This window comes from Pinus tabuliformis, chromosome 5_2 (genome assembly GCF_031772625.1).
Source record: "Pinus tabuliformis cultivar Carrire ecotype Pingquan chromosome 5_2, CPIR1, whole genome shotgun sequence".
Lineage (NCBI taxonomy): Eukaryota > Viridiplantae > Streptophyta > Pinopsida > Pinales > Pinaceae > Pinus > Pinus tabuliformis.
Window position 1 is genome coordinate 473,967,678 of NC_142306.1, and position 144,179 is coordinate 474,111,856.

Genomic DNA, 144,179 nt, shown 5'->3' on the forward strand with positions numbered 1-144,179 from the left:
AATGGGGGAATGTTGAGATCAAATGCATTGTCTCCCATAGCCTTGGTATTGGTGTAAGGACCATATCGGAGTGGTATGATTTTTTGATAGGCTCCGGTAAGGCATTCCTTTTACAAATGCAACCAGACTTTGTCACCCACCTAAAACTTGTGTAGCACCCGATGTATATCCTGTCACTGCTTGTACATGGCATTTGATTTCTCTAGAATTTCGTGGAACTACTAGCGGATATGTTGGATGTGCTCAATGAAGTTGTTTTCCTTATCTATTTCAGACTGGACATGAGCTGAATCTGCCTGAGTAGCTGCAAATGGCATGGCCACATCAATGGGACATAGTGGCTAGAATCCCAAGCCCACCTAAAAAGGGTTGTGGCCAATCGAGCTATGGACAGCCCAATTACAGTTGTACTAAACATATGTGAGGCTCTCATCCCATGTGAGTGGATGATTTGAGTTGTACATGTGCAGAATGTGTACGATCATCTTGTTGACAACCTTTTTCTAGCCATCAGTTTGGGGATGGAAGGTTGTGGAATTAGTGAGTTTGGTGTCCAACATCGACCAGAGACTAGACCAAAATGTACTGAGGAACATGTTATCCTGATCTGAGATGATAGACTATGGGATCACAAAGTGTACCCACACTCGTTCAAAGAGGAGTTTAGCAGTGGCTTCTTCTATGATATTCTTGTTGTAGGTCATCATAATGGCCATCTTTGAGAACCTATCGATGACCACAAAAACACAGTCATTTCCATGCTTAGTAGTAGGAAGGCCCGACATGTAATCCATGGAGATGGATTCCCAAGGTTGACTAGAGGCAGGTAGTGGAGTATAGAGGCCTTTCTTCTTGATGGTCAGTTTGGCAATGGCGCAAGCAGTGCAGGATCTGATGTACTTTCCAACATCCTGTCGAAGATTTGGCCAATAGAAATACTTCTGCAGTACTCCCACCATTTTCTCGACCCTGAAATGCCCATTAGCCCAACTATAGTGTGCTTCCCAAATCATCTTGGCACGCTCGCTTGAAGGAACACAAAGGTGACCCAGGTGGCATAACAGGGCATCCTGGAGGTGAAAATCTGGAACATTTTGACCCTCCAAGAGTGTCTGGTATGTGTGGCTGAATTTTGGGTCACTTTTGTAGAGAAGTGGCCAATCACAAGTATCGTGCCCACAAGAGTTGAGCACGTTGGTTAACGCCATGATTGGTGGTCAACTAAGGCAACCTGTAACATTATTGATGTTTCCCTTCTTATACTTGATATTCAAATGGAATTGTTGCGGGTATGTGGATGACTTCTGATGGCGATCATTTTGAAACCTCCCTTGTGTCTGTATGAATTGCAGGGGCCGATGGTCTATGTGGATGACCATTTCCTTCCCTAACATTTAATGCTTCCATTGTCAGTAGGCCTCCACAATGGAATACATCTCTTTGTCATAAGTGGGATACTTCCGGACTGTGTCTGAAAGTGTCTCACTGTGATATGCCACTAGATGCCCGTGTTGAGTAAGGATTGCCCCAATAGCATAGTTAGAGGCATCTGTCTCGATCTCAAATGGTTGTTGCAAGTCTGGTAATGTGTGCACTGGTGCTGAGCAGAGGCGATGTTTCAACTCTATGATTGCCTTCTATTGAGATTCAGACCAAAAGAATTTGGCTTTCGCTCCTCCCTTGGTGACTTGACTCAAGGGCCAATTGATATGAGAAAATCCCAACACGAACCTGCGGTAGAAGTTGGCAAGACCTAGAGAGTTGTGGAGCTCTGTCAGAGTGGTTGGAGATGGCCAATCCCAAATCACTTGGATCTTGGCGAAATGCACATGAACCCCCTATTCATCAATAATGTATCCCAGATACTGAGCTTGGGTCATGCCAAAAGTGTATTTCTCCGAGTTGGCACATAACTTGTGTTGTCGCAGTGTTTGGAGAACCTATTGGATGTGGTGGAGGTGCTCTTCCCAACTCTGGTTGTAGATCAGGATGTCATCCAAGTATACCACTACAAATGATTTGTTGAATCGCTATAAGATGTCATCCATTAGCCTCATGAAGGTTACAGGAGCATTCGTCAACCCGAAAGGCATAACCAACCATTCGAAAAGGCCCCCCTAGCTTTGAAGGCAATCTTCCACACAACGGAGGGTTCGATTGGTACCTGGTGATATCCTGAATTCAAATCAATCTTGCTGAAATATTTTCCCCCTTCATTTGGTCCAAAAGGTCATCAATCCATGGGATCGAGTACCTATTCTGAACAGTGATCTTGTTTATCACTCGATAGTTAATACAGAGTCTCCATGTCCCATCCTTCTTCTGTACCAACACGATCAAGCTCCCACAGGGTGATGAACTCAGTCGGATATGACCTTTCTATAGAAACTCCTGAATCTACCTCTTGATTTCATCTTTCTCCTGAACGGAGCACCGATAGATTGGTCCATTGGGCAACGGCACACCTAGGGTCAGAGTGATGGAGTTCTTGACCTGACAGTGCAGAGGAACCCATGCGAGGAAGGTGAAGATGTCCTCGTACTCCTCGACGACCTTGTCCATCTGTAGTTCTTGTGCGGAGGGGCCTTATCTAGAGGTCATGGCCACTGTCTTCTTCTTTCCTTGAGGGCATATCATCAGGAAAACAAATTTCCTAGTTTTGGAAATGAGCTTACTGTATTGTTTTTTAGTAACAAAAGAGATGGCGGTAGGCGGTGCTACCTTTGGTATCCTGTACAACATATTTCCCAAAGTGACAATAACAGCATGAGGCCTTGACTCATATATAGCATGTCACTTCCACAAGTATGGTTGGCCCAATAATACATCACAAACATCAATGGGAGCAACGTCACACAATACCTTGTCCGTGAAGGGCTTGATGTTGCATGGAAGGTGACACTGCTGGCTCACGTGAAGATTTTGTCCTTGGTGAAGCCACCTGATGGTGTATAGTTGTGGATGTGTTGTGGTCGGTAAGCCCAGCCACTTCATGACCTCTGCAAAAATGAGGTTCTTTTGGCTCCCTCTGTTGACAAAGAACTATAGTGGGGAGCCCTTTACCCACATTTGGGAGTGGAAGAGGCGGTCCTCCTCCTCTAGATCTACGGGTTCCTCCTTCTCGATCTTCATGGTGGCAAAGGTGGCATTGGGCTCCACATTGATAATTTGCTTCCCTTTGTCATTCCCCTTATCGAGTTCTCACTCAGAGTCTGAACATGCATATGATTCTAAATACTTTAGCTTGACCACCAGTGACTGCTTGGCCCGATACTCACTTGTGTTCTGAGTGGAGCTCTTATGGAACTCACACCACTTTCCAGTGTCCTTCTTCATCTTCATTGTGTTGTTATTTTCTTGCGGCTTTGGTGGGTTGTCCTGGGACACCCTGCCTTGGATTTGACTTTTTTTCAGCGATGTGCAGGCGACTTCCCCTTGCATCAGATTTGCAGGTCCAAAGTATTGCTTCTTTTGTTTAATCTTCTACTCGATTTTGACAGCGTATCATTACGCCATGCCAAGTGAGGAGATATCGAGCAACTCCATCTCATCCTATATGTACTTGTGTAGGAAGTCATGGTATTTAAGTACCAAATGCGGCTCAGAATCCTTGATACCCAACTTTGTGCGAAGGGTATGAAAAATATTGGTAAACTCTAGGATGTCTTGGTCCCTTCCCTGCCGCAGCATGGTCCACTTTATGTATTTATCCTCATATCTTTTGATAGGGTATTACTGCTCCTTGATGGCATTCCGAAATGAATTCCAAGTGGGTGCAGCTGAAAAAAGTGAGGCCATACTTTCATCCTTCTTGTCGCAGTAGGTTTCCCACCAGCCCTTGACATGGGGGGTGGCTTCGAGAAGAGCGAAAGTAATATTTTCCCATCCGGAAAAATCATGTACAGAAAAATACCCTTCTAGTAGATTTAACCATTTATCTACAACATCTGTATCTATCTGACCCTCAAATATGGGAATATCAAAGTTAACTTGTACCTTAAAGGGTGTGGCGCTTCCAGAGTAGCTGCTGGAAGTAGATGTGTCACCCCTGGGTAGTTGCTAAAGGATCTGGGAAAAGTTGTCCATCATCGCATTCCTTTATCACTTGAGAGCCTCTTCGAGCAAGATTTTGATAGGATCTCCTGCCCCCTCATCTTTCTTTTCATTTTCCATGGGAGGCCATCAAGATTTGCAAGGATGGTCTTGCAAAGGTTCGACCAGTTCAAGCCATAACTCCTTATATCCCAACCTCGTTGGGGACATGCAAAGAAAAATAGGGAAAGAGCATACCGATTTGATACCATTGATCCAAATTTAAATAGGAATGCAACAAATTATAGAGATAACCTTAAATACAGAGATACAATAGAAATAATACTTCATTTCATTAATGTAAAACACTGAAATATGCTTACAAACAGAAATGGAGATAAACTATCTCGGGCGATGGTAGCTTTTCTCTAAGGAGAGATGTGGTGGATACATGCCTCTGAATTGTCTTACAATAAGGCTCGAAGGCCTATTTATTCTTGAGAAGTAATGGAAAACCCTAAACATCCAAAACCCTAAGCCTAGGAGATGAAGCGCCAAACTATGGGCCCCATTTTGGGTAAATTGGTACATCAACTTCCCAAGGTTGTAACTTTGGCATACGAACTTCATTTGATGCACACAATACCTTGTTAGAAAGATCTATCTAAGGAATACAACATTGGGAAGACCAACATCTATCCATGGACCCATGTTGCTCCCATTTTTCCCAAAAAACGTCGTTTAGGGCCTCAAAACGGCTCCTAAAGTATAGGACCCGAAAAACAGCCAAAAATAGTAAATTGTGCTACAAATAAGGAAACTGAAAAACTGAAATAAACAATGGTGGGGTCTAAGTGGAATTGGTGGGTGGCCACCAATATCCACCTGGATTACGTATTGGACAATGTTGGAGGACAGGAAGCATATTCGTTCACTGATGGGTTCTCTGGGTACCATCAGATCAAGATCGCGCCATAAGAAAGGAGTAAGATGACCTTCACGACTGAGTGGGGATGCTTTTAGTATATGGTAATGCCTTTTGGGCTCAAAAATGCACTGGCAATATTCTCGCATGTAGTCATCTCGACGTTCAAAGAGTTCTTTCACAAATTTTTGGAGGTATACTTTTATGATTGGACAGTGTTTGGACTTGTAAAGCGCTATGTAGCTCGTTTGCGCTTGATCTTGGATACATGCGAAAGGTATTAGATCATGCTAAACTTGAAGAAATTATTATTTTGTGTCCCTTTCAGAATCTTGTTGGGTCATGTGGTCTACAGATAAGGATTAATGGTGGAACCTACTAAGATTGTGGTTATAATTAATTTGGAGGTGCCAATAAGTGTTAAATAGTTGCGCACAACACTAGGTCACACTGGATACTATCGAAAGTTCATCAAGAGTTACGTCTAGATTATTGCACCGATGGAAAAGCTATTAAAGAAGGATGCTACATTCTATTGGGATGAAGAATGTCAGTAGAGTCTGGATGTATTGAAAAAGAAAATGGTCACCGCGTCAATCCTAGTCTTCCCGGATTGGAAGAAGGAATTTCATGTGCATGTGGATGCTTCATGTATTACGCTGGGAGAAGTGCTCACACAGGCCGATGAAGGGGAATTGGATCATCCTATAGTGTTTGTAGGCAGGAAGTTGTCTAAGGCTAAAAATAATTATTCGATGACAGAGCACGAAGGGTTGGCTATGGTGTATGTGCTTCAGAAGTTCAAACATTACCTGTTAGGTAGACACTTTAAGATGTACACAGACTATTTTGCATTAAAATACCTAGTCAACAAGCCTTTGTTGGGGGGGGGATATGCAGATGGTTACTGTTGTTTTAGAAGTATGATTTCGAAGTAATTGTGAATCTAGGGCGATTGAATGTAGGGCCATATCATCTGTCGCACAATGAAACAGGATAGGAGCCTACCAATTTAGAAGAAGGGTTGCCTGACGCGTAGCTCTTTGTAGTGCACGTAGCCAAAAATCACTTTGTAGACATTATACACTTCCTGACTACAGGAATAATTCCTGAAGGATACACTAGTCAATAGAAGAAGGAATTGGTGGTGCATGCAGAAGACTCTTCTGTTATTGCAGGCCACTTGTATAAAATGGGATTGGACAAGATGTTGCGACGTTATGTGCCTAATTTTGAACAAAATAGTATCCTTGCTGAAGCTCATGGTGGGGCTGCGGGAGACCATTATGCAAGAAAGGCAACAGTGTAGAAGATTTTACGTGCTGGGTTGTGGTGACTAACATTGCATAAGGATTCCAAAGCATATTATAGGGCATGCGATGCATGTCAGAGAATGGGCAGGCCATCACAGAGGGATGAACTACCTCTAAATCCACAAGTGTCATTGCAGCCATTTGAGAAGTTGGAAATTGATTTTTTAGGGCCAATTCAGCCTCCAAGTAAGAATACAGGTACAAGGTATATCATCATCGCGACTGAGTATTTGACTAAATGGGTGGAGGCGCAGCCTGTAAAGGACTATATAGGGGCAACAGAAGCAAAGTTCTTATTTGAATATGTGTTGACTAGGTTAGATTGCCTGAATATTTTAATGAGTAATTGCGGTACGCCTTTCCTTAATGAAACAATCAACGCGCTGACAGAAGAAATCCAAGTTTACCATCAGAAGAGGATACCATATCATCCTTAGGCCAATGGGATAGTTGAAGCGTTTAATAATATATTGAAGAATGCACTAGAAAAGGTTTTCAATGTGCACAGGAATGATTGGGAAGTGCACAGACCAGCAGCAGGTTCCAAAGGAATATGAAAAGGCATGGCACGATCGTCACAACAAACTACGCACCTTCAAGGTAAATGATTTAGTTTTATTATATGATAGTAGGTTTGATAAGTTTCCAATAAAATTTCAGATGCATTGGCTGGGGCCATATGTTATCAAAGAGATTATCGATGGTGGAACAGTTCACCATGTGAAATTGAATGGAGATCCATTTCTGAGAAAGGTAAATGGAAGCCGATCGAAGCCATACACTAGGGATCTGACCCAATGACTACATGACGGTAGCATAGTCTTAGCACTCTAGGCAGTTACAAGGAGGTATGGGACTATAAACTACACTATTGGTGTGTAGAGCTATGTGACAGGGGCTCTGCACGACACAAGGAGCTATCACAGTACCAGAAGAAGCATGAAGGAAGCTGCACTATGGGGGGGAGACTACGCAGCATAGCCAGAAAGTGACCGTTACCATCACTGTTCATGATTTGACTACTAGGAGATGGTTAAGAGGAGCGAGGGGCTAGAATTTAATGCATTTAAGGCTAAATTTAAGAGTGAAACATTTGGAAATCTACTACCATCTAGCATTTATGGAGGGATTTTGGGGGGAACGGTCGAATTTGAATTCAAAATCAACTATAAATTACGCATGGCCATCCAGTGGAAAACACTTTGCATTCAGAGAATTTTTATGTTGAGCTGTCAAGTGTGTATGAATCCTCAGTTTTACGTGGATTTGGTCATTGCTTTTGTATTTGAGAAGTTACCTGCAGACACCGAGCAGTTTATCCACAACATAATGTCCACGCCCATAGAGACCACTCGTACTGGGGAAGTTATCGCCTCTGAGGGAGCTGTTCCAGAAGTGATGAGTATGGAGGTTCGAGTTGCAGTGCCTACAGTGCCGAGGTCACCTAGGTCAAAGCCTACACTGGTAAAGGAGGCCCCCAAGCCTAAGAAGGTTAAGTAAAAGAAGTTGGTGCCTGTGCGTGAGTCGCCAAGGAAGCATGTAGCTACCTAGGCCTAGAGAAAAGAAAAGCCAAGCGTGAAGGAGAAGGGGAAGGTGGTAGATCCGGAGGCTAAGGAGGGTGCGGAAGATATTGAAATTGAGGGGGTGGACCCTATTTCTAAGATACCAGAGTATACACCTCCATGCAAGGGCAAGGTGAAGGTCATGAAGGACGCAAATACAGGATATTTCCTCCTCAACACACCCCTGTTGCTGGAGAACATCACCTCTGAAGGTCCGTGCTTGGCGTTGATCCTGCACTTAAAGCTCGAAGAATGGGATTTTATGGACCATGAGTAGTTCCCCTACCTTGCTACCAACACCTTCATGCAGAGGGTCTTTTACAAAGAATTTTGTGTCACCATGTTGGAGCTTGTGGAATGGATTCGCAGAGTCAACAAGTTTGGGTTGTTGAACCTGTTGTGGGTGTCGGACTACCATCGCTCAAATATAAACATGATTGTCATTAAGCAGTTTATGTGCCTAGTGCATGATGGGTGCTTGTGGTTAAATTCACCAATCCCCATCACCTCTATCCTGATCCATCGTATCACGCTATTTCCCCATTCAAGATTCAATTTGGCCAAGGCATTTGGCGGAAAGACAAGCGAGAGCGACCTCGTTGAGAAGATGAAGGACAAGTTTAAACTTTTGAAGAAGGCACACGGATACTTGATTACTTCCATCACTGACCCCACAGTCAAGGTTGTCACGCAGATTCAAGCTGGAAAAGTTATGAGAAAGTGTCGTGTGGACGAGGTGCCGGCACCAGTGGTTTTGTTGGCAGATCAATGTGCAGAGGGCGTACAGTTCAACTGGGTGTGCTACCTATGCAGTGAGTACCTCTCAAACTGAAAAGAGGCACAAAATGATAGTAAGACATTCCATTATTTGTGGTTGTTTCTATTGATAGTGCTTCTCACATGGGATTTTCCAGAGGACAACCAGTTTCCTCCAATGGAGAAGGATTTATCGGAAGCCGCCAAGTTTACATCTCTTTGGGCCACAAAGGATGTTGCGAAGGTCACAGGGAGAAAATTCTTTTGGGTGCTGATGGAGGCAAGCATTTGCATGGCCATCAACTAGAAGCCATGGTTGTCACCAACCATGTTTGAGCAACTCTCGGAGTACGCAGAGTTCAAATTGGACTTCCACCATGTCTATATCCAGGTGTGAAAGGACCCTGAGAAGAAATGGTTCGACCTACCATACCTTGCTACGGATGACGTTATTGAAGAGGTCATCAAGCGTTGGCCAATAGAGAGGCATTCGCCTTCTGACCTGGCAGTAGGGACTAGCAAGTCTGCAGAGAAGAAGAAAAAGGAAGTGGCCAAGCAGAAGGTTCATCAATTAGTTGAGAAGAGAAAGAAAGAGGCCAAGGAAAAGTCCCAAGTAGAAGCAGAGTGCGCCGTGAAGGAATAGGCAGAACGGGATGAGCGCGGCTCTGAAAGAAGTCAGAAGTCTCCTTCACCCCAAACGAAGGAGGAAGAGCAGTCAGAGTAGGGTGGCAGTGAGCAGCAACAAATCACTACCTTCTGAATAAAGCAGTACAGGGAGCAAGAAAAGGAAGGACCACGAAAGAAGATGAAAGCCACCAAGTCGTCACTAGATCCAATTACTTTGATAGATGGTGACTTGGATGAAATTGGAGACAACATGCAAGATACAATAGTAGAACTGTTGCATTAGTTTGAGCAGCAGCAAAAGCAAGCACTGAGCACCATCCAGACGGATCTACGTAAGTTGCAGATCCAAATGACTAGACTCTAGGCAGGTGCAGGACAAAGTAGCGCGACATCAACCAATTTGGCACCGTGGACCACTCAAGCAATAGAGATGGTTCAGTCATTGGACCTAGAGGCAGTCACACTACCTGATGGAGTTTTGAGTGTGGAGGTAGTCACTGACAAGGCTATTGTTGGCACTTTGAAGAATATTGGCCTCAATCTAGTCGTGCTCCCTAACGAGTTTCTTCACACACTGCAAGCAGGTGTGATAGTCGAAGTTAAGGCTCGGGAGCAGCACACATTGAGCCTGATCAGTGAGTACAAATTCAACAACGAACAGATGTTCATGGAGAAATCAGTAGCATTAGAGTCCCAGAAGAAAGTTCAGGCGCAGAATGACCAACTTGCAGCCATGGTAGCCAAGGCATGCAGAACAGTCCCTGAATTGCATATCCCAGAGGAAGCGTCGATGGAGGTGAAGATCAAGAAGTAGGCTTCAGGTGTGCATGACTCAAAGATGGAAGTGACCAAGGTTCAGTTTGAGTTGAACCTAAAAATCATAGAGTTAGAGTTGAAGTCATAGCCTTCAACTCCGCTAAAGGTCAGATAACAATGCAAAACCATTGTGAAGAATGGAGTCATAGCAGTGGATGCCGTGGTGGTGGATTGCACCGCGCTCTTCGAGCAATCCATGGAGGTAGTCATGGATCTGCAGGAAGATCCTAACCTATAGAGGTTAAACATAGAGACATGTGAACTTCAGTAGCGATATGATGAAGTGAGAATGACGGCACGCACCGTCACTATAACAAAACAATTGGCCAAGCTACATGAGGCAAAATAGTTGCTTGAGTTGGTGGAAGTAGCACAGAGGCAAGAGGTGGTCCTCAAGGCCAGATTTGGGCCTTGGTTGGATGATTCCTACGTTATCTCCACCAACATTGAGGAGAAGTTAGCAAGCCTATAGAGAGCATAGCAGAAAATCAAGGAAGACAGCGTGGGACCAGCAATAGAGCAGTTGGTGGAGCAAATCAAACAGGCAGTCACATAGAGTGCGGCTGAGGTAGCAGTGGAACAAGTAGAGTTGGGAGGTCTCCACAATAATATATCCACACCAGGAAAGTAACTCGAGGGCGATTCATGATATTTTTGTTGGGGGCCTATTGGGACAGGGTCCCCTAGGGTCAATTTTGGGGCAAAAGCCCAAGTTTTGGGGCAAAAATATCAAGTTTTGTTGTAAAGAATGTAAAGTCTCTGCAAGTTGTGGTCACGGAGCGTGTAGATAGTAAAGTGTATTAAAGGTGTTTAACCTTATTTTATGTAAGTTGTGTCAACTTTTATAGATCTACCCATAGTCCGCGGACCATGGGATTGTATAAGTAGGAGAGTCTTAGAGAGTCTAAGAAAAGTAAGTGATTATGAAGAAGAATGTGATGGGTCAGTAGAAGAAAGAGCGAATAATTCTTAGAGTAGAAGAGAGGCTTTGCAGCTATGTGCGGAGAGCCCTAGAGTAGAGTCCGTAGTTGAGTGCGTGGACCCCTGAAGCTAAGTGCACAAGGAAGTTTTGAGTCTGTGAGCAGAACTGAAGTATTAATAAAGAGATTATTTCATAAATTCCTATGTTTGTCTATTTACTTCTGTTATGAATGAATGCGCTATTATGTTATGATGAATGATGGGTTTATGAATTAATATTTTATTGATGTGCGACTTTACATGATTTATATTATCATATGAACATAATTAATAGTAACTATTTATGCAAAGAATATATTGTTTCATGTTAAAGTTATTGAACACTTAAACCGATCTCGGTAAATACGGGGTTAAGAGTAATCACAAAGGCACATAAGTGGTTTATTCACCTATTTAGGGTCCGTGAAAGAGAGTCGTGAACATTCACGGAGGTATAGAAGCTGATTAAGGGAAGTTATATCGATAAGCCCTAAAAGGTTTATCTATCTATGTGAAGGTAGGTTTAGGGCATAAAATGACATTACACTAATCTCAGGGTGTGGAAACTTGGTTCCACCACCCCCCCCATACTACTTCGGGTGAGACTTCAGTCCACACTCCACATATTGATGTTGAAAGGGCTAGTAGTGTAGGGAATTGTTTGGAAAAACTAACTCTGAACCTAGGTCAGGACCCACTAAGATAACACTTCTTCAACCCCTTTTCTTCTTTCCTCCTCTGTGGAGGTCTGTATGTCGCAGAGTAGATCGACTCTTTCCTTGTCTACCTCGCTACGGCTTTCTGCTACTCTCTCTCTTTCTATACTCTCAGTTTTCAGAATGATGTAAAGAGGGTTCTACTCTGTTTCCTCCTATAGACTCAGAACCCATTTTTGCCAAGTCCACATTGTAAAAAATTCAAATCCATGGCCATTTCAGGGATTTCTATTAGGTCCTGTGTTGGGCTCTCTCTCCCACACAACCCAAAAAATGTAATTTTTAAGTTCCTACAGTGATATATTTTATCTTATTCAATAAAAAAAAAATTATGACCATATTTTCAAATTCACAGTCAATTCCAAGAAATTTAGGATAACGGTTAATGTCATCTAAAATCTCTCTTACTTCAGCATCAGCAATTGTGTGAACTCCTTCAATATCCACTATGACACCTAGTATTCTTCCTAGAGGTAAGATCTTTTGTTTATTTTCCATCCTTAGTTGAATAGGTGACCATTGTAGCTTCAGCTTACACATTAATTCCCATGTCTACTTCGTCAAGACATTAGCATCAGATCCCAAGTCCATAATAACTTGATCCATCTCATATACTCCTATTTGTGCACTAAGCCTCATTTCTCTTTTGGTTCTCTTCTGTCGATGCAAATTATTGACTGTGCGCAACTTACTTCGTAGTGTTTCTTTGGATGCATAGGAATATATCAACTCTTGAATCCCTTCTACATCCTTTTGATCTCTTAACAATCTCATACAAGTCTGTAGAAAAGTTTTTAAAATACCTACTTGATTTATTGAATCCTAGTCTTGTGTCAGAGCTCGATCCTATGTCGGAGCTTAGTCATGTGTCAAAGCTAATGAAATGTCGCAGTTACTTTTCTGATCGGGCTTTGGCTATGCACTAGATGTTGAAGCTCCAACATCCATAAAAATTTGCTTTGTTTTCATAAGAACTTATTTTACTTTCTGAATATCAAAAATAGAATCCTTCTCAACAATTTTTCTAACCCATGTAATTTTAGATTCTTTATTTTCATTCACTTTATCAGTACTGGTTGCAGCACCATTTCTAGTGAAAATAATAATTTGAGGTTCGACGATCCTCCTTTCAACGATCATCTTTTGAATATTATGTGTCAGCTGTTGATTCATTTTTTCTTACATCTTCACCATAAGTATAGGACATTCTTGAATTACATGGTCAAAGGATTTACAATACTTACATGTTGTTGTTGGATTCTGACAATCTCTCGCAAACTAACCTGACTAGTCGCAGTTATAGAAAATGATCTGTCCACGTCCTCGACCAAATCCACCACCTTAACCTCTTCCATGGTAACCTCCTTGACCACCGCATTGTCCATTGCCCTCTTCTCCATGCACTTATAAGTTCATTCTATAAGTGTCAGCACCACGCTCCATCATTAGTTCGTAAGCTTGTGTCACACGGAATTGGTCAAGGGTGCGGACACAGCTGACCTTCCTAGAAGTCTAAGACATTCTAATGACAAACAAGACAAAATGGAGTGATCTTTCTCTAAATACACCTTTTACAACATGAAAACTACAAGTGTTTAGACTTACCTTATTCCAAAACGCTGTTGTTGAAGTCCGTTCTTGACGATCCGGATGAGCTCCTCCTTCAAGTCAATTCCTGCAACCACAAACAATCAAACAATTACCAAGCACTTGCATTTCATATAATAAAACATATATTCAACATGCAGACCAAGGAACACATGAAATAACTCATTAACACAAGCTATTGAGAAAAATAAACCAGTTTGTATTAATAACGAAACAAAGAAACTCTTACAACCTGGCCTTGGTGTTGTGCAAGTTCCTCCCAGGGTCCATCAAGGGTTTTCCTCTACTTTGACAAAGCTCACCCTCTTCCAAGTAGAATCAAGTGAAGACAATCTCTCCTCACAAAGGCTCTAATGGAAGACCTAAATCCTGCAGCATTTACCCAAAGAAAATGTATAGCTCCAACCTCCTCTCCCTCTGGCTCAATGTCTTTATTTATAGTGCTGTAAAGAGGTTATTCAGGTCCACTATCAATGGGATCATCCCCCTCTTTGGGTGGGATAGCTCCCTTATTGATGGGATAAGTTCCCCCTTAATAGAGATACATGAACCAACTGGAGGCGCATCCATTTCATCAAACCGACCTCTAGAATGTTCTAGAAGTAACCACAAGTAACTTTTTCAAGATAAAACTCGCGCATTTTGCTTTTTACAGAGGGACGCACCTGTCCCTTAACATACAGAGCGTCCATGGACGCAGATTTTGTGAACATGGTCAGCGTCCCCGCAGGTAAGGCTAGAGAGAACCTGCGACCCCAGAGATAAACATAGTTTTTACAAGACTTTCTCTCTTCTTTGAGTTTGAGATGGATAACAGAGGCATGAGACTTGCCTAAGAGGGTAGCATGACTGTTGATTTGAGCCATACTAACTGTAAGTAGTCAAGGTGACATTTTTTAGTGTAACAGATTGCCCCCTAAAGTGCGAAGCCTGGAATAGATTAGGGTTTTGTAATTCTAGGAAGGGTGAAGCGCTTTATCATTTCAAGGATTGTCTTGTGGATGGCCTGGTTGGAACCTGCAATTTTCAACACAAAATACATGGATAAGATTATATCATCACTGAGGTAGGCATTCCCATACTCAGATTCAAAACTTTAACTAATGGACTAACTATTCTGATACAGGAATGATCTTGCAGTACATCATTTTTATAGACTTTTGTAGACACAGTATGGACGCAGCCATCTGTTTATGATTAGTCTACATAGATAATGAATACAAAACTCCTCGCAGCCTGGATGGTAGAAACTAGATCCAGGGTCTTCACTTCTACTTCCCGAATTGGTACGATTCTAGCCATGTGATTAAATGATTCGATGTCGAACATGTTAGAAACCACTTGATTACCAGTCGATGATGTAAACTGTTAACAAGCGTGAGAGAAACCACCAGTAATGTCAATGGTTCTCAAAGTACCAAGCACAACCCGTGAAATGTGAATAGATGTTTTGATGTCGAACACTTCACGGAATCCTTTGATCGAAAGTCAATGATGTAAACTGACGTCAAAGGCGAGAAACCTGCCATTGATGCATGCAGACTTCAAGGTACTGTCGATTCCTAAGTCATCTTTCTAGATAATGTGTCGATGTCGATAGAAAGCGACCCGTTGCAGGCAAGCCCGCAACACGAAATCATTGTTCAAGTTGAAGAAATGTTGCTGTAAGGACTGACTCAGGGATGGTCAAATGGATGACAAGTATTTTGCAGATGAAAGTTTTGCTTGCAGACCTCTTGAACACATAACGACACAACAGATGGCTTGGTGACGAATAACTCAAAGTTAATCCCCGGAACCCGGTTAAAGACTTTCAAAGTGGTTTGGTCAACTGTGAGGTAAAAGATTTCCCAACCCAGGTGAATAAAAAGTGTCGTGTTCAAGAGCGGTAATAAAGTTTCTTTTGAGACAAAAGGTGACAAACAGGTTCATTCTTCTCTCTTTTCCCCCACCATTTCTGGCAAGTACCTCTTTATTTTTAACAAGCTTGAGGAGGATAACATATGCTTGATTATAAGCTCATCCTTCGGACGAGTCCAACCTAGTTTAAATTCGAACCCTAGGAAGGAGTGGTTCGTTCCTGTTTGTAATTGAACAGGTCCTCTACTGTAAAAGTTTAACGAGCCCAGTATAGGAGAAACTCGGCGTTTTTCAATTTTAGAGAGTCTGAAAAAACTAAAGGAGACTCCACGTTGAACTTTTTCGTATATTTGTGTCCCTCAAGCCCGAAAAAGTATAAAATAATACCTGGGGGAACCGCTTGATCTTGCGACCAAGGAGTACTTTCATAATAGTGTCGTTGACCTGAAAAGTAAAAAGCGATCAAGGACACGTCGTTTTATTTCCTTATCGAGTTCGAAACGACAAAAACCCGGCAATCTTTTCCTGATTTTGCGGTCAGAAAAGAGCTAAAAGGGGACCGTCTTTTAATTCCGTTTTAACGAGTGAAAAAGAAACACTCGGCGATCTTTTCATGTTTTAGGAGTCAGAAAAGGGCTTAAAAGATGACTCTGATATTTTTGTTTGTGAAAAATTACAATTTCCCTCGAAATCCCTTTGTCCTGCACAAAAGCAACACATTACTCATACCTGTTTAAAATAGGCAAAAATACATTCAAAAACATCTTTTCATGGTAAAAAATGAACTAATTCATCCAAAAAACCTATAAAAAGACCTTTTACCATGTCATTTTTACCGTTTGACTTTGGAGGTTGAAAAAGGAGCTTTTGACAAGAAACTTCCCGTGGTTGCTGCGGAAAATCTGACCGTCGGAATCGAACGCCGTCTCATCCAGGTATTTTACACATCCTACTCTGCATTTCTATCCGTTTAGAATCAATTTTTAGGTCTTAGTTTCATTTTTTGGGGGGGTTTTGGTTTTGGAATGCGCCTCTCGGCGGACGCAGGTGCCCTTCGGGTGACCTGCGTCCCCCGACTTTTTCTCATACGGGAAAACGGTCGGAAGACGCAGCCCGCCTTCAGGCCAGCTGCGTCCGGGCGCCCTGTGCTACAAAGCCGGGGTGCGTCCTCCGAGAAACGCGCATTTCAAAACCCCAACTCTCTCAAAAAACCACCAAAAATTCCCAAATCAATTTCTAATTGCTATTTTTGATATGCAGGGCATTAATCATGTTAGACTGGAGAGAAAGAGAGCATGTAGAGGAAGATGAAGCTGCAATAAATCATCAACCTTCCCTGGATGCCCTAAGAGCATGCGGATTATACAAATATTGGACCATACCGGGCATGAGGGGCCAGGTAAGATTCTTGGAATGGCTGGTTGAGCGATGGAACGTTCAAGAACAATGCTTTTACATAGGAGGGCACCAGCTCGAGATAGAGCCCTCGGATGTATACTTTCTCACTGGCTTGCCAAACAGAGGTGAGCAACTCAGTCTTGCGGGGACTAGGCCGGGTGGCCAATCCCTTGATAGTCTCCGCGAGGATTGGTGCACACGTGGGGCTCACCATTCAAAAGGCATAGAGATAAAACACATCACTCTACCGGAACTCAAAGTCATAGCGTTCACGGTTACCAGAATTTGCGGCGCGGCCGCTTTACACATTGCTTCCGGATCCCAAATGCGGATGGCAATTGACTGTTACCAAGGCACCATTTTCAACTGGTGTGAAGCTGTGTCGGCTCATATGAAGAGCCAACTGACCAAGGCAAAGAACGGACGACTAAAGACTTTTGGATATGGGCCTATAGTCGTGAGCTTTGCCTTGGAGAGAATTCCAATGCTGATCCCTCAGCAACTCACTGTTGATATCTTGGGTCCTCGGCAGCCAAAGCTGATACGATGGGTTGCGGTGATGGCCCGGCATCCTGACGAGGGTGCGACAGTAGTTCGATTCTCAGATAGTTATTTTGACTGGTTAGAGGGCCAGCTTTTTGTGATACAGGACTTTCCGTATGCCGGAATGGATTTCAGAGGTGATCCGGACATGGTTCTTCCACAGGGAGAACAATGGGACGACAGAGGTACTTTTATTTTCACAAGTTTCCTAATTATGTATTTTTTGTATTTTTTATATATATCGTCTCAAAACTAATAGTAAAACTTTCAAAATGCAGATGTTGGTCCACAGCGTCCAGCCAACCTCCGGCCTTATGATAGACTACATCCAGCTGCACCGGTACCGGCCCCACAGGACGCGGCTGCAGACGTACTAGCTGAGTTGGAGCATGATCTAGAGCGTCTCACGGCAGATATACCTGAGACTACTATGGACGACATTCCTATCAGGCTTCAGCGCTTCGTAGTCGCGGTCCCTGGACCGTTTAGGAGATTTTTGCGTAAGGTAGCCCGCGCAGTGGTGTCGTACAGAGAGCACCACCAGTGATTGACTAGTCACTTTTGTAGTCACATGTGACATTTTTGACTTTTTGTACTATCATTTTGCCGATCATAAGGTGTTTTAAACCTATGATCGAAGACGATGTATATATTTTTTGACACACTTCTATCTATATATATCACTATTACCGGCTTATCTTGTTTAACATATGTGATGAAATGTTTTTAAATTTACTTGCATGATTATCGTAAATGTCTGTCCAACATTCGAGAAGCAATTGCATCTGCTAATGTATTCAAAGACCTTGGAATATGTTGATATTCAATGTAATCAAATTCACGTTCCAAGAGACGCACTCTCAAAAACAACCTTAATAACACAGGATTTCTAATGGCATAAACTCTATTAAGCTGTAATACAACAAGTTCAGAATCTAACCTCACTATCAAACGTCGAATTCCAAATGAAATAGATTCGGATAATAATTCAACCACTGCACTGTATTCTGCAATGTTATTCGTTGTTTGACCGAGGCTTACCCCATGCATAGAAACTAACTCGTCAGAGGGCGAATAGATAACCCAAGCTGCGGAAGAGATATTCCGTGTATTACGACAAGCACCATCAGCAAATCCAATGTATGTTTGGAGAGGCGTCGACATCTACAATATCAAGAGTAAAACCAAGATAAGCCAGAATAATGACGAAAAACCACACTCGCTAAGCTAAGCACACTGACTAAACTAACACACTTGCTAGCTAGAAAGGAAATCTAACCTATCTAAAAATTTCTCCATACCCATCATTTTAAGCATAATACCTCTTTAGGTAAAGTCCATTTCTGGGTTTACCCAAAGAGTCCCCATCAAAATCAACTAACTCATAAGCCCCTTTTGCTAGCTTTCGCTTTACAATGTAGGGCCCATGCCACATGGGAACGAATTTTCCGGCACCTAGCTTATCGTTAGCTTGATCATATAATAGTACTAGGTCTCCTTCCGAAAAACTTCGAGGGGTTACATTTTTATCGTACTGAGCTTTCATTCGTTTCGCGTGAGTCTCGATAGCTAAAGTAGCGTCACGTCGAGTCTCATCTAATTTAGCCAAGTATAATAACCGTTTCTCCTCTTCGGAAGTAGCTGGAAGTAATTCGACAGCCATTTGAAGTGATGGGATTTCGCATTCAATAGGTAACACAGCTTCTAAGCCATAAACTAGCTGGAAAGGGGTGAAACCTGTTGAATTTTTCACTGAAGTTCGATATGCCCATAGCGCCGAAAATAACATGTTATGCCAATTCGTTCGATGGATACCAATGATCCGTCGAATCATGATGACTAGAACTTTGTTGATTGACTCAACCAAACCGTTGGCTTGCGGATAATAAGGAGTAGAGCTATCGTGGCGCAAACCAAGCTGGCTTGTAAGCTCAGTCATCATGACGTTTCGAAAATGGCTCCCATGGTCAGTAATGATTGCTTGTGGGACACCAAACCTAGTTATGATATGATTGAATACGAAAACTGCAGCTGTCTTGCCGCTTGCGTCGAATGTAGGCATCGCCTCGGCCCATTTTGTAAAATAATCAACCGCGAGGATGATATACGCATGCCCCCCGGCCGAGTGAGGGTTACAAGTAATAAAGTCAATGCCCCATTTGGCGAATGGACCAGCGGCAATTATAGGGTGGAGAGGAGCAGGTGGAGCGCGCATCTTTCGATCAAACACTTGACAGTTGTGGCATTTTCTGACGGCAAGGATACAATCTTTAAACATAGACGGCCAGAAATAGCCAGCGCGCAACACCTTCTGAGCTGTGGCATACCCAGACATATGACCGCCACATGCTCCAGAGTGACAATCATTCAAAACTCTCTCAGCCTCTTCGTGAGTTAAACAACGTCGAAAAACTAAGTCTGCCCCCCGGCGATAAAGTGTATCTCCAATAATTCTGTATTGCTGGGATCGAAACCGAATTTTTCGACGGTCTTCCTTGGAAGCTTCAGGCCGAAAGGTTTGGGTTTGGAGATAGATGATTATATCCCCATACCACGGATCTAAAGTGCTAATAAGAAACAAAGATTCGTCCGCAATGGACTCCTCTGCCACAGTCTCTGTGTCAGCACTCGGGAAATCACACATCAATTCCGCAAAAACTAAAGATTTCTTAGACTTGGACTTCTCGAACTCCAAGTCGAACTCTTGCAGGATAACAATCCATTTAGAGTACTTGCCCCCTAGCAGTTGTTTTGTCAAAATATAAATCATAGGGTTGCAATCCGAAATAACTGTAGTTTTGCGGAGAAGAATGTAGTGACGAAAACGCTGGACAGCTTGAACGGCTGCCAGGGCCAATTTCTCCACATGCGAATATTTTAACTCAGTGGGATTTAAGGTTCTACTAAGATAATATATCACATGCTCTGCTTTGAATTCATCTTCTTGAACTAACACCATTCCAATGGTGGAATGCGAAGCTGCGAGGTATAAGAAGTAGTCCTGGTTGTAGTTGGGAGGATGCAATAACGGTGCATGGGTCAACGCGTGTTTTAATGCATCAAAAGATTGTTGGGCAATCTCGTCCCAAAAGAATTGTGCGTTCTGTTTCAACAACCGTGTAAAACCTTTAGTGACCTCGGCGTAGTTTGGGATGAATCGGCGTAAAAAGTTCGCTTTCCCTTGCAAACTTTGGAGTTGGCGCAAACTCGAAGGAGGAGGCAATTTGATGATAGCCTCGACTTTCGAGGGATCGACGCGAATGCCGGCTTTTGAAACAACAAATCCCAGCAATCGACCTGTTTCTATACAGAAAACACACTTGTGGGGATTCAACCGAATTCGATAATGCCTACACCTCATAAAGATTGCTCGTAGGTGGACAAGGTGATCAGCTCGATGTAAAGAATGAGCAGGCAAATCATCGAGATAGGGTTGCACAATGTGCTTGATGTCATGAAATGCATAAGACATCGCCCGTTGAAAAGTAGCGCCGGCATTCTTAAGCCCAAAAGGTAATTTGCAATAAGCAAATGTCCCCCATGGACAAATGAATGCCGTTTTTGGTTGATCGGCAGGTAGAATATTGATTTGATTATAGCCTGAGAAACCATCCATGAAGGAAAACATCTCACTTCCGGCACAATCATCAATAATTTGATCGATATAAGGCGTAGGATAGTTGTCTTTTGGACAAGCTCGATTGATATCCCTATAGTCGATACAGATTCTTATTGTTCCTTGTTTTTTATTGACGGGAACAATATTCGATACCCAATCCGTTAACGGGATCGGATAAATGAAACCTGCTTTCAACAGCTTTTCGACTTCTGCTTTAATCGCAGCCGCTTTTCGAGGGTGAATCTGACGCAACCGTTGCCGAATGGGTTTAGCATCCGGGTAGGTTTTGATTTCATGAACAACAATGGCAGGATCAATTCCCGGCATTTCCTCGTAAGACCAGGCAAACACGTCGCGGAATTCTTGGAATAGGGCCTTGTAAGTTTGGATTTCTTCTTCAGTACATGCGGCACCTATATGAATGTTCTCCTCGATTCCGGGCTTCACTGAAATATCAATGGGAATAGTACGAGAAATATTCCCTAAATTCAGCTCTGAATCAGAATGTTTCGTTGGATCCTGAGCGTCTTTGACATATTCAGCGGTAAAGATAGATGAAAAATCATTTTCAAATGCATCATCCTTAGGTAAAAACGAAGATCTGTGATGGAGATCTTCCCATGGTAGATCATCTACACTTAGGATTTCGCGAAGTTGTTCGTCAGATGACACTTCTTCGGGAAACGTTATCCGTTCTAAGGGTGAGGTGAAAAGTGACTCTTCACTGACCACATTCATTTGGTCGGTTTGGTTGAATGAAAGTCGGTAAAAGACATAAGAGCTTCATAAGCAATCTCATACGGACTCAACGGCATAACATCACCGAGTGAGTCTAGCTCAGAGTCAGATGGAACATACCAAGGATCATCATAAATAATGTTTTCTGACGTGATCATATGAATTGTTGCAAACGAAGGGTCTGCATTGAGTGGAGGGAGAGGAAAAGTTCCCAGTAAACCGGAATCCTTAACTAAACCTACACCAATGTCCCTATAAGGGATTGTCGTTTTACCAACATGCTGGATAGTTTCTGAAGAGGTTGGGTCGGATGAAAAGTATGTCAGCTGATCAATAGTCACGATCTTACCGTTATGTGGAAACTTAATGACTCTGAAGACCGATGAAACGACCGCTGTCATAGCATATGACCAACTTCGACCCAAAAGAAGGTTGTAGTCTAGAGGGGCATCAACCACTTCCACATCCAGACTAACGGTTTTACCTTCGACCCCTATAGGCAATTCTTGTAGAATACCAAACGGACGGAACCCACGGCCATCAAAGGCCTTAAGGATGGTGGGGGATTGGTTCAACGAAGGAGAACCAAGCGATCTCCAACATTGAATCGACATAATACACGTAGAAGCTCCCTCATCAATCACAGTCCGATGAATAGGCCTGTTTTTGACTATCACTGGAATTTGGAAAGCCATTTGATGGGGGAGACGCGGTGTACTATTTTCTAGATCAAAGATCATTAGGTTCGGGTCCTGAACATCGACAGCTCCGATAGCCGACAAAAGCAATTTTCGTTGCGCTGGACATGATTGCAGCACTTCGAGTGCCGACATTGCTGAAGGTGAAACAGCTAAGTCTTCAACAATGTTGTAATTCTGGGCTGCTCTCGCATGTGGATTGAAAGCAGACCTTCGAAGTACACCCTTGGCGGGCGGCTTAATCACTAAGTCTGGGTTAGGTTTTTCGATCTGTAGTGGATCGGAACCAGGAGCTGAGGTTGATGGGTTAGAGTGAGAAGATTCTGCTTCCTTACCATCAACAGGAGCCTTACTACCATAATCTTGCGATCGAGTCGCAATCCTGACATGAGACATCATCAAAATGGGTTCTTCACTGGCATTCGAAGAAGAACCTATCATCTTATTCTCCTGCTCTGGAAATGGATTTTTTAACACAGCAGGAGTGGGAGAACCTTTGACTATTTTCACTACCTCGGCCCGATGAGGGCAGTCTCTCGTAAAATGATCTTCTTCACAAATGAGACAAGGATATCGAGGTTTGCGCTTTTCGTCATTGGTTTCCGACTTTTCCGTTTTCTCCTTTGGAGCCTTGTCTGCTTTAGCCTTCTTCTTTCCTTTCTTCTTTCCACCGTTTTTGGATTTGGCCGTAGATGACTCTACAGCGTGAATGTCGGCGGTAAGTTCAGGAGGAGAAGACTCTCCTGTCGGAGAATCAGGCAAAGTGATAATTGGAGTATTGGAGGCCTTGGAAGACTTCTTCTTACTCTTCGTAGTCACGATACCAATCATACCATCAGCGGCATGAGATCCCGAAGGAGCAGCAGCGATTTGGTTTGACTTTGGAAGATCCGGAATTTTCTCGTGTAACGTACCCGACTGAGTGTAAACTAAGTCAAGGTATTGTGCCTGAGCAATGACTTGCTCCTCAGTAACTACTCCGGCCTTAGCTACATCTTCAGTAATTCTTGGTAATAATGATTTGACAAACCATTCAGCTAAGATTTGGTCCGGGATAAAAACTTTCACTAATCTTCTTCGACGTCTCCACTCATGGATGTGATCAGAAATGTACGTGGATGTCGATTGTTTTAGCGAAGTTAATAATTCTGTACCATTATCGTATCTGACTGGTAACTGAAAATGAGTTAAGAACGAGGTAGCTAACTGGCTAAAGTTGTAAAAAGAGGCCCGTGGTAACTCAATGTACCACTTGGCTGCGAGACCAATGAGTGTACGCTGGAAAAGACGTAAGCGGATGGAATCATCTGAGATGGAATTTGATGCACACCAGAGGTGGTAAGTCATCACGTGATTAGACGGATCCTCTCCAGACTTACCTTCGAACTTGGGTATATCGCTGGGCAACTTATTTGGCATTGGCGGCCAGAACTGAAGATATTGAATTGGATCGTTCGTTAGGCGCGTCAAGTCGGGTAAATCTAAAGTCGCAATAAACGGTAACTGCCGGTTAGGATCTCTAAAACTCTGAGTCACAATACCAGCCCCAGGAGGAGGATATCCAGGATAACTAGGAACAGGAGTCGCATTTGGGATATTATATCCTCCTGGAAAACCAGGATTAACCGGACCGTACTGGGGTTGCTGAGGTTGTTGATAAGTGTACCCAGGATACGGTTGATACTGGTAAACCGGTTGTTGGGCAGCTTGCCCAGGTTGATACTGTCCCTGGTACGGAGGTTGAACAAATTGAGGTTGAGTAGTAACAACCGTACTTGTACCAGGTTGGCCTGCAGGCATCTGGACTGTGGTTTGAACCGTAGGTCCAGACAACGGTACAGATGTCTGAGGAGTGGTTACAGGGACAGTAGAAACCGGAGCTGCCGATACTCCAGAAGTAAGCATGGTAGATGAAGCGGTAGTTGCTGCAGCCGTGTGAGGTGGAGTACCAGGTGCAATTGGCGGCTGAGTAACTAAGGAAGTTACAGGGGTCTGAACACTTGACTGGACAGGTTGCGGTTGCTGGGGTGGACCAGGAACTGCAGGTTGTCCTGCTTGAGGTACCGACTGTATACTTGGTTGCGACATCTGTTGACCCTGTGACGGATCCCATGTTAACATTCCAGGGTATTGACTCGTAACAGGTTGAGGATACTGAGATCCATAGCCGTATTGAGGATAGGGTTGATAACTGTAAGGTGCAGTCCCATATGATTGCCCTTGAGGTGGTTGATAACCTTGACCAGGGTATTGACCCGTAGGTTGATAACCTTGAGGTAAATACGAATACTGGGGTTGACCTTGACCTTGAGGTTGGTATCCTTGAGGTTGATACCCTTGGGGTTGATACCCTTGGGGTTGCCATCCTTGAGGTTGCCATCCTTGAGGTTGATATTGATACTGAGGTTGACTTTGGGGTACATATTGAGGCTGGGGTTGATACCCTTGAGGTTGCCCCCCAGTCACGAATGAAGTACCTTGAGGTTGCCCCCCAGGCATTAACGAAGGTTGCCCCCCAGGCGGTAATTGGCCACCTTGAGGTTGGTTAATGGGAGTTGAACCTGACATCATATAAACGTCACCTATACTCAATGGTACATTACCACTGTTTCCAACTAATAACCCATGATCAATGGGTTGAGGAGATGCTCCCGCAAAGGTACCAGAAAGTGATTGATACCCAGTAGGAACAGAAGGACCGCCATGTAAAAATGATTCAGGACTTTGCGAAAACACAGATGACTGACCAGACATATTTACAGGAGAATGAATTCCTCTAGGTGGAAAAGGAGTACGAGGTGTAGAAAAACCTACTGAGTTGTCTAAAAAATTGGTTAATGCAAGGTACCAAGATTCACTTCTAGGAGGACTGTAAAAGATGGATTCACGCTCCCTTAGATCAAGGGTAATTAGATCTTCAGAATCAGAAACGCCTATTTCTTCCTCTGGAACAAGTTCTTCTATAGCAATTAATCCAACAGGAAGATTTTCGGTGATAATTCTTTCTATTCTTGGTGAATCAGGAACACTAGGAGTTGGAGTAACAGGTTCGGAAATTTCAGGTTCTTCGCCTGTTTCACTGGCAGATGAAAAACTACCAGCAAGCTCGGAAACTGTAACAGCTTCGGGATTGTAACCTGTTTCTAAACTTTGGTAATCTGGATGGACTACCAAGGAAGATTCTCCTTCTTCAGGTGAACCTACTCTACTGCCACTAGGAGGAGTTACAAGGACCTTTAACCCTTCTAAATTACCTGGGTCGTCTCGAGGAGGGGATCCCCTAAGTCTACGGGATCTTCTCAACAATTCGGCCACAGAAACAACTTCAGGAGACTGGCCCGCAATTCGACGGGACCTTCTCGGTAATTCCGCCACAATTAAAGATTTTAACTACAACACACGAAAACAAAGTAAAAATTTCAAATCAAACCACCTAAAGTCTTCTAAAGAACCAAACAAATTTGAAGCACACGCCTAAATAATCTAGAGCGTCAAACCACACACAAACAGTAGTCTTCCGGACCAAAAGCGCTAGTTGGTGATTAGGCCCAACCTCGCAGGATTCAGTACAGAAATGGCGGGTGGAACAGTTACCCCGGCAACCTGCTTAATGAATAGACTGGACAAGTTCCTCCACTTTAACCGTCTCGAAGTGAAGCGAACCCCCCAGAAAATCCAAGTGAGTATAACCGACGTCTGCTCCAGGTACAGTGGGACCTTCCCTCCACCGTCACCTTGGGTAGAATCCTAGATATTATGGCCACTAAGGTTACCAATCACAACAATTACACCTGGGGGAACAGTCTAAACTCCGACAGCACGCAAGGGCAGAGTAGCAAGCTCCAATCCCCTTACCGGCTCCTTGACAACAATCCAAGGTTTACCGATAAGTGACCCCTGGCTCCTCGACAATGGTTAATCCGAGGTTTACCGTTTGTAATACGTACTGCCTGGCGTCGTTCCCAACGAGGGAGGAATGATCCCCTCACTGGTTCGGACACGAGCTCGTGCTTCTCCTTTAAGAGGAGCTTTCCCAGAATGTAACTGAAACAATTGGATTTGTTCTACTCAAGATAGACTATCTGTTTGGTTTTGTAGTCTTGGAGAGTTAAGTACTCACCTACTCCAAGACCCTAGCCTAAGCTATGTTGGTGCTTCAGAGCCCTAGAAAAATAAAGATTACTAGATTGATTTTAATTTAAGCGTTACTTTTAAGGTTGTTTCTTAAGTCAAAAGGTGATGGAAGTGAAACCAGTGGTGTGTTGACTCGACTCGAAACCACTACAAAATGCACCTAGAATGATTTATCCACTACTTTACTTTTTCGATGAATTGCTTAACTAAAAAGTTGAGAGAATGCAATCTTTATAAAAGCAACTTCTTAATTGAAGACAATCAAAGAAACAATTCGTTTTTCTTTTCCAAGCATAAAAACATAACCTCTCTTTACATGCACGAAAAAAACTCTTTTCTTCTTTCAAAAACAAAAAGCTACTTGAAACAAGACTTTTTAAAGAAGATGTTTTTGTATTTTTCTTTTAATAAAGCAAATAAATCTAATATAACCAAAAATCAATCTTAACAACTATTAAAATCTATGAAAATCCACTCATAAGCAAACTAAAAGCAAATTTATTCTAAGCAAGTTTAACGAGGCCAAAACTAACAATGATTATTCTAAGGTGTTTTACTTGATCACAATCAAATCAAGGACTAGCTTATTGCAGAACCAAAAACTAGTCAAAACAAAACTCTAATCTTTTTGTTCTTTTGTAAAATGGAAATCAACACTTTATAAACAAGTAATTCGAAATTTGACCCAAAACAACTTAAATGGCAAGTTGCTCACACAAGGAGACTTTACGACAGGCCCGACTTCTAAGAAGGTTGACTAACCAGAGAGATCTAAGGCTGGACAACTTTCTACTATCAAAGTCACTACAAAACCTATCCAAAAATCAAACCCTAGGTCTAAACTTCGTTGAAAACCACTAAAACACTCAAAGCTCACAAAACAAGTTCAGGTGAAAATTCTTGACAGGGTACTAAAGGATCTGGGCAGAAAACACTAAGGAAAAACAAAATCTAAAAGCAATTTAAAGCAAAAATGGAATTTTCTTAAGTTTTACAGGAAGACGCAGGCAACCCGTTGTCACAGGTGCGGCCCCGCTCTGTGCAAACGGCAACAGCGCGTCCAAAGACGCACTGTGCAGTACTCAGAGGGTGCGTCCTTCTGGAAAAATGAAGAAAAACCAAATCTAACTAAATCTAAAGCTAAGCCACCCAAATACTAATTCTCACAGTCAAAAACCAGAAAATAAAAATGATTTTCTCAAAGCAAAGTTCACATAAAGGAAAAGACTCTCTCATTAATGGATTCCCCAGTGGAGTCGCCAATTTGTCACACGGAATCTGTCAAGGGTGCGGACACAGCTGACCTTCCTAGAAGTCTAAGACATTCTAATGACAAACAAGACAAAATGGAGTGATCTTTCTCTAAATACACCTTTTACAACATGAAAACTACAAGTGTTTAGGCTTACCTTATTCCAAAACGCTGTTGTTGAAGTCCGTTCTTGACGATCCGGATGAGCTCCTCCTTCAAGTCAATTCCTGCAACCACAAACAATCAAACAATTACCAAGCACTTGCATTTCATATAATAAAACATATATTCAACATGCAGACCAAGGAACACATGAAATAACTCATTAACACAAGCTATTGAGAAAAATAAACCAGTTTGTATTAATAACGAAACAAAGAAACTCTTACAACCTGGCCTTGGTGTTGTGCAAGTTCCTCCCAGGGTCCATCAAGGGTTTTCCTCTACTTTGACAAAGCTCACCCTCTTCCAAGTAGAATCAAGTGAAGACAATCTCTCCTCACAAAGGCTCTAATGGAAGACCTAAATCCTGCAGCATTTACCCAAAGAAAATGTATAGCTCCAACCTCCTCTCCCTCTGGCTCAATGTCTTTATTTATAGTGCTGTAAAGAGGTTATTCAGGTCCACTATCAATGGGATCATCCCCCTCTTTGGGTGGGATAGCTCCCTTATTGATGGGATAAGTTCCCCCTTAATAGAGATACATGAACCAACTGGAGGCGCATCCATTTCATCAAACCGACCTCTAGAATGTTCTAGAAGTAACCACAAGTAACTTTTTCAAGATAAAACTCGCGCATTTTGCTTTTTACAGAGGGACGCACCTGTCCCTTAACATACAGAGCGTCCATGGACGCAGATTTTGTGAACATGGTCAGCGTCCCCGCAGGTAAGGCTAGAGAGAACCTGCGACCCCAGAGATAAACATAGTTTTTACAAGACTTTCTCTCTTCTTTGAGTTTTAGATGGATAACAGAGGCATGAGACTTGCCTAAGAGGGTAGCATGACTGTTGATTTGAGCCATACTAACTGTAAGTAGTCAAGGTGACATTTTTTAGTGTAACAGCTTGATAATTATTCTCATCATGTCCCACTTATTTACAGAATTTGCAGTATAGATTCCTCAAAGTATATACATATTTATGTAACAAGTAATAGTATTCTGAAAGATGTTCACCTCTAGTCTTACATATTTTTCACCATGGGATGGATCATGCATTTAGAGGATTCGGTCCTCCACCAGCCATGTAATTCCTGAAGACAGGGCACTGTTATTTAGAATGGCCCTTCAACATGCACTTCATACACCATACTTATTCTCTATCTTCTTTTCTTTTCTTGATGTCTTTTAATCACAGGGTTATGTCCTCGAGCTGACTCTGAATCAGTTTCATGTCTACATTAGTAGCTCCTATGGGTGAAGCTTCTAATTTCATCGCAATTTCTAAAGATTTAGCTTAACTTCCTATCTTTTTTGCATTAATGGAAATATGATATACGGTACAAGCGTAACTATAAACCATTCTTGATGTTTTTGTAGAGCTATGTCGAAGATTTCTTGATCCAATAACACCTTAAATCTCTGATAAAAATCCCAAACAGACTCGATAGGTTTCTTTTTTATCTCTTTCAACTTGGTGATGCACTGCGATTCAGAATTCAGCTTCTTAAATTCTCTTTTCAGTGTTGTTTTAATATCTGCAAACATTTTGTTCAGATTCTTTGAATATTGCATATACCATGTCAATTCTCTATCTCGGAACGACGTAACAAGCTATGCTTTATTTATATTCGCATCATTAATCTACTTCGATGTCCATACTGCTTCACATAAAAACCAAAATTGTTTCAAATCCTATAATTTAGTTCCTTTGAAAATGAGTAGCTTAATATCATCATCTATACTTCTTCTTAGAGGTGGAGGGGGAAGGGGAGGGGTAGAAGTAAGGGGAGGTGGATGGGGGGTAGGAGGGGTAGAGGGAGGGAGAGAGGGAGAGACAAAAACACCCTGGTTATTATTGGATTCTAGTTTTGGCGAATTCTCAAGCTAGAAGGGTGAATACTACGAAGTTAACTGAGGGTTATCAAGGAGGCTTTCTTCACTTTCAGATTCACTCAAGATAGGGCTATAACCAATCTCTATGAAAGTATTCAGGTCTTGTCCACGAGATCTCTTTCTAGTATCTACTCAATATCTCTTTCCACTTCACATTGTTCCAATATCTTGCTCATATTTATTCCCTCTTCTTCCAAACATAAGTAAACAAGAAATATGATTGCATCTATAAAACTCCTTTTTCACACAAAATCATCTCAATACAAAGTTTCATAGATTTCAAATAATTACCTCACGGTCCTTTAAAGAATTGTCATTCTACTTCATTGTAAGACATAGTTAAGTCTACTCTGAACTCAGTAATGAATCCTCCCAAGATACTATCAATCCAGAATTGATAACCCTTGAAATCCTATTGTCAGTGCTTTTGAGTCGTTGTATCAGTTCAGGAGTCCACACCATAGGTTCTTCACCTTTAAATAGTCCTTTATTTTGGTCAACCTCAATATCCACTCATACAGCTCGGTAAGAAATGATGCAAACAAAATTTCATATTGATTTGTAAAAATATACTTTTATAACCAATCTTCTGCTGTCAGATGAGGGTTTTTGTTTTCTTTCTCCACAAATTCTCACTCTTTAACTTCTATCCAGTCTTAAATTTATTTCTTCGATGGGTGCCATATCAACATATCCTTTAAACAGATCCTGGTCCCGACAATGGAACCATTTGTTAGCTTGGTTTGGGCTAACCCATGTTCGATCTATACTACACACCAACAAAACGCTCAATCACTGGTCATTTCAGCAATGATCTGCAAGCAGATCGTAGTCTCTATGGGAGGATGCAGAACCAAGTTTTTGCAACTTTGAAGGATGTGGAGATGTGGTATTATTATGTTCTTTTATTATTAACATTCATAAATCACTTCGCCACATTACATTAATCACTTAAGCATATCATATAAAACCATAAACCATTATTATGCTGAAGGTAAAGTACAACTGTAATAACTACTACACAACAATAGATAATAAACAAATACACATGAAACACTGATGTACTGTGGTTCAATCCAATGTGGGGCTACGTCCACAAGAATTGTTGCTTAATATAATAAATCTTGTACAACAAATAGTTCCTAGCCTGCGTACTAAGCTACAAGTTATATGCACACTTAGCTACAGACTCATACCTCTGGGATCAATTTGATTTATTGATGATTCTTTTCTTATTACTTCACCCTATATATACTATTACGTCAAAGAGTTACACCATTAAAATACCATGGTCCAAACACCATGGACTCCCTAAAATAAGTAGCTATGGTCCTAAAACCCATTGATCCTTTACAAAAATAGTGTGCTTTTACAAAAAGGATGAGCTTTGAAAAACCCTGAAGCCCCCATACTACGTGGTATATGTTGCCATTATGATACATGTGTTGTCCTTGATAGAAACTCACATATATGATGAATGATAGTAGTTCACAGTGCAACATGTTAACAAGGATTACAGATCAAACTCTAGAGATTGAAGAAAGAGAATGGTTTAAGAAGTATACGCTAGTTTACTTTGTCCAAGCAGGGTACACACGTGGGTTAACAAAAAAAAATGGGTGTATACATATGAACGCACTTTCACAGAAAGAAAGGCACGTATGGGATGGAAAATTAAGGTTTTTGTCCAAGGTATTGGTCTGAGGTTTTTGGCCCCAAGTATTGGTCCGAGGTATTGGTCCAAGATTTTTGGTCTAAGGTATTGGTCCGAGGTTTTGGTCTGAGGTATTGAGAAAGGCCAAAAACTATATAAAGAGGAGAAGATCATAGGGCCATGTGTGCAAGTTTAAGGGTTCCTCGGGAATACTTCTATCTAAAGTATATTTTATATTGCAGGGGCTATGATTATGATATGATTTGAAATATTTTGTGCACCTTGAATCTAATGTTGGATCAGGATCATGAGACGTGAAATGAATTGTCATTAAATGATTTGATATTGGTTGGGCTAGATCTGATTGCTAACACATGTTTTATTCTGTAAATGTTATGATATGGGTATGACTGAAGTTTGGAATAGCTGTGAAGTTTTAAGCTAGTATTTGCAGATCTGTCCACTAGTTCGCCTTGGTGAAGGCATGTATACACGTTAGTTGGTACTTCAAAGTAGCGTATACATTATGAAATATGATGTTTGAAGTTGCAATTGGTTCTGGTTGTTGATGTAGAGTTCTGGGTTTTATTCTGTGTTCTGGTGATAGTGTTCTGAATGTTAAGATTGATTGATTGTGATTTTCTTCAGTGATGATGGGTTTTCAGTGATTGGTTGTATTACAGTGATGATTTATTTTGAGCTTCAATGTTGTTGATGGGTCTAGTATGAAAATTGGGTGAAATGTGGCCTTCATGTCATGTTGTTGTGTACCAGGAGTATCTAGTTTGAAAATTAATGAAACGCGGTCCTTGGAGGAAGAGAGAAGGTCGTAGCCTTCTATAGGCTGGTGCCTAGGCACTGGTAAACATATCAGCCAGTACAAGAGCTAGGGGATTGGATATCCCTTCCAGTAGCAGCTAGAGAACGAGTGAAGGTTGGAGCCTTCTGTAGGTCGATGCCTATGTACTAGTAAACATATTGGCTAGTACAAGAGCTAGGGGGTTGTATCTCCCTTCTAGTAGAAGTTGGAGAAAGAGAGAAGCTTGTAGTTCTGCAGGTGGGTGCCTGCGTACTGGTGTGAGTCTTCACTAGTATAAGGTTGTAAACAGGTTTTTCTTATGTTAAGAGAAGACAGAGATGACAACAGTAGGTGGTTTTTCTCCCGCATTGGTGTTATAGACATTTTTGTGCACTGTAACCCCAATCATAAATGTCCATACACCAAGGGCTCTTAAGTCCCTAAAAGTGTTGTTCCAACCCCTAAAAGAACAAGGTCAACTGATTACAGCATCTCCCAAAAGTTCTCCATGAAAAGCTACTCAGAACTGGTCAAAATTGGACCATCTCACCTGCTCCATGGTCAAGGTGCGCTGCATCCCACCTAAATGCACACAAGAGGTGTGATGCATACTGAAAATCCCTTCTATGGGGTGCGATGGGCGAGAGTGGACAAATGGCAGGGTCAATCTATGAGGTGGAGGATCATGGAATCTTCTAGAAACTTCTCCTGTGACACTTGCCTCTCTGCATTCGCCCAAGGATGAGTAAGAGATCATCAATCTCCAAGTGGAATCAAGAACTATCAGAGAGAGGACACTAATCAAATCTCAGAAGATATCTCACCCCCTTGAAAACCTCTATATATGGATCCCTCATCCCAGAGATCCAGAGGCTGGAATTTTGTATCTTGTAAGGAAGTGTTGCTGGTTTCTTGGTGTAACATCATAGTTTTGGGTGATCTAATCTTTTCATGAGGTGAAGAAGGGCTTTCTTGCTGAGAGGATGATGTTGGGTGAGAACAATTGGTTGTAATCCTCTTTGCTATTCTTGATTATTAATAAAGTTATTCAAGTTTTCCTCCACATTCTTGTATGATTGATGATATATGCATTTGTGTGGTCAATATATATCTGGTCCTCTATTGTTTATGATAGTAGATCTATGTTCTTGGATAGTGTTATGCTTCTTTGATTCTATAGGTGCTTTTTGAAGCTGGGTAGACGAGGAAGCGGGTGGTAAAGATCTATCAGAAGGGAGAGGAATCAAGCAAGGAACCAAGCGCAAGACAGAGGTTAGTCTCCTTTATTCCCCTCCTATCTACTTCTCATAAAGGAAAACGAAAGTGGTTTTAGTTTGTTTGTTTCTAAGGTAGCTACCAGCCTTAGTGGGACTAGAAACTCTGCATAGACACTAGATTTCCGGTAAAAAAATGGCAACTCTGCTGGGCAGCGAATATATTGTTTGTTTGTCTCCATTCTTTTGCTTTATAAACTTACAGATGGAGCCTGAAGTCAAGCCAGCTAGCCTTCGAACTGCATTTGCTATGCAAGTGCAATGTAGATCAATGCTGCTTCAGTCTATCTCCGGGTTTTGAATTGAACAATCGATTTACAAGCTCTCTAATTGCCCTTGTGGTGGCTCTAGTAACCTCCTTACATTTACCCCTGTGATTTATTTACTAATTACCACTTGCTCGGCCTAAATCCCTAAATTTAGCTACAAACTGTGACCCAGAACCTATCTGAAGTCTCTTCCCTAAACCATCGCACTTTCTCTTCTTTGGAATCTGGATGCATTGCACTTCCCATGTGTAGTAGGTGCGCTGCATCTCACTTTCCCTGTGTTACAGGTGCGCTGATCAGACAAGACCTCTTCTGCTCTTATATTTTGGTTTCCGTGTTCACTCTCTTTAGCTCAATTCAAGAGTTTTGTTGTCTGTAGTCAGTATACCTCTATTGGAACCCCCTTCCTTACCATTATTCTGCCTCCATTTTGTAAAGAACTATAAATTTTTTTATGTATTGTGATCCATTTTCAGTTCTCTTTTACAAAGAAGTAGCGTAATTGAACTGTCGTTTCTTGATTTGGAAGAGTCGCAAGTATCGTTTTCAGTCATAGAAGAGAATCTGATTGTTCTTGATAGTCGATTACATTATTACTCTTGTATTTGATTTGAATTGATAGTTTTTCAAGTGTCGAAAGCAAGTTTTCAATTCCAAATAACAAAGTGTCGTCATTGTCTTCATTTTGTCTTTAAAAGAAACTTGTTAGTAATGTCGCTTTGAAAATAATTCAGATTTGCGGTTAGCTTTCTTTTTATCATTCACACATTAAGAAGGTTAAAAAAAAATACATGCATGTGCATTTGCATTTAGACTGTTTGTTGGTTTGATTTAGGACAATGCATATAGTGTGTGCTCTTTGCTCTATGTTGAAAGAATATCATCTCTCTTTCCTTAGTAGCTAGGATTTTCATTGCAAAAAGAAGATTAAACGATTGTTTATCATCTTAGATTGCATTTTAGGAATTGTACATCTACATCACGCGGTGAACCTGAAAGGCAGATTTCTTAAGCAAGATCAACTGTAAAATAAGTTTAATGAATCTAAAAATGCTTTCGAACCTAACGCAAAACATTTAGAAGTCTAGGCTAGAGACGTATTCTGGCGTCGTAAAGCCTGGTAACTATTGTTTTCATTGTTGGTTGGGTGATTCCTCCACTTTGAGATGATAAGTGCCAGTATGGACTTGTGCTCCCACGTATCGTCGAGTATATATTGGGAGACCACAATAGGCTTTATCCTTTATCCATAGGAAGCCGTGTCTGCCGCCCTATCGATCGCAATGCACTGAACACAGCATTCGGGAAGATTGACTGCCATACCGTAAAAAGTATTTTGCAGTTTTGCGATTGGTTTGGTAATCCCTCTGTCTAGATTTCCAGAGTAGTCTCTTTCATTCCTTTTCAGACTCCTTAAAGGAAAAGGTCCATTTGAGCACTTGTCACTTCAAGCTCATTAAAAATCGAAGGCGACTAGAGTAATCTTTTGTTTTTTCTCGACTCTTAAAAATTGAAAAAGCAAGTTGTGTCAAAGCATCTAAAATTCATTTAATTCATAAACATATTTCCCCTTGATTTTTAGTTGATCGAGTAATCCGAAATTGTGGAAGAAAGTCAATTGAAACCCTGTCGTTCACAGAGGCTTACGAGTCAACCGTCTTTGTCTCCAGAATCAAAACTGTTACGGATGAAGCAAACTCGTTTAACCGGTTCCAAATCTCCTGGTAAAGTTAGGACAAGTGTTCCAACATCATCGGAAACTTTGGTTACTCCAACCATTTCTGGTATCCCTGCCTTTACAGAAGAAGATCCGCAGCCACCAAAGGATAGTAGGACCGATCCTAGTGTGAAGGTAAACACCTGTATTGCTGAACCAGCTCCATCTACAGCTGATTCGGAAGGTGTTATTCCCCAAACATCTATCACTGTAGATTCTATACCTTCTTCGGCACCAGAAACATTTTACAAACCTAACGGTCTACCTCTTCCACCTGGTCTAATTTCTACAGAAGAGATTGTGGAGGATCCTCCATCTAGTACTCCATCACAATTTGGAGTTAGGATCACTCTATATCCTTCTTCATCAGAAATTAGTCTACCATTATCAGCAGCTCCTGTAGAATGGCTAGGGAATCTTTTGGATAGACTAGAAATGTCTGAACAACCATCGACATCTAGGACTGTGTCATCCGACATAGCAAGAGCAGAACTTCCTGTTATCACTCCAACAATGTTCGTCGGTATACCATCTGTCCCAACTAGCTCTCAATCGCTAGATGGGGCCCACTCAGGGGCTATTTTTACAGTATGGTCCGTTCCCGTTTGTTCATCCGGAATGATATCCGAGAAATCTTATGTCGAGTCTCAGCAACTTGATCCTTCACGATGTCAATTTGGGCAGTCCGGTCCTCAAGGACAAACAATTCCTTTGAGTACCGGATTACCGCCGTATGGGGGGCAATATACCCTTTCATTGTCTCCTCCAAGAGGACAACCATACGAGAGTTCACAACAAAATTTAGGTTATGCTGGAATTACATCTAGCAGTTGGGTGCCAATACTGCCTCAACAACCAAGAGTTGTATATTCGATGCAACAATCTTTACCTATGTCAAATATATCAACTACGCCGGCTATTGTGACGGTGTCGCAAGTACAAGCGTTGCCTGTTGTATGCCAACCTCAGGTTTCTTAGGTTGTAATGCAACAACCTCTTGTCCCTACGACTCAACCACAATCGCCAACTAGTGGAATGACACAGGCCCAAACGGGTACAATTACCCCTCATCTTGGTCAAACATCCAGTATTGGACAACAGCACATGGCTTCACAACCATGGCTGGTGAAATATCAACAACTGCAATTCCAACAAGTATACCAAGGATCTGAGCAACAAATCTTTGCAAATAGTGGGCAACCGTATATTCAAAATGGTTATGCCCATCAACCTTACCAAAGTTACCAGCATCAAATGCATTATTCTGGTATGCAAAGACCAACTGCTCAGGAAATTCCATCTTATCCTGGGTATGCTTCACCAAACCTGAATCAATAGTTACCCTTCGTGGCAACTTTAGAGTTACCAGATCTAAATCGGTTAACGAATGATCCAATTGCTTATGCCCCTTGGTGGCCAGCGATTCTGCATAAACTTCCGTTGGATATTCCTAAATTTAATGGAAATCCGGGTGAAGACCCGTCGAATCATGTGATGACATTTCATCTGTTGTGTTCATCAAACACCCTAAATGATGATTCGATTAGGCTTCACCTTTTTCAAAGAAAGTTAACTGGTCTGGCAACAAAATGGTATATCGAATTACCCAGAGCTTCGTTTGATAACTTCAGTGCCCTAGCCACAACCTTTTTAACCCATTTTCAGTTACCCATAAGGTACGAAACAGGAACAAAACTTCTTACCAATTTCAAGCAAACGACGGCCACTCACATATCTGATCATATTCATGAGTGGTGACATCGTCGTAGAATGGTAAAAACTTATGTTCCTGATCAGCTTTTAGCTTAATGGTTTATTAAGTCATTATTACCTTCCATTACAGAAGATGTGGCAAAGGGAGGAGTCGTCACTGAAGAGCAAGTTATTGCTCGTGCGTAATATTTAGACTTGATTTATACTCAGTCTGGCATGCTCTACGATAAAATCCCTGACGCTCCAGGCTGGAATTTTCCATTCCTCCTCCTCCTAAATCGAACAATGACTCTCATGCCAGCGATGGTGTGATTGGTACAACAGACGCTAAATCAACAAAGGCTACATCTAAAAAGACCCGTAAGATTTCTAGTCAAAATGCAAAAGAAGAAATTCTCGCCTCGAAAGTAAATGCCATCTCAACTGAAAAAGGAAAAGAAACCAAGCAACCAGGGGGCATGAAGAAAAACAAAGGGAAGAAGAAGAAACAGGAGGAATCATCACCTGAAAAATATTCTGCAAACCCTTCTGGAGATAAGAAACCAAATCGTCCATGTCTTATATGTGATGAGGATCATTGGACAAGAGATTGTCCATATAAAGCAGAGCTTAGAAAATTCTTCAAGAATTCGAAAACCTTAGCGATATTAACTGATTCGGTTCCAAATCCAGGAAAAAATCTGGTTGCTAGTGATAATGCTTCCCTGTCCCAAGTGCTGATGTTGTTGGTTTCAAAACAAAAAAATGATGCTTTGATAATGACAAGGAATAAAGATTACGGGAATCCACAGCTGTCGAACAACAAGGATAAAGATCAACCTAGTAGTTCGACAACGACTTCAACAGAAGTTGCGCCACCCATCATTCTAGAGCTAACAATAAAACTGCCAAAGGGAGTAGTGCACAAGTCGACATTTAATCCTCGTGCCAGAGCAGCACAACATTATAATATAGTGGAAGATCTGGCCCAATCGCCATCTGCTATGTCGACACTTGAGGTACTGCAAAATTGCCCCTCCCAAAAGCAGGCTTTATTATCAGCAATAGGTGGGATTGACCCAAAGGATTCTAATCTTGTGTCCTTTAATCACAAAGGATATGATCCTCAGTTACCAGCTCAACTATCTTTCCTCATTCAAGTGAAATCCCTCAACAAAACTGTTCATCGAACAATTATTGATGAGGGGGCATCTACATGTATTATGTCGATGAGTTGCTGGAAAACTTTAGGGTCCCCAACCTTGTCGCGATCTTCGACGACATTAAAGCATTTGATGGATGAACATATACCCCATATGGGATTCTAAGTAACTTGCAAGTTGAACTGGGGAGGAAAACAGTAGAAATAGATGTTAAAGTAATCGACGGAAACCTCGCTTACAAAATCCTACTAGGAAGGCCCTGGATATATGCTATGGCTGCCGTTGTGTCGACCTACTTTAGGAAGATTGCATTTCCTTTTCAAGGAGGAATTACAATCATCGACCAACAAACATTTCTCCCCAATAGTTCCCAAGTTACGGGAAGCATTCCGATGATCCATGGAAGCCCCCATTCACTTCAAAATATTGGAGTAGGCCTACTAAAAGACCCTATACTAATGGGGACCTTTGCCCTCCCGCCTCGAATCAATCTGGCAAAAGTGACGACGGTAGGAACCTACAATATGATATCTTCTATTCAAAAGATCTCAGAAAATGATATTAACATGGATCATCTGCAGGTATTCCCTCCAAGACCAATAGAAATATTGTAGCAATCAATGTTTTTGGCATGGGAGGCAAACCCAAACCAACGCTCATCAAGCATTTGGATAGATAGGTCTAAGGAATATGGCACCCTTTCAGATCCTTGGTCGCAAGTGCATTACACCGACGAGGGAATTGTTCAATCAACGATAATTGACGGGGTGCCATGGGAAAATTACCACCATCATTCCCATCTTCCAGATTGTCAAGAAGATACTCCTGATGACCTTCATCATCCTTCAGTTTTTGATTTCCTATCAAATACTGTAAACACGGTGGATTCCGAGCTAAACTTGTCCAATATTGAAGAAACTATTGCCATAAATATCTCGACCAAAACAGATGTTGTAGAGAATATTTATGTTAGCAAATGTTGTTCTCCTTCAGAACCGGAAATATATAATGCTCTTTTTCACGAATTCAGAGATGTCTTTGCTTGGTCGTATGATGAAATGCCAGGCATTGACTCGAGTATAGTTGAACACGAAATAAAGATGTATCCAGATGTCAAACCAATATGACAATGGCTACGACAGGTGCACCCTAGAAAGCCGTTGTCATCAAAGCAGAAGTTGAAAAACTTCTCCATGCTGGATTTATTTACCCGGTTCCTCTAACCGATTGGGTATCAAACATTGTTCCTGTGATGAAAAAACAAGGAACGATTAGAGTGTGCGTCGATTATAGGGATGTAAATCAAGCTTGTCCAAAAGACAACTACCCTACACCCTTTATTGACCAGATAATTTATGAATGTGCCGGATGTGAAATCTTTTCATTTATGGATGGATTCTCCAGGTATAATCAAATAAATATCCACCCACAGGACCAGTCAAAGACTGCATTTATTTGTCCGTGGGGCACATTTGCGTATCACAAATTACCCTTTGGTTTAAAGAACACAAGGGAAACATTTCAGAGGGCAATGAATTATGCCTTCCATGACATCAAAAACATCATTCAACCATATCTCGATGACCTTCCGGCTCATTCGCGAAAGCGGACCGATCATTCGCAACATTTGAGAGCGATATTTCTACGTTGCTGACACTACAAGATACAACTCAATCCACACAAATGTGTGTTCTGTGTGAGTTCTAGTTGTTTGCTTGGCTTTGTGGTCTCGAAGGACGGGATCCGTCTCGACCCATGTAAGGTTCAAGAAATCATTAATTAGCCTCCACCTTCAAATTTGCTTCAGATTCAGAAACTCCAATAGAAAGCAAACTTTCTGAGGAGGTTCATTCCAAATTATGCCAAACTTGCTAAAGGTTATACACGTTTATTGAAAAAAGAAGTACCCTTTGTCTGGGATCAGGTCGCGCAAGCTTCCTTTGATGCTTTAAAAGAATCCCTAATGAAAGCATCATTAATGTACGCTCCTGATTATCAAAAAGACTTTAACCTGTATCTGGTTGCAACGGATACAACCATCGCAATGGTTTTAGTTCAAGAAGACAACGGAATTGAACATCCTATATATTATTTGAGTAGAAACTTAAATGATACAGAAAGTAAGTATTCCTATGTTGAAAAGCTGGCTCTCGCAGCTGTTCAAGCGATACAAAGATTTTGACACTATGTCCTCTTTCGAAAAACTACCATTTTATCAGATTGCAACCCCATGACTTATATATTGTCGCGACAGTTGCTGGGGGGAAAATATTCAAAATGGATAGCAATTCTTCAAGAGTTTGATCTGGAATTTGTAAAATCCAAATCAAAGAAATCCCTGGTTTTCGCAAAATTACTATGCGATCTCCCATCGTCATCCAACGATGAAACATCTGAAGAAACCATCGTGGATGAATCTTTGTTTCTGATATCTTCAAGCAATCCGTGGTATGGAGATATAATCATCTATCTCCAAACACAAAAATATAGGTCTAATACCTCTCGCTCGGAACAAAAACGAATTCGATACCAATCAAAAGACTACATGATCGTTGGTGATACACTTTACCGTCATGGTGGCAATACAGTTCTGAGGAGGTGCCTCACCCATGAGGAGGCCGAAAAAGTCCTGAATGATTGACATTCAGGCGCGTGTGGGGGGCATCAATTTGGTTACGCTATGGCGCAAAAAATTTTACGAGCAGGATACTTCTGGCCAACAATGTTCAAATATTGCATAACCACAGTCAGAAGTTGCCATGCATGTCAAATTTTCGATAGCAAAACCAGAAAACCACCCGCACCCCTGCAACCGATAGTTGTTGTTGGGCCGTTCGCCAAATGGGGCATTGACTTCATGACATGTAACCCCACCTCGACCGGGGGGCATGGGTATAACATAGTCGCAGTAGACTATTTTACCAAATGGGCTGAGGCGATGCCTACATTAGGTAACACCGGTGAAACAGCTGCCCTTTTCTTTTTCAATCATGTAGTCGCCAGATTCGTCGTTCCACAGGCTATAGTCACAGATCATGGATCACATTTTCACAATCACATGATGGTCGAATTGGCTGCCAAATTGGGGCTGTCCCATGACATCTCTACTCCATATTACCCGCAAGCCAATGGACAAGTTGAAGCAATCAATGAAGTCCTGAAGCGGATGCTGCAAAGGATGATTGGAGTCCACAAAAGGAGTTGGCACCTGATCCTGTACTCAGCCTTGTGGGCATACCAAACATTGGTAAGGAATGCAACCGGGTTTAGACCTTTTCAACTGGTGTATGGCCTAGAAGCAATCTTACCAGTTCAGTGTGAAATCTCGTCCCTAAAATTCGCAATCGACCTTCTCCCCGGAACTTCAAAAGAGGAGGCTCATTTCTTGGAACTAATCCAATTGGATGAAACCCATTGTGATGCCGCTTTGGCTAATGAAGCCCATAAGAAACGAGTCAAGGTGCAATTCGACAAAAATGTCAAACCCCGTGTCTTCTTAGAAGGTGACTTGGTCTTACTTTATGACCAGGAATCCGATAAATTGGGAGTAGGTAAGTTCAAGTCTTTATGGATGGGCCCCTATATTGTTAAGCATGTATTAGCAAAAGGAGCCTACGAGTTAATGGATTATGATGGGATTCCACTGGTGCAACCCCGTAATGGGTTGTACCTTAAGCGTTACTACGCATGATTCAGTGTGGTAACCCATATGCTTTTGTTACATTTTTGTTTTCGCTAAGGGTAATTGTTTTGGTCAAGTAATCCACTTTTTACATTTGTCACAGATGTCGAACCTATTGGAATCTTTTTTTGGATATGCCGATGGAGCGAGTCGTAGTTCGCAGAACCTATCTTCTGCGGCCTGGGCCATTTTTGATCCAAACGGCGAGTTAGTAAGTTTCAAAGGGGTATGTATTTTTCGGTCAACAAATAACATCGCTGAATATAGCGCGTTGATAGAACTTCTCTCTGATTCCATCACACATGGCATAAGCCGACTTGTCATTAGGTTAGACTCACAGCTCGTCATACTACAACTCACCGGTATCTACTCCATCTGAAATCTAGCTATCTATCGCATGTTCCTAAGGATCAAGATTTTGAAAAGGAAATTTGATTTTATTCAATATCAGCATATTTCCAGAAACTTAAACAAATTAACGGATTCATTGGAAAATTATGTGTTAGATAGACATTTTCAACATTTATAAAAAGAAGCATTTCATCAGTATTTGCATCAGGATCATGTAACTTAATAAAAATCTGAAAATCAAAAATATATATAATTGTTTATGGTTTACACATAATGTTCTGTAACCAAGACAAAATTGGTCAAATGACCCAAAACTCAAAACTCTAGGGGGCACCCTAGTCTAGTGATGCTGGTGATAACAAGTCACCGCCTGTGCAATCATGCGTAAAAGCCTAGTCCATCGACTCGGCATGCCGGTAGTATGTCGCTGCAACATCAGGGGCAGCTCGTTAGTCCTCACGTCTGGAATACCAAGAGTGAGGCCTTCAACCTGATCCTGCAATGCTGAAAGAGTCTCGGCCACATCAAGGTCGTGAAGGATAGCCCTTCCCATAGCCTCTCCTGCTGGAGCTGCAGCTGGCACTCTCAGGCGTACTACTGACCGGACTGGTCCAACATCTGGATGAGCACATGGGTTTTGATTAGTCCTGATAGAAGAAAGCACAAGAACATTATAAAAGAAACAATAAACAAAGATATGGTCAGAGAATTTACCGATGACACCCCACTGCTCGCCAGCCGCCAGTACCAAATCCGGGTCACCCCGAAAATCCATACCAACATATGGATACTCAGAAAAAACCATCTCTTGATGGTTGAACCACTCGAAAAAGGGATCAGAAAAGGAAACCTGGGACTGACTAGCATGTTTGGCCATAAGGTCGACCCATCTCTGCATCTGTGGCTCAGTCGGTGGAGGTAAACCAAGTGAAACATACTGCGGCTGCATCAGCGGGATCTTTTCCAAGGCAAAAGCAGTCAAAACAGAACCATATCCAAAGTTCTTCAATCTTCCATTTTTCACCTTGGTTAGTTGTTCTTTCATCACAGAGAGTACTGCATCACACCAGTTGAACACCTTTGGTTCAAGGCATTCCAAGGCGTACTGCATATAAGACCTGTTGGCCACGTGAAGTGCCGCACTACCAACCAGTCTAGAAAAAGTGAACAGAATGGTCCTCAGGGACCTGTCAGTGACATCTCGGATATTGATCTTGCCATCCTTACTCGGTTCAGATCCCTCTCTGCAATACCTGCGAATGTAATTTCTCACAGATTCACCCCCACGGGCCGAACTTGATAATGAGATAGGAGCACCTCGCCTCGATAAGCCGGTCAAAAAATAGATGTCCACGACAGTCAAGGGGATGGACTTGCCCCTAATCAGGAACACCTGGGTGGTAGGATCCCATGCATCGAGAAAATATTGCAACAAGTTGATTTGTTGCCTCATGCTAGAGATGCAGAAAAACTTGAACAGGCCACAGTTCCACAGTGCATTTACCGTAACCGGATCATGTAAAGCAAACATGTCCTCTTCTTCATGCTCACATTCTCGCCATGTAACAGGCATTTTGCTCCAGTGAATCTCTGAAACAAATAAGAGAAGAGTCAGGATCCTGATTTGGTGAGAAATAGGAAAAAAATTCCATGAAAAACTATGCATAAATTTCCCTCTTTGCGCCCATCGCACCCCCAGCAGTGTTCTAGGTGAGATGCATGCTGATTGGCCAATGGCCAAGCCAACATGCATCGCACCTTTTGATATAGAAGAGATTCGATGGAGCACGGGTGAGTTTTTCAAACCCCAGAGGCTCAGAAAAACCAGAAAACATGCTTAGAATTCAAAAAGGAAAAGATGAAACTGAAGAGCTAAAGTTTAGCTCCTACCTGGTCCAGATGGTGACGAGAATCGTCCACAGAATCTCCTGGAATCAGCTAGTGAAAATCAAGGGGGGAAGCACCTCCAAAACTCCAACAAACCAAAGTTCAAATGAAATGGTAAAATGAGAGGTAAAAAACCACTTTTAAATTACTTTTCATGTAATTCAAGTAAAATATTAGTGTTTTGACTCATTTTTCGAACATATATTGTTCGTTTCTAACTAGTTTGATGAAGCAATTGAGCAGGAAGTACAACCTTTGAAGGAACAAAGTTTTCAATGGTAAAATCAAGGTAATCAATGACCATTATATCGAGCAATTTTAACGCGGAATTAAAGATCGTTAAAAAATAAACATAAGCAATGAGCAAATGTTCCCCCAAAGTTTAAGCTCATTAAAAATGAACCAATTTCTGGTAAATAACCATCGTGAATGTATTATCATCAGCCTTTGAAGCCTTGTTTGTGTTCTCATCATCACCTCCACTCTATTTTGGCCGATCATTCACCTCCATTTGATTGTTTACCCTTTTTGAGGAACAGCTGCAAAGAGTGATCCTGTTAGCCATCCTTGTGACACTGCCGTAATTGGAGAATTCCAAACCTTACCTGGAATTAGCTGCTACCCAAATTTATCACTCGTTCCTAAAAAAATGAGTCTCCTTTAAGCTCTTTTCAACTGACTCGTAAAATATGAAAAGATTGCCGAGCAATTGGCCTCTCCAACTCGTTAAAATGACCGGAAGTGCTATCCCTCCTTTAGATTTTTATCCTTTTGGACTTGAGGGATTATTACACAAAAAGATCTAGCGCTTTTTTTGTTCATCTCATTAAAAGTACCGAAAATTCATCCCTTTTGTATTGTTTTATACTTTTTTAGACTCAAGGGATTATATGACGAAAAAGGAGTATTGGAGTTTTCTTTACGTCCCTTTTTCAGACTCTCTAAAATTGAAAAGGACTGAGTTATCTTTGTCGTTAAACTTGTTAAAACCAAATAGCGACAAACTTGTCCATACAGACAAGAACGAGTTTCACTATCACTAGGCTCGTTAAAACATAGCGACGGGTTTTCCCGAAGGGAAAATTATAGAACAAGCATATGTTATCCTCCTCAATCTTGACAAAAATAAAGAGGTACTGGTCAACAATGACTGGGGAAAAATTGGGAAGAAAACTTGAAGAAACTTTATTGGTAGCAGGTCGCTCTTGAACATGACACTTTCACTCCGCATCTGAGTCGGGTTGGGTTGTTCCGTTCACTAGGCATATCACCATGGGTCCATCACACCATCCATATTTGGGGTTAACGCTACCAATCCATCATGTTAGTGTCGCCGATATGTTCAAGAGAAGTCGCTCAGAGAATTCACCTGTGTCTCATCCACTGCAATACATTTATGCTCCATTCTTTCATGACTGCCACCCTGAACCTTATGTCATCAGATCGTCTTCACCTCCATTAAAATCATTTGCTCCATTCCGTTTCATTGATGTGGGATTCACTAAGGCCCTCCTATGACAGATCGCTTCTTTTCTACATCAGCTCATTATCCAAGAAGTCGATCTAGGAACAACCCTTTCAGTACTTTGAAGCTTGCATGCCTCAATGGCAAGTTTCTCACTTCCGACGACAGGTTTACATCAATGGCCTTCTACCGAAAGATTTTGCGTGGTGTTCGATGCCAAGTCCCTTATTGACACCACGTGAATTGTACTGTAGTACCTTCAGGTTCATCATCATTATCGGTGATTCCTCTCGCGCCTGTTAATAGCTTATATCATTGGCTGGTAATCAGGCGATGTCTTTCCATGTTCGACTCCAGAACATCTCTCACATGGATCGACTTTTACTTTGAGTGAAGATCGAATGAGATTGAAGACCTCGAATCTAGTTTCATCCATCCAAGCTGCGATATATATTCAGGAAAATAAAGACATCAAATGTACATCATTTCTGCACAGATAATCATCCAACCTAAGGGATGATGGCTCTACCAGAATCATCAGTCTGAACACAAACGATTGTCTGTCTTATGTACATGAAAATGAATTTATAAAGTTGAGCATGGGAATGCCCGCCTCAGCTAGATCATGAAAATATTATGAAGGTAATGTATTGTATTCTATCTTATTACAGGTCACCTTCCAGCTCGAAAAAACTTCAGATCCTCATGATAAAGCATTTCACCCGATATCAAAAAAAATAACGACCTCATGCTTTAGGGGGCAACTGTTATAGACATTTTTGGGCACTACAACCCCAATCATAAATTTCCATAAACCAAGGGCTCTTAAGTCCCTAAAAGTGTTGTTCCAACCCCTAAAAGAACAAGGTCAACTGATTACAGCATCTCCCAGAAGTTCTCCATGAAAAACTACTCAGAACTGGTCAAAATTGGACCATCTCACCTGCTCCATGGTAAAAGTGCACTGCATCCCACCTAAATGCACACGGGAGGTGCGATGCATACTGAAAAGCCCTTCTATCGGGTGCGATGGGCGAGAGTGGACAAATGACAAGGTCAATCTATGAGGTGGAGGATCATGGAATCTTCCAGAAACTTCTCCTGTGACACTTGCCTCTCTGCATTTGCCCAGGGATGAGTAAGAGATCATCAATCTCCAAGTGGAATCAAGAACTATCAGAGAGAGGACACTAATCAAATCTCAGAAGCTGACTCACCCCCTTGCAAACATATATATATGGGTCCCTCATCCCAGAGATCCAGAGGTTGGAATTTTGTATCTTGTAAGGAAGTGTTGTTGGTTTCTTGGTGTAACATCATAGTGTTGGGTGATCTAATCTTTTCATGAGGTGAAGAAGGGCTTTCTTGCTGAGAGGATGATGTTGGGTCAGAACAATTGGTTGTAATCCTCTTTGCTATTCTTGATTATTAATAAAGCTATTCAAGTTTTCCTCCACATTCTTGTATGATTGATGATATATGCATTTGTGTGTTCAATATATATCTGGTCCTCTATTGTTTATGATAGTAGATCTATGCTCTTGGATAGTGTTATGCTGCTTTGATTCTACAGGTGCTCTTTGAAGCTGGGTAGACGAGGAAGCGAGTGGTAAATATCTATCAGAAGGGAAAGGAATCAAGCAAGGAACCAAGCACAAGACAAAGGTTGGTCTCCTTTATTCCCCTCTTATCTACTTCTCATAAAGGAAAACGAAAGTGGTTTTAGTTTGTTTCTTTCTAAGGTAGCTACCAGCCTTAGTGGGACTAGAAGTTCTGTATAGACACTAGAATTTCCAATAACAATTGGGTTTCCACCTTAACTCTTGGTTTTCATGTATGTTGCCTATGTGTGATTTCTTATTCCATTATTACTGCACATGGTTACTGTTTAAATGGTTATTTAAGTATTGATGCACTGATTAAAGATCAACTGAATCACAATCCAAGGTATTGAAGAAGAAGGAATTGTTGTCAGAAAGATGTGGCATAGCTCAGTATACAAACATAATAGACCCAAGGGGAGTTGAAAGTGTAAAAATTTAGTATTCCAATTCTCATACACAATTATTATGAAAACAAGTCGCGTATATACACGAGTTAGAAGTTGCACAGTCATGTATATGGTGTTTTGAGGAAGAAGTAGTGGGACAGACTCAAGAAAAGGGGTCTAATATGGTTCAGTCAATTATCAATTATCTTTTTTGTTTTGATTGATGATGATTATAGTCTGTTGATGATATGTAGAAGTGATTTTGGCCCTCATAAGTTGTTAATAACTTGATGAATAACTGGTTGATGATGATGCCTTGATGATTCTTACTGACAAATGCAATGATCAGATCTGACAGTGAACAGATGGCACAGGTTCAGGGGGAGCATATGCTTCTAATAATGCATTGTTGGCATTATACATGATGATACTTATACTACTTGATTCACATAGTTGCTTTGATTCATATGACTCTTTTGATGATGGACATATACAGGTTGATATTGATGCTACTGACAAATGCTTATGGTACATATCATATATGGTGTATGATAGTTGTTTATGTATATCATGGTCTTGTTTAGATCATTGGTCCTTTTTATAAATGTCATGTATATCATTTGATGTAAACGTCATGTAAAGACCTCATTTTTAACCACACTATGCATGGGCAGGATGATGTAATAATTGCTATTTGAGTCATGTATAAACATTTTGTGTATCCCAACTTGGTTGGGTGATTGATGTATCTATGAGTCATTGACCTTAGGGAGTTAATACTCACTTAGTTGAGTTATAGAGTCATCTTATTCTTTTGAAACATATCTCTTCTAACTCTGCATGTACTCAGGGGGAGCATGGACAACATAATGTATCTCAAAGGGGAGAATATCTTGGTCTGCCCTTTGCCCTTGATGTCAAAGGGGGAGAGTATCTTGGTGTTGTTTGATATATCTATCAGGTTCTACAACTTGATGTAATAAATGCCAATATAGTTGCCATCAAGTCCAAAGCGGGAGACTATTAGCATTGTGATACAGGTTTTGTCCTTGATGGAAACTCACATATATGATGAATGATAGTAGTTCACAGTGCAATAGGTTAACAAGGATTACAGACCAGACTCCATAGATTGAATAAAGAGAATGGTTTAAGAAGTATATGCTAGTTCACTTTTGTTGGAAATACTGAGTGGGGGGGTGAATCAATATTTCTTTCATTTATTATTATTATTAATCTTTTAGAGCATCAGTTAATCTTCAATTATTATCAATGTTTGTACAATGATAGCAGTAAAAAAAAGAACACAAATGCACATAGTTTTTAAGGTGGAAACCCCCTCCGGGACAAAATCGCCCTGAATTATTTTCTAATAATTCTTTAATCTTCAACTCCAATTGAAAAGAAAGCTCCAATTTCCTAGAATCTAGAAAAGCATTCTTCTCTAGCTCCCACCAGATGGACGCTCCAATGCCCGAGATTCTTCAATAGTTAATTAAACGGATGCTCCAACACCCAATGAGCTACAATTCACCCTAGAACCACCCTACCACCCTGAATTTTTCAGAGGCTTGAACCTATTGGTGACTTCATGCACCAGCCTAGCACCACCCTAGCACCCTATAGAAGAATAAAAGAAGAATTGCTCTCGTACCAGGGAAAATGTGTTGGGTCCCTATAATACTAGTGATTACCCCATTACTATTGTAGTTGTATCCCTTATTAATATTGTTGTGCCCCTATTGTCCCCATATTGTTATTACTGTGCCCCATAGAATCCCTCTATTGTTATTTTTGTGGCTTTATATTATTATTGTTAGGTCGGCTGGGTTATACTGTGACTCCTTAGACTCCTATATATAGAAAGGAGGTTTCGTTATTTGAATCATCCAAGAATTGTTCATTTGTGTAATGTAAAGGAGGTTTCCCCCTCGAAGAGGCTGAATTATAAGGCATTGATCTCTCTTTTCTATCTTTTTGTGAGCTAGTTTCATAACATTTGGTATCAGAGCTTTGGATTCTAGGGTTTCGCAGCTCCAAACAGGTCATCGTGGTATTTTCGCTATAACTTTTTTCTGTGATGCATCAGAAGCTAAAAAAAACCCATTTGAAAAGAAATCACATTGAATCTTGGATCCGAATTTTAGATTTTTTTGCGCTATATTTGCAGAGATATGATCTGAGGAAGTTGGTCTTTTTGCAAACTCCTGAATTACATTCCAAACAGGTGACCAGGGGAAAATCGTCATAACTTTCTCTCTGAGCATCGGATTGAAATTTCGTAAGAAAGTATAGAAAGAGGATGGATTGTAGTTTCTTTTATATATTTTTCAGAGCCAAAGGTCGAAATAGTGACTCGTGGCACATCGTACAAGTTCACTCTACTAAACTAGTCTATAATCAAGTCATCTTGGGAGATTGTGCATAACTCTTCCTTGGAGAATATAATTTGGTTCAGACTGGTGGCATTGGAAAGAGGACACAGAGGGCTACTACAAGTCACAATTTCAGAACTGGATGATCCGAAATTACAGAGATACATCAGATTCAATATCAAGCTTCTACAAAGTGGAAAAAGGTGTGTAGTTTTTTTAAATTTTTGCATAAGCTTGGTTTGAAAAATTAATTTGAGTCGGTAATTAATGCCCCGAGGAAAGAAAATGCAAACACCTAGTAAGAAACCTGAAATCTCTAGCATGACTTATGAATAAGAGGAAGAAATGCAACATGATATATCAAAATTACGAGACCAAGTGCAACAAGTGTCACTTGCACAAAAAGCAACAGAATCTAAGATGGATGGTTTAAGGAAAGATGTATAAGCTAAGATGGATGGTTTAAAGAAAGGTGTAGAAGCTAAGATGGATTGTTTAAAGAAAGGTGTAGAAGCTAAGATGGATGGCATGGAAGCTAAGATGAATGGCATGGACGCTAAAATTGATGGCATGGATAATAAGATGGAAGAATTGAAGATAAATATGAATAAGTTGCTACAAGAAATGGTCACTAATGGTGAAAGGCTAGTAAAGGAAACTCATGATGAGAACAAAAGAAATGTTAATCATGATTCCATAGACTCTAATGTTGGATCAAAGACCCACCATATTCCAAAAATCGATATGAGGAGGTTTGATGGCAAGGATCCCGCAACATGGATATTAGAGATGGAGCAATTTTTCGATCTCAATAATGTGCAAAACACACAAAAGGTACGTATTACAACTTTATATTTGGAACCAAATCAGTTTGTATGGTATCAATGTCTTTTCTCTCATAAACAAATTATCACTTGGGCAATTTTTACGGAAGAATTGATAGTACATTATGAGGATACAAAAAGCAACACCTTTTTTAGCCAATTGATAACTCTCAAACAAAAGGGTTCACTAATGGAGCATATTGAGGAGTTACAAAAATTGAACATAAGGGTAAAAAATATTCCAAAGGAGCATAGGATTGATGTGTTCATAGGGACTTTAAAGGATAATATCCAACATGATGTTTACCTTTGGGAACCTGATTCATTAGAGAAGGCATTCAGGTTAGCAAGAAAAATGGAAAGAAAAATTACGGCAACTAGGAAGCATACCACTCACAACTATAAATATGGAAGTGTTGTTGCCCCTAGTCTTCCACAACCTATAAGGTTGACACCACAAAAATTGGAAGAAAAAAGAGAAAAAGGGCTTTGTTATAGTTGTGATAGCAAATACACTAAAGGTCATAAGTGTGCTGAGAAGAAATTATTCTACATAGATTGTGAAGAGGAAGAAGAAAAGGAGCAAGAAAAGTCAAAAGAAGAGGATATACTCCAGGAACAAAGCCTAGATAAAGAAGAAATGAATCCGACCATATCTTGTAATGTATTGGCGGGAATTACCACTCCTCAAACCATCAAGATAGAAGGACAAATCAAGAAGAAAAAGGTAATAGTGTTGATTGATTCAGGAAGTACCCACAATTTTATTCATTGTAAGGTAGCAAAAGAATTGAATTGCTTCTTATATCCAGCACCAGAGTGTCAAGTGATGGTTGCAAATGGAGGAACAATAAATTTCTCTGGAAAGTGCCATAATATCAAGCTATCCATGGGATAATATGTATTGACTATCCCAATGCTTTCAATTCCAATGGGAGGTGCTGATGTTGTACTAGGAGTCCAATGGCTACAATCCTTTGGTACAATAGCTTTTAATTTTCAAGAACTTTTCATGAAATTTTCTGTGGAAGGAAAGCAAGTTGAATTAAGGGGTATTGCAGGGAAACCAGGAAAGATAATCAGCTCTAACGGTATGACAAAGCTTCTAAAAAAGGAAAAAAGAGGTGTAATTGCACAATTATGTTCACTAGATGTTTCCACGTTGGAATCATCTATTTCTCCAGATCTCAAAAAAGTCTTGGACAATCATTCCAAGGTATTTGAGACTCCCAAAGGTCTACCACCTATTCATGATCATCATCATGCTATTCATCTGATTCCAGGAAGTGTTCCTCCAAACATCAGGCTGTACAGATATCCCTATGCCCAAAAGAGTGAAATTGAATGTATGGTTGCTTAAATGCTAGAGGCTGGTATAATTCAACTGAGTCAAAGTTCTTCCTTTGCTCTAGTAGTATTGGTGCACACGAAGGATGGATCATGGTGCATGTGTCCAGATTATAGGGAGCTCAACAAGCTCACTATTAAAGATAAGTTTCCCATTCCTGTCATTGATGAATTACTGGATGAATTACATGGATAAATTTACTTCACCAAGTTGGATCTTCGTTCAGGATATCATCAAATCAAAATGAAGACTGAAGACATTCCGAAAACATCATTTAGAACTCATGAGGGTCATTATGAATTTTTGTTCATTGTTGAAAATGCAACAAGATGATGGAGCTTAGTGGAAAGGAGTCGCCTTCACTAAGTGGGCCCGCAAGCTATTTTGGGCGCAAAGTCTATTTTTAGACATATGGATCATGGTCTATGAGTTGCAGGATGCTATTTGTGGATGATTGGTCATGTTGGTAAAAATAGATGGACTTCTATTTTTAGACATATGGGCAGAGTCTATTTTTAGACTACCAATCTAAATATAGAACAATCAAATATTATTACCTCTTAATAATATTTGGACTATAAACATTATCTTATCCTCTTGGAGCACTTCAGTTCGAGCTACTGATGTGGCACATGCAACTTCCAGAAGGAAATACGCTTTTCTTATGGGTCAGTTGAGCTATTGCATGATGGACTTCAATTAGAACTCAAGTGATTGAATTTGGTGGAGTTGATTGAGGAGTTGATGGAGTTGTGTTCAGTTTGACTTGGTTGAACTAGTTGTATTTAGTCTAACTGTAGAATACACTAGTGATGAGTGATGTGAATTAATTATTAATTAATTCACTAATTATTAACTCATAAAGCAACTAAAGAATAAATCAGTTAACTCAATGCATGGACAGTTCAGTGGAGATAGGTTTTAGAGGTGGAGACTACTATCAGTTGTGACTATAGCTATGCATGAGATTTGCATAATCCGTGATTGAGATTGCCAATGAGGATTGTGCAGTACAAGCCAAGGAAAAAAAGCTTGGATCATTCCTATTCTTGCTTTGGATTGCGCAGTAGAGGCAGGCAGACAGTGGAGGAGATTTGAACCTGTGACTTGATTCAAATCTGAGCTAGTTTGTGTGTTGCAAGTGGAGATAGTATTGAGTACTTGTGAGGAGTATTGTACTATGTATTGTTACATGTTCTCTATCATTATAATATATAGATAGTTGCGGGTTTTCAGCTGTATGCTTTCTCTAGTTACATACTGTGTTGATATGTGTTATTGATGTGTTTCAATGTGCGCATGCGAATGTTTTGATTCTGCAAATTGATGATCAACGTAGAGAAGGTTATGTATTATGCATGCATTCCACAAATAGTATATAATCAAGATAATCTCTATGAATAAGTGTCATATTATTCAATATTTCTACATGATATCAGAGCAGAGTTGATCATCAGATCTATTATTCAGAAAGTGGTTACATTTTATTTCTTCAGGCAGAGTCTGTAATCGAGCCAGGTAGCCTCTCGATTCATCCTTCCTTTGGAAGGTGAGATATCCAGTAAAAGCCCATATAGTCAATCTCTATACGAGAAATACTTTGTTCTCACAAATTTTAGATCAGAAGCGTTGAGTTTTGAGCTAGAGGAATTCGAATTTGCAGCAGTGTTTTCTTGGTGTCAAAGTTGAAATGTCTTTCAATGGATTACGATTGGAGTATGCTCTTGAGGGCATCTCAAATTATATTGCATGGAAATACATGATGGAGGCGGTGTTATATGACAATGGGCTGAAGGAGTTCATAGAGGCTGAGGTTCCAAAGCCTACTGATGCTACTCACGTTGAGGTTTGGCAAAAGGAGACAAAAAAGTGTCGAAGGATTCTATTGGAGGGCGTGAAGGATCACATTATATCCAACCTACATGGAAAGGCTTCTCCATACTTGATGTGGAAAGCATTGACAAATTTATTCCAAAGAAAGAGAGGCTAGAGGAAGTTGGCGCTCAAGGATAAACTCAAAAACATTAAGTGTGAGAAAGGAGACAGTATGCCCAAGTATCTCACAAAGTTCACCCAATGCAGGGATGAGCTGGGAAATGTGGGGGTGACTGTCGATGATGAGGACTTGGTGAGCTTGGCTCTTCTTGTTCTTCTGAAGAGTTGGCATTCCTATCAAGACTATGTCAATGGTCGGGATAAATTTCCAGGATGGGAGAGACTTTGATCAGATCTTGTGCAAGAGGAGATCAGGCAGAATACCAGGGATGGATCTTCATCAAAGGCACCTGATGAATAAAATTGTTCTTTGGCTACCAAAGCAAAGAAGGGGAAGAACAGGAAAGCTTCTCATTCTGGTGCTAAAGGCAAGAAGCAAGACATGTCTAAGGTGAAGTGCTTTCACTATCACCAACACGGACATTATGCCACAAATTGTCCGCAGAAGAAGAAAAATAAGCAAGTTGCTGGATTTGCAGTGGGAGAGGCCTTAGCCTCACAGTTTGAGCTGTATTTTTCATTGATCGCATGATTGGTATCAAGTGTGATGGGATTGGTATGGTTCTTGGACAGTGGTGCGTCTTTTCACATGACAGGAGATCGAGATTTGTTTTCTGATCTGGAGGAGAAAGATCTTCGAGTGCACATCGAGATGGGCGATGATGGTAGATACAGTGCGACCAGTATCGGTACCATTTCCTTTGAGAGGGAGTCTGGTAAACCCTTCGTATTGAAGGAAGTGATGCATGTTCCAGGATTGAAGAAGAATCTTATCTCTGTGGCGATGTTAGAAGACAAGGGATATGATGTTGTTTTCAGCGAGGGAAAGGCTTTCCTGCGCAGTAAGACAACTGAAGAAACCCGGAAGATAGGGGTTCGAGTCAGGAACCTTTATCAGTTGCATGTAGATGGCTGCACAACAATGGCATGCAATGTAGAAGGATTGGTGAGCCGAGATGATGGCGAGCTATGGCACAGGAGATTGGGACACCTTCACCATGGAGCCTTGAAGATACTACAACAGATTACTACTGGGCTTCCTAAAGGCACTCTTGTGCAGTCAGATCAGTGCAAGGGGTGTGCTTTGGGAAAATTTGTGAAAGCCACCTTTCACGAGAAGGATAGTCGCACCACGACGATCCTTGAGAGAATGCACACAGACGTGTGTGGACCTTTCTCAGTAGCTTCGACAGCAAAGAACAGGTACTATGTTATCTTTGTTGATGATTTCTCTCGAAAGTGCTAGATCTTCTTCATGCAAAAGAAGAGCGAGACATACTCAAAGTTCGATGAGTTCAAAGCATTGGTCGAGAAGGAATCGAGGAAGAAGGTGAAGGCTCTTAGGAGCGACAATGGTGCTGAATTCATCTCTAGCGAGTTCAAGGACTTCTGCAGCATAGAAGGGATTCGAAGAGAGCTCATAGCTCCCCATAACCAACAGCAAAACGGGGTTGTTCAGCGGAAGAACAAAACAATCGTGGGTGCTGCATGGGCGATGTTGCATGATCAAGGCCTACCCCTTCACTTGTGGGCAGAGGCATGCAATACTGTAGTATATGTGCAGAACCATTATCCTCACAGGATACTTGGCATGAGTACACTCGAGGAGGCTTATTCTGGTAAGAGGCCTGATATTTCCCATTTGAGGATTTTTGGTTCTAACGTTTACATGCATGTGACGAAGGATGCCAGGAAGAAGCTAGAGCTGACCACAGAAGTTGGGATATTTGTGGGGTACACTGATATGCCCCAAAACTATCGTGTGTATTTGCCAGACAGTCGCAAGACTATTGTGCGACGGGATATCAAATTTCAAGAGAAGAAAGCCATGAAGTGTTTGCTTGAGAGGGAGCCACACTTGCATGCAGATGAGGAGCTACTAGTTCCTAAGGATGAGCTTCAAGATGTGGATCAGCCACAAGATGAAGTTCATGGAGTGGAAGAGACCACTCATGCAGCGCCAACCATCAGAGGGCGAAAGCGCACTATAGAAGTTGAGCGACTGGCTCAAGATGCAGAGAAAGTTGTAGGACCACCTACAGGACAACGCAGACAGAGATAGTCACCTAATTGGTACACTGGATACATGGCTCTTGTGAGAAAATGTGTTGTGACTGAGCCATCCTCTTTCGAGGAAGCTATGGAGGATCCCGCATGGGTAGATGCCATGGTGGAAGAGTATGATTCGATTGTCAGAAACAGTGCATGGGAGATTGTCCCAAGACCAGAGGGGAAATCAGTGGTGGGTTCGAGATGGATCTACAAAGTGAAGCAGGCAGCTGACAGGAGTGTGGAGAAGTACAAGGCAAGATTTGTTTCCCGAGGCTTTTCACAGATAGAGGGGATCGATTATGAGGATACCTTTGCACCTGTCACAAGGTATTCTTCCATACGAACAATTCTTGCTCTCTCAGTGTAGATGGGGTGGCACATTCATTAGATGGATGTGAAGACTGTGTTCCTCAATAGAGTCATTGATGAGGACGTGTACATAGAGCAACCTGAAGGTTTCGAGATCTTCAGCAGCGAGTCACATGTGTGCAACCTCAAGAGAGCATTGTATGGGTTGAAACAAGCACCACGTGCTTGGTACACATGGATAGAAAGTTATTTCACCGGACTTGGATTCTCCAAGAGTGATGAGGATCCTAACCTATACCAGATTGTGGTGGAGGGTAAGTTACTTATCATTTTACTTTATGTAGATGATTTGATTTTTGACAAGAGATGAGTTGTTGATACTTTCATGCAAGGAGGATCTTGCTAGGGAGTTTGAGATGAAGGACTTGGGCCTCCTTCATTATTTCCTGGGATTGGAAATTTGGCAGCGCAGTGATGGACTATTTGTTTCTTAGGGTAAGTATGCTTGGGAGATACTGGAGAAGTTCAACATGCATGGCTACAAGCCTGTTGATACTCCTCTTCCTGGAGGTTGGAGGAAGGAGGATGCTACTTCAGCGGAGGTAATGGATGCCACTGTTTATCGACAGTTGGTGGGGTCGCTTATATATCTGGTCAATACACGACCCGATATATGCTATGTTGTTAACCAGCTTTCACAAGCTATGGTTAAGCCAATGGAAGGCAAGCAAGCATGTAATGCATTATCTCAGAGGCACATCGGGATATGGATTGTGGTATAGGCAGGAGGATGAGGTGAAGCTATGTGGCTTCACAGATGCAGATTGGGCAGGGAGCCCAACAGACAGAAAGAGCACATTTGGAGGGATTTTCAATATCAGGTCGACAACAGTTTCTTGGTACAGTAGGAAGCAGAGATCCGTGGCACTCAGTTCAGTAGAGGACGAGTATATGGCAGCAATTCTGGCTGCATGTGAGGCTATATGGATGAGGAAGATCCTGGTAGGGTTGTTCGGGTCACACTTGGAGCCTACAGTGATTTATTTTTGATAACCAGAGTTGCATTAAACTCTTGGCTAATCCAGTATTTCGTGATAGATCCAAGCACATCGACATCAGGTACCATCATATCAGAGATTGTGTGCAGCGGAGAATCATGTTACTTTCATACATTCCAATGAAGGATCAGGATGCTAATATCTTGATGAAGTCGCTCACTTGGAGAAAATTCGAATACCACCGAGGCAGGATAGGGGTTGCAGATAATCCATATCATGTTGAGAGGGAATGTTTAAAATGCAACAAGATGATGGAGCTTAGTGGAAAGGAGTCACCTTCACTAAGTGGGCCCGCAGGCTATTTTTGGCGCAAAGTCTATTTTTAGACATATGGATCATGGTCTATGAGTTGCAGGATGCTATTTGTGGATGATCGGTCATGTTGGTAAAAATAGATGGACTTCTATTTTTAGACATATGGGCGGAGTCTATTTTTAGACTGCCAGTCGAATATTATTAGCTCTTAATAATATTTGGACTATAAACATTATCTTATCTTCTTGGAACACTTCAGTTCGAGCTACGGATGTGGCACATGCAACTGCTAGAAGGAAATACGCTTTTCTTATGGGTCAGTTGAGCTATTGTGTGATGGACTTCAGTTAGAACTCAAGTGATTGAGTTTGGTGGAGTTGATTGAGGAGTTGATGGAGTTGCGTTCAGTTTGACTTGGTTGAACTAGTTGTATTTAGTCTAACTGCAGAATACACTAGTGATGAGTGATGTGAATTAATTATTAATTAATTCACTAATTATTAACTCATAAAGCAACTAAAGAATACATCAGTTAACTCAGTGCATGGACAGTTCAGTGGAGACAGGTGTTAGAGGTGGAGACTACTATCAGTTGTGACTATAGTTGTGCATGAGATTTGCACAATCAGTGATTGAGATTACCAATGAGGATTTTTCAGTACAAGCCAAGGAAAATGAGCTTGGATCATTCCTGTTCTTGCTTTGGATTGCACAGTAGAGGCAGGCAAACAGCGGAAGAGATTTGAACCTATGACTTGATTCAAATCTGAGCTAGTTTGTGTGTAGCGGGTGGAGATAGTACTGAGTACTTGTGAAGAGTATTGTACTATGTATTCTTACATGTTCTCTATCATTATAATATACAAATAGTTGGGGGTTTTCAGCTGTATGCTTTCCCCGGTTACATACTGTGTTGATATGTGTTATTGATGTGTTTCAATGTGCGCATGCGAATGTTTTGATTCTGCAAATTGATGATCAACGTAGAGGAGGTTATGTATTATGCATGCATTCCGCAAATAGTGTATAATTAGGATAATCTCTTTGAATAAGTGTCATATTATTCAAAATTTCTACAGTCATGCCTTTTGGCCTTACCAATGCACCTTCAACATTTCAAGGTTTGATGAATTCCATTTTCAAACCATTCCTTAGAAAATTTGTGTTAGTATTTTTTAATGATATACTAATCTATAGCAAGTCTTGGAAGGATCATGTTGAAAATGTTGACAGGATGCTACAACTATTGGAGGAGAAACAATTATATGCAAAAAGATCCAAATGTTTTTTTGGAGTACAAGAGGTGGAATATCTGGGTCATATTGTATCTCATGAAGGAGTTAAGGTAGACCCTAGCAAAATTAAATCCATTAAGGAATGGAAAATCCCCACATCCATAAAGCATCTGTGAGGATTTCTCTGGTTGACAGGGTATTATCGCAAGTTTGTTAAGAATTATGGGAGAATAGCAGCACCTCTAACAACATTATTGAAGAAAGATGCATTTTCATGGACTCTAGAAGCAACAAAGTCCTTCGAGCATCTTAAAGAGGCAATGTGCCAAGCACCAGTCTTAGCTACACCAGACTTCACAAAAACCTTTATTACTGAATGTGATGCTTCAGGAAATGGAATTGGTGTTGTTTTAATGCAAGATGAAAGACCCATTGCTTTTGAAAGTCGTCCAATCAAGGGAAAGTTTTTACACAAAACTATTTATGAGAAGGAAATGTTGGCAATACTCCATGCACTTAAGAAATGGCGACCCTACCTAACGGGAAGACACTTCAAGGTAAAAACGGATCATGATAGCCTTAAATACCTTTTAGAACAAAGATTATCCTCTGAAGAGCAACAAAAGTGGGTCACAAAGATGTTGGGTTATGACTTTGAAATCATCTACAAAAAGGGGAAGAAAAATGTGGTGGCAGATGCACTCTCAAGAAAGGATGAGGATGTGGAATCATTGTTGTGCACCATTTCTACTATCCAACTAGTGGGCTCCAGTATTGCAGCAATAATGTTGCAACTCCTGGGACTCTCGTCTTTACTTTTATCAACCCGGTAGTTCGTAACAAACTTGGAATCGACGGTGTTGTATGCACAAGTACGAGCTCTTGACGCAGCTGTCACTTGGTCAGCTGGCACAAGTCCGCTAGGAGCTTAAGACAACTTCTATGAGCTCTTAGAAGAATATTTTTAATTTATGGATGAAGGCTAAATCGAAGGAAGCTAATCTATTTGCGAAAAGAGATTGAAAAACTGAAGGAAAACGCAAACCCTAGCAAACCCTAATTCTACCAGCTAGTCCTACTGATGCAAAGGAGAGAATGAAAACTACTGAAAGAGATGCCATTAATTCTATGAAGGTAAAATACATGTGTCTAGACTACCTCTATCTGAAGAAAAGATCTTTTGTATTTTTTATTAAGTCATCAGTTTCATCATGCATATGCTTTCACTGTTCTTTGACTGTGCAGGGGTGGATCAAGGAGGAGAAATGCTTAGAAGAGGTTGGGAAGGTTTAGAGAGGATCTAAGGGGTCCCTAACACCCTTCCAGAGAGTTTCACAAAGTTTGGCTATCAAGAAACCTCATTTGTGAGCTTCTACAAGAAGTCTGCAGGGGTTCTACAGGATGTTCAGGAATTTCTACAGGATGTTCAGAAATTTCTACAAGATGTTTAAAAATTGGATTTTGGAGGATGGGTGAGTGAGGGAAGATTCATGAATGGATATGGAGGTAGGATAGTGGTCTGAAGTGGCCCAGGGACTGGTGGATGGAGTGGTGAGAAGGTGTAGATGGCTAAATTGGCTCAAATAAGGCTGAAACAACGATTGCACAAAAAGGTAGGGTTACGTGGGCAAGAGGACAGATGTGAGATGAGGAACCTAGCTAGGAGATGGAGCAGATGGCTCTGATGAATCTTAGGTGTATGAAAGAGTGGTAGAGATGCTCTGCACCGCATACATTCAACTGAATCAACAAAGTCTTGCGAGTAATCAAATTCCTAGCTAATCTAATCTAACTAACAATAAAGTGAATGAACAGCAGCTTTATTTGAAAGAGAACCATGTATATCAACTATGAAATGAAACATTTTAGAGATTTGAAGACATAACCAACTTCTGCAAATGAAAACAGTACACTAAGGATTGCATGGTAAAGCAAACTAGTGTTTTTGTTTGGGACAGCGCGGTTACTTCAATTCCAGCCCCTGATCCAATAAGGGATAGGTGAAACCAAAAGTGTTTGTTGACCCTTTTTTGGAGAATTTTTCCTGTTATTATCCTACCAATATATTCTAAACATCTGAAGCATTCTATTCATAAACAGTGACCTAGTTAATCAACACAACTTAATCTGCCTAATAGAAATACATTTGCAAATGCACAAAAGGAAAACAACGATGCTTAAAGGAAAGATAATAGTACATAAAGGAGGCCCCAGGCTCTCAGGTTGGGCCCAACCCTGAGAGCTACGACTCCTATAGAAAAATTAGAGTTGATATGAAATAGGACTGCTTATCATTATCAAAAAATAGTCATCAGTCAAGAGTTATGCCAAAATGGCTATAAGAAAATGAGCTAAAGCTGACAGCACTGTAGTGCAAAAATATGCAATGGTTTCAAAAAATTCCCTTACGAAGGCTGAGGCCTTATCATTTATACACCACGAGGGCCCTAGCAGGCCTCCTAAATCTGGGTGAGAATTGCCACCCTCGACGTGAACAGTCCAAGCTTCTTCGTAATGTCGGGCTTCCTATAGCGCACCTTCTGGTAGAAAGCTTTCCTGGCTTCTAGAGGATGTTACGATGGTTCTGGACGAGTCTGAGCTGCGGAAGGACATTGGAACAGACCAAGAAGTTTAGGCTAACAACTTGCAGAGGAGGACGCATACTCGGCTGCAAAAATGGTTGCAAGTGCGAATGGTAGCAGTTTACCGTGAGTTATTCGACCGGCCAATTTGAAATGTTGCGGAATTCATGGCGCGGGGGTGAGCTGTCTAGGCCGATCCATTGGCCCACGTCACAGCCATCATTCCTCGGTGTGTCTCTGACCGCTAAATCCTTCCCTCTGCATTCACCACCGCCATTTCTGTCATACTACCGATTCTCCCCGACTAGACACTTCCCACGTGTCAACTGCCCGTCTTTTTGGCATAACCAAGCCCATTCGGATCCTATGAGGCCATCTGACTGGTTGTGGGTGGCCAGTTGAATGGCCACCAAACTTGTTCAATCTGCCCATTCTCACAGTCATGCAAATTTTAGAGTATAGTTCATGTAATTCGACGAATAAGGTTAGCCACTTACCTGTGCGGCCGTGGACCTTTTTTTCAGGCTTCAGGACGAGGAATGTTGGATTTGCTTGCTGCCGCTTCGTGCACGGGTGTTGCAGCTCCTCTTCCATTGGCTGATGCTGGTTCCAAGACCTTGAGACTCGACTCTCTGGTGGTGAATGTTGCATGCACCGGCTTCGTTTGATGTGAGCTGCTGGTGTCTCTATGGTATGTGCTCCAGCCGCATCCGCTGCTACAAGATTCCTGTAGGACATCCTGTAGTCGTTTCTCCTCCTGGGGTGCGTGCTGAAATAGACAAAGTTGCGTTCATGGATGAAGGGTCCTGAGGGTTACTTGATAGGTAAAGTGTGCGGGCCTTTACATGCTTTGTTTTTCACTTCAAAAAAACAATTTTTTATCTGAGAGAATAGGGTTCTGGTATGACTGTGCAAGTATATTAAACCAGATGGTGGCAATGGTGGTGAAAGGAGATGAAACAAGTGGAGGATGGAAGAAAAGAGTGGTTGCATGCCTCCTCAACAGACTTCAAGCTTCAAATCCCTCTCCATAATCGATTCTGGCCTGCCCAAAGGCTCTACAGGATGTTTCTTATAGAAATACAGAACTTCCTGTAGAAAGTCCTGTAGCTTCCTATAGAAGGTTGAACCACGACTAGATTGTGTCCGAACCCTGAAAAAAATGAGTGTTCATGGAGGGAGTGGATGTGAGGATGCCTGGTAAATTGGTAGGGACCCTTTTCCTTGTGTTGGGAGGCCTCCTTTCTGCATTATGTTCCTGCAACCTGCAACAATTTCCAGGGATTAAACTTGTTTTTTTCTCTTTGTTTCTTCCTTCTTTTTCTTTCTCTTTTTTTCTTTTTTTTTTTTTTTTTTTTTAAAGAGACAGCAGGGGCGCCTCAATGAGGTTTTCACCCCTACTATCTACCTTGGGCACCTCAGAGAGGTTTTCACCCAAGGGTCTTTTTATTCAAATTCTTTTTTAGAGAGACAACAGGGGCGCCTCAATGAGGTTTTCACCCCTACCATCTACCTTGGGCGCCTCAGAGAGGTTTTCACCCAAGGATCTTTTTTATTGTATTTTTTTTTTTTTTATGATGATGATCAGGGTGTGGCCAAAATAGAGGAAGAACCCTTCTCTATTACCAGCACTGATTTTTCCACAGTTTCGATGAACTCTTGCCTCGAAAGATGTTTCTTGTAGATCTTTAGTCGATGCCCATTGACGAGCATGGGGATGGCTTCTTCATCAATGGTCCGGATAAGGATGGAACCATTGTCATTGCACTTCTCCACTGCATATGGTCCTAGCCATCTTGTCCTTAGCTTCCCTTTGAAATCCTTATGTCTGCAATCATACAGCAGCACCGAATCTCCCAACTAGAATTGTTTGTCATTAAATTGTCGATCATGCCATATCTTCATCTAAAGTTGAACCACTTCTTAGTGGAGGAGGGCCTGCATTCGGTGTTCATCTAACCCATTTAGCTGCAATAACCTTTCTCATTGAGCATGGCTGAGATCTAGGTCTAGATGAGCTACCATCCTTAATGTGTTGTACTCGAACACGATTGACAACAAAGCTCTCTTCCCATAGACCAGCTCATAAGGTGTGAAACTGGTTGTGGTCTTCCAAGTGGTTTTGTAGGCCTAAGTGGCCTCAACCAGGCGATCTACCCAATCCTTTCTGTTGCTGCTCACCACATTAGTCAAAATCCCTTCTAATGCTCTATTGGTGACTTCCACCTGCCCATTTGCTTGAGGATGATATGGGGTGGAAGTCCTATGCTTGATCTTGTGATGAGTGAGCAAGTTTTCAATTAAGTTGGAGGTGAACTGGCTTCCTTGATCGGTGACTAACTCTCTTGGGTAGCCAAATTTGTAGAAGATGTTTTCTCTTAAAAACTCAACCACCTTTTCTTCTGTTGTCGCTTTGATTACCTTGGTTTCTGCCCACTTTGTCAGATAGTCTGTGCACACAATGATGTAATACCTTTGCGTTGAAGGAGGGTTGATAGGACCCACAAAATTCATACCCCACTTCTCAAATGGCTCAAGGGTCACTTGAGGTTGGAGAGGCATTTCATCCCTTAGAGTCGGTTTCCCCATCCTCTGGCATCGGTCACATTGGCTGATATATCTTCTAACATCTTGATGAAGAGTGGGCCAATAGTAGCCTGCCTGTAGAATTTTGAAAGCAGTCCTCTTGGCTACAAAATGTCGTCCATAGGGCCCATCGTGACAGGTTAGGAGGATGTCAAAGACTTCCTCCTCCCTTACACAACGCCTTAAGATCTGATCGGGGCCAAGTTTGAATAGGTTGCCCCCGATCCAAGTGAATGAGGTACTCTTCCTCACGATTCTGCTCTTCTCCTTTGAGGATAGATGTGGAGGGAACTGTGCTGAGACCAGGTAGTTTGCTATATCAACAAACCATGGAGAGAGTACTGAAATAGAAAACAGATGTTCATCTGGCATCTGGTCATCCATTGTTCCTTCTTCACCTGCAGGAAAATCCAATCTAAACAAGAAGTCAGCAACAACATTTTCTTTACTTGGTTTGTCAACGATAGTCAAATCAAACTGCTGCAACAAAAGTAACCATGTAATAATACAAGCATTCACATCAGGGTTATTCATTAAATATCTAATTGCAGCATGATCAGTATGTACAAATGTTTGATATCCAGTGATGTAGTGTCGAAACTTGTTCAGGGAATGGACCACGGCCAGGAACTCCTTCTCAGTTACAGTATAATTCAATTTTGCCTTGGATAAGTTTTTGCTGACAAAGTATATGGCATATGGAAGTTTTTCCTCAACTTGTCCTAAGGCTACCCCTATGGATTTGTTCAAGGCATCAGTGTGGATGTGGAAAGTTAGGGCCCAGTTTGGGCCTCTCAAAATTGGGGCGGACACTAACTTATCCTTCAACTCATTCAGAGCCCTCTGACAGACGTCATTCCATTTAAAATCAACATCTTTTCCTAAGAGGCCAAACAATGGCGAGGCTAACTTACTGAAGTCTTTAATGAATCTTCTATAATATCCCGCTAAGCCTAAGAAACTCCGAACATCTCTTACCTTATGAGGAGATGGAACCTTTTTTATGATAGCAATTTTATTAGGATCCACCTGTAATCCTTGGCGAGAAATGGTATGACCTAACACAGTCCCTTCAATCATCAGAAATTCACATTTTTCGGGGCTGAGGGACAGGTTCATCTCAATGCACTTTCTTAAAACTTTTCCCAAGTTGGACAAGGCTTCTTGGAAGCTAGACCCGAAGGAGTAAAGTCATCCATATAGATTTCCACCGAATCATGAACCAGCTCGGCAAATATGCTCAGTACATCTCTCTGGAAAGTGGCAGGGGCATTGCATAGCCCAAAGGGAAGGACTCGATAGGCAAAGGTACCCCATGGACAATTGAAGGTGGTCTTATCTTGGTCCTCCAGGCTAATTTGGATATGATTGTACCCGCTGAACCCATCTAGGAAAGAGAAAAACTTCTTTCCTACCAGTCCATCCAACACTTGATCTATGAAAGGAAAAGGGAAGTGGTCTTTCTTGGTGGCTTTGTTTAGTTCTCTGTAGTCCACACAGATTCTCCACTTTCCATTTTTCTTGGGTACCAACACAAGAGGGGAAACCCATTCGCTGTCCGAGATGGGGTAGATGAATCCTGCATCCAACAATTTTTGCACTTCATCTTTAACAATGTCCTTAAGGGCTGGATTCATTCTCCTCTAAGGTTGCCTGACTGGTTTACAGTCCTCCTTAATGTAAATATGATGGGTACAGACCGAGGGATGGATTCCTTTCATTTCCTTGTAGCTCCAGGCAAAAGCCTCCAAATGGCAGGTCAAGATGCTACATAGCTCCTTTCCCTGAGAGGGAGAGAAAGAGGAGTTGATCTTTAAAGTTCTTTCAGGGCCAAACTCCACAATCTTAACTCTGGGAGTGGTCGGATCAGTCACACATAGGTCCACTAAAGCACTGGCTTGGGTATCTTCTACCAACTCTTCCAAGGATAGTGCACTGGGGGGAGGATTTTGGATCAAGTTATCAATCAAATCATCCTCGATTTGAGGACCTCCCCTGATGGCCTCCACTGTGCATAATGGTGCAGAGTAGACCTCATCCTCATCTCCTTCTTCCAACCAGAGGGGTAAGTCATGTTTTAGCAGAGGTTGGGCAGGAGGGTATAGGACCAGCTGTTTGGACATAGGCCCATTTTTTATGGTCGTGCTTCCTGCTCGACAGCTGATGTAAGCATCCGCAGTAGCTAGCCAAGGCCTTTCCAAAATGAGGGGATATCTAGTGAGTTTTTCCGTTGGCTGAAGGACCAAGAATTTTGCAAGGTACTCCCAGGAGTCAATAGAGACCAAGACATCTTCCACAATCCCTTTGGGAGTCACAGTGGAGCTGTCTGCCAATTGCAATACTGTTGAGGTCTTCCTTAAGGAACTCTGAAGGTTGAGCTTAAGCATGGTGTCCATGGTCATCACATTAACGGTAGCCCCTAGATCAATCAAGGTGTGGGGTATGATGGTGCCATTGATGTGAACATCAACTACAGGACTCCTAGGGTCCAAATACTTTGGATAGATTACCTGCCCCAACATAAGATCGGACAGTTGTCCTATGACATTGATAGTTGAGGCATCTCTCTTTCGCCTACCTGGGTTCCTGAAACACTTCTCCTTAATCAATTTGTTGTATATCGGTACATCTTTTATGGCTTGGAGAAGTGGTATTTTCACACACAACTGCTTGAGTTCTCCCAGAAGCTCAGTCTCTTCTGGGTTGGGTTGTGTGGTTACTGTGAGTCGCTCAGGAAAGGGTGGAGTGGCTTGGGGTTCACTTTCCTGTTTCTCTTCCTCCTCCTCTAGGGGAGGAGGTTGGCGCTCTGGAAGGACCTTCCTAGATAGCAGGTTGATCTCCTGGATCTCCACAACATAGGTAGGGCATGTTGTCTTCCCAGTATATACCTACTGGGCCTATCTGTTGTTGGGGTTCGGGATCGGTTGAGCAGGCATCTGGGGTTGTCTTGGAGGAGCAGGAGGTAATGGTTGTGGTTGAGCCGGTGGTGGAGGAAAAATGGTAGGAAGAGTGTTGTACTGGGGCCTCCACCCCAGTTGAGGTGCATTCCACTGAGGTTGTGGCTGGGCATGTGAGTGAAACGAATGAGGAGGAGGTTGAGTATGGTATGGAGATGGATAAGACCACGGAGGAGGTGCGGACCAGGAAGGATGAGTAGGGGGGGCCCAAGAAGGTATATGAGTGGATTGGTTGGGGTTATAATAAGCTTGGGATGTCCCTTGCATCCCCTACTGGTAAGGTCTGGGCCCATGTGGCCTCCTTTGGTTGAGGAAGTAGAGAGGTTCAGTTGCCGCCTCAGTCCCTAGGTACATGGCTTTAAATCCAGGCAAGGTAGGGCATTGGTTGGTGGGGTGGTCTTCCTCACAAACAAAACATACCTCTACTGAGTGCAATGGGCACTCATTCTTAAGATGCTTCCTCGTGCATCTAGGACAAAAAATGGCCAAAGCCCTCTCAGCTTCCTCTTTCTTTTGCTTGATTTGTAAGGTATCAAGTTGCATGGCCATAGTCTGTCTCATCTCACTCTTGAGGTCTTCCATCTGGTTAGCAAACTCATGCTTGGAGAAGGTGGTACTAGCTGAAAGCGGATTCCCCCTACCTCTCTTCCAGGCCACCCTAGAATGGTTTCTAAACTCGGTCTTTATGTCCTCATAAGGTAGTTGGTAGATGTCCCCTCCAGCCATCATGTTAAAGGTGTCCAGAAGGTCTTCAGGGACTCCTCAGAGCAGAACCAGCTTCAGAGATTCCGGGTCAAGTGTGCACCTGGCCCGTTTATAACTAAGTTGGAACCTTTCCTCATAATCTTCTAAAGACTCATCGCTTCTCATGGTCATCCGAAATATTTCTCCCTTAGTTTCCTTGGACCTAAAGTAGTCCCGGTATTTGGTATTGAAAGCTTGCTGCATCTGAGCCCAAGTGGTGATACTGTTTCCAGGTAACCCCATGAACCAGCGTAATGCTGCGTCCTTGAGGGTAGAGGGAAAGAGTTTCAACTTTTGCTCATCCTCAGCATAGTCATAAGTTCGACAAAGGACAACAAACTCAAACAGGAAGGTATCAGGGTCTTCAGTAGTCAATCCATGGAAGTGAGGTAAAGCTGAGGGACTTATGTTTTTCATTTTCATGTCTCCATTGGTCTCCCGGATGGGAAAGGCACCTTCTATTCTCTCATCTTCTCTTCTACCATTTCGGTTTTCAGCCATGGCTTCAGATGGAGTGTTCTCTAACTCTTCTTCTGTTATAGGATCTTCGTATATCTCAGGAGGTTCACCTATAGGTTCTTCTGGCTCACTGTCACCAGAGAAGAGAGAAGGTTGACTCAATGATGTGGTGGGGGTGTTGGGTAAGAATTTGTCGGTTTTATCTCTGTTCCTACAAGGCATGAAATGGAAAGACTTTTGATTGCTTTTGTTTTTTTTCTTTTGGTACTTGAAAAACTGAAATAGATTGAACTGCAACTAACTATCTTGCTGAAATGAAAATGCGGAATTGAAATGAAAGCGGGAAAGGAATATTTTATTTTGCTCAAATGAAATTGCAGGAATGAAATGCTAGTCTATGCTTGTAGAATTGAAATGCTAATCTACACTTGCATAATTGAAATTACAAAATTGAAACGTTAATCTATGAAAGCAGGAAATATCTACTCTACTTTTCCGAAAATGAAATGAAATAAACTGCTTAGTAGAAGGTTGTAGTGGAAAATAGAAGAAAAGCAATAATCACAAATACTCGGATGCTTCCCTAAAAACGGTGCCAAAAAAGATGGTGGGCTCCAGTATTGCAGCAATAATGCTGCAACTCCTGGGACTCCCATCTTCACTTATATCAACTCGATAGTTCGTAACAAACTTGGAAGCGACGGTGTTGTATGCACAAGTACTAGCTCTTGCCACAACTGTCACTTGGTCAGCTGGCACAAGTCCGCTAGGAGCTTAAGCCAACTTCTATGAGCTCTTAGAAGAAGCTTTTTAATTGATGGATGAAGGCTAACTCAAAGGAAGCTAATCTATTTGTGAAAAGAGATTGAAAAACTGAAGGAAAACGCAAACCCTAGCAAACCCTAATTATACTAGCTAGTCATACTGATGCAAAGGAGAGAATGAAAACTATTGAAAGAGATGCCATTACTTCTATGAAGGTCAAATACATGTGTCTAGATTACCTCTATCTAAAGAAAACATCTTTTTGTATTTTTGATTAAGTCGTCAGTTTCATCATGCATATGCTTTCACTGTTCTTTGACTGTGCAGGGGTGGATCAAGGAGGAGAAATGCTTGGAAGAGGTCGGGAAGGTTCAGAGAGGGTCTAAGGAGTCCCTAACACCCTTCCAAAGAGTTTCACAAAGTTTTTCTATCAAGAAACCTCATTTGTGAGCTTCTACAGGAAGTCTGCAGGGGTTCTACAGGATGTTTAGGAATTTCTACAGAATGTTCAGAAATTTCTACAAGATGTTTAAAAATTGGATTTTGGAGGATGGGTGAGTGAGGGAAGATGCATGAATGGATATGGAGGTAGGATAGGGGTCTGAAGTGGCCCAGGGACTGGTGGATGGAGTGGTGAGAAGGTGTAGATGGCTAAATTGGCTCAAATAAGGCTGAAACAATGATTGCACAAAAAGGTAGGGTTACGTGGGCAAGAGGACAGATGTGAGACGAGGAACCTAGCTAGGAGACAGAGCAGATGGCTTTGATGAAGCTTAGGTGGATGAAAGAGTGGTAGAGATGCTCTACACCACATACATTCAACTAAATCAACAAAGTCTTGCGAGTAATCAAAGTCTTAGATAATCTAATCTAACTAACAATAAAGTGAATGAACAGTAGCTTTATTTGAAAGAGAACCATGTATATCAACTATGCAATGAAACATTTCAGAGATCTGAACACATAACCAACTTCTGCAATGAAAACAGTACACTAAGGATTGCATGGTAAAGCAAACTAGTGCTTTTGTTTGGGACAGCACTGTTACTTCAATTCCAGCCACTGATCCAATAAGGGAGAGGTGAAACCAAAAGTGTTTGTTGACCCTTTTTTGGAGCCTTTTTCCTGTTATTATCCTACCAATCTATTCTAAACATCTGAAGCATTCTATTCATAAACAGTGACCTAGTTAATCAACACAACTTAATCTGCCTAACAGAAATACGTTTGCAAATGAACAAAAGGAAAACAACGACGCTTAAAGGAAAGATAACAGTACATAAAGGAGGCCCTAGGCTCTCGGGTTGGGCCCAACCCTGAGAGCTACAGCTCCTATAGAAAACTCAGAGTTGATATGAAATAGGGTTGCTTATCATTATCAAAAAATAGTCATCAGTCAAGAGTTATGCCAAAATGGCTATAAGAAAATGAGCTAAAGCTAACAGCACTGTAGTGCAAAAATATGAAATGGTTTCAAAAAAGTCCCTTACGGAGGCTGAGGCCTTATCATATATACACCACGAGGGCCCTAGCAGGCCTCCTAAATTTGGGGGACTTGGCTGTCCAACTGTTAGTAGACAGTCCCTTTTCCAAAATCTGCTTGGCTGCCTTCAAGATCTGGTTTTGGTGGCCTATGAGCTCGGATTTTGGGGGTGAAGATCCCAAGGAAGGGCTATTTAATGTCATAGAAAACCCCCCTATGAATCCTCACCTCAAGCTTGGCTGTCTTCTAGCCCATGATTGCACGGTTTTGCTCCAACATGTGTCAAAAAACCTGAAATAAGCACGTGTTAGCCACCTAGGAAGAGTGACCACCCTTATTCGTACAAATGACCTAAACATACTAAAAAATAATGCATAAGCTATGAAAAATTGAGGATTGAACAAGGATCGAACAAGGATAATTAGGAAAAATGAGCCCAATAAGTTACCCAATTTGGGGCTCATCACCAACCAGATTGGATAAACGAAGCAAGGGAGGAATGGAAGAACGACGAAGAAGTGTGGGCACTTATTTGAAAGTTACAACAAGAATCCAATACGTCTGATACATTTAGCTGTCAAAATGATTCATTATGGTACAAAGATCGCTTATACCTCTATAAGAATTCCCAGCTAAAACAAAAGATTCTTATGGAATTGCACACTTCTCCCTTAGGAGGGAACTCAAGATTTTTAAAGACTTACCATAGGGTTAAGAAGGAATTTTTTGGGAGGGCCTTAAATCAGATATTCAAAAGTTTGTGGCAGAATGTTTGGTTTGCCAACAAAATAAAGTTGAAACAATTAAGACACCGGGTCTATTACAACCTTTATCCATTCCAAGCAACATTGGGAGGAGGTTTCAATGGATTTTATCACAGGTTTACCCAAGTCTGAGGGAAAGAGTGTCATCATGGTGGTAGTTGATAGACTTACCAAGTATGCACACTTTTGTGCATTATCACATCCATTTAAAGCCAGTATAGTTTCTACTGCATTTATGGAAACAATTCAAAAGCTACATGGAAACCCAAAGATTATTGTAAGTGACAGAGATCCCATTTTCACTGGAAATTTTTGGACAGAATTATTTTCTTGTCTTGGTACTCAGTTAGCTCATAGCTCATCTTATCATCCTCAATTTGATGGGAAAATTGAGATAGTAAAAAATGTTTGGAAGGATATCTTCGTTGCTTTGTATCTGATAAACGGACACAATGGGTCAAATGGTTACCTCTAGCTAAATGGTGGTATAACACTTCCTTCCATACAGCAACAAAAATGACCCCATTTATGGCACTTTATGGATATCAGCCACCATCCATCACATCATATTTAATAGAAAATTCTAAGGTTCAAGCAGTGGAACATCACATCGAACATCAACAACAAGTCCTCCAACTCTTAAAGGATAACCTCGTGTTGGCACAGAATAGAATGAACCAACAGGCAGATCAACATCGCAGCAACAGAAGTTTTGATGTAGGTGATTGGGTATTCCTACGGCTACAACCATATAAGAAAATGTCCCTCAAGCAAGATAAGAAGGATAATAAATTATCACCAAAGTATTATGGTCCGTACAAGGTGTTGTAAATGATTGGTACGATGGCATACAAATTGGAGCTTCCTGCAGCTTCTCGATTGCACCCAGTTTTCCATGTTTCATGTTTAAAGAAGGTTATAGGATACAAGCTCCCAGTTCAAAAAATATTGCCAGAACTTGACGAGGAAGGAAAAATTATATTGGAACCAGAAGCAGTCATAGAAACAAGAACTCGACAGTGACGAAATCGATCAATTTCGGAGTATATTATCAAGTGGAAGAACTTATCCGCTGAAGATTCCACATGGGAGGATGATAATTTTATACAGAAGCATCTAGAACTACTCAAGCATTGAGGACAACACTTTTTTGAAGGAGAGGGGCATGTTGGGTCCCTATAATACTAGTGATTACCCCATTACTATTGTAGTTGTATCCCTTATTAATATTGTTGTGCCCCTATTTTCCCCATATTGTTATTACTATGCCCCATAGAATCCCTCTGTTGTTATTTTTGTGGATTTATATTATTATTGTTAGGTCGTTTGGGTTATATTGTGACTCCTTGGACTCCTATATATAGAGAGGAGGTTTTGTCATTTGAATCATCCAAGAATTGTTTATTTGCGTAATGTAAAGGAGGTTTCCCCCTTGAAGAGGTTGAATTCTAAGGCATTGATCTCTCTTTTCTATCTTTTTGTGAGCTGGTTTCATAACAAAATGATCCACTTTACAATGATATAGAATGATGTAGAAGAAGAAGATGCACTAGACCATAACCCCAACTATGACACAACTACCTAATGATGATCCTAGACCTCCTGAAATTGCCTCTTCAAATTTTGGCAGATAAACACTTGTACAAATTTTACAATGATGATTTTGCAATGACTCTGTACAATGATACTTTTACAATGACTGTATGCAGTGCTGCCCACTTGAAGACTTCATGTGGTGAACTTCTTGTTGTTGTTATGCACCTTTATTGCTGCTCTTGTCATGCTACCCTTTCTCACTCTTCAGAACATTATATTATGCATTGAGTCTTCTCTTGATGAATACATAACCCCTGCAAAAAGTCTTCATGAAAATACCCATGACATGATAATAGCAAAACTTACCTCATCCTGCAGAGCATATGTCAGTGCTAAAAAAAAAAACAAATTAGAATACAAAGAACCTAATGAAATTAAGAGATGAACATGCATATACAGAAGATACTTACCTAGAGCTTACCTCTGGTGCATCATTTTGCTGCACCTTTCTCTTTGCTGCCCTAGAAATTCTGGTCCTTTGCACCCCTTGAGAGCACTTGATCTAGTTGTTTTTCTTGCCTTCTAGAAGCATGATAAATAATTTGATGTATCTTTTTTATTTTAGATCCCCAATATGTGATCTTTAGTCCTATATAGCCCTCTGAGTCTTCTTTCTAATGCCACAAGTCTGACCCGATTTGGATTCTTCAACGTAAAGTTATTCCCAACCTCTCACAATGACCTAATTATGGACCAATTCAGTAGAGAAAACTTGTACGGAGTTCCACATGTCACTTTTTCCTCCTTCCTCTGAAATTGATAAAATAAAATGACAGTTCATGCACTATTTGCCACTTTTTACAGAATTCTAATCCTCTACTCAAAGAGAGAGTTATGTCAATTTTCCAAAGGACACCTCTTTGAGATGAAATTTAGGATCCTACAAAAACCTAACTTCCATAGATGATATATCTAAAAATATAGCGAACCAAGATATGAAATTCAGTCATGAAAATCATCAGGATTTTTTCTCAAATGGGTTTTAATTTCAACATCTAACACATCGGAGAAATAAATTTATAGCAAAAATTCCATGATCACAACTTTTGGAGGATATATGAGATTTCTTTTTATAGAGTTGAGAGGGGCTTCTATAGAGAATGTTGGAGGGATTTTAGGAGCTTAAAAAACTATTAATTATTGACTATTCAATGACCAAAATCAATGATAAATTCCATGCCACAACCCCATGGGGTTTTAGCCCACTAATTGGGGTTACTAACTTCAACCTTGAATAACTTACAAATCGTGAGGAATTACTAGGAGAGATATATACCGATAGAAAGATATTTTTGAGTAGAGTATTCCTATAATGGTTATGAGACAAGAAACCATGAATGATGATGCCCAATGTGCCATGGAATTTCAGGGTCATCCTTGGTGTTGCTTGGGTTGACATCAATGACAACCTCATATCATCTTTAGATCAACAATATCCCCCTTTGGCATTGATGGCAACACAAGTACTCCCCCTGCGATCAAGGCACCTCTTCCTACTACCTTCTCTCCCCCTTTGACATCAATGGAAAAGGGTAACTCCCCCTGACACACAACCATCTTATGGATATGTACACACTTCCACTCCCCCTTTATTTTGTGAATAAGGAAAATCTAATGAGAACTTGGGAGAATCCCAAGCTTCTGGCGAAGATATTCAATAACTTCACGAGGTAAAGGTTTAGTGAAGATATCAGTGATTTTTTCTTTTGTACCAACATAATCAAGTTTGATGTTCTTTTCAATGACTTGTTCTCTCATAAAACGATATCTGATCGGAATGTCTTTTGTTTTTCAATGCATGATAGGATTCTTGGAGATGCTGATGGCACTAGTGTTATCACAGAAGATGGGAATAGGCTCACTGAATTGTACTTGAAGATCTTGCAAAGTTTATTTCATCCAAAGGAATTGAGTACAACAAGTTGTCGCTGCAATGTATTCTGCTTCCACTGTAGACAACAATATTGAGGTTTGCCTTTTCCTCAACCATGATACGAGACAACCACCTAGATAGAATGCTCTTCCACTAGTACTCTGATGATCATCAATGCTTCTTGCCCAATCTGCATCTATAAAGGCTTGAATAATGAGATTGTTGCCATTAGGATACCACAAGCCATATTCTGTTGTGCCCTTTAGATATCGAAGAATTCTTTTGACGACAATAATATGTGATTATTTTGGTGCTGCTTGGAATCTTGCTACTTGTCCAACTACTTGCATAACATATGGTCGGGAGGTTGTAACATATAGAAGACTACCAATCATAGATTTGTACAACCTCTGATCCACATCCTTAAATGAGTCATCTATGCTCAATTTGCAACCTGTTACCATCAGAGTAACGACGAGTTTGCAATCTTCCATTTTGAACTTCTTGAGCATTTCCTTGATGTACTTGGCTTGACATATAAATATTCCTTTCTCTTGTTTAGATATTTGAAGCCCTAAGAAGTATGTCAACTCACCAAGTAAAGACAACTCGAACTCACTTTGCATATTTGTAGGAAAGTTCTTACTTAGTCAATCATCATTGCTACCAAAGATTATATCATCCACATATGCCCCAACAATTGTTACATTAGCTTTATCTATTTGTACATAAAGATTGCTATCTACAGTACCTTTCTTGAACCCTTGTTAACGTAGATATCCATCAAGATGAGCATACCCTGCTCTGGGAACCTACTTGAGACCATACAGAGCCTTCTTTAACCTGCAAACATAGTCTTCTTTTTCTGATAGTAGAAAATATTCAAGTTGTTCGATGTAAACTTATTCTTCTAATTCACCATTTAGAAATGTTGACCTAACATCCATTTGGTAGACTTTTATTTTTCTTGAACATGCATAGGCGAGAAACATCTAGATGGCTTCCATTCTAGAAACTGGTGCAATTTTTTTATCGAAATCAATTCCTTCCACTTGTTCATAGCCTTTGCAAACCAATCTTGCTTTGTTTCTGGTTACCTGTCCATCTTCATTCAATTTGTTCCTGAACACCCATTTAGTCCCAATGACATTTTTATCTTTTGGTCGTGGAACTAATTCCCAGGTGTTATTCTTCCTGAGTTGATCCAATTCTTCATTCATAGCTACTACCCAATGTTAATTTTGGTTGGCTTCCTCAAAACTATTAGGCTCAAAGGTTTCTAGAAAAGAAATGTGAGCTTGTTGTGATGAACGAAGTTGTCAACCTTTTCTTGTTCCAATTCCTTCATTTATGTCACCAATGATTTGATTTGATGGATGATTCTTTTGAATCCATTCTTTTGTTCTCTTTGGAGGAGCTTCTTGTTGTTGTTCTTGTATATCTTGTTGATCATTATTTACTTCTTCCTAGTTGACAGTTTCTTCTTGTTCTAGAAATTTCACTATACCTTTTCAGTCTCTGTCTCAAGTTTCAAAGATTCTAGATTCTCATCATTATTCGTTAGAACACCATCTTCATCAAATGTAACATTTATTCTCTCCACTATCTGTTTTCATCTTAGATTATAGCATTTATAGGCCTTTCTTTTGTGTGAGTAACAAACAAAGATACCTTCATCAACACATGATTCAAGCTTACCAAAATTTTGATCTTCTCTTTTGATATAACATTTGCTTCCGAAGATTCTAAAATATTTTACATTAGCTGGTTTTCCTTTCCATAATTCATATGGGGTATTGTTGCAATTAATTCTAAGAAGACTTCTATTGATAATGAAGATTGTCGTATCAATTGCTTGAACCCAGGATTTTTCATCCAATTTTGAGTCCAACATTTTTCTACCCATTTCCTGTATGTTTATGTTCTTTCTTTCAGCAACTCCATTTTGTTGAGGTGTTCATGTTGTTGAAAATTGTCTTTTTATTCCATTTTCGTCACAGTATTGCTGAAATAATTTGGAAGTGAATTCTTTGCCATTATCTGATCTTAGACATTTTATTTTCAAATCAGTTTCATTTTTTACAAACTCCTTGTAGATCTTAAAGCATAAATGCTTCAGATTTTTTCTTTAGGAAACTGATGATTGTCATCCTGGCATAGTCATATATCATTAACATGAAATATAATTCTTCCTCTAAGCCTTTTGTTCTCCTAGGACCGCATAGATCAGTATGTATCAATTCCAATGGATGTGATGCAAAGTGTTCTTTTGTTTTAAATCCAAATTTTGTCTGCTTTCCATGCTGACAGGATTCACATAGTGTGTTGGAAGGTTTTGAGATTTTTGGCATTTCTCGTATTGCTTCCTTTTTGCTTATCCTGACAATATTTTCAAAGTTTATGTGACCCATTCATTTGTTCCATAACCAGCTTTCATATTCTTTAGTCAGTAAACATTCTTTAGTTGCTTCATCCAGAAAATATATGTCGTTTGGAGCTCAACTTGCTGTGGCCACAATTTTACCATACCTGCCTTTCTTGATTTCACTTTTTGTGGAGTTTAATAGCTATGTGTGTCCTTGATCACACATTTGTCCAACACTAAGCAGATTTTGATTCATGTTTTCAACCAACAGAACATTCTTAGCTAGAGCATCTTTGCTTCTGAGACTGACAGTACCTAATCCTATAAAATTTGAAGATTCATAATTTCCAAAGGACACGGTTCCATCCTTCTTCTCTTTTAGAGAACAAATTTCTTTCTATCTCCAGTCATATACGTTGAGAAACCGCTATCAACATACCACACATCTTTTTTGTTTTCATCCTTGAGAGTGAGAGCACAATTATCAGTCTTCTTCTTCTTCCATGTTTGTTCGTTTTGTGGCTTCGAAGATTCTTCTAGAGGATTTTGAAGTCTGCAGTCTCTAGCTATGTGTCCAATGTTTCGACATTTGTAACAATCAATATTATTTCTTAAATGTTCAAATCTATTGATATTTCATTGAGCCTTGGGAGGTTCATATTTGATAGATCTCCTGGAATTGTATTGGTTCTTAGGGTATGTGCGACATTCGACAACTTTATGACCAAATTTTCCACATGAATAAAAATATCCATGAAAAATATGTTGGTACCTGGATAGAAATATTCATCGGGGAATTTTCTTCCAAGGATGTTCATGCGAATCTTGTCCAATGAATTTAACATGCCTATCAGATGTCATAGGTTCATTATATTATGTTGTAGAAGGCCCTGCTTCTTCTTTGTTGTAACTGAGGCCAATTACATTGTTGTAAGATCGTTGATTGTTGATGAGTTCTTCGAATGCCCTTGAGATGTTGGCATAGTTTTAAACAATGTTTCCCTTCTTCAATTCCTTAGGCAGCGAGACTACTTTAGCTTATAATGCTTCCCTTTCTTGGTTTCTTTCTTCCAACTTCTTTTGAGGTGACTCTTCAATAGATTTGTGTTCTTCAACTTCAATTTTGAGACCTTGAAATTGTTCTTCAAGAGTATTGGAATGGATCTTCTCAGCCTTGAGCTCTTTTATAAGCTTGATTGCCTCCTTAGAAAATTCTTCTATGGTCAACCCTTCTTCTTCGTTGTATGATACCTCTCGTTTATTGTGTTTATCCATAAATAGTACTCTCTCATTGGCTTCTTATTCACTGTCACTGTCTTCATCGGATGATGAGTTATCTTCTTTAGAGAGAAAGTTCCTTTTGAATCCTTTCTTCTTGCCTTTCTTGTTGAATTTCTTAAAGCCTTTCTTTCCTTTTGAGTTTCCATCACTTCTGTTCGGACATTTTGCTATGAAATGCCCAACCTCACCACAACCAAAACATATCAATGGAAGTTTACCTTTGAATTTTCCCTTACCAATTTTTAGTTTTCTTGTAAAGTAAGCATATTCTCCATCTGAAAAACCTTCTTCATCATCTTCCTTTTCTTCACACTTGCAAGTGCAGGTCTTTGCCTTTGAAGGTTGTTTGTCCTTATTGGTTTTCTTAGATGCAACGAACACAGTTTCTAGATGTGAAGTACCCTCTTCTTCATCAAGTCTCATTTCATATGCTATCAGAACTCCATGTAATTCCTCTTTGTTGGGTTTGGCCATATTTGCACTATATTCTAAGACTGATACCTTTGGGTTGAATCTTCCTGGTAACGTTCTAAGAATCTTTTGTATAATAGTCTTCTCATCAACAGGCTCTCCCAATCCTTCCAAAGTGTTGGTTATTTCATCAACGTGTTGGAAGTATGCAGCAATTTTGTCATCTTCTTTCATTCTGAGTTGCTCATATTTTTCTCTGTATATTTGAAGATTTGCTTCTTTGACATTTGAGTCACAAGCTTGTCCCATACATTTTTGGTGGTTTTACAACCCAAACACCTTATGATAAGAAGATTCAATAAGTCCACCGATAATAATATTCTTTTCTTTTGCATCATTTACCAAGTTCTTCTTACCTTGTTCATCCACGGTTTGTGTAAAGCCATTTTGAATAGTGTCCCATTCTTCATAACCTTGCACCAAGAGATAGACCTCCATTATTCCTTTCTAGAGTGCATAATTATTTTCATTGAACATAGGTACACCATTCTTGGTATGCTCCATGATCTCCTTCCAGTTTTTAAACTACTATTGAAGGAACCAAGCTCTCATACCAATTGTCGGGAATACTGGAGGGGGGGGGGTGAATCACTATTTCTTTTAATTAGTATTATTATTAATCTTTCAGAGAATTAGTTAATCTTCAATTATTATCAATGTTTGTACAATGATAACAATAAACAAAAGGAAATGCACACAGTTTTTAAGGTGGAAACCCCCTCCGGGACAAAAACCACCTGAACGCTTTTCTAATAATTATTTAATCTTCAAATCCAATTGAAAAGAAAGCTCCAATTTCCTAGAATCTAGAAAATAATTCTTCTCCAACTCCCACTAGATGGACACTCCAACACCCGAGATTCTTCAATAGTCAACTGAACTGATTCCCCAACACCCAATGAGCTACAATTCACCCTAGCACCACCCTACCACCTTGAAGTTTTCACAGGCTTGACCCTATTGGTGACTTCATGCACCAGCCTAGCACCACCCTACCACCCTATAGAAGAATAAAAGAAGAAAGGACTCACGTACTAGGGTAAATGATCCACTTTACAATGATATAGAATGATGTAGAAGAAGAAGACACACTAGACCATAACCCCAACTATGACACAACCACCTAATGATGATCCTTGACCTCCCTACACTGCCTCTTCAACTCTTGGCAGATATACACTTGTACAAATTTTACAATGATGCTTTTACAATGACTCTGTACAATGATACTTTTACAATGACTGTATGTAGTGCTGCCCAATTGAAGACTTCCTCTGCTGAACTTCTTGTTGTTGTTCTACACCTTGATTGTTGCTCTTATCATGCTACCCTTTCTCACTCTTCAAAACATTAGATTATGCATTGAGTATTCTCTTGATAAATATATAATACTTGCAAAAAGTCTTCAAGGAAATACCCATGGCATGATAATAGCAAAACTGTTGGGTCCCTATAATACTAGTGATTACCCCATTACTATTGTAGTTATACCCCATATTTATATTGTTGTGCCCCCATTGCCCCCATATTGTTATTAATGTGCCCATAGAATCCCTCTATTGTTATTTTTGTGGCTTTATATTATTATTGTTAGGTCAGCTGGATTATATTGTGACTCCTTAGACTCCTATATATAGAAAGGAGGTTTTGTCATTTGAATCATCCAATAATTGTTCATTTATGTAATGTAAAGGAGGTTTCCCCCTCGAAGAGGTGGAATTCTAAGGTGTTGATCTATCTTTTCTATCTTTTCTTGAGCTGGTTTCATAACATTTGGTATCAGAGCTTTGGATTCTAGGGTTTCACTGCTCCAAACAGGTCATTGTGGCATTTTCGCTATAACTTTTTTTCTGTGACATTTCAAAAGTCGCAAAAAACACCCATTTGAGAAGAAATCGCGCTGAACCTTGGGTCCAAATTTCAGAGCTTTTCGCGCGATATTTTCGGAGATATGATCTGAGGAAGTTGGTCTTTTTGCAGACTCCTGAATTACACTAAAAACAGGTGACCTGGGGAAAATCGTCATAACTTTCTTTCTGAGCATCGGATTGAAATTTCGTAAGAAGTTACAGAAAGAGGACAAACTGTAGGTTTATTTTATATATTTTTTAGAGTCAAAGGTTGAAACAGTGACACGTGGAACTTCATACAAGTTTTCTCTACTGAACTAGTCTATAATCAGGTCACTGCGGGAGATTGTGCATAACTCTTTCTTGGAGAATCCAATTTGGATCAGACTAGTGGCATTGGAAAGAGGACATAGAAGGCTACTACAGGTCACAATTTCAGAACTAGATGATTCGAAATTACAGAGATACATCAGATTCAATATCAGACTTCTACAAAGTAAAAAAAGGTGTGTAGTTTTTCTTTTTTATTTTTTTGCATAAGCTTGGTTTGAAGGAATTCAAAGGGCATAGTAAAGCATTATTATCGGTAACTGATGCCCCGAGGAAAGAAAATGCAAACACCTAGTAAGGAACCTGAAAGCTCTAGCATGACTCATGAAGAAGAGGAAGAAATGCTACATGATATATCAAAATTACAAGAACAAGTGCAACAAATGTCACGCTCACAAAAGCTAACAGATGCAAAGATAAATGGCGTGGAATCTAAGATAAAGGGCATGGAAGCTAAGATGGATGATCTGAAGGCAGATTTGAGGACAGATTTGAAGACAGACATGGTAGATTTGAAGACAGATTTGACAAATTTTCTACAAGAAATACTTACTAATGGTGAAAAGGTTGTAAAGGAAACTCATGATGTGAACAAAAGAAATGTTAATCATGATTCCATAGACTCTAATGTTGGATCGAAGACCCACCATATTCCAAAAATCGATATGAGGAAGTTTGATGGCAAGGATCCCGCCACATGGATATTACAGATGGAGCAATTCTTCGATCTCAATAATGTGCAAAACACACAAAAGGTACGTATGGCAACTTTATATTTGGAACCAAATCAGTTTGTATGGTATCAATGGCTTTGCTCTCGTAAACAATTTATCACTTGGGCAATTTTTACGGAAGAATTGATAGCACATTATGAGGATACAAAAAGCAACACTTTTTTTAGCCAATTGATAAGTCTCAAACAAAAGGGTTCAATAATGGAGCACATTGAGGAGTTCCAAAAATTGAACATAAGGGTAAAAGATATTCCAGAGGAGCATAGGATTGATGTGTTCATAGGGTCTTTAAAGGATAATATCCAACATGATGTTCGCCTTTGGGAACCTGATTCATTAGAGAAGGCATTCAGGTTAGCAAGAAAAATGGAAAGCAAAATTATGGCAACCAGGAAGCATACCACTCACAACTATAAAGACGGAAGTGTTGTTGCCCCTAGTCTTCCACAACCTATAAGGTTGACACCACAACAATTGGAAGAAAAAAGAGCAAAAGGGCTTTGTTACAGTTGTGATAGCAAATACACTAAAGGTCATAAGTGTGCTGAGAAGAAATTATTCTACATAGATTGTGAAGAGGAAGAAGAAAAGGAGCAAGAAAGGTCAAAAGAAGAGGATATACTCCAGGAACAAAGCCTAGATGAAGAAAAAATAAATCCGACCATATCTTGTAATGCATTGGCAGGAATTACCACTCCTCAAACCATCAAGATAGAAGGACAAATCAAGAAGAAAAAGGTAATAGTGTTGATTGATTCAGGAAGCACCCACAATTTTATTCATTGTAGGGTAGCAAAAGAATTGAATTGCTTCCTATATCCAGCACCAGAGTGTCAAGTGATGATTGCAAATGGAGGAACAATAAATTGCTCTGGAAAGTGCCATAATATCAAGCTATCCATGGGAGAATATGTATTGACTAGCCCAATGCTTTCCATTCCAATGGGAGGTGCTGATGTTGTACTAGGAGTCCAATGGCTACAATCCTTGGGTACAATAGCTTTTAATTTTCAAGAACTTTTCATCAAATTTTCTACGGAAGGAAAGGAAGTTGAATTAAGGGGTATTGCAGGGAAACCAGGAAAGATAATCAGCTCTAATGGTATGACAAAGCTTCTAAAAAAGGAGCAAAGAGGTGTAATTGCACAATTATGTTCGCTAGATGTTTCCACATTGGAATCATCTATTTCTCCAGATCTCCAAAAAGTCCTGGACAATCATTCCAAGGTATTTGAGACTCCCAAAGGTCTCCCACCTATGCGTGATCATGATCATGCTATTCATCTGATTCCAGGAAGTGTTCCTCCAAACATCAGGCCGTACAGATATCCCTATGTCCAAAAAAGTGAAATTGAACGTATGGTTGCAGAAATGCTAGAGGCTGGTATAATTCAACCGAGTCAAAGTTCTTTCTCTACTCCAGTAGTATTGGTGCACAAGAAGGATGGATCATGGCGCATGTGTCCGGATTATAGGGAGCTCAACAAGCTCACTATTAAAGATAAGTTCCCCATTCCTGTCATTGATGAATTACTGGATGAATTGCATGGATCAATTTACTTCACCAAGTTGGATCTTCGTTCAGGATATCATCAAATCAGAATGAAGATTGAAGACATTCCGAAAACGACATTTAGAACTCATGAGGGTCATTATGAATTTTTGGTCATGCCTTTTGGCCTTACCAATGCACCTTCAACATTTCAAGGTTTGATGAATTCAATTTTCAAACCATTCCTTAGAAAATTTGTGTTAGTATTTTTTGATGATATACTAATCTACAGCAAGTCTTGGAAGGATCATGTTGAACATGTTGACAGGGTGCTACAACTATTGGAGGAGAAACAATTATATGCAAAAAGATCCAAATGTTTCTTTGGAGTCCAGGAGGTGGAATATTTGGGTCATATTGTATCTCATGAAGGAGTTAAGGTAGACCCTAGCAAAATTAAAGCCATTAAGGAATGGAAAATCCCCACATCCATAAAGCATCTGCGAGGATTTCTTGGGTTGACAGGGTATTATCGCAAGTTTGTTAAGAATTATGGGAGAATAGCAGCACCTCTAACAACATTATTGAAGAAAGATGCATTTTCATGGACTCCGGAAGCAACAAAGGCCTTTGAACATCTTAAAGAGGCAATGTGCCAAGCACCGGTCTTAGCTACACCGGACTTCACAAAAACCTTTATTGTGGAATGTGATGCTTCAGGAAATGGAATTGGTGCTGTTCTAATGCAAGATGAAAGACCCATTGCTTTTGAAAGTCGTCCAATCAAGGGAAAGTTTTTAAGCAAAGCTATTTATGAGAAGGAAATGTTGGCAATACTCCATGCACTTAAGAAATGGCGACCCTACCTAATGGGAAGACACTTCAAGGTAAAAACGGATCATGATAGCCTTAAATACTTTTTAGAACAAAGATTATCCTCTGAAGAGCAACAAAAGTGGGTCACAAAGATGTTGGGTTATGACTTTGAAATCATCTACAAAAAAGGGAAGCAAAATGTGGTGGCAGATGCACTCTCAAGAAAGGATGAGGATGTGGAAGCATTGTTGTGCGCCATTTCTATTATCCAACCAGATTGGATAAATGAAGCAAGGGAGGAATGGAAGAATGACGAAGAAGTGTGGGCACTTATTCGAAAGCTACAACAAGATTCCAGTACGTCTGATACATTTAGCTGGAAAAATGATTCGTTATGGTACAAAGATCGCTTATACCTCTGTAAGAATTCCCAGCTAAAACAAAAGATTCTTATGGAATTGCACACTTCTCCCTTAGGAGGGCACTCAGGATTTTTAAAAACTTACCACAGGGTTAAGAAGGAATTTTTTTGGGATGGCCTTAAATCAGATATTCAAAAGTTTGTGGGAGAATGTTTGGTTTGCCAACAAAATAAAGTTGAAACAATTAAGACACCGGGTCTATTACAACCTTTATCCATTCCAAGCCAACGTTGGGAGGAGGTTTCAATGGATTTTATCACAGGTTTACCCAAGTCTGAGGGAAAGAGTGTCATCATGGTGGTAGTTGACAGACTTACCAAGTATGCACACTTTTGTGCATTATCACATCCATTTAAAGCCAGTACAGTTTCTACTGCATTTATGGAAACAATTCAAAAGCTACATGGAAACCCAAAGATTATTGTAAGTGACAGAGATCCCATTTTCACTGGAAATTTTTGGACAGAATTATTTTCTTGTCTTGGTACTCAGTTAGCTCATAGCTCATCTTATCATCCTCAATCTGATGGGCAAACTGAGATAGTAAACAAATGTTTGGAAGGATATCTTCGTTGCTTTGTATCTGATAAACAGACACAATGGGTCAAATGGTTGCCTCTGGCTGAATGGTGGTATAACACTTCCTTCCATACAGCAACAAAAATGACCCCATTTATGGCACTTTATGGGTATCAACCACCATCCATCACATCATATTTAAGAGAAAATTCTAAGGTTCAGGCAGTGGAACATCACATCGAACATCAACAACAAGTCCTCCAACTCTTAAAGGATAACCTCGTGTTGGCACAGAATAGAATGAAACAACAGGCAGATCAACATCGCAGTGAAAGAAGTTTTGATGTAGGTGATTGGGTATTCCTACGGCTACAACCATATAAGCAAATGTCCCTCAAGCAAGCTAAGAAGGATAATAAATTATCACCAAAGTATTATGGTCCGTACAAGGTGTTGCAAAAGATTGGTACTATGGCATACAAATTGGAGCTTCCTGCAGCTTCTCGATTGCACCCAGTTTTCCATGTTTCATGTTTAAAGAAGGTTATAGGTGACAAGCTCCCAGTTCAAACAATATTGCCAGAACTTGACGAGGAAGGAAAAATTATATTGGAACCGGAAGCAGTCATAGAAACAAGAACTCGACAGCTACGAAATCGATCAATTTCAGAGTATCTTATCAAGTGGAAGAACTTATCCACTGAAGATTCCACATGGGAGGATGAGAATTTTATGCAGAAGTATCCAGAACTACTCAAGCGTTGAGGACAACACTTTTTTGAAGGAGAGGGGCATGTTGGGTCCCTATAATACTAGTGATTACCCCATTACTATTGTAGTTATACCCCTTATTTATATTGTTGTGCCCCTATTGCCCCCATATTGTTATTAATGTGCCCATAGAATCCCTCTATTGTTATTTTTGTGGCTTTATATTATTATTGTTAGGTCAGCTGGATTATATTGTGACTCCTTAGACTCCTATATATAGAAAGGAGGTTTTGTCATTTGAATCATCCAAAAATTGTTCATTTATGTAATGTAAAGGAGGTTGCCCCCTCGAAGAGGCTGAATTCTAAGGCGTTGATCTATCTTTTCTATCTTTTCTTGAGCTGGTTTCATAACAAAAACTTACCTCATCCTGTAGATCATATGTCAGTGCTAAACAAAAACAACAAATTAGAATACAAAGAACCTAACACAGTTAAGTGACGAAAATGCATATATAGAAGATAATTACCTAGAGCTTACCTTTTTTGCATCATTTTGTTGCACCTTGCTCTTTGTTTCCCTAGAATTTCTGGTCCTTTGCACCCCTTGACAACACTTGATCTAGTTTTTTTTCTTGCCTTCTAGGAGCATGATATTGAATCTGATGTATCTCTATGATTTCAGATCCCCAATATGTGATCTTAGGTCCTATAGTATACCTTTTATTCTTCTTTCCAATGCCACAGGTCTGACCCGATTTGGATTCTTCAAGGCAAAGTTTTTCCCAATCTCTCACAATGACCTAATTATGGACTAGTTCAGTAGAGAAAACTTGTACGACATGCCACATGTCACTATTTCCTCCTTCACCTCTTAAATTGATACAGAGAAAATGACATTTTGTTCACTATCCTCCACTTTTTATATAATTCCAATCTGTTTCTCAGAGAGAGAGTTATGAGAATTTGCCCAAGGTCACCTCTTTGAGATGAAATTCGGGAGCCTACAAAAAACCTAACTTCCACAGATTATATCTCTGCAAATATAGCAAACCAAGATTTGACATTTGGTCACACCGTTCATCAAGACTTTAGCTCAAATGGGTTTTAATTTTAGCATCTAAGACTTCACAGAAATAAAGTTATTGCGAAAAATCCACGATCACTACTTTTGGAGGATATATGAGATTTATTTTTATAGAGTTGGGAGGGGCTTCTATAGAGAATGCTGGAGGGATTTTAGGAGCTTAAAAAAATATTAATTATTGACTATTCAATGACCATAATAAATGATAAATGACATGCCACAACCCCATGGGGTTTTATCCCACTAATTTGGGTTACCAACTTCAATCTTGAATAGCATACAAACCGTGAGGATTTACAAGGAGAGCTATATACCGATAGAAAGATATTTTTGAGTAGAGTATTCCTATAATGGTTATGAAATGAGAAACCATGAATGATGATGCCCAATGTGCCATGTATGTTTAGGATTATCCTTAATGCTACTTGGGTTGACATAAATGACAACCTCAGATCATCTTTAGATCAACAACTTTGTCGAAGCAGCATACGCACACGGGTTAACAGAACAAAAGGAGTGTATACATATGCACGCACTTTCACAGAAAGAAAAGCACATATGGGATGGAAATTCAAGGTTTTTGTCTGAGGTATTGGTCTGAGGTTTTTGGTCTGAGGTATTGGCCTAAGGTTTTTGTCTGAGGTTTTGGTTTGAGGTATTGTTCCAAGGTTTTTGGTCTGAGGTATTGGTCTGAGGTTTTGGTCTGAGCTATTGAGAAAGGCCAAAAGCTATATAGGGAGGGAAAAATCAAAGGGCCATGTGTGAAAGTGTAAGGGTTTCTTCGGAATACTTCTATCTGAAGTATGTTTTATGTTGTAGGGTCTATGATTATGATATGATCTGAAATATTTTGTGCACCTTGAATTCAATGTTGGATCAGGATCATGAGACCTGAAATGACTTGTCATTGAATGATCTGATATTGGTCGAGCTAAATCTGATTGCTAACGCATGTTTTATTATATAAATGTTATGATATGGGTATGACTGAAGTTTGGAATAGTTGTGAAGTTTTAAGTTAATATTTGCAGATCTATACGATAGTTCACCTTAGTGAAGGCGCTTATACATGTTGGTTCGATACTTCGAAGTAGCGTATACATTATGAAATATAATGTTTGAAGTTGCAGTTGGTTCTAGTTGTTGATGAAGAGTTCTAGGTTTAGTTCTTGTTCTAGTGACAATGTTCTACATGTTAAAATTGATTGATTGTGATTTTCTTCAATGATGATGGGTTTTTAGTGATTGGTTGTATTGCAGTGGTGATATTTTGAGCTTCAATGTTTATGATGGGTCCAGTATGAAAACTGGATGAAACGTGGCATTCATATCATGTTGTTGTGTACCAGGAGTATCTATTCTGAAAATTAATGAAATGGGGTCCCTAGAGAAAGAGAGAAGGTTGTAGCCTTCTGTGGTCCGGCACCTATGTACTGGTAAACATATCGGCCAGTACAAGAGCCAGGGGGTTGGATCTCCCTTCCAGTAGTAGCTGGAGAACAAGTGAAGTTTAGAGCCTTTTGTAGGTTGGCACCTACATACTAGTAAAGATATCTGCTAGTACAAGAGGTAGGGGGTTGTAGCTCCCTTCTAGTAGAAGCTAGAGAATGAGAGAAGGTTGTAGGCTTCTGCAGGTGGGTGCTTGCATACTGGTATGAAACTGCACTAGTAAAATATTGTAAACAGGTTTTCTTATAATAAAAGAAGACAGAGATGAAAACAGCAGGTGGTTTTTCTCTCACATTGGGTTTCCACCTTAAATCTCGGTGCTCATGTGCGTTTCCTATGTTTGATTGCTTATTCTGTTATTACTACACATGGTTACTATTTAAATGGTTAATTAAGTACTGATGCACTAATTAAAGATCAATATATGATGAACTAATTGAATCATAATTTTACTGGATATCCATTGGTTACCTTAAGAATAGTTGCATGCACATGCGAGTTCCATTCACTGAAGTAGCGTATATAAATTTGATTATGAAAAGAAAAATTTAGTAAGCTGAAAGTACTGATTCACCCCCCCTTCTTAGTATTATTCACAACAGTATATTTATTGCACAGTCCACTTCGCACTCCATTGCATTCTCCACTATGCACTCTGCTCCACCAAATGCGAAGTCTTTGCCAAAATCTAGGCCAAGTTGGGTTGTGGCCAGCAACTAGTTTATAACCTCCTACTTGGATGAAGCTAGTTTTATCTTATGGCTACCATCGTTTCTTTAGTATTTTTCATCCTAATCTTCCCCCATCAGGGTAAGGTAGTTACCATTGACTAATTTGACTTTTGTAAGCCTAATCTTTGATTTCACAATAGTTGGTTGGTCCCCTTTATGGAAGATTCCACCACCCTCATTGAAAGCATTGGAGCATGGATGTTCAAAGACTCCTCGTTGATGGGAACATTTCCCGTTACTCCATCATACCCAGGTCCATCTACTTCCATGATTAACATGATCTCATTTGTCACTTTTGAATCCCTTCGATCCCCTAATCCTTGGGAATTGCCTACGGAAGGTGAATCTCATGGGGGCATAATGCCAACTTTTGTGGAAGTAGTCACCTCTTTAATGGTCCCACCACCACCTGATGACACTAGTTAGAAACTCCATCGTAAATATGGAATATTATCAAGATCCTTTACCCACATAACTTTCACATGATTCCATTGATATTGAGTTGCCTTCAGGTAAGGCCATCTTGGAGGACATGAATTCACAAGATAATATAAGGGATACTATGCCTCACGATGCTTCTACTCTCCTGCATATGGAATGGATCGATATTGGCACTCAAAATCTTGCATCAATCCAAGGGGAATTTCATAAGTCATCTAATGGAGTACCACCCTTGGATTGATTCAAATCAAGGATTTCTAGCATTGATATTGCCACCAAACTATCCACTCTAACATCCCACATCAACAAATGTCTCATATCCTCTTCCCCTCTTGATCATTAATATCAAGGAGTTATCTTAGCTCATGAGACCATTCACCCTTTATGTCCTTATTTCATTCCTAATAATGTTAATGTTCCAGGCCCCCCTTGGAATCATCAACCTTCAGGAATGTGGAAATTAAACTCAATGTTGCATGGCCCTGTCATGGTGTGCCATATGTTGCTGACAATTGCACATGAGTTTGAACCTTGGAATCCTTGGACTATACCCATTAGTGGCAACTAAATTTCATAACCTATCAAATTGTGTCATGATTTGTACATATGTAAGAAAAAAATGAAAAAAAAATCTCATGTTTTTCACTTTTGTTATGTGGTATATCACTGAAACTAGCGTACATGACTAGGATCCACCACTTTTTCCTTTCATTATTGGCCATTTTTGTCATTTTTTCACATTCCTTAGGGCCCACTCCACCAAGTTGCGACCCTCCATGGAACCCTAGAATAACACTTTATTTCCATATTGGTGTCCATGTTGCAATCATTCATAGGTTATAGGATCCTCTTTAATACCCACCATGACTTTGAATTTGAGCGTCATGTCCCTCTTTCTCTCATATTTCTAGTTATCATCCTATGGGTGGTCCCCACACTTTTTTATCATGTTGCTTTATGGTCACCTATGCTCATGGTCCTCAATATCTTGCTCAATGTTGTCATATCAATTCTTACCTTCATTTTACTCACTAGAATTGCAGCCATGTTTGACCTATTGGCTTTTCATTAGCCTTTCCTCTATCTCGCAACCTTTCATCGCCTTTCAAAGAGATCACTATGATGAGTGGATTTCCGTTGCCATACACTTTGCCATTGCTTTCTGATTTACTTAGGTTAGTTCCATTAGCCACCCTTGAAATGATATTCTTACAATTATCCCACTCGTCTCTTTAGAATGAGCTTCCTTTTGGCCTTCTTTTCATGCTCCTGAAAAAATGAAAATCCCAAGCGCCTTTTGCTATATTTTTATTCTCGTTAAATCTATACAAAATTGTTGAGTCCATTTTGGTCCTCTTTTCATGACTCGTTAACCTCAAGCTTCTTTTTCTACCATCTATTCATGCTCGTAAAACTTATATGAAAATTCCATGTTCTTTTCATATTTTCCTACTCGTTACTTAAATTTAAAGTCGGCAAGCACTCTCTTTTCCATTATCAAGCTTGCAAAATTGTGAGAAGGACACGACAGTACTTTTATTTCTTTCTTAGCCTCACTATAAAACTTACAAAAAGGAATTCATCTAGTTTACTTTTCTTCCCTTTCATGCTCATTAAATTATAAAGGAGCTACACTATACAAAAACAAGGGGGGGGGTGTGGAGATCCTTAATCACTTACACATATCTATATCTAAAGTTGTACGTTTCCCTTAGACATGGCACTTGTTCAAGTCATACTCTTATAGTTGGTTTTTTTTTAACTTTTGAACCACACCTTCAACTTGATTTGAGTCACTCCATTATTGAGTCAGTATCTCACCCAATTGGTTACCCTTCAATTCTATGGGCTTTAATGATGCCTCTTGTGTCATCAGTGTATCTATTGGTGTTCTTCATTCTATGCTGCTAAGTTCAATATTATGTCATGTCATTATATGTTCAAGGAAAGTCTTAGTCAAGACTCATCCATCTGCACATATCATCATGCCTTTTGTGTCAGTCATCCCTATGTCAGTTGTCCATTAGTTCTTCATTTTCTGTCATCATAAACTTGATATTGGAGCCAATTTCATGTCGGTGATGGGGGATACATTAAGGCCCTCCTTCAGTGGATCTCCTCCCATCGACCTCAACACCTTATCCAATATGTAGACCCAGAAACACTAGTACTTTGGAGCTTGTATTCATCAATGGTAGGTTTCCTTGTAGTTTATGTTGGGTCTTCATCATTAACCCATGTTAATTGATTCTGCGGAGTGCTCAACTTCATCTCATTCATTCACACTTTGTAGATTGTGCTAGGTACCTTGGGAACCATTTTTGTCATTGGTGGTCTCTCTCGCATCTGTTAATGTGATACCTCGATTCCTTGTAATCAGATGGTCTCCCTACATGCTCGACATCAACTCATTAATTTGTTTGTAGTAGAGTTGTACGATCAAGATGTGTCAAATACCTTGGGGCATCGATGCCACTTCACTCACAATCATTTCCTCTCCCAAGTTGTGATTATAGAATATATTATGTACTTTGAGGGCCATCATTTGTGGCACTCGCATCAATGTCCAATCATACTGATAACTATTGTGCCAGAAATATACATTGTATCATGACTGGTCCTTGATTAAATCAGTCCACAATATGTTGTATGGGCATCTATGTTCTATTCTCTCAGTACCAGGTATCAGTATGCCTACCTCAAGGATGTACTTCTTCATGTACCTAACTATAATTTTGAGCCTTTGCAGTTCTATTTCCTATGCTCTCTCTCTCTCTCTTCCTTAATCACTCATTTACTTATTATAATGTATTTCAACCATCAGATTCTCTTCTGAGCTCATACATTAGGGGGGATTTTTTATAGCTAAAAATTCACCCCCTATGGTCTAAGAGAAAACAAAAACCCTTTCCAACTAAAAGGGTCAATTTTTTATTAGTGGAACAACCAAAAAATTGGATTTTGAGGGTTTAATGCTCTTATCCAATTATGGGCCCGAATCATAAGGCCTATCAATGCCCTTTTATATTATTAAGGCTGAAACATAAGCTCAACAACACCCTCTCTCTATTGCAATTTTGAAACATAGCAAAAAATTGACTAGATAAGCATTGATTTCGTCCATTTTAACCAGTTTGATTAAAATAATAATTGATTTGGTCTAGTTTAATCATAACCTATGATATGGTCAAGAAAGTGTCTAGTTTTAATGAAACTGAGGAAAATCTATAAAATCTAATCTCTTCACTAGTCAGAGGAGAGAAGAAATGAACTTATGTTGAAATGCTACAAGACTATTTCTGACATAAAGTTGTGCATGCAGGTGAATACACTAATGAGCATAAAAGTTTAGGAGATAGATCAAAGGAAGAGGCTATGAGGACTCATCAATACTCTAGTTCAGCATTGATGATATAGTAATAAAATACTTTCTCGACATTTGGCTTCCGTGTATTCTCATGTTTTATATGGTTTATCTATTGTTTATGTGCTGACATTGTTTTTGTAGGAGAATAGGGATTAGGTGTCTTGATTGTTTGTAGGTCATATGAAAGATTGAGGAGCAAAGATCTTGAGGAGATATTCCCCAATCTAGCTTCAACAATAGAGATTGGATTCTTGTAATAAGAGGTAACTTCTTCACTTTCTCCTTATGACTTTAAATGCATGGGATTTCTTCTTAGTTTAGCATCACTTCTCTATACACACACATTGGCTGGGTAGGCCTTGGGAAAATCCTATTAAGTCTAAAGTAACTTGTCAATATAAGAGGAATTTTCAATTAAAAATTACGGAGGGAGAAATACCTCATTTGGATGATTACCCATTGTAGAGACTTCTTTTCACTTACCTTATATCTATTTTCTCTTGTTAGATATGGATCTATAAGTAGAGTGACCACTTAAGGAGGATTTATTAATGTGAATTATGCTCTTTTTTTGGCTTAGGGGTCCTGACCTAGGTTCAAAGTCAGTTGTGCCAAACAAATCCCTACATATTGGCCCTTTCGGCATCAATCCATGGTGTGCAGACTCAAGTCTCACCCGAAGCAGTATGGGGGGATGCTGGAACCAAGTTTCTGCACCAAGAGTTCAGTGTGATGTCCTTCTACAACCTAGATCTGCCTTCATGTAGATCTCTAAGCCCTTATGGCTTATTGTTATAACTTCCTTTAATCAGCTCCTAGACCTCTGCGGAGGTCTATGATTGGCTTTTGCAAACCCTGAATTGACAAAATATCTACTTACGTGCACCATAGATTCTCCTTAGATTAGTATTTACTCAGATCTACCTAAGTGTTCAATAACTTTAATAGGAAGAGTTATGATCTTCGCATAATCAATCAACATTAATTGTGTTCGGATAATAATACAAATCAAGTAAAGTTGTGCATCAATGCATCCTTATTTCATAAAGGCATCATTCATACCAACATATATCGCAATCATACATAACAGAAATAAAGAGATAAAACACAGGAATTTCCATAGTAATATTCTTTATTGATCTTCAGTATAAGTTTACAGACTCAATACTTCCCTGCGCACTCAACTGCAGGGGTCCGTGCACTCAGCTACGGACACTACTCTAGGTCTTTGTGCACTCATGTGCAAAGCCTTTTCCCTTCTAAGACTACTTATCTATGCTAGACTCCTTCCCTTGTACCCATAGACTTCTTTCTACTTTTTTCTTAGACTCTCTAAGACACTTATTTATACAATCCCATGGTCCGAAGACCATGGGTAGATCTCAAAAGCTGACTCAAATTTACATAAAGGTGGGTAAAAACCCTTTTTGACTCTTAACTAGCTATGCGACCACAATTTGCAGAGACTTTTCATATTTTTACATCAAAACATGGGCTTTTGCCCCAAAGCCTAGGATTTTTCCCCAAAAATGACCCTAGGGAACCCCATCCCAATAGGCCCCCAACACAAAGGTCGTGACTCGCCCTCGAGTCACTTCGCTGGGGCGGTGATCTTGCTGTGAAGATCCCCCAACTTGACCTGTACATCCACTACTTCAGCACGCTCTATGTGGCTTCCTTCTTGACTTTCTCCACTAGTTATTCTGTGGCTGGAAAAAGATACTAGTACTCACAGAGTAACTCAGCAAATTTATCCACTGTGGCATCATCCCAATAATCTTCTATCTTCATGAATTTAGGCTCCACTTCAGTACCAATGTTTACTTGCTAGTCTTCAGCAGCACGGTGATATCCGGGTTCTCTATCTGTAGACCTCCAACCTCGTAGTGGTATTCTGCTTCTGAGATATTGATATTCCTTAGATATTCATCCTATACTTCAATAGTCATATTATAGCATTCCAGTGCATGGCGCAGCTGGGTGCTCCAATCTAATTGAACCAATTCCAAAGGATCCTGCGGAATTCGGAAGATCGTTGCCTTAACCTCCTATAACGCTTCATCAATGCTTTCGAGCCCGTCTTCAAAGCTGAAGGTCATTAATAATCATTCTCTTAAGATGTCCCACTCCACGGTGCCATGGAAAAACTCCATTTCCAAATACCAATTCATAGGGATTATATCCAGAGTGTGACAAAATAAATGCACCCATTCTGATTGTGGCTCTGTTCCATACACCTTAGTCCATTTGGCCAAATGATCATGTGGATCATTCCTCCCATCATACTTCTCAGTTAACCATACTTTAGGATGACCAAATTTCATCCTCATCATCCTCCTGTAATTGTGCCACTCATCAAAGTTGTCTTTGTGCGTACCCCACCACCATGTAGGTGTAGCGCATAGTGCCAAATCTAGCGCCTGAAAGTAGTGATCCTCTGGAACTTATCTTTCAAAAGCATCCAAAAATTTATCTACATTAGTTAAACCATCGTAATAAGGTAAATTTCTTATGTCTGATGATACACAACGCAACAATTTGGTCATCATGTTGCAGCACAGTGTGGATATTTCGTGCAACCTCTTTTTCCAATGTTCCAACTCTTCGTCTGAATCCAAGGTACAAGAACTTTCACGGTCCCATGAAATCCATTCATCGGCCATTGGATTGGCCCAATCTTGGTCTCGCGCAGTAATTTTATAGATCTGATCCAAATCATAATTGCTTTCTTCATAGTCGTGGACCGGTTCAGTATAGTGTGGTCCTTCCTTAGGGTCCAATGGTACTACAACACGGAGCGATTTTCTTTCAAACGACATTATACACTCCTTCAATTTGATTACCCCATTCATATCAATAGCCCATTATATTCCAAGGAGTGCAAAGTATGGATTGTTGTCATCAACAATTTCTATCACTTCAAAATCAACCAGCACACATGCACCTTCTATATCTATGGTAACTCCCTGCAATCGTCCCATGGGGATAATATTCTGTTGGTTTGCCATCCTCAGTTGAATCAAAGAAAACTGCAGTGTAGGTCTCCCCATTCTCTCCCAGGTTTGTTTAGGAAATACATTCGCGTCAGACCCGAAATCCAAAATAACTTGGTCCATCTCATAGTCTCCTATTTGTGGGGTAAGCTTCATCTAGTGTCCTGTTCTTGCCTTATTCTTACGAATATTTTTTACTACATGGGGTCCATCAAGAGCATTATCCTTATCAACACACTTGTTTATCAACTCTTGTAGTCCTTTCACAACCTTGCTATCGCACAATAGTTTCATACAAGTCTCCAAGAAGGTGGTAAGCACAAAGGGGTCAACCTCTATAGGCATGCTGGTGTCTGGCAGTTTGTTCTGACTTCCTGAGGTAGAGGCTTTAATGAAGCTTTTCTTTGCTTTCATGAATGTTTCCTTCATGCGCTCTAGATCGAAACCAGTCTCCCTTTCTGGGACCTTGCAGACCCATCCACCTTCTTCAAGTTGTTTTCCCTTTTTGTCATGAATCGCGGTCCCGCTTCACAGCACAATATTCACATTCGAGTCCTCCTCGTGGGGCTCGACCCTCATCATCTATAAGTTCTAGGTAGGATGCTGAGGTTGCGCCTTCTTCTCCTACATCTTGGCCATTAGCACAGGACATTCTTCGATTGTGTGGTCAAACTAAGTGCAGTATTGACATGATGGGCGTGTCTTATTTGTACACTCTCGCACGTATTGTCTTGGTGTTCTGCAATTGTAGAAAATGACCTTCCCACGACCCCTACAAGGTCCTCCTCCCCCTCAGCCTCATCTGCGTCCCTGATATCCTCCACACCCTCCCCCAATGCCCTGATCTGCAGGTCTAATTTCTACTTACACTCAATACATAGACATCCCCTCAATCATTAATTCATAGCTTTGACAGTGGCGCTCATTGCAGCCCACCGATTTGCAAAAATCGTAGAACAATTGTTGTGGTGTCTGAACAAACTTTTGCAGTAAGTGACAATTATTTGTTACATGTTTTCCCACCACCCGGTAGATAGCACACCATAGTGCAAGCCTCATACTTGGTCCTGTTGGATCTTCCTGCCTTAGGGGCATTGGTCCCCCTCCTGTGATGTAATTCGCGAAGATAAGGCAGTGATCTTTATCATGCCCCTACTTTTTACACTTGAGACACCTAACTTCTTTGCGCACCTCCATCCGCACCACTTTTTCTTTTTTCAAGATCTGTAGTTCCAAGCAAGGGTTCTACAGTTCTATGTGTAACTGTTGAACCCCCAATGAAGCATCCTGAATAGGACTTTCCTGCAATCTCATCACAATTTCTAGGGCTTTCGCCTAAGTTCCTATCTTTTGCTGTGATAAAGCAATCCTTAAGTGGGGTAGGAGCACGGCTATAAACCAATTGTGGTGCTGACTATCTATGAGATTCATATTAGCTTCATAGATCCCACACTTCAATCTTTGATCTAGCTCCCATGGCATTTCAGCAGGCCTCATCATGATTTCCTTAAATCCAATTCCCGATTGCGAGGTAGACTTAGGCTTACTGAATTCTTTGTTTAAAGCCATCTGAGTATCTGCTAATGATGCCAATGGATTATCGGTGCAATACTTAATGTACCATGTTAGCGCATGATCCTATAGAGCAGTAACCAACTACATGTTTTTTATATTATCATCCATAATTTGTTGTGTTGTCCACACAACCTTCGTAACAAACCAAAATTTATCTAGATCCTCACTTCCTAAGCCCTTGAAAATTGGCAACTTCATTGTATCCGACATGTTGATCGGCGGTGGTGGTGGTGGTGGTGTGGGTGAAGGTGTATGTTTTGGAGGTGAAGGCGGAGGCGGTGTGGATGGATGAGGTATCTTTGGAAAACCCTGCCTTATCAACTAGACAACGCTCTGCAGTGAAGCTTGTGCTGCTCCCTCATCATCACTCACAGGAGGTTCAATCAACGGGCTATATTCAGTGCTTGTTCTTCCCCTATCCCTGAATAGATTTCCACTTTGCGTAGCTCCAAACATCGCAGTGGTATAACCCATTTTTCACACAACAACATCTCAATCCAAGTATTCAAAGATCTTAGATACTTACCTCGTGGTCTTTTGAAGAAACATCGCTCTGCTTCACTGTAACTAACTAAGGTGTAAACCATGAACTCTGTAAAAAATCCTCCTATAACCCGATCAAGCCAATGGTCAACAGCGCGTGCGATCTTACCTTCAAAAGCTTCCAGCCTTCGTACTAATTCTAGATTCCACACTATTGGACCGTCAAGCTTCGACCTCCCTTAGCTATCTGCCAATTTAGCTATCCACTCGTATAGTTCAATCGGGAAGGTGCAGAAGAAAATTTCATGTATTTCGATGTACAAATATTAGTCAAACCACTATTCCTTTTTCAGGTGTAGATTCATGTTTTCCTATGCCGTGAATTCATGGATCTTCCTATCCAACCACTTCTAAATATCCTTCTTGGTCAGATTCCAGTGATGTGAAATCACACATATCTTTATGCGAATCCCGGTCCCGACAACGGAACCATTTGTTGGCTTAGGGGGTCCTGACCTAGGTTTATAGTTAGTTGCACCAAAAAAATCCCTACACTACTGGCCCTTTCAACATCAATCCATGGTGTGTGGACTGAAGTCTCACTCGAAGCAGTATGGGGGGATGCTGGAACCAAGTTTCCACACCCAGAGATAAGTGTGATGTCCTTCTGTGACCTAGATCTGCCTTCATGCAGATCTCTAAGCCCTTGTCGCTTATTGCTATAACTTCCTTTAAGCGGCCTCTAGACCTTCGCGAAGGTCTACAACTGGCTTTTGTGGACCCTGAACAGGCAAATTATCTACTTAGATGCACCATTGATTCTCCTTAGATTAGTATTTACTCAGATCTAGCTAAGTGTTCAATAACTTTAATAGGAAGAGTTATGATCTTCACGTAAGCACTCAACATTAATTGTGTTCAGATAATAATACAGATCAAGTAAATTCGAGCATCAATGCATCATTATTTCATAAAGACATCATTCATCCCATCATATATTGCAATTATACATAACATAAATAAAGAGATAAAGCACAAGAATTTTTGTAACAATCTTCTTTATTGATATTCAGTATAAGTTTACTAACTGAATACTTCCCTGTGCACTCAGTTGCAGGGGTACACGCACTCAACTGCAGACACTACTCTAGGCCTTTACGCACTCAGTTGCAGAGCATTTTCCCTTCTAAGATTACTTCTTTGCGCTAGACTCCTTTGCTCGTACCCATATACTTCTTTCTAATTTTTTTGTAGACTCTCTAAGACACACTTATTTATACAATCCCATGGTCTACAAACCATGGGTAGATCTCAAAAGCCGACTCAACTTTACATAAAGGAGGGTAAAAACCCTTTTTGACTCTTAACTAGCTACACACTCCACAACCACAATTTGCAAATACTTTTCATCTTTTTACATCAAAACTTGGGTTTTTGCCCCAAAAATGACCCAAGGGGACCCCATCCCAACATCTTTTCTTGAATAGATATTGATAAAGCTTTCTTGAATGCATGATAATATAAATGGATTTTTTTTCTTGGTTATGTTTATGTATGATGGTAATTAAGCATTTAGAAAGTGGTCATGGTATTTTGTTTTCATTATCCCTCTTAAACAAACTTTTCATCAAAGTATTTGATGAATGAGAAAGTGGGCTCCTAACCTTATCTCATCCTTGAGGATTGAGAATATTTGGGTCAAATTTCTAGGGATAGTGATTATACTTAGCCTAATCGTTTGAACCTAGATCTACTCCAATCCTGTAACACCCTCCTCCCACGTTTACCCAAGCTAACCAATCCACTATGGTAAACATGTGGCAAAGATTTAATATGATGTGATTCAAATCCCCATGTACATTCAAGGAATTGGAACCGACAAAACAAACCCAATCTGACCTTTCTTGGGAGCTAGAGAACCTTCAAGAGACAACCAACCCTTCCAGGTGCCCAACCCCTGAGACAACTTGTCATTTTGCTGAGCTAGACCACCATTGACTCCCACAATAATACCTGCATGCGAATGAGACCCTCCAATTTCTCCCATGATAAGGCATGCATGCAACTGTAGCCATTTTCAGGTAGTTCTGAGCCATTGACCCCAGATCCTGTGTCACTTTTTCAGGGCTAGGTCTCAAGCCTCTACCCGAAACTTCATGAAACTTCCAGAAATGATATATAACAATGAATTAAATCTACTAATGAAAACATAGGTACAAGGACTTTAACTGACCCCTACTAGCCATGACATGCATTCCGTAAAAAATATCACAAACTTATAATCTACAAGTCATAACCACAGATCTGAGCATAGGGGCCTCATATTTATTTGAGAGTTTTCAAGACGAATTGATTCCTTATCACAATAATTGAATTATCATCTATTTGATCATATATTCATTCAAATTTCTTGTGCTAGTACAATCATGATGAGATCCATAACCAAAGTCTATCATGAACCATGCTTATAACCAACATATAACCAACAAAATAACAAGTCTAATAGAATAACCATAAAAACCATATATTAACAAGTACATTTACACATGAAATACCAAAAGAAAAGGCATTCTTATTAATGTATGCATAAGCCAACCAAGTTAGGAACTTACACGAACCACCTGCCCATAAATTGGGATGCACCAAATCTTTCTTCCAGTTAATCATTCCCGTGCCATATTTCAATCATTAATGTGGGACTCACAACATAACCAATCAAGGTTTCCTTGATATTTACCATTTATCCACCAAGGGATTCCTAGGCCCAAAACCGCCATCAATAAAACCAGGTTTTACTGCAATCCTGGTGGGCTCCAGTATTGTAGCAACATTGCTACAACTCCTGGAGCTTCCTGTCTCTTAATTTTATCAACCCGGTAGTTCGTACAAACTTGGAAGCGACGGTGCTATATGCACAAGTACTAGCTCTTGTCACAGCTGTCACTTGGTCAGCTGGCACAAGTCCGCTAGGGCTCAAGCCAACTTCTATAGGCTCACAGAAGAAGCTTTATCAATGATGGACGAAAGCTAACTCAAAGGAGACTAGTCTAATTGCAGAAGGAAACTGAAAACCAATAAAGCATGGAAACCCTAGGAAACCCTAATTTAACTAACTAGACCCTAACTATGCAAAACTGTGAATGAAACAACTACCAATAGTGCCATTACTTGCAGTGAACTGAAATACATGCATCTAAGCTACTTGCATCTGAAAAATCATGTTTTTGTACTTTTTCATTAAGTGGTTGGATTTATTGTGATGATGCTTTTGATTAGGGTTTGGTTGTGCAGGAGCGGTTGGAATGGAAGGAAAGCATGGGCAAGGTCAGGATGGCTAAGGGAGGTCCCAGAGGGTCTCCAACATCAGTCCACAGAAGCCTACCACGTTCGGATGCTCAGCAACCGAGTTTGCAGGTTTCTACAGGAAGTCTGCAGGGGATCCTACAGGAAACTCAGGGGTTTCTACAGGAAGTCTGTGCAATTCTACAGGATGATTAGCCGTGGAGGTTTTGGAAGATGGTGAAGTGTTGAAGAGGTGTGGAAAGATAGGTGAGATGGAGATGGAGCTGGTGATGGCTTAGGAGCAGAGAAATCAGATGGAGGGAGAGTGTATGCAGTGGTTGGATGGTTGGAAGGATGGGATCAACGAAAGTTGGAGTAAATAGAGCTAAGTGAATAATGGAATGAGTTGGAGGGTAAATGAGCTGGACAGAGGCAGAGTAGGGCTTGAGGAGAGATCAAGAAGAAGAAGAAGAAAGTGGAGGGATAAGGAGCAGTGTAAATGAAACAAATGACTTGTGCTACCAAAACGAGAAATTCTTTAACCTATGATAATTGTGCCATGAAACCTATGAACAACAATGGAAAACCAAGAAATGAAACTTATGCGTGGAAGTGGAATGTAGAAGTGTGCTTCAATGTCAAAAATGCATGGATGGATCTTCAACGAAAATGTCTATGTTGCAGCTTGCATGGAAGTGAGAAGAACTGCGTTTCTTTTTGGTGGTTGGTTATGGACTGCACCCCAATCCCTAAGAGAGATGGCAGTGAGCCTTTACAACCTTTTTGCTGGAGCTCCAATGATTTATAACTATCCTCCTATTGAACTTAAGCAACTGAAACAAATTCACCATAAACTAATCCTATCTAAGCTCATGAAAAAGACTAAGTTAACAAACTGTAAATTCGAATTGCATGTGAAAGTAAACAAACTCAAAGTGCTGGAACGAAATGCAAACACATTACAACACCGAGGAGATCTATTGCTCTCAGGTTGGGCCCTAACCTGAGAGCTATAGCTCCCTTAGAAACTCAGAATGAAACCAAAATCTGACTGCCTTTATTCATAAACGAAAGTCTGATGACATGCCAAAATGGCTTACAAAACCGAGTTGTAGCTCGTACTTCCAAATTAAAAGAATAATACCAAGGTTAAAAAAGCTTCTATCCAAGGCTACGGCCTCAGTATTTATGCAAAAATGATCATCCAACAGGTGTCCTTGATTTTAGGAGCTCGGCTGTCCAACTGAAGTTTAAACTGCTGATCCTGTAGGACAATCATAATTGATGTTCCTGTAGAACAGTTATAACTGTTGTTCTTGTAGAACAGCTGGCTGCTTCTAAGCTCGGTGGGGAGATGGATTGGAGCTCGGAGCTATGGTGGGAATCACGAGGAAGGTCCCCAAGACCGTGGACATCCTCTCCTAAAAACCAGCAGTGCCACCTCATTGTCTCCTTTCTCGTTGTCTTTTCTCCCTTTAAATGCCAAAAACCTGAAAGCATCATGCATTAGTCACGTAGATAGAATGTCTACCCTTCTTCCTACAAACAACACGAATAAACCAAGAAATGAATGCATAAGCAATAAAAAATGAATGGTTTGAGCAGAGCAAGTAGGCCAAATGAGCCCAAATTGTACCAAAAATTGGGGCTCATCAAATCCCAATGGATCATGAGGCCTTAAACAAGCATGGATGCCTCCGGATATCTCCACCTAAACCATGAGGAATTTGTTTGTCTTGACCTCTCGTATTTACTGTGTATCTCACCATTACCAGTCAAGGGATTCCTAGGCCTACGAGATCTCCACCCTCTGAGTTTTACTTTATATCTCTCCATTACCGGTCAAGGGATTCCTAGGCCCAACCAAGGGTACTCACAATTAGGATTTATCGTATATCCCACCAAGGGATTCCTAGGCCTTGTGATTAATCCTAAGACCACCCCACTCAACTTCAAATCTATCTAGAAATCTAAATGAACAAAAACAAGAAAGCCCCATCACACCATGGTTAACTGAAAATGGTAAGGCAAGGATGAAAACCACTATCACACCTAGCAAGCCCCATGCTAATGACATCAAGAGAACCAAAAACACACATGAATGTACCATGCATGCCAAAACTAGTACGGAAATCATACATGTAACTCAATACCTGCAAGTAATTCCACTTTAGTTGCTTGATTCCCGCTCTTCCTTGTTTGATCCTGGATTCCTCTTGCTTTATTGTCCTTCCTTTTACTTCTTTCTTCCAATGATAGAGTGCTCCAAGAATACTCTAAGTGTCCAAGAGTATGAGATACTAGAGAGAATAGAGAGAGCTCCAAAACTGGACTAAAAAAATGTTGTGAATTGATCCTCATAAGCCTTTTTATTAATGAGGCCTCTATTTTCTTCATGTTGCCTTGATGGGCCTTGACCCAAGTTTAGTGTTAGTCATCCAAGCAAATCCCTACACTACCGGCCCTTTCAGCATCAACCTGCGGAGCATGGACCGAAGTCTCACCCGAAGCAGTATGGGAGGATGCAGGAACTAAGTTTTTGCACCCTGAGATGGTCGTGATGTCGATCTTTACTTCCAGATCCTACCTTTGTGCAGATCAATAAGCTTTTAGGGCTTATCAATGTTCTTCCATCCTTCAGTACCTCCGCGAAGGTACCCAACTAATCTTCACATAGCCCTAACCCAAGGTCCAGGCACTTACACACCTCTGTCGCTACATTAATGTATAAGTTCCCAAGTTATACTAACTGTTACCTAATTTACCATGCATTTATGGTTATCTTAATTGTTACCTAATCTACCATGCATTTACAATTATCTTCACATAATCCTATATTCTTTCTCGTGTTCAATTAACATATATAATCGAATACATTCACGCATTCAATAAGCATTAATGTAAAACCAGATCTTATCATAATATAATCAGATGCATTAAACATAGTCAAAATACATAGTGATTTGCAGAATACTTCTCTTTATTGATATCTCAAGTTCAGTACAGATTCTATCCACCCTGCACACATAGCTGCAGGGGTCCGCGCACTCAGCTGTGGACTTCCACCCTAGGCCTCTGCGCACTCAGCTGCAGAGCCTCTACCTATGCTAAGACCCAAGAATACCTAACATCTTAACCAAAACTCTTCTTACCACTACTCTTTCTTCTCTTAGACTCTTCTAAGACTCCCTTTTTATACAATCCCATGGTCCGCGAACCATGGGTAGATCTTTATAGCCAACATGAGACATTACAAAACAAGGGTGGACAACCCTTTGACATCTTTGTGCTCTGTGACCACAAAATGCAGATACTTTACATCTTTATTCCAAAATTTGGGCCTTCTGCCCCAAAACTGCCTCTTGGGGGAACCCGTTCCCAACAGGCCCCCAACACAAACATGGTGACTCGCACTCGAGACACTCTACGGGCGTGGAGAGCTTGGAGCGAAGACCCCCCATCTCGACCTGTACGACTGCTACCTCGGTGGTGCACTCCGCGGTCGCCTGCTTCATTTCCTCGACTAACTGCTCCATTGTTGGCCCGACACTGTAAGCCTGAAGCTTCTGCTGAGTCTCCTATAGACTAGCCAGCTTACCTTCAATGGAGGCCATGATCAAGTAGGCCTAGCCTAACTAAGGCTTCAATCATGCCTTCAGCACTGCCTCTTTGTGTTGAGCTGCATCTACCTGCTCCTTCAATGCCTTGGCCTCCTATAGCTTCGCAAGTCTCTGTGTGAGGACAACAGTACACGTTGTCCCTTTTACCTCATCAAAGCACTATTGCAGCTCTCACGCCTTTGTTTCCAGCCTCTTCACAGTAGGGTCTTCCTGTAGTCTGGTTAGTACTTTGAACGACTATTCGAAAATCGTTGTGCAGTCCACCACTGCACTTTATACTACTGCTATTGCCTCTATTATAGTAGTCACGCATTGCTCCTTAACTTATGGTAGAGTCAAAGGCTGGGCCCTCAATTGAAATTCTACAATTTAGAGGTTCAGATCCAGCTGAATCTTTTCCAATTCTGTGTGGGCATCGTGCACCACCGTAGTGAGTTTGCGAACGCGCACATCTACTGGCTCATCTCGCAGGAATGGCCAACTCTGGGACCATTCGGCATGCTTCCTCCATGACCTGGACTATGCGCTTGTTCTTAGCAGTCACGTCATTTGCAGTGGTGTTGGAAGAATCTCGTTGTACAACCATCTGAGCATTGTTAATGTTCTGCTCGTTGATCACCTAAAAGGCGCGTTGTTCGCGGGCCCTCAGTTCTGCACAGTTTCTTCATCGTGCAATCCCCCAACCCGAGCAATGTAGTTTATAGTCCCACACCTCCTTTTAGCTACCTAGATCGCTAATACTATGCTACCTTCATATAGGCACCTAGACGATCACCAGTGTATGGCTTCAATTAGCTACCATTCACCTTTCCTGGGAAGGGCTCCCCATTTAACTTAACCAACTGAACTACTCCACCGTCGATAATCTCTTTGATGACATAGGGCCACAGCCAGTGTATCCTAAATTTCCCTGGAAATTTATCAAAAAAAAATTCATATAGCAAAACCAAATAATTTACCTTGAAGGTGCGCAGTTTAATGTGCCAATCATGTCATGCCTTTTCGCGCTCCTTTTGAACATGTTGATGAAATCTAGCTAGGAATCGGTCCTCCTCAAGCTCTTTTAGATGCATGAGCCTCTCTTCCAAGGCTCCGCGGCCTGCCATTCATGTAATTATCTCTATGCGTATACTAGTTACAATTTATTCCATTGGCATCATAGCTTCTACGTCATACACAAGTCTGAAAGGCATTTGCCCAATCAAATTCTTGCAAGTCATTCTGTAGGCCCATATCACCACTGGTATGCGCACATCCCAATCACTTATCTAAGCATTACAGACCTTTTTCAGTGTGTTCTCTAGTATCTTATTGAATGCTTCCATTGTCCCATTGGCCTGCGGTGATAATGCATGCTATTCTGATGATACACCTAAAATTCTTTCGTCAATGCACTGATTATTTCATTAAGGAAGTGCGTACCACGATTGCTCATCAAGATCTTTGGACAGCCAAATCTCATCAATACATATTCAAAAACAAACTTTACTGCTATCACTCTGGTACAGTCCTTCACAGGTTGCACCTCTGCCCACCTCGTCAAGTACTATGTCGCAGTGATGATGTACTGCACACCTATTTTCTTTCCGGGAGGCTGAATTGGTCCCACAAATTCAATCACCCATTTCTCGAATAGTTATAATCTCACCTGTGGTATCAATGGTAGTTCATCCCTTCGTGATGGCCTGCTAGTCCTTTGACATGCGTCACAGGCCCTACAATATGCTTTCACATCCTTATGCAGAGTTGGCCACCACAATCCAGCACGCAAAACCTTCTGCGTTGTCACTTTTCCTGCATAATGTCCTCCTGCAGCTCCTCCATGAGCCTCCGTGAGGATGCTGCTTCGCTCAAAGTCAGGTACATAGCGTCACAATATTTCATTCGACCCCATTTTGTACAAATGTCCTACAATGACGAAGAAGTTTGTTGTGTGCACTACTAACTCCTTCTCCTGCTAGCTTGTATGCCCTTCTGGAGCAATCCCCATTGTCAAGAATTTTATGATATCTTCAAAGTGACAGTTTGCAAAACGTAATGCAAAAAGTTGCGCGTTAAGCAGTCCTTCCTCCAAATTAGTGGGCTCCTCTCCCATTTCAATGCACGACAGATGATCTAGTCTCATGTTCAATCGTCCAGGCTTCATAATAAGTTTAAAATCATACTCTCGGAATAATAACAACCACCTTCAAATCTTCCCCCCCCCCAAACACAGGCTTATTAACTAAGTATTTTAACGCAGAATGACCCGTATACATCTTAAAATGTCCACCCAGCAAATAGCGCCAGAACTTTTGGAGCGCACATACAATGGCTAGTCCTTCGCGCTCTGCAATGGAATAGTTCTTCTTAGCCTTGGACAACTTCCTACTCGTGAATGCTATAGGATGGTCCAATTCTTCCTCCCCCACTTGTGTCAGCACAACCCCCAGTGTCATACATGAGGTGTCCACGTGCACATGAAATTCCTTCTTCCAGTCCAGAAAGACTAGGATTGGCGTGGTCACCATTTTTTCTTTTAGCATGTCCAAGCTCTTCTGGCATTCATCACTCCAACAAAACATAGCATCCTTTTTCAACAACTTCTCCATGGGCACAGTGATTTGGGCATAGATCTTGATGAACTTCCTATAGTATCTGGTATGCCCCAAGGTTGCACCCAGCTGTTTCACATTCCTTGGTGCCTCCAAGTTGATTATCACCACAATCTTCGTGAGTTCTACCATCAATCCCTTTCTACACACCACTCCCCTAGTAGGATCCCAAAAGGGACACAAAATAGACACTTCTTCAGATTGAGCACGATCTGGTATCTTCGACACGTATCTAACATTAAGCGCAAACTTGCCACATGATGCTTGACCAATCCAAACATTGTCCAACCATAAAATTACACCTCTAGGAACTTATGAATGAAGTCTTTGAATGCCACACTGACTACGCGCGAAAATATTACTAGCGCATTCTTCAGCCCAAAATCCATTACAGTATACTGAAAACATCCCCAGTAGTCCACAAAGGTCATCTTGCTTCTATATTTAGGCACAATTTTGATCTGATGATACCTAGAGAACCCATTAGTGAAAGAGTATGCTTCTTGGCCACCTACATTATCCAAGACTTCATCAATGAACGGGTTCAAGAAGGGGTCATGCACGCAAGCATCATTCAACTTCCAGAGATCCACGCATATCCTTATTTCTTCTTTATGTTTTTTTTCCTAAACCACTGTCGAGCTTACCCAATCAAAGTCTTCTACTAGTTCAATAATTCCTGTTGCGAGCATCTTATCCAACTTAGCGCGAACCCTTTCCTTATACTTAGGATTAAGGCGATAAGGTCTTTGTTTTACAGGCTTCGCGTCTAGTTTCAGGGTGATCTTCATGACACCCAAGTCTCCTATTATCCCTTTTAGATCAGAAAACTTTGTGGGGAACAAATCCTGATACTCGCAGAGGAGCTCAGCGACGTTGTCTATTATCGCATCATCCCAATAGTCCCCAATCTTTGAAAATTTTGGTTCCACCTCTATGCCAATGTTGACCTGCCTAGTTTTCAACGATGCAGTTATGTCAGGATCCTCTATCTGCGGGCCTTCAACCTCATGGTGACCTTCAGTTTCTGGAATATTAACTTTTCTGGGATCCTCGTCTTCTTCTTCAACGTTCACATTATAGCATTCCAATGCATGGCTTAGCTGGGTAGTCCAATCAAATTGGATTAGGTCCAAAGGATTTTACGGTATCCTAAATATCGTTGTTTTAACCTCCTATAGCGTCGTGTCAATACAGTCAAACCCATCCTCAATGTTGAACGTCATTAAAAATCCCTGGCACAGGATGTCCCATTCATCAGTGCCATGGCGGAGCTCGGTTTCAAATACCAATTCATTGGTATGACGCCCAGGGTATGACAAAACAGATGCACCCATTCAGGCTGGGGCTCTGTGCCATAAGCCTTATTCCATTTAACCAAGTGATTGCGCAGGTCATCTTTTCCATCATACTTATCTGGCATCCACACTTTTGGCTACCTAAAATGTATTCTCATCATCCTCCTATAGTCACGCCAATCACTAAAACTATCCATGTGCATACCCCACCATCTTGTAGGCGTAGCGTGCAGTACCTAGTCCAAGGCCTGGAAGCGATGTTTCTCTGGTACTTCTATTTCAAATGCATCCAAAAAGAAATCAACATTAGTTATCCCATAATAATGAGTCAGATCCATGACTTCAGATGACACACAATGCAACGAATTGGTCATCATATTACAATGCAGTGTCAAAACTTCATGCAATCAGTTCTACCAATGCTCCAATTCTTCATCCAAATCTGACGTGCAAGAGCTTCCGCGATCCCATGCAATGCATCTGTCTACTGTCGAATTCACCCAATCTTGGTCTCGCATCGTTATCTTGTAAATCTGGTCCAGATCGTCATCACTTTCATAATCTCGGACTGGTTCTATATAGCGTGGTCCCTCTACGGGATCCAGTGGCACCACTACGCGGAGTGACTTGTTTTCAAATATCATCTTCCATTTCTTCAGGTTGATTACCCCATTCATGTCAGTGGCCCTGTCGATTCCAAGGAGTGCAGGGTATGGATTTCTATCATCCACAATCTCTATTACCTCAAAATCTGCGAATGCGCTTGCATCCTCGATGTCAAATGTGACCCCTTCCAGTCTCCCCATTGGGATATTTTTCTATTGATTCACCATTATTAACTATATCGGAGACCACTAGAGTGTAGGTCTCCCCATTCTTTCCCAAGTCTATTTTGGCAAAACATTCGCGTCAGACCCCAGATCCAGGATAACTTGGTCCATCTCATATTCCCCTATCTGCGCGATGAGTCTCATCTCCTGCCCGGTCCTTGCCTTGTGCTTGCTAAGCTTCCTGACCACGCGTGGTTCACCAGTAGCGCCATCCTTACCAGCACACCGATTGATCAGTTCCTGCAGGCCCTTCACAGCCTTACTATCACAGAGCAGCTTCATGTAGGTCTCCAAGAATGTGGTAATCATGGATGGGTCCATTTCTTCAACTGGTTTCTCCTGACTTTTGGAGGTGGAGGCCCCAGCGAAGCTTTTCTTTGCTTCCATAAATGTTTCTTTTGCACGCTCCAAATCAAACCTAGTCTCCTTTTCTGGTGCTTTGCAGACCCATTCACCTTCTGCAAGCTGCTTCCCTTTATCCTCCCCAGTCGTGGTTCTGCTCTGCAGCATAATGTTTACCTTAGGTTCTTCCTTGCAAGGCTCAACTTCATCATCTGGAGGTTCTGCGTCGGCTGTGGAGGCCGCACCCCCTTTTCGCGAATCTTAGCCAACAATATTAGGAACTCCTCTGTCACATGGTCAAACTGAGTATACTAGTGGCATGACAATCACATTGAATTCGGACAGTCCCCTGCGTAGTGTCCTCAGCCTGCACAATTTTAACAAATCAGTTGTCCTCGGCCTCTCCCAAGCCCTCCTCCACCTTGACCTCAGCCACGCCCCTGATACTCACCTCGCGTTCCCCCAATGCCTTGGTCTGGAGGCCACATTTCTATCTGCACTCTATATGCAGGTGTCCTATCCATCATCAATTCGTAACTTCGACAATTGCACTCGTCATGGCCTACTGATTGACAGAAATTGCAAAACAATTGTTGTGGTGTTTGTACAAATTTCTATATCAAATGGAAATTATCAGTTGTATGTTTCCCTGCTACCTGACATATAGCACATCGTAGCACAGGCCCTACACTTGGCCCTACCGTGACCTCTGTCGTAGAGGCATTGGTCCTCCTGTTGCAACATAGTTCGCAAAAACTAGGCAGTGATCCTTGTCATGCCCCTGAACCTTGCATTTTATGCACCAAACTTCTTCACGCGCCTCTGGCCAAGTAGTTCTATCCTGCTTCAGACTTTGCATTTCGAGACAAAGGTTTTGCAACTATGCATGAATCTATTAAACCCCCATATTCAGATCTTGCATTGGTGTTTCATGCAATCTCATTGCAATCTCCAAGGCTTCTGCTTGAGTCGTAATCTTCTGTTGTGATAGCGCAACCCTTAGGTGAGGTAAGATCGAAGCCATGAACCATTAGCGGTGCTGCCCATCCGTCAAATTCATATTAGCTTTATGGATTTTACACTTCAGTCTCTGATCTAACTCCCAAGGGGTCTCACCTGGTTTCATTGCGATTTCCTTGAATCCCACAATTGACTGCACTTCAGACTTAGACCTACTGAATTCTTTATTCAGCGCGGTCTGGATCTCTGCCAGCATAGCTTCCTGGTTATCATTAGAGTACTTGATGTACCAGGTTAGCACGCGATCTTGCAAAGCACTAACCAACGTTGCCTTCTTCATGTGATCATCCGCGACACCCTGAGCTTCCCATACAGCCTTTATGATGAACCAAAATTGGTCTGGGTCCTCATTCCCTACACCCTTGAATACAGGTAGTTTTACGGAGTTCGCCATATTGAACAGTGGAGGTGGCGGTGGTGTGGGTGATGGGATGAGCGATGGAGGCGAGGATGGAGGTGGTGTGGATGGATGTGATGAGGGTGGAGGCAGTGTAGGTATTCACAGGAACCCTTGTTGTATCAACTGACTAGCACTCAAGGGAGAAATTTTTAGTGTTCCTTCGTCATCACTTAAAGGAGGTCCAATCAGTGGGCTATACTCAGGACTTTTTCTTCCTCCGTCCCTAAATCCGCTTCGCGTCGCTCCAAACACCAAGGTAACCGCATAACCCGTTGTTCACACAAGAGCATATTAATCCATGTATTCAATGATTTTAAATACTTACCTCGCGGTCCTTTGAAGAAGCGTCACTCTGCTTTGATGTAAATGACATAGGTATCGACCACGAACTCTGTCACAAATCCCCCTATGATTCGGTTGAGCCAATGGTTGACAAAATGCACGATCTTATCTTCAGAATCTTCCAACCTCCTTACTAGCTCCGGTGTCCAAACAATCAGCTTGTCAAGCCCCCACCTTCCTTGGTCGTCTACCAACTTCACGATCCACTCATATAACTCAGCTGAGAAAGAGCAGAAGAAGATTTTGTGTAGTTCTGTGTACAGGTAGCTGTCCAACCACTGTTCTTTCGTTAATCATGGATTCTTGTTTTCTTGCACCCCGAGTTCGTGGATCTTTCTATCCAACTAGGTTTCATTTCTTTCTTAGTTGGATTCCAATGATATGACCTCACACATCTCTCATGAAAATCCCAGTCCCGGCAGTGGAACCATTTGTTGGCTTGATGGGCCCTGACCCAGGTTTAGCGTTAGTTAGCCAAGCAAATCCCTACACTGCTGACCCTTTTGGCATTAGCCCGCGGAGCGCAGACTGAAGTCTCACCTGAAGCAGTATGGGGGGATGCAGGAACCAAGTTTCCGCACCCTAAGATGGTCATGATGTCTATCTTTACTTCCTGATCCTTCCTTCGTGTAGATCGATGAGCTTTTAGGGCTTATTGATGTTCTTCCATCCTTCAGTACCTCCACAAAGGTACCCAATTGATCTTCCTGTAGCCCTAACCTGAGGTCTAGGCACTTACATGCCTATATGGCTACGTTACTGTACAAGTTCCCAAGTTATCTTAAGTGTTACCTAATCTACCATTTATTTATAGTTGTCTTCGCATAATCCTATATTCTTTACTCACATTCAATTAACAAATATAATCGAATACATTTGCACATTAAATAAGCATTATAATGCAAACCCAGATCGTATCATAATATAATCAAATGCATTAAACAAAGACAAAATACACAGTCATTTGCAGAATACTTCTCTGTCGTGGCGGAAAAAGTCATTTGGGCTGACACAACTGACCTCCCTAGGAGTATAAACTCGCTAGCGACAAACAAGACAAAATGGAGTGATCTTTCTCTAAATCTACCTTTTACAACATGAAAAGTACAAGTGTTTAGGCTTACCTTATTCCAAAACGCTATTGTTGTAGTTCGTTCTTGCCAATCCGGATGAGCTCTTCCTTCAAGTCAATTCCTGCAACCACAAACAATCAAACAATTACCGAGCACTTGTATTTCATATAATAAAACATAGATTCAACATGCAGACCAAGGAACACATGAAATAACTCATTAACATAAGCTATTGAGAAAAATAAACCAGTTTGTATTAATAACGAAACAAAGAAACTCTTACAACCTGGCCTTGGTGTTGTGCAAGTTCCTCCCAGGGTCCATCAAGTGTCTTCCTCTACTTTGACAAAGCTCACCCACTTCCAAGTAGAATCATGTAAAGACAATCTCTCCTCACAAAGGTTCTAATGGAAGACCTAAATCCTGCAGCATTTACCCAAAGAAAATGTATAGCTCCAACCTCTCCTCCTTCTGGCTCAATGCCTTTATTTATAGTGCTGTAAAGAGGTTATTCAGGTCCACTATCAATGGGATCATCCCCCTCTATGGGTGGGATAGCTCCCTTATTGATGGGATAAGCTCCCTCTTAATAGAGATACATGAACCAACTGGAGGCGCATCCATTTCATCAAACCGACCTCTAGAATGTTCTAGAAGTAACCACAAGTAACTTTCTCAAGATAAAACTTGCGCATTTTTCCTTTTACAGGAGGACGCACCTGTCCTTTAACATACAGAGCGTCCATGGACGCAGTTTTTGTGAACATTGCCTGCGTCCCCGCAGGTAAGGCTAGAGAGAACCTGCGACCCCAGAGATAAACATAGTTTTTACAAGACTTTCTCTCTTCTTTGAGTTTGAGATGGATAACAGAGGCATAGACTTGCCTAAGAGGGTAGCATGACTGTTGATTTTGAGCCATACTAACTGTAAGTAGTCAAGGTGACATTTTTTAGTGTAACAGATTGCCCCCTAAAGTGCGAAGCCTGGAATAGATTGGTATTTTGTAATTCTAGGAAGGGTGAAGCGCTTTATCATTTCAAGGATTGACTTGTGGATGACCTGGTTAGAACCTGCAATTTCAACACAAAATACATGTATAAGATTATATCATCACTGAGGTAGGCATTCCCATACTCAGATTCAAAACTTTAACTAATGGACTAACTAGTCTGATACAGGAATGATCTTGCAGTACATCATTTTATAGACTTTTGTAGACACAGTATGGACGCAGCCATCTGTTTATGATTAGTCTACATAGATAATGAATACAAAACTCCTCGCAGCCTGGATGGTAGAAACTAGATCCAGGGTCTTCACTCCTACTTCCCGAATTGGTACGATTCTAAGCATGTGATTAAATGATTTGATGTCGAACATGTTAGAAACCACTTGATTACCAGTCGATGATGTGAACTGTTAACAAGCGTGAGAGAGACCACCAGTAATGTCAATGGTTCTCAAAGTACCAAGCACAACCCGTGAAATGTGAATATATGTTCTGATGTCGAACACTTCACGGAATCCTTTGATCGAAAGTCAATGATGTAAACTGTCGTCAAAGGCGAGAAACCTGCCATTGATGCATGCAGACTTCAAGGTACTGTCGATTCCTAAGTCATCTTTCTAGATGATGTGTCGATGTCGATAGAAAGTGACTCGTTGCAGGCAAGCCTGCAACACGAAATCATTGTTCAAGTTGAAGAAATGTTGCTGTAAGGACTGACTCAGGGATGGTCAAATGGATGATAAGTATTTTGCAGATGAAAGTTTTGCTTGCAGACCTCTTGAACACATAACGACACAACAGATGGTTTGGTGACGAATAACTCAAAGTTGATCCCTGAACCCGGTTAAAGATTTTCAAAGTGATTTGGTCAACTGTGAGGTAAAAGATTTCCCAACCCAGGTGAAATGAAAAAGTGTCGTGCTCAAGAGTGGTAATAAAGTTTCGTTTGAGACAAAAGGTGACAAATAGGTTCATTCTTCTCTCTTTTCCCCCACCATTTCTGGCAAGTACCTCTTTATTTTTAACAAGCTTGAGGAGGATAACATATGCTTGGTTATAAGCTCATCCTTCGGACGAGTCCAACCTAGTTTAAATTCGAACCCTAGGAAGGAGTGGTTCGTTCCTGTTTGTAATTGAACAGGTCCTTTACTGTAAAAGTTTAACGAGCCCAGTATAGGAGAAACTCGGCGTTTTTCATTTTTAGAGAGTCTGAAAAACTTAAGGAAACTCCACGTTGAACTTTTTCGTAAGTTTGTGTCCCTCAAGCCCGAAAAAATATAAAATAATAGTGTCGTTGACCTGAAAAGTAAAAAGCGATCAAAGACATGTCGTTTTAGTTCCTTATCGAGTTTGAAACGACAAAAACCCGGCAATCTTTTCCTGATTTTACGGTCAGAAAAGAGCTAAAAGGGGACCGTCTTTTAATTCCGTTTTAACGAGTGAAAAAGAGACACTCGGCGATCTTTTCATGTTTTAGGAGTCAGAAAAGGGCTTAAAAGATGACTCTGATATTTTTATTAGTGAAAATTACAATTTCCCTCGAAATCCCTTTGTCCTGCACAAAAGCGACACATTACTCATACCTGTTTAAAATAGGCAAAAATTCATCGAAAAACATCTTTTCATGGTAAAAAATGAACTCATTCACCCAAAAAACCTATAAAAAGACCTTTTACCATGTCATTTTTACCGTTTGACTTTGGAGATTGAAAAAGGAGCTTTTGACAAGAAACTTCCCGTGGTCGCTGCGGAAAATCTGACCGTCGGAATCGAACGCCGCTTCACCGAGGTATTTTACACATCCCACTCTTCATTTCTATCCGTTTAGAATTTAGTTTTTGGTCTCTGTTTCATTTTTTGGGGGGGGTTTGGGTTCAAAATGCGCCCCTCGGCGGACGCAGGTGCCCTTCGGGTGACCTGCGTCCCCCGACTTTTTCTCACACGGGAAAAAGGTCGAGGGACGCAGCCCGCCTTCAGGCAAACTGCGTCCGGACGCCCTGTGCTACAAAGCCGGGGTGCGTCCTCCGCAAAGGGCGCATTTCAAAACCCCAACTCTTTCAAAAAACCACCAAATTTGCTCAAATTAATTTCTAATTGACTCTTTTGATGTGCAGGACCTTGAACATGTTAGACTGGAGAGAGAGAGAGCACGTAGAGGACGATGAAGCTGCGATTAACCACCAACCCTCTCTGGATGCCTTAAGAACATGTGGATTGTACAAATATTGGACCATACCGGGCATGAGGGGCCAGGTAAGATTTTTGGAATGGCTGGTTGAGCGATGGAACGTTCAGGATCAATGTTTTTACATTGGAGGGCACCAGCTCGAGATAGAGCCCTCGGATGTATACTTTCTCACTGGCTTGCCAAACAGAGGTGAGCAACTCAACCTTGCGGGGACCAGGCCGGGTGGCCAATCCCTTAATGATCTCCGCGAGGAGTGGTGCAAACCAGGGACTCGCCATAAAAAAGGCATGGAGATAAAACACATCGCTCTGGCGGAACTTAGAGTTATTGCATTTACGGTCACCAGGATTTGTGGCGCGGCCGCCTTGCACATTGCCTCCGGATCCCAAATGCGGATGGCAGTTGACTGTTACCAAGGCACCATCTTCAACTGGTGCGAAGCTGTGTCGGCTCATATGAAGAGCCAACTGACCAAGGCAAAGAACGGACGACTAAAGACTTTTGGATATGGGCCTATAGTCGTGAGCTTTGCCTTGGAGAGAGTTCCTATGCTGATCCCTCAGCAACTCACTGTTGATGACTTGGGTCCTCGGGAGCCAAAGCTTGTTCGATGGGTAGCGGTGATGGCCCGGCATCCTGACGAGGGTGCTGCAGTGGTTCGATTCTCAGACAGTTACTTCGACTGGCTAGAGGGCCAGCTTTTTGTGATACAAGACTTTCCATATGCCGGAATGGATTTCAGAGGTGATCCGGACATGGTTCTTCCACAGGGAGAACAATGGGATGACAGAGGTACTTTCATTTTCACAAGTTTTCTAATTATATATTTTTCATTTTTCATATATATCGTCTCAAAGTAACAGTAAAATTTTAAAAATGCAGATGTTGGACCACAGCGTCCAGCCAATCTCCGGCCTTACGACAGACGACATCCAGCTGCACCGGCACCGGCCCCACAGGACGCGGCTGCGGACGTACTAGCTGAGTTGGAGCATGACCTAGATCGTCTCACGGTAGACATACCTGAGACTTCTATGGACGACATTCCTATCAGGCTTCAACGTTTTGTAGTCGCGGTCCCTGGACCGTTTAGGAGATTTCTGCGCAAGGTAGCCCGCGCAGTGGTGTCGTACAGAGAGCATCACCAGTGATTGACTAGTCACTTTTGTAGTCACATGTGACATTTTTGACTTTTTGTACTATCATTTTGCCGATCATAAGGTGTGTTAAACCTATGATCGAAGACGATGTATATATTTTTGGACACACTTCTATCTATATCTATATATCACTATTACCGGCTTATCTTGTTTAACATGTATGATGAAATGTCTTTAAATTTACTTGCATGATTATTATAAATGTCTGTCCAACACTCGAGAAGCAATTGCATCTGCTAATGTATTCAGGGACCTTGGAATATGTTGATATTCAATGTAATCAAACTCACGTTCCAAGAGACGGACTCTCAAAAACAACCTTAACAACACAGGATTTCTAATGGCATAAACTCTATTAAGCTGTAATACAACAAGTTCAGAATCTAACCTCACAATCAAACGTCGAATTCCAAATGAAATAGATTCGGATAATAATTCAACCACTGCACTGTATTCTGCAATGTTATTCGTTGTTTGACCGAGGCTTACCCCATGCATAGAAACTAACTCGTCAGAGGGTGAATAGATAACCCAAGCTGCGGAAGAGATATTCCGTGTACTACGACAAGCACCATCAGCGAATCCAATGTATGTTTGGAGAGGCGTCGACATCTACAATATCAAGAGTAAAACCAAGATAAGCCAGGATAATGACGAAAACCACACTCGCTAAACTAAGCACACTGACTAAACTAACACACTTGCTAGCTAGAAAGGAAATCTAACCTATCTAAAAATTTCTCCATCCATCATTTTAAGCATAATACCTCTTTAGGTAAAGTCCATTTCTGGGTTTGCCCAAAGAGTCCCCATCAAAATCAACTAACTCATAAGCCCCTTTTGCTAGCTTTCGCTTTACAATGTAGGGCCCATGCCACATGGGAACGAATTTTCCAGCACCTAGCTTATCGTTCGCTTGATCATATAATAGTACTAGGTCTCCTTCTAAAAAACTTCGAGGAGTTACATTTTTATCGTACTGGGCTTTCATTCGTTTTGCGTGAGTCTCGATGGCTAAAGTAGCGTCACGTCGAGTCTCATCTAATTTAGCCAAGTATAACAACCGTTTCTCCTCTTCGGAAGTAGCTGGAAGTAATTCGACAGCCATTTGAAGTGATGGGATTTCGCACTCAATAGGTAACACAGCTTCTAAGCCATAAACTAGCTGAAAAGGGGTGAAACCTGTTGAATTTTTCACTGAAGTTCGATATGCCCATAGCGCCGAAAATAACATGTTATGCCAATTCGTTCGATGGATACCAATGATCCGTCGAATCATGACGACTAGAACTTTGTTGATTGACTCAACCAAACCGTTGGCTTGCGGATAATAAGGTGTAGAGCTATCGTGGCGCAAACCAAGCTGGCTTGTAAGCTCAGTCATCATGACATTTCGAAAATGGCTTCCATGGTCCGTAATGATTGCTTGTGGGACACCAAACCTAGTTATGATATGATTGAATACGAAAAGTGCAGCTGTCTTGCCGCTTGCGTCGAATGTAGGCATCGCCTCGGCCCACTTAGTAAAATAATCAACCGCAAGGATGATATACGCATGCCCCCCGGCCGAGTGAGGGTTACAAGTAATAAAGTCAATGCCCCATTTGGCGAATGGACCAGCGGCAATTATAGGGTGGAGAGGAGCAGGTGGAGCGCGCATCTTGCGATCAAACACTTGACAGTTGTGGCATTTTCTGACGGCAAGGATACAATCTTTAAACATAGATGGCCAGAAATAGCCAGCGCGCAACACCTTCTGAGCTGTGGCATACCCAGACATATGACCGCCACATGCTCCAGAGTGACAATCATTCAAAACTCTCTCAGCCTCATCGTGAGTTAAACAACGTCGAAAAACTAAGTCTGCCCCCAGGCGATAAAGTGTATCTCCAATAATTCTGTATTGCTGGGATTGAAACCGAATTTTTCGACGGTTTTCCTTGGAAGCTTCAGGCCGAAAGGTTTGGGTTTGGAGATAGATGATTATATCCCCATACCACGGATCTACAGTGCTAATAAGAAACAAAGATTCGTCCGCAATGGACTCCTCTGCCACAGTCTCTGTGTCAGCACTCGGGAAATCACACATCAATTCCGCGAAGACTAAAGATTTCTTAGACTTGGACTTCTCAAACTCCAAGTTGAACTCTTGCAGGATGACGATCCATTTAGAGTACTTGCCCCCTAGCGGTTGTTTTGTCAAGATATAAATCATAGGGTTGCAATCCGAGTTTTGCGGAGAAGAATGTAGTGACGAAAACGCTGGACAGCTTGAACGGCTGCCAGGGCCAATTTCTCCACATGTGAATATTTTAACTCAGTTGGATTTAAGGTTCTGCTAAGGTAATATATCACATGCTCTGCCTTGAATTCATCTTCTTGAACTAACACCATTCCAATGGTGGAATGCGAAGCTGCGAGGTATAAGAAGTAGTCCTGGTTGTAGTTGGGAGGATGCAATAACGGTGCATGGGTCAACGCGTGTTTTAATGCATCAAAAGATTGTTGAGCAATCTCGTCCCAAAAGAATTGTACGTTTTGTTTCAACAACCGTGTAAAACCTTTAGTGACCTCGGCGTAGTTAGGGATGAATCGGCGTAAAAAGTTCGCTTTCCCTTGCAAACTTTGGAGTTGGCGCAAACTCGAAGGAGGAGGCAATTGGATGATAGCCTCGACTTTCGAGGGATCGACGCGAATGCCGGTTTTGGAAACAACAAATCCCAGCAATCGACCTGTTTCTATACAGAAAACACATTTGTGGGGATTCAACCGAATTCGATAATGCCTACACCTCATAAAGATTGCTCGTAAATGGACAAGGTGATCAGCTCGGTGTAAAGAATGAGCAGGTAAATCATCGAGATAGGGTTGCACAATGTGTTTGATGTCATGAAATGCATAAGACATGGCCCGTTGAAAAGTAGCACCGGCATTCTTAAGGCCAAAAGGTAATTTGCAATAAGCAAATGTCCCCCATGGACAAATGAATGCCGTTTTTGGTTGATCGGCAGGTAGAATATTGATTTGATTATAACCTGAGAAACCATCCATGAAGGAAAACATCTCACTTCCGGCACAATCATCAATTATTTGATCGATATAAGGCGTAGGATAGTTGTCTTTTGGACAAGCTCGATTGATATCCCTATAATCGATACAGATTCTTATTGTTCCTTGTTTTTTATTGACGGGAACAATATTCGATACCCAATCCGTTAACGGGATCGGATAAATGAAACCTGCTTTCAACAGCTTTTCGACTTCGGCTTTGATTGCAGCTGCTTTTCGAGGGTGAATCTGACGCAACCGTTGCCGAATGGGTTTAGCATCCGGGTAGGTTTTGATTTCATGAACAACAATGGCAGGATCGATTCCTGGCATTTCCTCGTAGGACCAGGCAAACACGTCGCGGAATTCTTGGAATAGGGCCTTGTAAGTTTCAATTTCTTCGTCAGTACATGCGGCACCTATATGAATGTTCTCCTTAATTCTGGGCTTCACTGATATATCAATGGGAACAGTACGAGAAATATTCCCTAAATTCAGCTCGGAATCAGAATGTTTCGTTGGATCCTGAGCGTCTTTGACATAATCAGCGGTAAAGATAGATGAAAAATCATTTTCAAATGCATCGCCTTTAGGTAAAAACGAAGATCTGTGATGGAGATCTTCCCATGGTAGATCATCTACACTTAGGATTTCGCGAAGTCGTTCGTCAGATGAGACTTCTTCGGGAAACGTTATCCGTTCTAAAGGTGAGGTGAAAAGTGACTCTTCACTGACCACATTCATTTGATCGGGTTCGGTTGAATGAAAATCAGTAAAAGACATAAGAGCTTCATAAGCAATTTCATATGGACTCAACGGCATAACATCACCGAGTGAATCTAGCTCAGAGTCAGAGGGAACATACCAAGGATCATCATAAATAATGTTTTCTGACGTGATCATATGAATCGTTGCAAATGAAGGATCTACATTGAGTGGAGGGAGAGGAAAAGTTCCCAGTAAACCGGAATCCTTAACTAAACCTACACCAATGTCCTTGTAAGGGATTGTCGTTTTACCAACATGTTGGATAGTTTCGGAAGAGGATGGGTCGGATGAAAAGTATGTCAGCTGATCAATAGTCACGATCTTACCGTTATGTGGGAATTTAATGACTCTGAAGACCGATGAAACGACCGCTGTCATAGCATATGACCAACTTCGACCCAAAAGAAGGTTGTAATCTAGAGGGGCATCAACCACTTCCACATCCAGATTAACGGTTTTACCTTCGACCCCTATAGGCAATTCTTGTAGAATACCAAACGGACGGAACCCACGGCCATCAAAGGCCTTAAGGATGGTGGGGGATTGGTTCAACGAAGGAGAACCAAGCGATCTCCAACATTGAATTGACATAATACACGTAGAAGCTCCCTCATCAATCACAGTCCGATGAATAGGTCTGTTTTTGACTATCACTGGGATTTGGAAAGCCATTTGATGGGGGAGACGTGGTGTACTATTTTCTAGATCAAAGATCATTAGGTTCGGGTCCTGAACATCGACAGCTCCGATAGCCGACAAAAGCAATTTTCGTTGCGCTGGACATGATTGCAGCACTTCGAGTGCCGACATTGCTGAAGGTGAAACAGCTAAGTCTTCGACAATGTTGTAATTCTGGGCTGCTCTCGCATGTGGGTTGAAAGCAGACCTTCGAAGTACACCCTTGGCGGGCGGCTTAATCACTAAGTCTGGGTTAGGTTTCTCGATCTGTAGTGGATCGGAACCAGGAGTTGAGGTTGATGGGTTAGAGTGAGAAGATTCTGCTTCTTTACCATCAATAGGAGCCTTACTACCATAATCTTGCGATCGAGTCGCAATCCTGACATGAGACATCATCAAAATGGGTTCTTCACTGGCATTCGAAGAAGAACCTATCATCTTATTTTCCTGCTCGGGAAATGGATTCTTTAACACAGCAGGAGTGGAAGAACCTTTAACGATTTTCACTACCTCGGCCCGATGAGGGCAGTCTCTCGTAAAATGATCTTCTTCACAAATGAGACAAGGATAACGAGGTTTGCGTTTTTCGTCATTGGTTTCCGATTTTTCTACTTTCTCCTTTGGAGCCTTATCTGCTTTGGTCTTCTTCTTTCCTTTCTTCTTTCCACCGTTTTTTGGTTTGGCCGTAGATGACTCTACGGCGTGAATGTCGGCGGTGAGTTCAGGAGAAGACTCTCCTGTCGGAGAATCAGGTAAAGTGATAATTGGAGTAGTTGAAGTCTTGGAAGACTTCTTCTTGCTCTTCGTAGTCACGATACCAATCATACCATCAGCGGCATGAGATCCCGAAGGAGCAGCAGCGATTTGGTTTGATTTGGGAAGATCCGGTATTTTCTCGTGTAACGTACCCGACTGAGTATAAACTAAGTCAAGGTACTGTGCTTGAGCAATGACTTGCTCCTCAGTAACTACTCCGGCCTTAGCTACATCTTCAGTAATTCGTGGTAATAATGATTTTACAAACCATTCAGCTAAGATTTGGTCCGGGATAAAAACTTTCACTAATCTTCTTCGACGTCTCCACTCATGGATGTGATCAGAAATGTACGTGGATGTCGATTGTTTTAGCGAAGTTAATAATTCTGTACCATTATCGTATCTGACTGGTAACTGAAAATGAGTTAAGAATGAAGTAGCTAACTGGCTAAAGTTGTAAAAAGAAGCCCGTGGCAACTCAATGTACCACTTGGCTGCGAGACCAATGAGTGTACGCTGGAAAAGACGTAAGCGGATGGAATCATCTGAGATGGAGTTTGATGCACACCAGAGGTGGTAAGTCATCACGTGATTGGATGGATCCTCTCCAGACTTACCTTCGAACTTGGGTATATCACTGGGCAACTTATTTGGCATTGGCGGCCAGAACTGTTGATATTGAATTGGATCGTTTGTTAGGCGCGTCAAGTCGGGTAAATCTAAAGTTGCAATAAAGGGTAACTGTCGGTTAGGATCTCTAAAATTCTGAGTCACAATACCAGCCCCAGGAGGAGGATATCCTGGATAACTAGGAACAGGAATCGCATTGGGGATATTATATCCTCCTGGAAAACCAGGATTAACCGGACCGTACTGGGGTTGCTGAGGTTGTTGATAAGTGTACCCAGGATACGGTTGATACTGGTAAGCTGGTTGTTGGGCAGCTTGCGCAGGTTGATACGGTCCCTGGTACGGAGGTTGAACAAATTGAGGTTGAGTAGTAACAACCGTACTTGTACCAGGTGGTCCTACAGGCATCTGGACTGTGGTTTGGACTGTAGGTCCAGACAACGGAACAGATGTTTGAGGAGTGGTTACAGGGACTGTAGAAACCGGAGCTGCCGATACTCCAGAAGTAAGCATGGTAGATGAAGCGGTAGTTGCTGCAGCCGTGTGAGGTGGAGTACCAGGTGCAATTGGCGGCTGAGTAACTACCGAAGTTACAGGGGTCTGAACACTTGACTGGACAGGTTGCGGTTGCTGGGGTGGACCAGGAACTACAGGTTGTCCTGCTTGAGGTGCCGACTGTACACTTGGCTGCAACATCTGTTGACCTTGTGACGGGTCCCATGTTAACATTCCAGGGTATTGACTCGTAACAGGTTGAGGATACTGGGATCCATAACCGTATTGAGGATAGGGTTGATAACTGTAAGGTGCAGTCCCATATGACTGTCCTTGAGGTGGTTGATAACTTTGACCAGGGTATTGACCCGTAGGTTGATAACCTTGACGTAAATACGAGTACTGGGGTTGACCTTGACCTTGGGGTTGGTATCCTTGAGGTTGATACCCTTGGGGTTGCCATCCTTGAGGTTGCCATCCTTGAGGTTGGTATTGATACTGAGGTTGACTTTGGGGTACATATTGAGGCTGGGGTTGATACCCTTGGGGTTGATACCCTTGAGGTTGCCCCCCAGACACGAATGAAGCACCTTGAGGTTGCCCCCCAGGCATTAACGAAGGTTGCCCCCCAGGCGGTAATTGGCCACCTTGAGGTTGGTTAACGGGAGTTGAACCTGACATCATATAAACATCACCTATACTCAATGGAACGTTACCACTATTTCCAACGAATAACCCATGCTCAATGGGTCGAGGAGATGCTCCTGAAAAAGTACCAGAAAGTGACTGATACCCAGCAGGAACAGAAGGACCACCATGTAAAAATGATTCAGGACTTTGTGAAAACACAGATGACGGACCAGACATATTTACAGGATTATGAATTCCTCCGGGTGGAAAAGGAGTACGAGGTGTAGAAAAACCTGCTGAGTTGTCTAAAAAATTGGTTAAAGCAAGGTACCAAGGTTCACTTCTAGGAGGACTGTAAAAGATGGACTCACGCTCCCTTAGATCACGGGTAATTATATCTTCAGAATCAGAAACGCCTAGTTCTTCCTCTGGAACAAGTTCTTCTATTGCAATTAACCCAACAGGAAGATTTTCGGTGATAATCCTTTCTATTCTTGGTGAATCAGGAACACTAGGAGTTGGAGTAACAGGTTCGGAAATTTCAGGTTCTTCGCCTGTTTCATTGGCAGATGAAAAACTACCAGTAAGCTCGGAAACTGTAACAGCTTCGGGATTGTAACCTGTTTCTAAACTTTGGTAATCTGGATGGACTACCAAGGCAGACTCTCCTTCTTCAGGTGAACCTACTTTACTGCCACTAGGAGTTACAAGGACCTTTAAACCCTCTAAATTACCCGGACTATCTTCAGAAGATTCACCCCGCGCTTGACGGAGTTTTCTTAATAAATCTAATCCGGTGACAATTTCAGGAGACTGGCCCCCAATTCGACGGGACCGTCTCGGTAATTCCGCCACAATTAATGATTTTAATTACAACACACGAAAACAAAGTAAAAAATTTCAAATCAAACCACCTAAGTCTTCTAAAGAACCAAACAAATTTGAAGCATACGCCTAAATAATCTAGAGTGTCAAAGCACACACAAACAGTATCTTCCGGACCAAAAGCGCTAGTTGGTGATTAGGCCCAACCTCGCAGGATTCAGTACAGAAATGGCGGGTGGAACAGTTACGCCGACAACCTGCTTAATGAATAGACTGGACCAAGTACCTCCACTTTAACCGTCTCGAAGTGAAGCGTACCCCCCAGAAAATCCAAGTGAGTATAGCCGACGTCTGCTCCAGGTACAGTGGGACCTTCCCTCCACCGTCACCTTGGGTAGAATCCTAGATATTATGGCCACTAAGGTTACCAATCACAACAATTACACCTGGGGGAACAGTCTAAACTTCGACAGCACGCAAGGGCAGAGTAACAAGCTCCAATCCCCTTACCGGCTCCTTGACAGTAATCCAAGGTTTACCGATAAGTGACCCCTGGCTCCTCGACAATGGTTAATCCGAGGTTTACCGTTTTTAATACGTACTGCCTGGCGTCGTTCCCAACGAGGGAGGAATGATCCCCTCACTGGTTCGGACACGAGCTCGTGTTTCTCCTTTAAGAGGAGCTTTCCCAGAATGTAACTGAAATAATTGGATTTGTTCTACTCAAGATAGACTAACTGTTTGGTTTTGTAGTCTTGGAGAGTTAAGTACTCACCTACTCCAAGACCCTAGCCTAAGCTATGTTGGTGCTTCAGAACCCTAAAAAATAAAAGTTACTAGATCAATTTTAATTTAAGCGTTACTTTTAAGGTTGTTCTTTAAGTCAAAAGGTGATGGAAGTGAAACTTGTGGTGTGTTGACTCGACTCAAAACCACTACAAAATGCACCTAGGATGATTTATCCACTACTTTTGCTTTTTCGATGAATTGTTTTAACTAAAAAGTTGAGAGAATGCAATCTTTATAAAAGCAACTTCTTAATTGAAGACAATCAAAGAAACAATTCGATTTTCTTTTCCAAGCATAAAAACATAACTTCTCTTTACATGCACGAAAAAACTCTTTTCTTCTTTGAAACAAAAAACAAAAAGCTACTTGAAACAAGACTTTTAAAGAAGATGTTTTTGTATTTTTCTTTTAATAAAGTAAATAAAACCAATATAACCAAAAGCAATCTTTTAACAACTATCAAAATCTATGAAAATCCACTCATAAGCAAACTAAAGGCAAATTTATTCTAAGCAATTCTAACAAGGTCAAAACTAACAATGATTATTCTAAGGTGTTTTACTTGATTATGAACGAATCAAGGACTAGCTTATCGCAGAACCAAAAACTAGTCAAAACAAAAGTCTAATCTTTTTGTCCTTTTTGAAAATGGAAATCAATACTTTAAAAACAAGCAATGCGAAATTTGACCCAAAACAACTCAAATGATAAGTTGCTCACACAAGGAGACTTTACGACAGGCTCAACTTCTAAGAAGGTTGACTAACCAGAGATATCTAAGGCTGGACAACTTTCTAAGCTCAAAGTCACTACAGAACCTATTCAAAAATCAAACCCTAGGTCTAAACTTCGTTGAAATCCACTAAAACACTCAAAGCTCACAAAACCAGTTCAGGTGAGAATTCTTGACAGGGTACTAAAGGATCTGGGCAGAAAACACTAAGGAAAAACAAAATCTAAAAGTAATTTAAAGCAAAAATGGAATTTTCTTGACTTTTACAGGAAGACGCAGGCCACCCGTTGTCACAGGTGCGGCCCCGCACTGTGCAGTCGACAACACCGCGTCCAAGGACGCACTGTGAAGCACACAGAGACTGCGTCCTTCTGGAAAAAGGAAGAAAAACTAAAGCCAACTAAATCTACAGCTAAACCACCCAAATACTAATTCCCACAGCCAAAAACCAGAAAATAAAAATGATTTTCACAAAGCAAAGTTCATATAAAGGAAAAGACTTATCCATTAATGGAGTCCCCAGTGGAGTCGCCAATTTGTCGTGGCGGAAAAAGTCATTTGGGCTGACACAACTGACCTCCCTAGGAGTATAAACTCGCTAGCGACAAACAAGACAAAATGGAGTGATCTTTCTCTAAATCTACCTTTTACAACATGAAAAGTACAAGTGTTTAGGCTTACCTTATTCCAAAACGCTATTGTTGTAGTTCGTTCTTGCCAATCCGGATGAGCTCTTCCTTCAAGTCAATTCCTGCAACCACAAACAATCAAACAATTACCGAGCACTTGTATTTCATATAATAAAACATAGATTCAACATGCAGACCAAGGAACACATGAAATAACTCATTAACATAAGCTATTGAGAAAAATAAACCAGTTTGTATTAATAACGAAACAAAGAAACTCTTACAACCTGGCCTTGGTGTTGTGCAAGTTCCTCCCAGGGTCCATCAAGTGTCTTCCTCTACTTTGACAAAGCTCACCCACTTCCAAGTAGAATCATGTAAAGACAATCTCTCCTCACAAAGGTTCTAATGGAAGACCTAAATCCTGCAGCATTTACCCAAAGAAAATGTATAGCTCCAACCTCTCCTCCTTCTGGCTCAATGCCTTTATTTATAGTGCTGTAAAGAGGTTATTCAGGTCCACTATCAATGGGATCATCCCCCTCTATGGGTGGGATAGCTCCCTTATTGATGGGATAAGCTCCCTCTTAATAGAGATACATGAACCAACTGGAGGCGCATCCATTTCATCAAACCGACCTCTAGAATGTTCTAGAAGTAACCACAAGTAACTTTCTCAAGATAAAACTTGCGCATTTTGCCTTTTACAGGAGGACGCACCTGTCCTTTAACATACAGAGCGTCCATGGACGCAGTTTTTGTGAACATTGCCTGCGTCCCCGCAGGTAAGGCTAGAGAGAACCTGCGACCCCAGAGATAAACATAGTTTTTACAAGACTTTCTCTCTTCTTTGAGTTTGAGATGGATAACAGAGGCATAGACTTGCCTAAGAGGGTAGCATGACTGTTGATTTTGAGCCATACTAACTGTAAGTAGTCAAGGTGACATTTTTTAGTGTAACATTCTCTTTATTGATATCTCAAGTTCAGTACTAACTCTATCCACCCTGCGCACATAGCTACAGGGGTCCATGCACTCAGCTGTGGACTTCCACCCTAGGCCTTTGCGCACTCAGTTGCAGAGCCTCTACCTATGCTAAGACCTGGGAATACTTAGAACTTATTACCCAAAACTCTTCTTACCACTACTCTTTCTTCTCTTAGACTCTTCTAAGACTCCCTTTTTATACAATCCCATGGTCTACAAACCATGGGTAGATCTTTACAGCCGACATGAGACTTTACAAAACAAGGGTGGATAACCCTTTGACATCTTCGCGCTCTGCAACCACAAAATGCGGAGACTTTACATCTTTATTCCGAAATTTGGGCCTTCTGCCACAAAACATGGGCTTTTAGCCCCAAAACTTCCTCTTGGGAGAACCCGTTCCCAACACTTCATTTTCCATTATTTTCCTTCATTTTCCTCCTCATATGAAACTTGTGACCTTTCACCTTCCTTTTCTCCTAATTTCCATTATTTTCATAAGAAAAATGCCAATTAATGCCACCTTGCCTTTCCAAAGCCTTTGCCATTTCCTTTTCCAATTTCCTTAGCCATAATAAACCAAATGAACACCCACACTAGGATGTTTTTCCCAACATTCAGCTTGGAATATGTGTCCCATGACCTTGGTTATTATTTTTCCTTTATTAACTTTATTACGTGGATTTTTTACCATGGTTGTTACAAATCCTCTTCAATTGTATTGAATATTGACTCATTATGCCATGGGTAGAGAAAAGCACTGGTCTTCTTCCTTGTAACAATCCTTATTTTATTAAATTTCATTTCTATTTTGATTCATAAACTATTGTGGTTATTCCACTAGATAGTTTGTCACAACAGATCTAATAATATTATATTAAAAATATGAGATTCTACACTATTATATTTTTATTAAACTTTAATATCTGTAGATTTAACTGTAATTAGTGGATGCATGAAAATGGAAATTATGCAGAAAAATAGAGAATGATAAAATAAGAGAGAACGACAAAATAAGCTCACACAAATACACATAAGACACAAAATATGCTCTGGGAAACCCTTTTGGGAGAAAACCTAGCTCGAAGGTGAGGTCGCCTCACTCTCTTTCTTTGTCTGGAAATATGGTTACAGGTATAAAGAAGTAAGCCTTGTGACCTGTGGGCTGCTACAGTGCACAAATCCTCCCTGTGTGCTCTACCTCTTATCCCTCGTGGTTATCTTTGCTTAGCTGTGGAACAAAACTCTCTCGAAAGAATGAACTGCTTCTTCCTCCTAGTGATCTGATTATAACACAACCCGATAGCCTACTAGTGGTTAAGTTTGACCACATCAACTCTTAACTAGAGTTATAATATAGACTATTCTAGAGTATTTTATATAACCATCATGTGGCTAGCCCATTTTCCATGAATAACGGGGGCTGACACGACATCCTCCCAAATTATAGGCGTGAAAACAGGAAGGTCAACTTCTGAGCATAATAACTTGTGCATACGGATTTGATTGAAGCACTTCTTGCACCATTGGAAAGATATTTGTGTGTATAACAACATGAAAATATGTGGCACTAAAGAGGTAAATTTTTACCCCCAAAAAACATCATTTGATGCCTCAAAACCCTCCCGAAAGGTTTCATACCCCATTTCGCCAAACTGGGTCTCTCTATTAAAAACGGTCCCATGAAATGATTCCTCCACTTTTTTCTCTCTGAATGCATCGAGATGGATGAAAAAAAATATAATGACCCAATCTAGATCATCTTTTATGTTTTAGATTATTTTACGGTTAAATTAGAACAAAATATTTCATTTCCAATATTAAATGACTTTAACATCTAAGTCCTAAGGTTAGAAATTTTCTTGGATTATACTATAAAATACAATCATTTTTGTAACATTTTTTCAATAGTTTTTAGGGTTGACATCTAGGGTTTTTAGTGCTTTTAAATGTTATTTTACTACATAAATTAGTTGTTGTTTAATCTCTATTTTACTTATGTTTTAATCCTTCAATTTTGTAATTTATTATCATAGTTTTTTAGGCTATTATTTTTTAGCTATTGTAAAAAATATATATTGCTGCAATTTTTCTATTTTACAAGATAGTTTGCTACAACTTTGTGTAAATATACAACAAATCCATCTCCTTCATCCTCCTAATAATATTTTTCCTATTTATCGTCATGATCATTCTTTTCCTTTTTTCTTCTTCTTTTTCTCTTCTTTAACAATTTATTTTAAAATTCTTGGCATTGCCATAATTCCACTATTTTTCTATGGGCTTCCAAAAGAGTTATGTTCCCATGCGATTTGGATCATCCCTTTTTCTTTCCTTTTCTTTATCCTTCGTTCTTCCACAAATATCCAAATATCCAAGGCCTCATTTGTGGATTCCGAACTTTTTTGCATCACCATTTTTTAGAGTGAAGAAACCACAATGTTATCAAGAACTAAGGTCTTTACAGTGCTTCAAATATCCATTACCAAGCTACCCCATGAATCTAGAAATAAATATAAAAAGGTCATGCAATTATCCTCCTCATCCTTTTTCACTCCAATTGAGATCAACTAAGTCACAATAGTATTAAATTTGTTAAGGCGCTTAGATATAAAATCATCATTTCCCACTCTCTATGTGAACAACTTTTTCCACATAAAGGGTTTATTAATTGGATATTTAAGCTAGTACTAATCCCTTAACTTCTCCTAGAGATTTGCTACAATTTTATCTTTAGTAACATTCTACAATATCAAATCAACCAATCAAAGCCTAATAAGGCTTATCACAATGTCTCAAACACCACCTTCTTCTCATCTTTCATAATAGTGGATTTGGTTCTAGATGCTACAACTAATAAATATTGATTTATGAGAATATACTTCATCTTGAAATTCCATAGCTCAAAGTTAAAGACATTAAATTTCTCCATTTCTAATCTGTACATGCTCACCATCTCTTAGAAACAAGATTTTATTCTATGTAAGCTCCCACTCAATCCAATATTAGATCAAAAAATCTTGTCCATAGCATCTTTGATGAGGTGATCACCATTGATATCAAATTAAAGTAAGCACAGGGGTGAAACAACCTTCGTACACTAATTAATGAGATAACAATGTGCAAAAATTAGATAAACATAATTGCAATAATTAAAAAAAACATAGAAATGTGCAACCATTAGACAATGATTTCCTAGAGAAAACCCTTCCATGAGAAAAAACCTACACTCTAAATCAAGCTCAATGTATTATTCAACAACTAAATGCCTATAATATATTACAAACTAATCTTAACAAGAGTTTTCGATAATAGCATAGGGATTATGGGGAAATTTGGATAACAAGATAGGTAGTAGTTAAAAACTCATGCACACTTTTTTCCTCCACCCTACCACGCAATAAATAGGCATAACAAAACCATAAACCATTTATAGTTTTCCAATTTTCCATCTTGAAAATGACCAAAAATTAACTAGCCAACTGCTCTTATTTAGCATTCATTACCTATAAGTGATTTGCATTTATTCCCTATTATTACTAGATGTTCATTTTCTACTATTTTAAGGGACAATTAAACATTTATTTCCTACACTATTATGGTTGGGGAAAATAAATGGCACATCTATCGTGATAATGATAACAACTATTATTTATTGGTGTAGTCTAAGAAATGGCATTTTTCACGATATTTTTTTGGTTAATTTTATGAAAAAATTGGCATAGATTTTTTAAAAACTTGATTTTAAGTTGTTTAATCTATAAAATACCAATTCCCCAGGGTTTTTATCAGGGTGTTGAACCTATTTATGTATTCAAAAATGCACTTAAACAACAAAAGTTCACATTATTGCTTGAAATTGTATCGCCAAATTCTAATGAAAAAGACTATTTCGTCTATAAGTGTCAATTTTGATTTATGCTATTTATAACTATAATATAATTATTTTAACTTAGTGAAGTAATTTATGTTTAAATAATATAAAAATAAAATTTGAGAATTTTATAACAGCCTAGATTCATTTTAAACCTAGATCTATTAAGCATCAAGAGAGATCAATGCCTAAATATTTTTATCATTAAGCCTATAGGTGCTATTGTAGCGGTGTAAATGTTTGTTTGTAAATATTTCGTTGTCAACTTAATTAAAAAATAATTGTCAGGTCAGGCAGTAACTCCTCAAGGCAAAAATGATTCGTATGTATTATTCCATCAGGTAGGTCTTCATTATATACATGAGGGAGAGACTGTTCACTTCATCTCCCGATGACTGTTCATATTACTTATTTATCTATTTACATTATATTCATCCAATCCTGAGGATTAGGTGTCAAAATTCCCCCCCTTAATCTGAAGGGATGTTGGTGAGTCCAAGCATCGTTATGAATAATTCAAGCTTTTCTCTTCCAAGCGCTTTGGTGAAGATGTCTGCAATTTGCTCATTAGTGGAACAATGACGGAGATGGATTGTTTTGGCCTCAACATGATGTCGAATCAGATGATATTTAGTATTGATGTGCTTCGTTCGATCATGGAAGTTTGTGTTCTTGGCCAACTTTATTGCATGGGTATTGTCAATCATGAGTGGAGTTGATTGTACTTGTTTTACCTGCAAATCTTCAAGAATTTTCTTGAGCCACACAATTACTTTTGTTGCTTCAGCTGCTGCCACGTATTCTTCTTCTGTTGTGGAATCCGTTGGAACTGATTGTTTGTGTGATCCCCAAGAGACAACTCTTGATCTAAGACTCATAGCATATCCTGAAGTAGATACCCTAGTTTCTTTGTCTCCATCGAAGTCTGAATCAGAGTATCCAATCAAGTTGAAGTCTTCCACCTGTGTATACTTGATTCCAAAGTCTTGAGTTCCCTTCAAGTACCTTAGAACTCTTTTTGCAGCAGACCAATGTCCCTCACAAGGCTTTTTTAGAAACCTGGAGAGGATTCCAATAGCGAACGAAATGTCTGGTCTGGTAGTAGTTAGGTAGTTGAGACTTCCTACAAGCTATCTATACTTTGTTGCATCCTCAAATTATTTTCCTTCAATAGATGTGAGCTTTAAGTTTTGTTCCATTGGAGTAGTAAGAGGATTGCATTCTGTCATGCCAAACCTGTTCAACAGAGCTCCAATGTATATCTTTTGAGAAAGAAATATGGACTTCGGATGTTGGGTTACTTCAATGCCAAGATAGTAATGAACATAGCCCAAATCAGTCATTTCAAAACTTTTCCCCAATTCCTTCTTTATGGATGCAATGTAGCTTTCATTGTTCCCTGTCGTCAAAAGATCATCTACATATACCATAAGATATACAACTGTTTTGCCAACTTTCTTAACAATAAAGTTGCATCATCAAGATCATAATGTTTGAAATTGAGTTTCAGAAGATGCTTAGTGAGTTTTTCATACCAGGCTCGCGGTGCTTGTTTGAGGCCATACAAGGACTTCACAAGTTTGCATACTTTATGTTCATGTCCTGTCATAGCAAATCCTTTAGGCTAAGACATAAAAACATTCTCTTTTAGATCTCCATTTAAGAAAGCAGTTTTTACATCCCCTTGATGGACTTTCCAACGGTTCTGAGTTGCTAGGGAAAAGAGTGTCCGAATGGTAGCCCATTTTGCTGTGGGGGCAAAAGTCTCCTCATAATCGAACCCTTCCTTCTGTGCAAAACCTTTTTCCACAAGCCTAGCTTTGTGCTTGTCAGGTGAGCCATCAAATTTATACTTGTTCTTGTAGACCCACTTGCAGCCAATTGGTTTGGTTCCTAATGGAGGATCAACCAACTTCCAAGTGTCATTCTTTATGAGGGCATCATACTCCTTTTGCATCGCTTCTTTCCATTCATCATGAGAAGCAGATTCTTTGAAGGAAGTTGGTTCAAAATCTATGGACAAGTTCAATTGACAATCATAAGAAACATCCATATCAATAGGTGAATTAGAGTCATCCACATCACCTCCATTCTACTGGTTTGAATTTCTAGTTCCTATCTTTCCAACTTCATCAGGATGAACACTTTCAAGTGTCTTTGTCAGCCACTTTGGGGGACCTTTCTCAGATGGTCCAGGCTTCTCCATTGATTGAGTTGGGACTAAATCAAGATTGAGTCTCCCAATTCTATCAATCACATCACTTAAAGCATCATCTGTTGTTGGCATTTCATGCGGGGGAGAGTGTTCTTCTGAAGAAGATTCCACATGTTGATCTAGTATAGGAATCCCCCCTTCAATATGTGGAATCTGATCATCAAATTCTTGAAATGATTTTGCTTTTGCGAATCTATCCAAGTGATCAAGTTGCCGCTCAACAACATTGTTAGTTTTGGATGATTCAAGAAAAATTACATCTCTAGATACAACAAACTTTTTATTTACTTCATCATAGAGATGGTATGCTTTGGAGGTGTTTGAATACCCCAGGAAGATCCACTTACAACTTCTAGCACCAAGTTTGTTTCTATGTACCTTTGGTATCAAAGCATAACAGGTGGAACCAAAGACCCTGAGATGCTTTACCGAAGGAACATGTCCATACCACATTTCATATGGAGTCTTGTTTCTAATAGCATTAGATGGACATCTATTCTTTATATATGCAGCACATAGAACAACATCAGCCCAAAACATTATCTTTACATTTTTAAAGAAGAGGATGGATCGTACCATATTTAAAATTGTCCTATTCATTCTTTCAACTACACCATTCTGTTGGGGATTATAAGGCACAGTTGTTTGATGTTTGATCCCATGTTGGGGAAGATAGTTTTCAAATTCATTTGATGTGTATTCTTTTCCATTGTCAGTGCAAATAGACCCAATATGAAATTGTGCATCATTTTCAATCCATTTATGAAAATTCTTGAATGTTTGAAAAACATCAGATTTGTTCTTCAATAAATAAACCCAACACATTCTGGTGTAGTCATCAATAAATGTCATCATATATTTATTTCCATTTACAGAAGGAACAAGCATTGGACCACATAAATCTGAATGAATGAGTTCAAGTTTTCTATGTGCTCTTGAATGTGAATCATGAAAAGACTGTTTGCTATGCTTTCCTAGAATGCAAGCATCACATTGCTTAAGTTTCCTAGGAATTGTAGGCAAACCAACAACACCATTTTTCTTCAACAAGCGGAGGCTGTCATAGTTAAAATGTCCAAATCTAGCATGCCATAATAAACTTGATGGAAGATTACCTTCTTCATGATGAGAATTGTATGAGAAATGTTGTGCATGAGCAGAGGTTCCTTGCAACTTGAGAAGCCTTTCTTCTTATATTCCCTTCATGACAAGTGAGTGGTCAGATGCTTTTCTCACCTCAAGCTTGCCATCAAACATATGAATGGAGTGACCTTGTTGGTGGATGTGAACCAAGGACAACAAGTTTCTCTTCAGCTATGGGAGGTATAGAACATGGTGCAGAAGAAAGTCTGGAAGACCAGGCAATTTAAGCTTGATTTTGCCAAGCCCTGATGGCTTGATTTTTTATTGGTCTGCAAAGTATACTGCTCCATCAACATTGTTAGTAAATTCTTCAAAAAATTCTTTTCTATGAGTCATGTGGCAGGTTGCTCCTAAATCAAGCAACCAATCATTTTTCTAAGAAGCAAGTGAAGCATTAAACAAATCTTCATTTACTCCAATGTTACATTGTGCCACAACATAGTGAGTAGATTTAGGTGCTTTACCTTTGTCTGTATCATCATTTTTACCTTTCTGTTGGTTTCTTTTCTGCTCAATTTTGTCCCATGGTAGCTTGCATGTAGAGGCATCATGTGATACATTTCTTTTGCAGCGAATACAGTGAAAATCTGCCTTTTCTCCTTAAGAATGTCTGCCCCCCCTGCCTCTGAAATATCTTCCTCTTCCTCTTCGACCACCTCTTCCTCTTGAAGAATATTGAGCAGGATGCTTCTCTTTATGAGCAAGGCACGCAGCCTCTTCAGAAGATTCAGGGGTTGTCTTCTTTCCAAAAGCTTTCTCTCTTTCAGCAAAATTTTTCACAAGAGAGTCAAAGGTGATATCTTTGAGATTACCATTTGCTTGCAATGACTCAAGATAATTGGAGTAAGTAGGATAAAGTGCCTTGAGAAAAGCGATAAGATGAATATCCAATTCAACCTTAGTGGATTTGATATCATGCATTATAGACTTTACTTCAGATGCAAGAGCAAGACGATCATTATTTTGCAGTTCAAGAGTGAAGAGTTTAATCATGAGTTGAACAACTTCAAGAGCAGAATGTGAGTCATAGAGTTCTTTCAGCTTTTGTAAGGCTTCAAAGGCAGTTGAAAATGGAGAAATATGGCGATTCACCTCTTCATTTACATATGCTACGATTAATGCATAAGCCTTGTTGTTCTTGTTTTCCAAAACGATGAGTGTTGGAGAGGTAAATCCCCTCTACGGATAGAGGCGATCCCTACTAGCCCAGAATGGGTCTAGCAACAATCAGTCAATGCTACTATGCAGGTTCCTAATTGCAAATAAAAGATAGGCAATGAACACCTACTTGGATTCCAACGCTGTTGTTTGACGAAGAGATGTCATTCTCGCTCCTTCGCTTTGGCCAGTCACGATCTTTCACGATCCCCGTAGATAGATACCTGCACACATGAAGAGAAACACAAACACAAGCGTAAAATCTAATAAATGCAATTATACATCAGTCAGAAAGGATGTAATTCACATTAACCATTACAAAGACAAATGAGAATGGAACCATAATAGTAGTCATCTATTATTAATCAATAACAGAGAAAGGTACAACCAAAGTTCTGACGTTGAGTCCTTCCCAAGAGGGTCCAGCCAGCAAGTCTCTTAAGCATTCACCCTTGGAGGTAGATCTCCCAAGACAAAACTCTCTCTCACACAAGCAATACTTTACAACCTTCCTTAAGCTCTCTAGCAAATCCACACTTGTCACACCAACTACCTACTAGCAGCAACACACTAAGCACTATGAATTCCACACTATCCAAACTAGTTGCTCATGGCCATGGTAGAGGCTTAAATAGGAGAAGGAGTCTCCATGAATGGTGGGAGGATGAGCTTATCTCCAAGGAAGGTGGCTCAAATGACGAACAGACATGCCATAGAAGGGAGGGCGACATTCACAAGGCCAACAACCAGGTCTGGAGTCATCTAGCTGGCTGTTAGAACAAACTCACCCAAACTGGATCAGCGCGGGTGTATAACTGCACTGGAGCGCTGACATCGCATCTGAATAATGGAGAAGGGTGTGTCAGCGCGACTCGATACAAACATAGGGTGCACTGGCTCACGAAATTCGACCAGCGCGGAAAACCCGTGTGCTTCCGCGTTGGCAGCGCATTCGTTGCACTATGAGGCGCCAATCAGCGCGGTTATTTTGATAACAGTCGCGATGATGGAAAAAACTTTGGCAAAGAGGGTCGTTTGGCCAGTTTAGAGAGCATGAGCATGATGGATTTGATTTCATGACACAGTAGGGAGACTGACAGAGAGACAGTGACAAATTATTGTGTAACAATGAGCTCTTTGTCTGAGGTAGGATGTTCTAGCTCTTTATTTCCATCTCCAATACACACTCCTTTCCACAACTCATTGAAAATGAGGGTGTGTTTTATCATGCTAGACCACTCAAGATAGTTCTCCTTGCTAGTGAGAACTATTCCCACAATAGATATGATTGAATGCATACTATAAAAAAAAAACTCATGCTGGTAAAAAAAATCTATGTACTGTATTTTAAAAAAATACTTCTGCTGGAAAAATGTGCTTTTGATGTTAAAAAATGTGCTTTTGATTTTTTATTTTAACAAGAGCTCAACCCATATGGTTATTGCAGTAGCATTCGACATTTTCTAAAAAACACACACAACTAGTGAGGCGGTGTGGGAAAACAGTATGGCTACCGGTGCGCATGTATTAAAATGATGTAAAAAATATCCAAAAGCCACAAACTTATTCAACACTGCCTTTTGGAGAACACCCAAAAGCATTACGCAGAACAGCACATTCATGCAAACACAATCAAATACATGTTTCATAAGCTATAAGAATCTGCCAAGCACCATGACCACTGCAACACGAAGATGTAAGGCCCTCATCAACCAAAACTGGAAGGAGCATATAATTGTAAAATAAAGGCTCAAAATTGAAATATTGCTCCTCCGTGTAGCTACTCGAGCCAGGGATGATGCTACTCGTAGCTACTCAAACCAGGGATGATACCATTCATCATTTGAACCAGGGCGCATGGAAGGTTCGGTCTTGGAACCGCCACCCAACGAATTTTGCTTTAACCAACCGCTCGAAGGGATCTTCAGAGAAGGATCATATGGAGCATACTGGAGAATTCAGAGATGAGTATTAGTGAAATGGATATTGATGAATTGAGGGAGACTCTTCGCAGGCAAAAAGAAATGATAGATCAACTAAAGTACGAGCTTGATGAGGAGAGGAACGCTTCTGGAATTGCAGCAGAGGAATGTAGCAGTGTATTGGGAGCCAAACATAGTAGAGTATTGGGAGCCAAATGCAGTATATTTACACAGGATCTCTCCAACGAGACAGAACGACTTAATCAATCAAAGTATCCTGTGTGGAGGCACCAAGAAGGCCGAGGATATCACCACATTTTTCGCTGCACTGTTACCAGAGGTTCTAAAAGGGTTTAGGTTTGTTTTGGAGAATGGCAGCAGCATTCAAGGCAGGGATCAAGCAGCGTAGCAATAGCAGTCAATGGTGCAGGTAGGCTTGAGAGAAAATGTCAGACAACTGACACCAACGTTATATGGGCAGAGTATTATATGGACAACATATTGTATGGAGCAGCGCTTTTATATGGAGCAACGCTTTTAAATGGAGAGCAAAGGAGCAGAATAGGGAGTTACAAAGGGCATAAGAGCTAAAAAATGGAGCTGGCTCTGATACCATGTCAGGCTAGGTAGTAACTCCTCAAGGCAAAAATGATTCGTATGTATTATTCCATTAGGTAGGTCTTCATTATATACACGAGGGAGAGATTGTTCACTTCATCTCCCGATGACTGTTCATATTACTTATTTATCTATTTACATTATATTCACCCAATCCTGAGGATTAGGTGTCAACAATAATAAAGGTTTAAAAGTAATATATAGTCCAGTATGAGGGAGATGTAGTGTTTGTAAATGAGTGTAAACATTTAAATATTGGCTCAATTAATAATAAAAAATTAAAAGTAATAAAAATAATAAATTTCAATTTGTTATATTCTAATTTTATTTTTACTAATAAAATTAGAAATAATTGTTTTAGATAAAATAAAATCATAATGTACATATCACATTAAAATATATAAATTATAAAGTGGTTCTAAATTAAGATCCATTTACCATATAAATTAAAATAATGATTTCATAACTATATTTAAATCTAATTAATAAGAACATAAAAACTTCATACTTACAATAAATTTACAATAAAACAAGATTCTTAACCATAGATATTCACCCCCACTTTCCCATAAATATTATTCAGTTGTAAATAGACTTTGTTACAATACCATGGGCCAATACCATGGCTTATCAATACCACATGTCCGAAAACTATAAATCATTTCACAATCAAAATATTTTATAAGTATTTTAATTTAATTTAATTTTATTAATCTTTTTTTAATTAAATATAAAAACAAAAAGTATAAAGTTACTTTTGAGATGTATATAATCCATTTATCCTCGCTACTATTAAAAATATTGAGTGGATATTCCATAGAGATTAAATTAACGTTCTAATAAAATAAAAAATGAGAAAACATGTGGAGTTTATATAATATAAATAATTATTAAGAATTAGCATAGATCCATATTAACTAAGAATTTACCAATAGATTTAATCAAATCTCTTGATGTGCAAACATTTCCTCAAGTTTTGTATTCAAAAAAATGTTTACATTTTAAGAGATTTGATCCTTCTAGATGCTTGAGAGATTGGAAATTAAAATAAATCTATCATAATTTAATTTCGTGTCATGTACATAAAAATTTGGTATTTCTAATATAATTCCAGTTATGTGCAAATATTTTCTTAAGTTTTGTATTCAAAAAAAAGTTTACATTTTAAGAAATTTGATTTTTCTAGATACTTGAAAGATTCAGAGTTAAAATAAACCTATCCTAATTTAATTTCATGTCATGCATTAATTCCTACACATTAAAAAACTTACACATAAAAAATTGATATTTCTAATATAATTCCAGTTTAAAATGAATATTTTTAAATGTAATTATATATATACATATATAAATACCTATTTATTAAATTAAAATGTTATTTAAAATTTGATCGATTTATATTTTTTAAAATTATTTAGCAGTGATAACTTCTCCCTCTCCGCGTTGAATTATAAACGAACCTCACTATCCTTAAAAAATAAAAATAAAAAACAATACAATTAGTAAAACATTTTTTTTGAATTATAAACGAACCTCACTATTCTTAAAAAAAAAACAATACAATTAGTAAAACAATTTTTTAATAAAAATAGTTTTAAAATAAAACTTCTAAGTAGGAACATACGAACAAAAAATTGAGTAAATCGTTATGAAACTCGACCTTCTGATTGCCGTAAACGTGTTGAATCTTATGTGATCCAAATCTTTTGAATTGTCATCCCTCTATGTCACATGCTTTAGAAGCAACTCGTGGCCTGTGGTTTACGATGACTAAAACACACGTCATTTCTTATGCGATGATTATCACAACAACCCTTATCTGCTGCGCTGTCAACTTAAATTCCAAGAAAAAGTTATACACGTCAATATTTATCCTAAAAATAAATGGAAATATATATAAATAACTCGAAGGGGTAACGGATATATTTAGAGAAAGTTATACACGTCAGTATTTATTAAAAACTAAATTGGAAAACAATAAATAAATGATAGATAGATAGATAGAGGGTAACTGATATTTGATGATGTAATAGATTAGTTAAGTGGAGGGGCAGTTCATGGAGGATGGGGGTAAATATAAAATAGAGTAAAGATTTTCCTTTTTTAATGGGTTAGGATCATAATTTGTTATATATATTTTTAACTAGAATTATTATATTTAATAAAAAAATAAATGTATTATTTTTAATGTTTTATAATATTAATATTTATAATTTTATGCCTTTAAAATGTTTGTTTTTTTTAATTTAAATGTTTTTAAATAGTTGTTTTTTTTAAGGAGAGTGCTTAGGAGTGGGTGTTTTTTTATATGATGTTAGCTCAGGCTAAAAGAGTGGGCTCCCATTATATTTGACCTATTGTATGTATTCCTGTTATTGATGAGAGCATAAAGTTGGTATAAGGTTAAACATTCATTTGAATATTACAGACCACATAGGGAGGTATAAGAGGAATCAACAAAAGAATTCTACGAGATTAATGTACTTGGAGAAATTGACAGTATAGACTGCAAGTTGACTAAGGTTAAACATTCATTTGAATATTACAGGCCACATAAGGAGGTGCATGAGGAATCAACAAAAGAATTATATCAGATTAATGTAAACATTCATTTGAATATTACACACCACATAAGGAGGTACATGAGGAATCAACAAAAGAATTCTATCAGATTAATGTAGCTAGAGGAAAAAATCTATTTAGGACTAAGGTTAAACATTCATTTGAATATTACACGCCACATAAGGAGGTGCATGAGGAATCAACAAAAGAATTCTATCAGATTAATGTAGCTAGAGGGAAAATCTACAGTAGAGACTGCAAGTTGACTATTCTAGCCAAGAGATGAGCCAACATCTCCTTCTCCTTGCATGAGAATAGTGAACAACCAACTAAGATGCTTGGAGATTCTGCAAAATAGTTGTTATGGCTTTCTGCCCAATAGTTGTTATGGCTCACTGGTTTTTTGCTTGCAGCAGTGGTAGTCTTTTTTGTCTTCTCATATCGATATATGAACCTTAACTTATGTTATTGGTCTTTTTTGTCTTCTCATATCGATGTATGACCCTTAACTTATGTTATTGGTTTGATAAATTCTCTTTGGACAAATTGGTACCATAAAAAAAATTAGTTCATGTAATCCTAATTTGAACTAATACAAAATGCCTCATTTAAAAAAAAAAAAAATTAAAAAAAAAACAACACAAACAATTTAACATTTATTTTAAATAAAAAAATATAATTTCAAAATTGCTTTTTAAGTAATCTAACATACATTAATACCTAAAACGCTTATTTTAGAATGGACAAATATAATCCTTATATGGTAATAAACAAAATCCTAAAAAAAATTAATAATTTGGAAAAATATAATCTTTATAGGGTAATAAACAAAAATCTAGAAAAAAAATATTAATAATTTAATCAAGTACTCAAAAAAAATAAATTTATTCATGTGTAAGTTTTTTTAATAAGAAGGAATTAATATATAATATGAAATTAAATTAACATAAATTTATCTTAATTATGAATCTATAGAGCATTTAGAAAGGTCAAATTTTTCAAAATGCAAATTCTTTTTCAATGTAAAACTTAAAAAAATATTTACACCTCAAAATTTTAAATATTCTAGTGACTTAATAAATTCTTAGTTAAGATAAATTTATACTAATTTTATATAAGTTTCACATCTTTATATAAAATATTTCATATATATAAAAACTAAAAACCTAAAATATTATTAATTTAATAAATAAAAATATGTATTTTTTTCGAAATTATAAATTCAAATCTAAAAAATATAATATCTACATTGATATAAATTTTAATGGTAAACTTGCTTTTGAGAAAAAACTTATGCTCTAATTTAATATTAATTTGATTATAACCTTAAAATGAGACTAAGCCATAATTTAATATTATTATTATAAAAAATAATTTATAAATAAATATATATACAAACGCATATAACACCTACCTTAATACGTCCAGCATCAATCTATTCTACCAATATTATAACCTAACCTATATACGGACCATACTAAGAAAAACCTATTAACTTCAAAGATACCATGGACTGCATACATCTTCACCCCCGCAATATACTGTTGACAAAAGTTTAAATATTCAAATATTTTAAAAATACGACATGTTGCGTCATTATAAAAGTGCACTCATGCCAAAATTCTTTTTCTTTAATGTAAACGATTGATGTGATAGCATAACATCAATGGAGTTGTCTAACATGAATATATTGAATTGACAATATTTTAATAGCTTTAAAAAATGTTCGAAATAATAATGGAAATTTATAAAATTATTTAAAATAATAAAATATAAAATTAATTTAACTATAATTTATTTTAATTTATATTTTTTAAAATAAAAAATAATTTATATTAAGTAAAATTAGCAAGGTTAGAATTAAAGAATTTATATGAGGGTAAGATTTAAATTCACTGGTAATTTTCACTCCCATGAGAGAGGAAAAAAATCAAATATTATTTTTATGAATTTTTTTAAATGTATGATTAAATTTTTACAAATTGATTATCTTTTATGTGGCTGAATGGTTTGGAGTTTTTTATAAAAATTTTGAAAAAGATGTTGATGATTGAGGTCAAATTTGTTTTTTTAGTTTTATCTTGATTTTTCTGGTAGTCTAAATTTACATGTTTTTTTAATGATATATGCTAGCCTAGTCTATTAAATGGTTGGCAAATGTTGATAGGGATCAATCTATAATAAGTATCAAAACAATGACTCCATAATACCATAGCTTAACTTGTAAACAGGGTTTGTTACAATATCATGAGCCAATTCCATGGCTTATCAATACCACATGCTCAAAAAACCATATCTCATTTCATATGACACTTGTTCATACGACAATTTTTTTAACTAATCAATCTAAATTACAAAGGCATAACTACTTTTGAGATAAATTTCAACCTTTGATTTGTGACTGCTACTAAGAATATTTTAAAATAATCCATGTAAGTTAAATCTCTACCATCAATTTAATAATTGTTGATAATTATATTAAAATTATAGAAACTCTATTCCAAAATAAACATGCCTATCAACATAATTACAAACTAACATAGCCATATAAATTAAATGGTTGGTAAATGTTAATAGGAACCATTTCATAATAAGCATCAAACACTTACTTCATAACTTTTCATAT